Here is a 118,850-nt window from a genome sequence, read left to right on the forward strand (position 1 = left end):
AATATGTGTGTGTATATACAAATCACTTTTATATATGTAAAACAACTGGCCTACATTTATTCATTATCTATTAATTGAGCCTACGTGTCAAGCCCTGGAAATAAGTAGCTAAAACAGACGTTCATTCTGCCTTTGATGAGCTCGCCGTATAATGGAGGATGAAGGCATGGGAATTTATCAGCAAAATACATTGTGACCCAGAGGCTGTGGGAAAGGCAAAGAACTGTGGGAGCAAGGGAAAGAGCAAGGTCACCCAGCTTGTGGATGCAAGAGGTCAGTGGAGGCTTCTAAAAGGGGATAACTCTAGAAAAGAGGCTTTTGGAGAAAGGAGACCTACGGGGAGGGGCAATTGTCTTCCAGGAACCAGAGAGTTCACATGCATGTGTAACGAAGCAACAGCATGGGAAATCATGGCTGTGTTTACATACACACACATAAACACACAAACACTCATCACTGAAATCAAAGCCTCTTGCTTCAGCAGCGCCAATTACTTACATCATATTTCTGGACAAGTCCTCGATGCTTATGGATCCTGTTTTTCCACCTGTGAAATTAATGATGGGTGGGACTAGCTCAATGGTTTCTTAGTTCTGGCTGAACATTAGACTTGTGTGGGGAACTCTTCAAAATACTCCTGCTCAAACTCACACCCATAGATTCTGATTCTATAGGTCTGGGATGGTGTACAGGCATCAGTGACTTTCAAAAGCTTCCCAAGTGATTCTACTGGTATCTAGTTGGGGTTTGAATTCCTTTCTGGCTTCATTCATGCATTTCTACACTCAATCATCCGTTTATTCTTCTATCCATTAATCAAAAATGCTAACAACACACCAGGGATTCTCCTGGGTGTGACTGAGGTAATAGCAAACAGAACAGGTGCTATGTCTATGCTTCTTTTTTTTTTTTTTTCAAAAATGATCTTTTTAAAATGTGTCAGAAAGCCACCACTCCATACCTGCATTTAAAACCCTGTAATAAAAAAAAAAAAAACATTTCATTTTTAAGAACCCCACAGTGACTTTCCATTGCACTTAGAATAGGGCCCCTACCTTCTCAGTTTCCTTTTCCTGGGCTCTCTCAGGAGCATTTGCCCTTGGAGTTCCTCAGTCTGGGACCCTTCTCCATCTCACAAGAGCTTGGAAGACAAAACAGGAGGTTCATTTGATATAAACACCAAGTGCATTTGCTTTTGATATATCAATGGTTTGGTATATGATCTAGACTAGAAAACTTTGGAGCACCACTGATGCAATAGCATTCATTCACTATGCTTCTTTAGATTGTTGTCTAATGAGTACTTAGATGGATGCCTCTCTTTCACCTTCTTCCCATTGCTTGATCTTTCCCATATTTCCCACTGCAACCTCAGGGTTCACTTATTCTATATCCTAAAGGGCAATCACTTTTGTATACATGTTGAGTTTAGATCAGACAATTTTCTTATTAATTTGGTTCCCATAGCAATATTAATTTCTCATTTCAGTTTATGCACTAACACTTTCCTTTGAAGCTTATCTTGTCTAGACCAACTTTCAGCTAGATGCCCTAGACTTGAAATTGGCTGGTCCAGGCAGCCTCCCAGCCCTGCTGTCATGAAGTCATGTCACTTTGCCTCTCTGAAACTCAGTTTCTTATCTATGTAAAGAGTGGCATATCTCAATGCCACCAATGACTCTGTCAGGTCATAACCTTTGAAATCATGCATGTAGAATTGCTTCGTAAAGTACTATGCATTGTGAAAACAAGTTACTATCAAATCATCAACAGCTACCAGTGACTGAGCCCTAGCAAGCACAAGGCAAGGTTCTTGATGCACATAATCGTATTTAATCTCACAACAGACCTGTGAAGTAAGTACCAAGATGCCCATTTTGTAGACAAGGAAATCAAAGCCTTGTAGGCCAAATAATTTGCTCAGGCTCATGGAGTTGGTAATGGTAGAGCTTGGATTCCACTGCAGATGGTCTTGTTTCAGGAACTTTGCTCTTCATTACCAGGCAATACTGCTTCCCTAGAAAGCATGCACATTTTTTAAACTATAGTTACTATTTTTTCTAGGACTGACTAAATGCTGTCTATATTGCTTGGAATGCCAGATTATGAATTTCAGCTAAAGGATATTTTTAATTTTGCAGACCTTTATTTCATGCACTTATGAAGGTAGTTTGTCCAAATCATGAAAATCACTAGCCTTGAGTATTTGGTCATTTTCCTACATTTGATGTTCACCAAACTGGATTTTATAGTAACAGCCCCAAATAGTAGAAAGAGAAACCTGGTCTCTCACTAAGCCAACTTGGCAGGTGAAAATTCACTGCCCTCCCCTATATGTGAGACATGAATTCCAGGGGTGTAAATCTCCCTGGCAACGTTGGGCAGGACTTCCAGAATGAGCCAAGACTTGGCATCATGAGATTGAGAAAATCTTCTTGACCAAAAAGAGAAAGAGAGAAATGAGATAAAATAAATCTTCAGTGACTAAGAGATTTCAGAGTTGAGAGGTTATCCTGGAGATTATTCTTGTGCATTATATGGATATCCTTTTTTAGGTTATGATGTATTGAAATGGTGAGAGGGAAGTACCTGAAACTGTTGAACTGTGTTCCAATAACCTTTATTCTTGGAGATGATTGTATTACTATATAGTTTTTACAATGTGACCATGTGGTTATGAAAACCTTGTGTCTGATGCTCCTTGTATCCAGGGTATAGACCGACAAGTAAAAAAATAAGAAAAAAACTAAATAAATAGTAGGGGGGATAAGGGGTAAACAAAGTTGGGTAGATTGAAGTACTAGTGGTCAATGAGAGGGAGGGGTAAGGGGGATGGGATGCATGATTTTTTTCTTTTTATTTCTTCTGTGGTAATGCAAATGTTCTAAAAATGATCATGGTGACAGATACACAAATATGCAATGATATTGTGAGCTATTGATTGTACACTGCAAATGGACAGTACGTATATGAAGATTTCTCAATAAAAATATTTTAAAGAAAAGAAAGAGAAGCTTGGATTAATATCCAGGATCCTCCATTTGCTGAGTGGCCTTAACCAGAAACTTAACCTCTTTTTGAGTTGGTTGACTTTGAACTTAAGTAGATTGTGAGGCTTAGAAATAATATAGCTTAAGACTCTGATCAAAGGCAAATAAAATTTTGCTATTATCAATGTAAATTTTATTTGTGTAGTATATCTAATATGCATTTGTATAACATTCTCTTCCTTCTGTTTCACTTACTTTCTTCTACTGTTCATTCCAATAACTTACTACCGTCCTTCAATCTTGGAATAAGACAATATGATAATCAATAATTTAACTTATTGGTTAATTTATTGTCTTAAGCTGTAAAATAAATCAATATTTTGTTAAACTAGTTTTCTTGACACTGGTATTATTAATATGTTACTTAATAATGCTAACATACAATGCATAATGTTAGCATGCAAAATACATTCACATTTACCTGCCATTTATCAGATATTTGTGTAGCACTTACCATATGCAAGACAAAGATCTGTAGACTAGAGAAAGAAATGACAATGACATGTCGTCCAGAGATGGAAATGTCCTGATTGTGTTGGAAACACATAAGGTTGCTAGGTTTAAAGACTTGACAGGATGCCCCCACCTCAGTCCATTCTCAGGTCAAGTAATATTCTGGTTCTATGATGTGGGGGCTGAGAGGAGGTCAATGAGATGCTGAACAGGTGAAGAGGGCAGAGCCCAGAGTGGAGCATCAAGGGTTTCAATAAAGGAGATAGGTGTTGCTGAAAAGCTCACCTTTGCACACTGAGCCCCAGTTCTGATTGGAAGTCAGGGATGTCAGGAGATAGTCAGCGTACCCGTCACGGGATACCACTCCACTGAAACCACCTTAACCCTAAACTCAAATTGCAGGCAGAGGCTGCCAAGGCATGCCCTGCTTGAGCTATGCCGTTTCTGGTAGAGTCAAGCTCTAAAGCAGAGGTGCTTGGACTGTCAGAGGATGGGGTTGTGAACGTGGATAAGGAAATGATCTGCCTGCCTCTCCTCACCCCTAGATAAACAAACAACAACCATTCCCCCAAAATGGAAAAATTGTCCTCAGCTCCATGTCCTCAAGATTTGAAAACATCACAGCTCCTGTGCTTTTTATTATATAAGTTCCATAGCCCTTTCTAAAGTCGACAGTGTAGAATTTTTAAGGTCTGCAAAAAAGATATTTAAAGTTCTTGCTCTGTTTGATGCACTGGATTAGAATTTGCTTCAATCTTATCTCATTTAAATAATTGTAATTTAGTTATTATTGTTCCTTATGTTATGCATGAAAAAACAGAACTCAGGCTCGGGAAGGGTAAATGGCTCTGGAAAGTTTCAGATTTGTGCCTGAAATTCAGATCGGTCTGAAGCCAATGCTCATGGGCTCTTTCTATCATACTTATTTCAATAAACTTTACCATCACTCAAAATATACTTGAAACTTCTTTGGAATACCTTTACAGTCAATTTCCAAGCAAGCCATTACCTTATAAACATGACTCATCTTTGATTAATAGCTGTATAACTAAGATACCATGTTTCTACAATGGCAACCCTATTGAAGTAAGTATCTGGCTTCCCTTGGTGATTACTTTGAACTGCACAAACCCATTTAGATCAATGCAATCTATCCCAGCTCTGTCTGAGAGATCCTTCTATGAGGGAATTAGTTCTATGCCCATACTATCCAATCTAGTGGCCATCAACCTCAGGTGGCAATTAAGCATTTGAGCTGTGGCTAGTGAGACTAAGGAAGTGAGTTTTAATTCAATTTGATGTAAAGTAATTAGAAATGCAAATTTAAATGGCATTTGGTTCCCATAGCAATATTAATTTCTCATTTCAGTTTATGCGCTAACACTTCCCTTTGAAGCTTATCTTGTCTAGACCAACTCTCAGCTAGACGCCCTAGACTTGAAAATGGCCAGTGATTATTGCATTGGCAACACACTTATAAGTTATGTGTCAAAAACAGCAGCAGCCCCAACTAAAATAAAAGTCTTATGATCTTGAAGTCACAACTGCAGTGGCCTTGAGAAGCTAGAGTCTATTGCTATGCTTATTGGTCAGTACTCATGTATTTTAGCAAGCCAAGTCTTATAGAGGGGGGAAATGCATCTTTGAGTGAGATAGATGATGTCCCCCAAAGAGATGGGAAATGCACCATCTCCCCCAAATGTGCATTTCACCCCTCTGCAAGACCTTCAATGCTCCATTGGAATTGTTGGACAAAGAACCACCATGTTATGGCTGGAAAATGCCAGTTTGTGTTTGGAAAGTGACACAAGTGCGTCAATGGGTCTTGGCAGCCACTCAGAGTCAGCACCCAGGTTCCAGACTCTTCCCTTTACTTGTCTTAATACACCATCAGCTGCTTCTCTGGAAGCTGAATTGATAGACCTATTTTCACTTCAACAGGATGACCTATGATGCGACTTTGGACCAGCCCACATGTGGTCTTTCAACTGAGCATCCAGGAACCGGAAAGAGGTACCATGGTTTCAGACAGAAAGGAATCCACAGTCTCAGAGAACATAGTGAGGGTCAGGGCTGGGCCAGGAGTAACCTTTCCTTATAACCTGCCTGCACCCTTCCATGTTAACATACTGTGAACGGAGCAGAAGTGACAAAACCAATCCATCACCCCAGAGCCAACACAAAGAGGAATAGAGAGGTTAACAGAAATTGATGACATCCCCGCTGGAATTTTACACTGATTCGGCCAGCCCCACGATTGAAATAGACAAAGATTTATAGTCCAAGCCAGGACGCTAGCTCCTCTTGATTGCCTTGATTTTTTTATGCGCTCCTGCATATTTATTCCCAAGCTCATCACCGGCTTGTAGCATTAGAATACTGATTTGATTTTACATTCCAAGAGAAGCAGGCATTATGCAGCCATTTGCATGATGCAAGAGAAATCACCAAAACGTTTTCTGATATCAGCGGCCAAAATGATCGTTAATGTTCACCTGCAAAAGCAGAATGGTGTCATTTTTTTTTTGAAACTCAGATTTCCTTTTGCTTCTCTAGTGTGAAAAAAAAAGAAGGAATTATTCCATATCCTGTGGATGAAAAATTGTATTTTGTCGTGCCTCCGAGGGCTACAGCAGCATTGAGCTTTTATGAATTCATTTGATATCAGGGTTGTGTGTTTCGAGTTCCAACACAAATTTTTCCCCCCATGACATTATTACTGAAAGCTTTTATCAGTTCATTGTGACAGAAAATTGATTATTATCCTTGACATTTGATGGATAGCTTTCATAAAAGTACCTTTTTTTTTTATTTCTTGTTGGCCTATAATGTTAGTCCCCCCCAGAAAAAAAAAAAAAAAAACTTTTGCCACACATGAAAAGAATTTCTAAGTTCCCTTGAAAATCTTTCTCTAGGTATCTGCAGTGGGAGGAGCAACTGCCTAAAAATAAAGTTGAAGGGAAAGTACAGATCTGAACTTGCTGTCCCCTCTCTCCTGCACCTGCAAGAAGTTGGGGTGCACCCAAGAGGCAGACCTGTGAGACTCTCAGATAAGATTTGGGGGCTGATTTATTGCAGAATTTCATATTTTATCACCATGAGTGATTCCACTCATGACCATAAATGAGAACATGAATGCAAATTCTTTGTGAACTCTAGTCAGCATTCAAGAATGTTTGGGTAAGATGCTATGTTTTGTTGTATCGGTTAGAAAAAGAATATAATACATTATGATCTATTAACTAAAGTGTAATAATTACAATAATTTGTTTCTTTATTGGAGTTTATCTCTTCTCTCATTTTATCTTTGTTGTCAAACTGTGAGTTATACAGTCTTATTCCTTCTCTCCAGGAGGTCACCTGGGTGTGGAGAGTGTAAACAACATGACAAAGTTCTCCAGACTGTAAGTGGTAGAGACAGACCTCGAACCCACATTGTTCTGACTTGAAATCCAGTTCTCTTGCACTGCAACATGCTCCTTCCTTAATAAACTATTCATATAGAGATGGAGCTGGCATTTCTACCTTTAGGAATATACATATTTTTAACTCAATTGCTCGTACAAACACACACACGCGTGTGTGTGCACGCAAAGCCACCCAATAGAAAGAGCAATCAGACCACAAGGAACCTCAAACTCGGGGCAGTTGCTCCTCTTTGCCATCATTCATGTGACTTCACAATCCTTTTCTGTCCCACCCTAGTTTTCCAACAAGCACAGGACTTTTATACTTCATTCAAATTTTACTGGTCATATTAGTTTTGATTGAATAATTTGGGGGACAGCTTCCTGACATTTTTAGAGAAATCAAGAATCATGCTGGTGTTAGGGAGCAAAGATTCTACTTTCCATTGCACCCTAACTAGTGCAATGAGCTTTAACACATGTTCCGTTTTGCCTGAACAATGTTTCATCAGCTCCCTTTTATAGATGTCTTCAGGATGTTCAGTAATTGACTCAAAGTTTCACAGTGAGAGGAGCAGAGAAAAGAATCAAACACACATCTTCTAGAATTCCATTCAAAATCCCTAGTTCTGTAGAAATGCGCTTGGATTACTCCTCTTTTGTTTTAGTTTCCTCATTGCTGAAGGGAATACCATGCAATAGGTAGGTTTAAACAAGGGGAATTTATTAGCTCTTGGTTTTGAGTTTAGAAGTTCAAAATCAAGCCATCATCAAGGTGACACTTTCTCCCAGAAGACCTGGTGTTCTAGGGCTGGCTGCAGGAGATCCTTGCTCCTTGGTTTTTCTGTCACATGACAATACGCATGATAGCCTTTCCTGGTTAATCAGTTCCATCGACTTTTAGCTTCTGGCTGCTCCTTGTGTGTGACTTTCTCTCTGTGACTTTCCCTATAAGGCCTTCAGTAATGGGATTAAGACACATCTTAATTCAGATAGGCCACACTTTAACTGAAGTTACCTCACCAAAAGGTCTTATTTCCAATGGATTCACACCTACAGGAATGGATTAAGTTAAAGAACATATTTTTCTGGGATAAGTAGCTTCTAACCACTGCACCTTTATAGAACCTTTATATTTAGTTGGCATTTGGATTTCTCCCTATGGGACATGCATTTCTTTCTTTTTTTTTCTTTAATTTTTGTATTGTGAAATATAACATACATACAAAAAAGCAATAAGTTTCCAAGTACATTATAACAAGTAGTTATAGAATAGATTTTAAAGTTTGATATGGCTTATAGTTCCAAATTTTTTTGTTTTTCTTTTTTTTAATTTCTTTTTTTAATATTAACATATCATTCCATTCTACATATACAATCAGCAATATCATCACATAGTTGCATATTCATCATTTCTTAGAACATTTGTATCGATTTAGAAAAAGAAATAAAAAGACATCAGAAAAAGAAATAAAACGATAACAGAAAAAAAAAAGATTTTTTGTTTTTCTTCTAGCTGTTCCAAGACAGTGGAGACAAAAAAAAAAATCAATATAATGATTCAGCAGTCATAACTCATTTGTTAAATCCTATCTTCTCTGTTATAGCTCTTCATTCTCTATAAATAACATATATACATAAAAGCAATAAATTTCAAAGTACATTGCCTCAATTAGTTGCAGAACAGACTTCAGAGTTTGGTATGGGTTACAATTCCACAATTTTAGGTTTTTATTTCTAACTGCTCCAAGACACTGGAAACTAAAAAAAATATCAATATAATGATTCAGCACTCATACTCATTTGTTAAGCCAAACTTTCTCTGTATAACTCCACCATCACCTTTGATCTTTCTCCCACTCTTTAGGGGTATTTGAGCTATGCTCATTCCAACTTTTTCATGTTGGAAGGGGCTGCCAATAATATGGGATAGGGGAATGGAACTAGTTGATGTTCTAGAAAGGATGGCCTCTCTACATTTTATGACTTGTCTTGTCCAGGAACCCATCTGGAGGTTGTAGATTTCTGGAAAGTTACCCTAGTGCATGAAACCTTTGTAGAATCTTATAGAATGCTGTGGGTATTCTTTAGGATGGCAGAAATGGTTTGGTTGGGGGTTGGCAAGTTATGATAGGTAGCAATGTCTAACTCAAGCTTGCATAAGAACGACATCCAGAATAGCCTCTCGATTCTATTTGAACTCTCTCAGCCATTAATGCCTTATTTTTTACATTATTCTTTTCCCCCTTTTGGTCAGGATGGCATTGTTGATCTCATGGTGCCAGGGCCAGGCTCATCCCTGGAAGTCATCTTCCATGCCACCAGGGAGACTTTCATCCCTGGGTGTCATGTCCAATGTAGTGGGCAGGCAATAGTTTCCCTTGCAGAGTTGGGCTTAGAAAGAGAGAGGCCACATCTAAGCAACAAAAGAGGTGCTCCAGAGGTGACTCTTAGACATACCTATAGGAAGGCTAAGTTCCTCTACTACATACATAAGGTTCACAAGAGCAAGTTTTAAGATCAAGGGTTTGGTCTATTGATTTGGGCGTCCCTAATATTTGACACAGTGTTGGGGGGTTCCCCAGTGGTAAAGTTTAATATTTCCATTTTTTTTCTCCCATCCTTCAAGGGACTTTGCCAATACTTTTTGATTAGCTCCTTAATACACTCTGGGATGTATCCAGGTATTACATTAAGTTATAAAGGATTAAAGGCACTGATTCTTATTCTGGGCTCCCTGTGTTTGGGTTGTTTAAATGATCTCTCTAGACAGGTTGAGTCAGACTATGTGCTACAGAAAATTTAGGATCTGGACAAAATAAATATTTTTTCCTTTGGTCTCAAAATGTAGGTGACGTTCTAAAATATAGACCATGTCTTCAATCCCAATCTGATTGGCTTCATTCTTACCTCTAAATACCAGGGTATATGTATATAAAACAGCCCATCAAATCCAGAAATAACAATTACCACTCTGGACTAAATATGACTGCTATAAGATCTTACAATCTAGACCCAGTTTTCTTATAAGCATTTTCTAAATGAGATTTGTACAATATTTGCTCTTTTCTTTCTGGCTTATTTTGCCTCACCAAATGTCCCACAGGTTAATTCACATTGTTGCATGCCTCACAACTCTGTTCCTTTCTGTAGCAGCATGATATTCGATCATATGTATACACCTTCACTGGCCAATCTACTTCTCATTCAGTGACTCTTTCAGCCACCTCCATCTGCTGGGCCTTATGTATGACATGCAAAGTCAACAGTCCATCAATTTTAGATAATTTCACTGTTTCCAAGAAAAAGATAGCCAAGGAAGATCTTCACTAAAAGAAAATCCAAACCTCCCCCTAACTCTTGCCCCTCCCGTCTGGTATCACTGTGGTACTGCTGATGTTTTCCTGTTAAACATAGCCCATAGCATGCAATTGCATTTTCCCCCTGTACTCCAAAATTATACACCCTTTGTACAGGATTCATACCATCACAGTAGTTCATGCAAGAACTTACTTATAAAGCTTTTTTTTTTTTTTTTTTTTGCATGGGCAGGCAGTGGGAATCGAACTCAGGTCTCTGGCATGGCAGGCAGGAGCACTTTCTGCTGAACCACCATGGTCTGCCCTTTATTTATATTTATAGTGTTAATTGGTGGTACACATGAGTCTCTACAACCCCTTTCAATCATGTTCACCTTCAATATGGCAACATTACTTATAGACCCACTAGTGAACCTCCTTCATGTCTATCTATTCCCTTATAATTAAGTTCAACTTCACTAGCTAACTGTTCACCCATTTCAAGTTTCTGTCTATTTCTATGTCCCCTATATTCTGTATTATAAGCCTCTAATTTTATCTTTACCCTGGTCATAAAAGTGGAATCATACAGTATCTATCCTTTTCTTTCTGGTTATTTCACTCAGCATTATGTTCTCAAGGCTCATCCGTCTTGCCATGTAGTTCAGGATGTCATTTCATCCTTCTGCTGCATATTACTACATCATATGTATTTGCCACTGTTTTTATTTTATTAATCTACTAGTATGCTGATGGACACTTGGATTGTTTCCATCTTTTCTTGATTGTGAATACAGCTGCTATGAACATTGGTGTGCAAATCTCTGTTTGTGTCACTGTTTTTGATTCTTCTGGGTATATACCGAGTAGTAGTATTGCTGAGTCATAGGGCAACTCAATATTTAGTTTTCTGAGGAACCACCAGACTGTTTTCCATAGCGACTGTACCATTATACATTCCCATCCACAGCACATAATTGTCCCAATTTCACCACATCCTCTCCAACATTTATGGTTTCCTGCTTGTTTAATAGCAGCCATCCTTATAGCTGTGAGGTGGTATCTCATTGTAGTCTTGATGTGCATTTCCCTCATAGCTAATGAGAATGAGCATCTCTCCATGTGCTTTTTAGACCTCTGCATTTGCTTTTCAGAAAAATATACATTTGTATCTTCAGCCCTTTTTATAATTGGGTTGCTTGTTCTTCTGTTGCTGATTTGAATGATTTCGTTATGCATACAGAATATCAAAATTTTATCCAATGTGTGATTTCCAAATATTTTCTTCCATTAGCTGGCTGCCTCTTCAACTTTTTGGCAAGTCTTTTGAAGCATGAAAGCATTTGATTTTGAGAAGTTCCAAATTATCTATTTTCTTTTTCTTTTCTTGCTCATGCTTTGGGTATAAAATTTAAGAAGCTACCTCCTATTACTAGGTCTTGAAGATATTTCCCTACATTTACTTTTAGGAGCTTTATGGTACTGGTTCTTATATTTAGGTGTTTGATCCCATTTGAGATAATTTTTGCATAGGTGTAAGGTAAGTATCCTTTCATTCTTCTGGCTATTGATAAAGGTTCTCCCATGCCCATTATTGAAACAACTATTTTGTCCAGTTCAGTGGATTTGGGTTCCTTGTCGAAGATCAGTTAACCACAGATTTGGTGGTCTATTTCTGTGCTCTCAATTTGATTCCATTGGTCAATACTTCTATCTTGGTGCCACTACCATGTTTTTTTACCACTGTGGCTTTATAATAAGTTTTAAAAATTGGGGAGTGTTAATCCTCCCACTTCATTCTTCTTTTTTAGGATGCTTTTAGCCACTTGGGTTCTCTTTCCCTTCCAGATGAATTTGTTAACTACCTTTTCCAAGTCTTCAAAATAAATTGTTGGAATTTTGATTGGTACTATGTTGAATCCGTAGATTAATCTAGGTAGAATTGACATCTTAACTACATTTAATCTTCCTAGCCATGAGCATGGAATGTCTTTTCACCTATTTAGATCTTCTTTGATCTCTTTTAGCAGTGTTATGTAGTTTTCTGTGTACAAATCCTTTACATCCCTAGTGAAGTTCATTCCTAGATACTTGATTCTTTGAGTTGCTATTTTGAATGATTTTTTTTCCTGAATTGACTCCTGAGTTAGGACAATGCTTGTGTGTAGAAACTACTGATTTTGCATATTAATTTTATAACCTGCCACACTGCTGAATATGTTTATTAGCTCAAGTAACTTTGTTGCAGATATCTCAAGATTTTTCAAATATAGCATCATGTCATCTGAAAAAAACAAAAATTTTACTTCTTCCTTTCTAATATGGATGCCTTTTATTTCCTTCTCCTATCTGATTGCTCTGGCTAGAACTTCTAGTACAATATTTAAGAGTGGTGACTGAGGGCATCCTTGCTCCTTCTTGATATTAGGGGAAAAGCTTTCAGCCTGTCACCATCGACTACAATGCTGGCTATGGGTTTTTCATACATGACTTCTATCATGTTGAGGAAGTTACCTTTGATTCCTATGTTTTGAAGTGTTTTTATCAGAAAAGGACGTTGAATTTTCTCAAATGCCTTTTCAGCATCAATCAAGATTATAATTTGAATTTTCCCTTTCGATTTGGTAATGTGCTGTATTACATTAACTGATTTTCTTGTATTGAACCATCCTTGCATTCCTAGTATAAACCCCACCTGGTCTTGGTCATGGTGTATAATTCTTTTAATGTGTTATTGGACTCAAATTGCTAATATTTTGTTGTGAATTTTTACATCTACATTTATTAAGGAGATTGGTCTGTAGTTTTCCTTTCTGGTAGCTTCTTTAATTGGCTTTGGTATTAAGGTGATGTTAGCTTCATAAAAGGAGTTCAGTAGTGTTCCTTTTTCTTCAAGTTTTTTTTAAAAGTTTGAGCAAGGTTTGTGTTAGTTCTTTTTTGGAATGTTTGGTAAAATTCCCCTGTGAAGCCATCTGGTCCTGGGTTTTTCTTTGTAGGAAGATTTTTGATGGCTGATTGAATCTCTTTACTTGTGATTGGTTTGTTGAGATCTTCTATTTCTCTTCAGTCAGTATAGCCTGTTTGTGTGTTTCCAAGAATTTGTACATTTCATCAAAGTTGCTAGTTTGTTGCTGTATAACTGTTCATATTTTTTTATGATTTTTTAATGTCTTCAGGGTCAGTGGTAATTACCCCCCTCTCATTTCTGATTTTGTTTATTTATTTCCTCTCTCTTTTTTTCTTTGTCAGCCTTTGTAGTGGGCCACTGGTTTTATTGATTTATTGATTTTCAAACACACAATATTTGGTTTTATTGACTCTTTCTATTGTTCTTTTGTTCTCCCATTCTTTAGCTCTGCTTTAATCTTTGTTATTTCTCTTCTGTTTTCTTTGGGGTTAGTTTGCTGTTCTTTCTCAATTCCTCCAGGTAAGCAATTAAGCCCTTGATTTTTCCTCTTTCTTCTTTTTTGATATAGGCATTTAGGGCAATAAATTTCCCTCTCAGCACAGCCTTTGCTGATCCCATAAGGATATGTTGCATCCTCATTATCATTCATCTCCAGATAGTTACTGTTTTCTCTAGCAATTTCTCCTTTGACCCACTCATTGTTTAAGAGTGTGTTATTTAATCTCCATATTGTTGTGAAAGTTCTCATTCTTTGGTGGTTATCGATTTCCAGTTTCATTCCATTGTGATCAGAGAAAGTGCTTTGAATAATTTAAATATTTTAAAATTCATAAAGAACTGTTTTGTGCCCCAGCATATGATCTATCCTGAAGAATATTCCATAAGCACTAGAGAAGAAGTTATATCCTGGTGTTTTGGGGTGTAATGATCTATATTTGTCAGTTAGGTCTAATTCATTTATCAAATTGTTTAAGTTCTCTCTTTCCTTGTTGATCTTCTGTCTGGTTGTTCTATCTATAGAGGAGAGTGGTGTATTAAAGTTTCCTACTATTATTGTTGAAATATCTATTGGTCCTTTTGGTTTTACCAATGTCTGCCTCATGTACTTTGGAGCTCCTTGATTGGGAACATAAACATGTATGGTTGTAATTTCTTCTTGTTTAATTGTCTCTTTTACTAATATACAATGTCTTTTTTGTTGTCTCTTATGATGCCTTTACATTTAAAGTCTATTTTGTCTGATATTAGTATAGCTACTCCTGCTTTCTTTTGGTTATAGCTTGCATGGAACTTTTCCATCCTTTCATTTGTATCTTTATGTCTAAGATGAGTCACTTGTAAGCAGCATATAGCTGGATTATATTTCTTAATCCATTCTGTCAATCTGTATCTTTTAGTTAACATTCAATGTTATTACTGTAAAGGCATTTCTGGAATCTACCATCTTATCCTTTGGATTTTATTTGTCAGATTTATATATTCTTTTCCCTCTTTCTCTTTTTATCCTTTGAGTTTCCCTTACTGGTACTCTTCAATTCTGTGCCCTCCTCTAGATTTCCCCCTCCACCATTTTTCTTTTTTTTTTTTCAGATGGGAGAACTTCCCTTAGTATTTCTTGTAGGACCAGTCTCTTGTTGACATATTCTCTCAGCCTTTGTTTATCTGTGAAAATTTTCATATCTTCCTTAGTTTTGAGGGACAACTTGTCTGAGTACAGAATTTTTGACTGGAAGTTTTTCTCTTTCAGGATCTTAAATATATCATACCACTGCCTTCTCACCTTCATAGTGTCAGTTGAATAGTGTGAATTCAGTCTTATATGGTTCCCTTATATGTAGTAGATTGTTTTTCTCTTGCCACTTTCAGGATATTTTGCTTCTCTTCAACATCTGACAGACTGTTTTGATGTGTCTTGGGGAAGACTTATTTGGATTTATTCTATTTGGAATTTGTTGGGTTTCTTTGATTTGCATATTTATGTCTTTTATAAAGGTTGGGAAGGTTTCCCCCATTACATCATCCACTAATCTTCCTAGCCCTTTACTCTTCTCTTCTTCTGGGACACTAATGATCCTTATTTTTATGCACATTGTTTTGTTGATCATTTTCCTGAGCTCCAATTCAATTCTTTCTTTTTTTTTTTGTCATTTGCTCTTTTCTGTGTTCAAAATCAGTTGTCTTATCATCTAATTCACTTATTCTTTCTTCTGCTTCTTCAAATCTGCTGCTGTGTGTCTCTAGTATATTTTTGGTTTGGTCTACAGCATCTTTAATCTCTGTGATATCTGCTATTTTTCTATTTATTCCTTCAAATTCCTCTTTATGCTCTTCTAGTTTTTTTCTTGATCTCCTTAATGTCATTAGCCATCCCACTGATTTTATTTAGTAGACTTATATGAATATCTTTGATTAGTTGTTCCAAAGTCTGTGTCTCCTCCAGTGTTTTAATTTGGTCATCAATCTGGGCCTTATCTGTTTTCATCTTGATATGCTTAGTGATCTTCTGTTGTCTCTGAGGCATATACATATCTTGAAAGGGTTACTTTGGAAGTTGATTTCCTTCAGTGGTCTAAAACTTTGTATTTGTGGAATGAGTGTGGAGCAGGATGTGGGATGTAGGGAGGGGCTCAACAATGTGGTGATGGGTTGTGGTGCAAGTATATGCATGGATTGGTGAGTCTATACTAGTGCCTGTGAGCATGGGGTGCAGTTCATGGGGGTGTAGGGGCTGTGGGGGGTGAAGTACAGCTCAGGCACACCTTGGAGTGCAGGAGCACTTCTGGTCATTCTTCTGTCACTTCTCTAGCTGTTCCTTGGAGCAGGGGTAAACTTGACCTATCCTATTCTGCCACCAGAACTCCCAGGACATACATTTCTACCTAAAGCAGGAAATCATCATTATATAAAAGGTCAGCTTTTTCATCTAGGACTGTTATGAAATACACACCATAATTCAATGAACTTTATTTAGGAAAAACAAAACAAAATACTTAGGTCACAGGGGAACTGGAAAGTCAAGGATTCTGAGTGACTTTCCCTATGACCTCATTTTATGCCTGTCAAAGAATGTACTTGTTCCTACAGTCCCTCAGGGATGTTCTAATAAGAGCTGATAATGTATTAGAATTAATAGGAACAGTAGGTGTCTAAAGAAAGAGAGACTTAAAATAGTTCATTAAATGTAGGAGGTAGAAAAGTTTATTTGATGAATCAAATGGTCTTCATTAAAAGGTGAACTTTTCCTGGGAACTAGGAGATGCCACTTAAAACTGTATTTTTTTCTTATTAAAGAAGATAAATTAATATATGATCATTATAGAAGTTTTGGAGCATGTAGAAATGCATTCTATAAAAAAAAATACACTCTTGTCATTTATGACCCAAAGATAACCACAATACATGTGTTTTCCAGCAGGGTTTTTCCCCCCCATTTATGTGTGAATTACCAGATGAGGATCATATGGTATATATTGTTACTTATGCTTTTCTAAAAATTTACTTAACATTGTGCCCAGAATATAGACATTAAATATTCTTTGAAAGCTTAAGTTTTAATGTCCATAAACTATATGATCATTTATCTTGTAACATGTAACACATTTTTATTTTATTTAACTTGCCCCACTATTCATAAACAACTAAGTTTCTTCTACTTTTGAAATTATGCTATAGCATAATTTGATGCTCAAGCTTCAATGAGAGGTAGACTTTATCACTCCAAATTTTCAGAAGAGAAAGGGGAAACTCAAATACATAGCTTTCTCAAAGGCATAGAGTGAGTGGTAAGAGTAGGCAAAGGACTTAAACAAAGTTATTCTGATTTTAAGATGTTTCATTACAGAGAGAACTTCAGTAACGCTACTTGAAGACTTTCTCTAGACAGACAAAATAATGAGCTTTGGAATCAGATTAACCTGAACTCCAAGAGAAGTTTGTATTCAAATATTTGATTCGTCCCTTACTGGTTACATGTTCTTGAAGAAATGCCTCCACTTTCGACTTCTTTCACCACATGTAAAACAAGTCTTTCTAACCTCATGGCATTGCTATGGGGATTAGATAAGTGTTACATATTTTTAAAGTATCTTGAAAAAATCTAGGGTGGAGTAGGCTTTCAATGAATGGCAGCTATTATTATCTCTGTTAATTATTGTTTAAAATAGTTATTAGCAAATGGAATATCATTTCCTTTTGAATGCCTAATAAATAAAACTTGAATTTTAACATGTAATTTATTTCACTTAAAGCATGAAGTCGTTAAGAGACAGCAGTATAACAGACTCCATAAAATGAGGTTGACCTTACCCCACAGAGGCAAAGAAAAGGAATGACCAGAATTGTGGAGACAGAGAACCTGAAGACCAGTTTGCCTGAGGCCACAGGCACAGAAAGCATCAAGAGAAAGAACTGGTCTTATTAAAAATGTCTACTTCTGAAATGACACCAGCATGTCTGGAACAGAACTCGGTGGAAAATAATGTCCCCCTAGCCCCAAATTTTCCCCTGAACGTTTATACTCAATCACTTGATAAGTTTTAACACTTTGTTTCCTCTGTGCTGTAATATATATATATATATATATATATATATATATATATATATATATATTCCATATATATACATATGTCACATTCCCTTACATCTAGAGCTTTGCTGTCTAATAAGGTAGCTACAAGTGCCTATTAAGCATTGAAATGCAGTAAGTCCAAGTTGAGATGTCCTGTAAATAGAAAATTCACATCATATTTCTAAAGATTTATGAAACAAAAGAATGCAAATTATCTCATTAATGCTTTTTAGATTGATTACATGTTAAAATAACATGTTAGATATGTTGTGTTAAATAAATATATTATTAAAATTATTTCCACCTGCTTCATTTTACTTGTTTTAAAGTGCTACTCAATAATTTAAAGTTATATTTGCAAATCGCATTCTGTTTCCATTGGGCAGCACTGTTCTAGATGGTGTGTTATGTCTAAAGAATTTTGCACAACTTACTCCTGCATTTCCACACCACTGGCCCCAGTTGATTGAGAATTCCAATGGAAGGAGGAGAGAAGATGTTATGAAGTAGCCCCCAGGTCATTTCCTCTTCCTGCCACCCATCAACATTCAAGGTAGAAATTCCTCTTGTCACACTTGTATATGCCTGAGTATTAGATGTCATGTTTTCTCCAAAAGGATCCCTCAGAAAAGAAAGGATTAATCCATGTGTGGGTTTTTATTTAATCTTTTAATTAATCAGTTTTAAGGAAATATTAGTGTAAGCAAACATTTTAGGTACTTTGCCTGTATTCTGTCCTGGTTTGACTGTCACAAAGGGGTCCTTTAGCTTTCTGCTTCTGAATAATAGGTGTGGCCAACACTCTCTTAAAATTACTAATGATTTACTGAACTTATAATTAGTGAAACATCTGAAAATTTCTCTTTTGGAAAATTATTTTGGTGACAAAATAGAAATCATGAGTTCTCAAGTTCTTTAAATGATTGCTTTCATTCCCAAAAAAATCAAGTTTCTCAAAATTAGGTGGAGTCGAGAGAAACACTTAAGTCACAGATTCTCAAAACATTCATTTTTCTCAAAAATTTTCAAGTGGATAATTTTTTAGCTGAATTGCTATAGTAAGTCTTACTGATGTGATACCTTTTTAAAAAAATACTTGATTTTGCAAAATTCATAAACAATCAAATGAAAACTCGAAAGAAAACGAAAAACGTGATAATTGATGAAGTGGTTGGGAAATTCCAAGATAGTTTATTTTTAATTTATTGATTTTGCATATTTATGTCATTTACAGTTTCAATTAGTATGTTTTTTTCAGATATTTTAATTACGCATGTGCAAATAAATTGTTGAAATAAATATTTGTAGGCATTTGGCTGTTTCATCTTAATTCATAAAAGTTTATATTTTCAGATGGGCTGAACCCTTTAATTTGAATCCTCTCTTTGGGAAAAGGGGAATTCCTCCTTATATTTGGAGTCAATGTTTAACAGAGCCTAGAAGGGAAGTGGCTTCTGGGTGCATGGTGGAGAACTGCATGTAGATGAGGACAGTCTCAGTGGCTCCCAGGACCGGTATTCTAGAAGTCAAAGCCTCAAGCCTTGAGGGGGGCAGGCAAACCAAGGAAACAACTGGGAGGGGTGGATCCCAGTGGAATCCTCTTTCTTGTGGAATTCCCTGGGGCTCCTGCATTTTGGAGCCTGGAGCTGACAGGGCGGCAGGAATGGAAGAACAGAGAAGCATAAGATTGCTCTTCAACCCGTTGTTTCAATAAAATTGTTGTACCGGGACAATATTTTGAGATATGACAGCAGTGTGATTTTCATTTCTTGTAACTCATATTTCCCTGTGGCACAGTGATACATTCATGAAAAAGCAGATACTAAGGAGAGCAAAGGGCTCAACTTTCACCTCCACATAAGACTTTCTTTGCATCTAAAGAAAAGCAATGGTCTTGAAAGTGTGAATTTTTTGAAGTAGAAGAATGTTTTCTAAATTTACAAAAAAAAAAAAGACTATTTTTATATCAAGAACAATGTCGAGAAATCTAGGCTGATAGATTTATTATGAGCGGTATGGTAGAAAGTGAAGCCCAGTATGGCTCCTGAATTTCTTTTCTGTGATTAGGTAAGGAAATAAAGCTATGCGGCAGTGAAGAAGAGCTGGAGTGATTTGGAATCACTTAAGGAGAGCTTAAAAAATGAGGTAATGGTAAAGATACCACCTGAAGGAGCTGTGGCCCACACCCACAAGATTTTGTCCAGAAGAGGGATGTGATGCAGTGAGATGGTAGAATTCAACAGAAATGTCAAAATTTTATGAAAGAATCTGGAAAGCTCCAGGTTATACTCCACTCCCCTACTGCCTTGCCTACAACAGAGCAGAATAAGCATATATTGGAAGCAAATTGCATCCGTGCAACACAGTTTAATCAATTATTTCAGTTATAGTTACTCATTGACACTACATTATGGCTGTGAATTGTCCATTCACTTAGACATTGTTTTTTTCCAGGAAGTATTTACCATTCACCAGAACAGCACCAGGCTCTGAGTAAGATGTTAAGCAGATGCAGTTGGGTAAGAGACCCTGTTTTCTAAGACTTTACATCATAGAAGGATGGTAAAGGAACCTCCAAAAATATGGAACTGGCAGAGCTGCCTGGTACTCACTAATATCCCCCATGCTCCTCTTCCTCTGGGCACATGAATAGAGTCCATTTCTCAGCCTCCCTTAGTGTTACAGATGGTCAAGTGACTAACCAATGGAAGGTGAGCAGAAACTTGCACCATCTCCTGTCCTATATATGAGTTTCCCACACGCTCCTTGTTAACTTGAGAGCGCTAGAGGAAGAAATAGTCCCAAGATGGAAGGGGTCTTGCTCCCCAAATAGCTCTATCAAGTAGAGTTCCTCTACCAATCCCCCACATCTACGTCCCCCTCCTAATCTGTGAGTGACCAATAAAATTCACCGTGTTAGGCCATTTGAGATGTGGGGACATGGAGGTTGTTTGTTATGGCAACTTACCCTATCCAGCACCAGATGCTAGGCAACCACTTAAAACAGTTCCCCAAACTAGCCTAGGTTAGACAGGGGAGTAAACTTCAGAGGTGCGTTTTATTGTGGTTGGCAGGAAACACAAAAATGTTAAAGGCAATGGGAGAGGAGATGTCCTTCCCTTGACCCAGGTAAAATTAATAGTTCTGAAAAGACACAACCATTTTTAGATTTCTTGAGGCCTTAAGGAAGAGGGCACTACCTTGCCCCAGTGCCAGTCCCAGTAGCATTTAAGAGGTAAATGTGTGTTGAATGTAAGGACTAAGGACCCCAGAGCCTGGCCTGTGGTGGAAGCTCAATGAACAAAAGAAGTGCATTGCACTAAAGTGTGGACACCTTCAGGCAGGGCCATGGAAGAGGCGTGAGTGGTCAGTGCTGTGGCTTCAGAGAGGTAGGCAAAGGCTGCTGAGCCTACCTTGGGCTGCCTTCTGGCAGGTGAATTGGGGGCAAAACTAAAATGGGAGGAAAGGTAAGTGGAAGAGTAAAAGTGGGTTCACTCTCAGCTTTGTCTCTTCAAGCTCATTCTGTTGTTCTTCTAGAAATACTGAGACCGCACCCCCAGCCCCCCAATTCTACTGCCTCTGTGGGTGAATCCATGTGCTTCCCATAGAGGAACTGCTTGATCCTGTTGCCACCAGACCTTGACATCGGTTCTATGATGTCATATCAATTCCTTATTCGAATTCATTGGAAATCCCGACTCATCCACAGTCCCTTGGGAATGAAAGTCCATGGTCAGGAAGCAAAAAGCATCAGAAACAAGCTCAACCTTGATCTTCCAAGTCTAAGCTCTTCTGCCCCCATGATGCCAATACTGCTTTATGCTACAAAACAAAGGTGTTCACCTACTAGCCAAACTATCAGTGTCAATCAGAAGTTGACCCTGCCTGCAAGCAGACCCACTCCAGCAGTCTTATGAGATGTGGAGGTAGAGAAGGGCAGCATGTTGTTAAAAAATATATTTTCCTCAAATGCTTTTTGATGAGCCCTACTATTTCTGGGCCATCATCCCACTTCTCCCTTTCATCCTACACAGGGATACTTCGTGCTCTTGCTTACCTGCCTGGCCCCTGAATGCTTTGAGTTTATGAACTCTTGAGCAGGATGCAGGTGTTAGTTCACATTGAACTTCACTTTCCTATAACACCTGGACTAAGCCATCCAGGCAGATCCTTAGTTAAGCTGAGAAGCAATTTCATCCTCAGCGCAACCCAACAGCTCACAGAGCTCAACGCATTTACTTTGGAACACAATTGAATATACCAGTTATATCTATAGCTTAAAGAAGACAGTGAGAGAGAGGTCCTTCACTTTGCAATCAGAAAAATAATTAATTTGTTACCTCAAATGAACGTAAATGAAGTTTAAAGTTATAAAGTATGGGGCCTTCTTGAGCAAATTACAGTAAAGGCAGAGGGAGGGAATGAGAGAGAGAGAAAGTACTCACCAAGGACATTGAATTGTTGAGTGAAATAATTATATCTGCCTTTCTCCCAACAAGTCTGACTACTGATTTGTTCTCTACACATGAATTATATCTTTATGAACATATATTTCATCTTTACAAAGAGAAATACAGGGGATATACTTTCAGTGGTGTTGAGCAGGCCTATAAAATAAAATAAAAATTAGGACATTTGGAGATACACCTGCTTGTCCTAATTTTCTAATAACCCATTGTACAAGACCTTTAACCTATGAACAATGTGGGGTTTTGGTTTGGGTTGTTTCTGGTTATCATTGTAGTGGTAGGTCTTTGAAATACCATTTGTAATATCTCAGTGATGTTCTCTCGTAAAGTTCTCCATGACCAGAGGCCTAATTTATTTAACATCTTTACCGGATGAAATTTGTCATCATCTAGCTTTAAACCTATTGGCGGTTGCTTAGCAATGGGTCAATCATACTGAGTATTTGCTAAAATAGATTGGTTGCATTGCTGCCATAACAACTACCTTTGTTAGTTAATTCAATTGCTTTGATTCAGACATGGCTTTGGGGAATTATGTGTGTTTTGCGAAGTAGTAATTGCCCCAACTCAACCACTGATTTTTAATCCTGTGCTAATATCATCCTGAAAACATTTCCATCATTAGATGCTGCTCATTCAGGCTATAACATCACTAAGTCAGCTATTCTAAGCATCCAGGAAATGAGTTCTCAGCTATATATTAATTTATTATTTTATTAATTCATTCAACAAATGTGTTCTGAGCTAAAAGAATGTTTTAAACATGAATGAATAAAAGGCATTTCTTTGGATTAAGGAATAGTTCTATGTCCTGATAATGCTGGTGGATGCTGAAATCTATAGATGTGGTACAATCTCATATAATTAAACACTAGAAACAACACAAATAAGTGCATGCAAAAACTGGTGAAGTACAAAAAGCCCTGTAGCTGAGTTGGGAGTATTGTCCCAATGTCAATCCTGGTTTTGATCATTGTAGTACAGTTATGGAAGAAGCTATCATTGGAGAAAATTGGGCATGGGGCACACAGGAACTTTCTTTGTGATTTTTGAAACTTTTAATTGAGTCTAAAATTATTTCAAAATAAAACATTTTTTAAATAAAAAGAAAGGGAAAGGAAGGGAAGTGAAGAGTTTCAGATGGGGGGGAAGGAGAAAGAGAGGTGAAAAAAAAGAAGAAAGGAAGGAAGGAAGGAAGGAGGGAGGGAGGGAGGGAGGAAGGAAGGAAAGAAGGAAGGAAGGAAGGAAGGCAGGGAGCAAGGCAGAAAAAGACAAAGAAAGAAAAATCGAAGAAAGAAAGAGAAAGGCAGGCAGGAAGGAAAGAGAAGGGAAGGCAAAGGAGGGAGGGAGGGAGTAAGTGAGGGAGGGAGGGAGGGAGGAAGGAAGAAAGGAGTCTCAAGTCACGATAACAAGGTAGCTCACTGAACATATATCTAAGGGACATTGAGATCTGCAGATTTCAGGAGGCTCCATTTTTGCTGATCAGTACCTACCTCATTTTAGAATGCCTGACCTCTCTGACCCCTGTCTACCAAACACCAGTGGCACCCCTTCACTCCCCAAACATTGGTCCACATAAGATCTCTAAATTTCAAAATACCTGGCTTAAATCCTGAAAGTTTGATTGAACAAACATTTTTAAAAGCCAGATGCCATGTTTCCTTCAAGACAATCCAGAAGGGCAAAGCTGGTGTCATTATTCCCATATACCAGATGAGGAAACTGAGGCCTGGGGGGTAAGGATCTAGAAGATCCAAGGTATGATTTCAACCAAGCTTTTCTGAGACCTGGTCCACTGCTCCTTCCACCAAACCTTGGTGACTTTAGATGATGTACTGACCAGCCTCAAAACACCAAATGACACAGAGAGCAGTGCCCGCTTCTCAGATCTCCTCTGTCCTTGTGGTCTACAAAAGGAAAGTTTCCATTCAGTGCTAACTTGTCCTTAACCCATCTCTTACACTGTCAATCTTATCTGCTGACAAGGAGCAGGATGCAGATGTTGGTTCACAATGAACTTATTTTTGCAATTACTTCCTATTTAGGGTTTCTTATATATATATATATATATATATATATTTAATGGACAAAATAATTGCCCTAGCCCTTAAGGAGCTCCCGGTAGAGCAGAAGTCACAAACTTGGGACACATGCTACTGACAGAGGCCTGCACAAGCTACAGCAATGACCCAACATATATTTCATTGAGCCTGGAAGGTGAAGTAGTAGCATTCCAGGTAGAAAGAAGACAAAAGCTCAGAGGTATGGCATAGTTTAGGGTGCTGAGGTATACATGTATGTATGTGCACATGTGTGTATGTCCTTCTGAGGCACACAATAAGAGCATTCATTTCAAATTCACAGGACAGTAGAGGATCACAGAAGAAAAGAGAAAGGATATGAAGAGAGTCTCTCACTCCTTGAACAGAGGGTTGCCCAGGAATCAGAACCCCAATTTCTTTGGTGAGTTCCAGAAAGTTGGGCAGGTGGCAAAAGTGTAGCAAGAGGATAAATTCTTTTGAATCTTTTAAATCCATTGTTTGAAAACTTGGGTACTCCTTTAATTCAAATTCAATGACTTGGGGGCAAAGTCTTCATTATTTCCCCTTTGAGTTTTTGCTAGAGGTGGAGGGGAGAAGAGAGGGGCGAAAGGGGTAGATATTAGGGAAGCACAGGATGTAATTTGTAGAAGTGGCCACAGGCCAGTTTTTTAAGTACTTTATTTGAAATCATATGGATTGGGGCTTTCATCCCAAAGGCTAATGATTTTCCAAGTTTTTCAGCATGTAAGAATCACCAAGGAGGCTTAAAAGCAGATTCCCGGGCCCTAGCTCCAGATTTTGATGGAGTAGTGATGGGCCACCATTCTTCAAGCTAAATTCTTTATCATGTCTGTCAAGTATTTTGAAGTGAAGGCCCTTGTGGTCCAGCCACAAGAAATAGAGATGCGCCAAAGAGAACTGTGCAGGACAGCCACTCAGTCCTACTTGCATCTTAGGAAGCTTGCATCTTTTTTTTTTCTAATCATAATATATTTTTAATGCATATTTTTAAGTAAAGGAAAAATATATAAGAGAATATTCATTCAAAGCCCTACCTCTGAAAGTGCTACATATAAAATTCAATTTAGGGCAGGCAATGGTGGCTCAGTGGCAGAGTTCTTGCCTTCCATGCCAGAGACCTGGGTTCATTTCCTGGTGCCTGCCCATGTAAAAGAAAAAAAATCCAATTTACTCAGTTGTCACAAGTGTTAAAGATTCTTCTACATCAGAGCTGTCTTCTCCATTAAGCCTGGCAGATAGAGTGCTGTGTGGTCCACAGTGCGTTTAGGAGTCCAAGAAAATTAATTTCTTCAAATATGTGCTTTTAGGTTGAAGAAAATGTTTTACTATATAATGATAATATATTTGTCTTTATATAAATGCAGTCATTATCTACATCTAGATAGATAGATATTAGATGATTAGATTTGATAGCTGGATGGATGATAGACTTTTTAATGGAAGAAGAAGCCCACAAAGACAAAAGTATCTAGGGTCTACTTTTGATGTGGCTCTTGTTTGCAACATCATTTTAAATGGCAATAGTAGGGCCACAAGATGATTTATTTAGCCAATTCCCTATTATTGTACATTTGGGTTATTTCAGAGTTGTGGTTGAAATAAAAATAGTAAGTTGAACACCCTTCAATATAGATTGCTATATATAGCCATGCTTATGTTTTTTATACCTAATGTTGACTTTCCAACACTGTTGTCATTCTAGTTCTCATTTCTACCTACAGACTGCTTATTTCTTGAGGATGTTTCAGCTGTCCGAGCACCAATCTAATATCCCATATAAAGTTCTACTCAAGAAATGGTCATGAGTTCAGCACATGATTAAAACTTCTTTCATGAGTGTTCAAATCCTCATGATTTTATTTTGGTCATCCTTTACCCCTTTCAGCAACTCACAATGTATTCGTTAAGGTAACTGAGAGAAACATCACAATCCAAGCACTTTAACTCAATCTATGTTGTTTTTCTGCATATCACACCCAATATAGAGCTCCTGGTGGCCCACCTTTCCGTACCGTCACTCTGGATCCAGGGCCCTTCCACCTGTGACTCTGCTCGCCTCAGGTGTTCTTAGTTTTCTCACTCATCAAGGACATGTGTGGGCAGCCCTTTCCTGTAAAGGACCAGGTAGGACATAGTTTTTGTCTTTGAAACCATATGTTCTCTGTCATGACTCCTCAACTCTGTCATTGCCACATGAAAGCATCTACAGGTATTACTTAAAAGAATGAGCATGGCTGTGTGCCAACAAAACTTTATTTATGGACACTATAATTGGAATTTCACATAACTTTCACATCACAAAATATCATTCTTCTTTTGACTTTTTTGACCATTTAAAAACATAAGCACCATTCTTAACTCATGGGTCACGCAAAAATAGGCAAGTCCTTTAGCCCCATTTTGGCAATCCTTGTTGGAGAGGAGAAGGAAGAAGGGGGAGGTTTTATGGCCTGTCCTGGGAGCAGCACCCATCACTTTTGTTCACATTCTAATAACCAGATATTTTATAAATTGAATTTAACTAAAAGTGGACTGTTAAAACTTCTCCTTCTGCTTGGTTGTTATCTATAATTTCTCCTTTGCATGGGGGGAGGGGAGAACAGATCATGTTCACCCAGGGGCAGGTCTGTGAAGGGGAAAGAGAATCTTAGGATTAAGTCATAGTAAAGAAGTGTCAAATCTTGGCCCAGCTGCCCAAAAAGATCCCCCCACAACCAATCTTCTAAATCAGCTATGGTATTCTCCCTTGGTTGTTTAGAAACTTATTTTCACAAAATCCAAATTACATTTTCTTGATGAAAAATTAACTGTATTGCCTGGAATAATGTGCAGTTTCTCAGTTTGTGATTGATTTAAGACCCAAATATAGTGTGCTGCACGAAGATGTTCCATGCAAGGAGCTGGAGCCCTTATAAACAATGCCAGGGAAGACAGTAAATGTGACAACTAATTCAGAATAAACTGGAAACAAGGACCAAACACAATGCTGAAAAATAAAGAACGTTAAATTACAAGGTGCTGCAGCATGGACAGCTCTGTGCTCTGTATATTTAAGATGCTACCTCTAGAATGCTAATTCTACCCACTTTAATGCCATTGGACTCTACTGTCTAGTAGAAAAGCAGCCATGCCTCTATTGATTTATTATTGATATTCCAATTTTGAAAAATTCTTTTTGACAGATATGCAGTTTATTAACTATGTCAGGTGTAAGTTGCATATTTAAAAATATTTTACAAAACTTCATTGAAAATGCAGAAGGCAGTTGAAACTATGATGACAAATCAGTGAGTAAATTTGGCATCGGAGACATAAGTCTGGGGGTCACCTTTGAGAAAGAAGTTCTGAAAACCATGTGCATGGAAGTCAAGGTGTTAGGCTAACTGACCTCTCTAATATCCACCAGGAACCCGTCGACCTGTTGACTATCCTGCCCCAATGGTGGAGTCATTGTATATGCATTTCTTCTCCTGGCCCCTACCCAATCAGACCCCAAGGACACGGGCTTCCCTTTTCAACACTGCCCTATTTGCTCAATCAGCCTACTTCTTCCACCTCCACTCCCACTGTCTAAATTCAACTGACAGTCTCCTTGCGGCATTTATTCTTGGCACCCTCCAATTCAGAGACACATTGGAATCAGAGGGATTTGTTTTAGAATGCAAATTTGATGGGGTCATTCCTCTGCTCTGAATGGCTCCAAGGCTTCCTATTGTTCTTGGGTTAACGTGGGGCCACTATGCATCCGGATTGCCCAGTGCAGTCACATTTCCCGTTGATGCCAGTTTCCCCATGTAATCATTGCCAGCACCCGTTTTCACCACCTCAAGGATTCCTGTTGGAATGATCATCCTAATTAATAGCCGATAGCCTCATTGCATCTCACACTTTCAGCCTTCCCCTTGCTCTCTGCCCAGCAACTACTCTGGTCTTCTGTAAGTACCTTGAACATTCTATGCTCCCACCTGTCACAGGTGTTGTATCCCCATCTGTATTGCAATATGCCTATTTATCTACCCACCCTAGCCACTTGCCTGACTCTCATGTAACCTCCAGGGTGAAACTTCCTCAATTACATGTGCCTGCATATTGATTAGGTTAGTTTCCTCTATTACATGTTCCAGCACATTGTGCTAATTCCTAGCACTTACCACATTTGAATAACCACATTAAATTTTTATTTTAATCTACAGTTAATACCAGCATCTATCATCTTCATCACTGGAATGAAAGGTCCCTGAATGCATAAATGTAGAAAATCTCATGAGTGCTGCATGTTGATGTCACTAAGTCTGGCATATCGTAGATACTCAATATTTATTTTTTGAATGGATGAATGTAAAAATGAATGAGTGAATGATTCTAGCAGGAGATGAAAATACATATTCATCTAGCATCTATAAGTGGGTATAATCCCATGTGGACACAAATCACCACCTTCAGATACAGGAGATGAGACTAAGATATACCTGACTGAAGGAATACATCTGAGAAAAAGAAAAATTGAAGAGAAACCAGAAATAAGATGGTGAGTGGCTGAGGGACAGGGATGGCAAAACAGGAAAGAAAAACTGAGTCATGCAAATTTGTTCTCTTTTCCTCTGCATGAAGTTTATGAATTTGACCAGGTTTCAAAATAGTTCTTAAAGTCGGCACACAGCTGAGGAAATATTAGAGATGCCTGAATCATGTGCAGACATCGAAATGGTTAAAGATACTACCAGTGTTTGAATCCCAACACCCCCCCTTCCTGACCTGCAACCCTTTCCAAACCAGCCCTCCTCTAAAGTTCACAATTTCTAGGCTCAAATGAGATTGGAAAGGTGATTTGAGAACCAAGGGAAGAAATTCCAGTGTCATGCCAAGCAAACTGAATTTTGTTCCATGAATGCTGACAATAACTCTGAATGTCATTTGGAAGGTCCCTACTGTTTGGAAGCAATGGGCTTATAAGAAAGAGTTTAGGACAGCTCTATCCAATGGAACTTGCTGTGAGAATGAAATGCACTATATTTGCACTGTCCAGTATAATAGCCACCCACCTCATATTGAATTTATTTTTACTGAATATTGAATTTATTTAATTTAAATTTAAATAGTGGCTGCCCTATTAGATACTACAGATTAGGAGGAAGTAGCCCGGGAAAGAGTTGAGAAGGATTGGAATTAAGAGAATTCTGAGATGGATCAGAATTGAAAGACTTTTCAGAGGGAAAGAAAAATAATTTACAGGCCAACTGAAGAAAGAAGAGGAAAAACGGAAGGCACACACACAAACAGGTAAGGCTATGTTTAAGGAAGATTAATTTGGCACTGAGGAGGCTGGTTTTGGGAGTGGAGAGAGGAGTCGGATGATAAAGAAAAAGGCCTTTTCCTTTAACGTAGTCCCTTAAACTTGATAAATCAGCCTTGACATTTGAAATCGGTTCAGTAGTAAAATCTGGGCCCCAGAAGATCATTTTGCCAATGGGATGACCCTTAGACAGGTCAGTAGGTCAGAGAAAGGCTGAGCCTCTGTGGCCATCAGCAAGTATACATCATGGGAAATGACATCAGGCTGAAAGGTTAAGGCCTCTTGGGAAAGGCCAAGTGTTATTTTATTGGTGTGTTAAAGAATGTGTTGAACAGGTTGGAAATTGCTTTCGTACCAGCACGTAGCCTTACGTTCTAGTCCGGGGGCATTTTCTGAGTACCGGCTGCTCAGTTAGAGTTGACCAAACAAAAGCTGAATGATTCAGTAGGCTTCTCATTTTGCCTTTCTTTCTCTTTGACCATCCAAGCCACCCATCTTTAAAGCTCTGCCTTATCATCATTAAAAAATATGTAATAATAATAATAATGACCTTGTAGCATTATTATAGCAATTAAACGTATTCTTTGTACTTAACGCATAGCAGTCTCTCACAAATTGAGTGTGTATTATTCTCCATAATATTCCTGCATAAGCTTTATTGTTTTCCATAACTTAGACCATAATCTTTAGAGACATTACCAGGTTTTATAAAACACAGATATAAAAATAGGCACTTAAAGACTGGTCATAATGTAATTGTCACATACCAGATAATAATGTAGTTTACTGTGTGACAGTAGAAGTTGCTAAAAGTAGCAGAAAGGAAGTAAAATAAATCAATATTAACAACATACTTGATAATCACAATAATCACAAAAACAATGAGATGGTCAGAACAGGGAAGCAGTTCATTTTTGTACCTACCTTGGCTCTAAGGGAAAGAAACAAGGTGAACACTGCATGTCTATCATGGGTTGAATTGTGTTCCCCAAAAAGGTAAGTTTGAGTCCTATCCCCTGACCCTGTGACTGTGGCTGTGACTGTGGCCTTATTTGGAAATAGGGTCTTATAAGATGTCAGTGGTTAAGATGAGCTCAAACTGGGTCAAAGTGAGCCGTAATTCAATACAGCCAGTGCCTTTATAAGAAGGGGAGAATTGGACACAGACAGAGTCATGGAGCAGAGAGCAATGCGAAGGTGGAGAGAAGAAAGAACACCATGCGAAGGTGGAGGCAGAAATGTATCTTCAAGTCAGGGAACTCCAAGGACTGCCAGCAAACTTCAGAAGCTATAAGAGGCAAAGAAAGATTCTCCCCTACCGGCTTCAAACGGAGCCTTACCAACATCTTAATTTCAGATTTCTAAACCCCAGAACTGTGAGACCATAAATTACCATTGCCTTGAGTCAATTATGTTATGGTATTTCATTATGGAAGTCCTAGGAAACAAACATTCTGCCTAATGCCTACCATGGACTGGGGACTCTTCCTCAGGTATGACATGCCACTTAACTTCTCCCAACTTCCTAGGGAATGGTTAAAGCAGAGAGGGTGCTCAAGGGCATAGCAGAGAAGAGAAAGGAGAGGGAAACAAGGATAGGTCATGCAAACCTTAGTAAGCCATGCTGAGGATTTTGGACTCTGTTAGAAGACTGAAGATTGCTTCTAAAGGAATGGCTTGCTTACACTTAGAAGAGCACAGAGGGAAGTATATGGATCTCAAGCATCAGTGATGGCCTTGTCTTCGGTATTTGGAGACATTGCAATCTCTTGTATATTATGTGTGACCTCAGGTCATTTACATTCCAACCAGTTGAGTTGGAAGAAGAATGAAGGTGGGGTGACTTGCTGGAAGACTGCAGAAAGAACCAATGAAGAGAAGTTGGAGGGCCTAAAGACTGCTTTAGTACTGGTGATGAAGAAGAGTGTACATGAAGAAGATATTTTGGAGAAAGATATGGCAATGCATCATCATGACTTCAGTTTGTTAATTATGCATTAAAATGAAAAGAGAGACAAACATCTTAGAAATCCATATTTTCATTCAAAGTATCAGTGTAGGTTCAAAAATAATAATTCCTTCTTTTAATTTACCAGACTCTTTCTTGTAGTTTAAGCCAATGTCTTTTGGGACTGACCCCACAGGTTATAGCAATTAAGCTTTCTCAGAATTATAAAGATTAATTATAGAGATCATTGTGCCCTTCTCCCAATGAATTATTTGCTGTAGCAGCAACACAAAAATTTCCATTTTTGTTTTTCATAGCTTAACCTAGGAAGTTTCACTCCTAAACTCCAGGAATACCCACAGAACATAAACTATGCCAATCACAATCTCCCAGATAAACCTTCTATTCCCACCTTCCAGATGTCCACATTTAGCCGCCATCTTTCATGGTAGCCATCCCTAAATTTTCCAACTCAACTATGAATTCGCCTTCTCTGAGCTATCACTGCACATAGGAAAAAGTCTCACAATTTACTTCTCAATCAGAATCTTAGTTTGAATTTGAACATTCCATAAGCTATCTTGGTCTGAAATATCTTGGGGTTATAGAAACTTCAAGAATAAGCTGAAAGTGACAAAGTATAGCCATAGAAAATGCATATTTGCACTCATCCAAAAAATTATGCACAATTTTAGGAGATTTCAAGACCCCCTCCAAAACAAAACTATGGACCAAGCCAAGATGCCTCATTTTCCTGACCTCTACATATTAGTTTTACAGCCGCAGTTAAACTCTAAGCTCCCTGGGAACCATGAAGAGTTCTATATTATTCTGTATTCCTAGATACCTGATAATTTACTGATAAATTTGAGGTCCTATGGTGTCCTGGATCCACCAAATATCAACTGGGTAATCCCACGCACATGTCCTCAGCTTCAGTCCCTGCACCCGCCAACATGAGCAGGGTTGTGCTAATGCACAAGGTTACTGTGGAGAGCACCTGAACTTATCCACTAAAAACATCCGTGCTTTTCTTCCACGCTTGGCATGTGGTAGAAACCTCTTAAATGTTAGTTTCACTTAACGTCAGGAAAAACTTTTCAAATAATGGGAAGCCTTGAAAATGCCATCAATGTTTGTGGGACTGAAAATGGAACAAACACTGAAATAAATGGAAGATAAATAAATGCAAGTTATTATCAGGACTGTCCCCAGGGGTTTCAACTCACTTAAACTGTCATCTGTAATGTTTAAAACAAAGCCTAATGAAAAAAGATAAAGCTAAAGTGCAGACGCTAAATTTCAATATAACTTCTTCAATACTCCATACCTTCGCTAACTTTTTTTCACAAATGGTTGTTTACATTAAGAATCTTCAGTCACAAATACCAGAACACTTATATGAACTGGCTTATCACCGAAAGGATTTATCAACCAGGTAATCCAGCGGGATCATTAATTTCATGTGTCAGCCAAGCTTGGTAATGTTGTCCAGGTGTTTGGTCAAGCAAACACTCACCTAATTGTTACAGTAATGATATTTCATAGATGGATTAACATCTATAGTAAGTTGATTGCATTTACTTACAGTTGATTGCATTTACAATCAACAAATGAGATTGTCCTTAGTAAAGAGGGGAGTCCCTTCATTCAATAAATTAGGGGCCTTAAAGCCAGAAGGATCTCAGAAATCAGAAAAAAAGATATTTCTGTCTCTACATGATTGGAGTTTCCAACCTGTGGCCTTCCCTATGGAATTCAGACTTGCCCATCCCCATGTAACATGAGCCAATTCTTATTATTAATCACTTAATATTTACATATAAGATGTAACATATAATATATGCACATGTATTTTATGAAATACGCATATATAAACAGTGTATGTATGTGATATATATATGTGTATATATATATAATATATTATATATTTCTTTTTGTTTCTGTTGCTCTGGAGAACCCTAATACACCCAGGTAACCGATCATTTACTTACATGTCAGGTAAAGCATTTTCTTGGGTCTCAATGAGTGATATGACCAAAATCTGACTACTTAATCTTCCTCCCTCTCCCTACCTTTCCCTTTCTCATCTCTCCCGTCAATTTCTAGGCTTTGTTTCTCCAGTCCTAGTTCCTTCTCCCTATGGTCCAAAAAGCTGATAGCTGCTCCCAAGGCTGCGTGTTTTCCTCCACATTCCCAGTGAAATTAAAAGCAATTCCAATTGGAATTGAGTCACATTGCAACTCATTGGCCTGAACAAGGTTATGTGGTCTTCTCTGGTCTGAACTAAGTATTACGACCACAGGACATGATATACTGGTGCCTTAAACCCAGTTGAACCAACCATTGGAAGTGAAGGTAGGATTATGCTGGCAAAACCATGTTGCCAGGAAAGATGTAGCAATCTCAGATTGGAGATAAAGATGAGTTGAATGGTGGTCACAAAAGATATGTCCATCCTGAACCTCAGAATCCCCAGTGTTATTAAGAGTAAGGGTCTTTGCACATATAATTAAGGCAGGAGTCTTGAAATGAGTCATCCTTGATTATCATGGGCTCTAATTCCAAACATGAGCATCCTTTTAAAAGACAGAAAAGCATGCCTTTTAAAAGGTAGAGACACAATGGGGAAAGCCATGTGAAGATGGATGCAGACCACAGATTGCCTGGAGCCACCAGAAACTGGAAATAAAAGGCTTAAGGGAACATCGTGTTGCCAACACCTTGGTTTCAGAGTTCTAGTTTCCAGAAACATGAGATAATAAATTTCCATTTGCTTAAGCCACACAGTTTGTGGTAATTTGTTATGGTAGCCCTAGGAAACTAACGTAGTAGGCAGTAGACACAAGGCTAGAGGAGTCATCAGAAGCGACCCACTAATAAGGGAAGGCTCATTAATAAATGAAAACCACTGAGAGCCAGCTAGCAAGCAATTCACTCACAAAACATGCAAACACAACCCATACTGTGTGTTCTAGTTTACAAGATACCAGAATGTGCTATACCAGAAATGTAGCAGCTTTTAAAAAGGGGAATTTAATAAGTTGTAAGTTTACCATTCTAAGGCCATGAAAATGTCCCAATTAAAGCAAGTCTATAAAAATGTCCAAATTAAGGCACCAACAAGAGGTTACCTTCATTCAGGAAAGGCTGATGAAGTTCCGGGTTCTCTTTCACCTGGAAAGTCACATGGCAAACATGGTGATGTCTGCTAGCTTTCTCTCCAGACTTCTTGTTTCATGAAGCTTCCCCACGGATGTATCCCTTCTTCATCTTCAAAGGTCTCTGGCTGCATGGACTCTGATTCTTGTGTCTCTGTGGATGTGTTCTCTCTAAATGCTTCCGCTTTTAAAGGATTCCAGTAAATCAATTAAGAGCTACTTGGAATGGGTAGAGTCACATCCTTCTGTAATAAAATGTTAATACTCACAATTGGGTGAGTCACATTAGTGGTGATAATCCAATCAAGTTCCCAACACACAGTGCTAATAAGGATTAAAGAAAAGGCTGCCTCCACATGATGAGATCAGGATTAAAACATGGCTTTTCCAGGGCACATAATCCTTTCAAACCAACACATTGTGCCAATCACCAAAACAGGCACATGTAATAGAATAATGAACAAAACATTATTGCCCTGTCCAGGGTATAATGGTGAGACAGATGGACAGACAGCCTCAACAGTGTGGTAAGTGCTGTAAAATAGGTTTGCACAGAACCAAAAGGAAGCAAATAGAAGGGTGTCCCACCATAGCTTTCTAATACTGAGGGGAAAGGTCAACAAAACCTGCATTAAGATGAGACTTGGTTTGTCTCTAATAGGTTGAGAAAGAGTTAATTAGCAAGTAAGGGAGGAAAGGGTCTGTCCTTGGCCCTAAATTGTCTAGAGACTTTCTGGTTTCCCAGCAAGAAACTCGGCAATCTTTTGGGCTTTCCAGGGGATCTTTCATTCACACTTCTTACCCCTTCAGCAAGAACATTTATAGCTCCTTTTGGGAGCACCCTGAGTCCCTAGAGCTTTTCCTACTTGGAAGTAAATATTCTCTTGGTACACCTTTATTTTTTTCCCTGTATTTTCTATGCACCACCAAGCTGAGAGTCTCCCCTTTAGTCCTCTGACAGCCAGATCCGTTAAGGCTGGGTGCCTCCATTTGCCTGAGACATATCTTCTGCATATAGATTGATGAATTTAATCAGCAAATCAGGAGAAAGACTTGGACATCAATCACTGTCAACATTTCTATTTTCTAACTCCTGATTTGCTGCTTCCATTTAGGAAGCCTTCTCTTAAAGGCAAAGCAGAGGTTCTGCCCAAAGTTGTGAATTTGCATCACATAGGAAAATTCTGACAAAATATTGCAGTTTAACCAGAGAGAGGAAAAGCTCTTTGAGAGTCATTTTTGTCCCGTATCAACATGCCCACTGACCACATTGCTCAAAGATGCAAGAAAAGGGAGAAGATTAATTAATGGTTCCTTTAGAACTTGAAGGAACATGTGTCCTATTTGTTTGGTCCCCACACTGACATCCTCTCATCTTGCATTCATTTTAGGAAGCATCCTTCCCCTTGTGTTACTTGACAGCTGGTCTGCTACAACAGCATTGGCGGGGTGGGGTGGGTAGGGGTGCTGGATTTCTCCTACTTGCATTAGCTATCCATCCTCCAAAATTCACTGGTCACATGGCTATTCCTGCTCATTCTTGGAACACTATCTGGCGATGTCATTCCACAAAACCAGAAAATGGGTCTGATTTTGCACCAAGAGTTTATGTTCTACATAAATATGTTTTACAACTAATTGTGTTGCTGTGCTTTGAAATTTATAGCTTTTTTCATATATATGTTATTTTTCACAAAAAAGAAGGAAAAAAGTCGATTTTGATGATTAAAAAATATTTAAGCCCTCTAGCCTCCTATATTTTGGAGCAGCTAGAAGGAAAAATATGAGAGGATCATATGGTAGCCCCTGACAAACTCTGGGATCTGTCCTATAATTACTTGTTGAAGAGTGCTTTGAAAACTATTGCTTTTTTTATTTCTTTCCTTTGTATAAATGGTATACTATAAAATAAAAAAAGTTAAAAAAAATTTTTTAAAGCCTTGCCCTAATATTCCCTTCCTCGATTCACTAATTCATGTATTCAACAAATGTGCACTAAATGTAAAATACGTGGCAGACACTCTTTTTGGTTATGAAAATCCCATGATAATTTGGACCCATTACAATTTGGACCCAATATAATTTTGAATTACATTATTGAGGTATCATTAACGAAAGATAAATCTCTTCTAAGTACAATTTGATGAGACTTAAAAGATGAATATCCGGTCAATTATCAGAACATTTTCAATGCCCCCAAATTCTCTCAGGCATCTTCTTAGTCAGTCATGTTCTCATCCTGCCCTAGGCAGCCATTTATTCCACTTTCTGCAACTCCATGTTACTTTTGCCTTTTCCAAAATCCCAGATAATAAAGTCACACAGAATATACTCTTGATATCCGGCTTTTTAAAACTCACATAATTTTTCCAAGATCACCTTTATATGTGTGCATATCAGTAGGTTGCTTCTTTTTATTACTGAGTAATATTCCATTAAATGGATAGATCACAACTTACCACTTCACCTATTGATGGGCACATGGGTTATTTCTGGGTTTTGACCATCAGGAATAAAATTCTTATGAAAGTTCCAAACAAATTTTTGCGTGGACAATGTCTTCATTTCTTTTGGAAAATGTCTTAGAATATGATTTGCTTTTTTTTAACTTTTTAATTGTTAAATATAACATATATACAAAGAAAAGGAAGAAAAAGCAATGATTTTCAAAGTACACTTCAACAAGTAGTTGCAGAACAGATTTCAAAGTTTGTTATGGGGCAACATTACACTATTTCAGATTTTTTCTTCTAGCTGCTCCAAAATCCTGGAGGCTAGAAGAAATATATTTTTTTCTTTTTTGTAAAAAATAGCATATTTGCTTTTAAGTGGACATTTAACATTATAAGAAACTTACAAAATGTTTTCCATTTCTCAATGTATGAGAGTTCTAGCTGTTTCCAATCCTCACCAACAGTTGGTATTGTCCCCCCCACCCCACCTTTTTTTTTTTAACATGGGTAGGCACCAGGAATCAAACTCAGGTCTCCATCATGGCAGGTGAGAATTCTGCCACTGAGCTACCATTGCACAACCCTGTCCCTTTTTTTGAGTACAGCCATTGTAGTGGTGTGTTGTTATGTCTCCTTTCTCAATTGTTCCCTCTCCCTTTCCCTCTTCCTGTCTCCTTGTATTTTAGCTTGCATTCCTCTGATGACCAATGAGCTTCTCTTTATGAGCCTCTTTTTTATGAGTATATTGGGTCTCAGGATACCTTCTTTTGTTAAAAACCTATACCCATTTTTAAATTGGGTTGTCTTATCATAATTGAGTTATAGTTATTATTCATATTGTCTGGGTGCCGATCTCTTGTCAGATATATATATATATATATATATATATATATATACATATATATAGAGAGAGAGATTTATCTATCTATCTATCTATCTATATTATATATAGATACAGCAAATCCTTTCTCCCAGCTGCCTTTACATTTTCTTAATGATTCCTTTCAAGGACTAGATGCTTTAAAATTCTCACTTTTATTTTTTATAGTTTGTGCTTTCGGTGTTTTATCAAAGAAATATTTGCCTGCCTTAAGTTTGCAATTTTTTTCTGTGTTCTTTCTATAATTTATATTTTCATAGCTTACATTTATTTGTATAATATATTACAATTTAATTTTTGCAGTGGTGGAAAGGAGCAACAAAGTTCATTATCCTTAAATTTTCGAGTTGGCTAGCACTGTTTGTTGAAAAAAAAATATCCTTTCCCTATTGGCACCATTGTGAAAATCCATTGATCCAAAATTGTGGGTGTATTTCTGGACTGTCTATTCTGTTCCATTGATCTATATGTCTATTCTTACATCTTTATGTTACCTTCATCCTTTTGAAGGGCATTCACAATGGACATGGAATTTTGATTTGATTCATTCTTCCTTTCAATATTTAATTATGCCATTCAATTGTCTTCTGGTTTGTATAATTTCTCACAAGAATTCTGATCATTCTTTGTTTCCTCCTTTTGGGATATAAGGCTTTTTATTTCTAATTCTGCTTTCAAAAAAAACTTTTCCATTTAGAACAGTTTTAAAATTTACTGAATTATTGTAAAAATAGCACAGAGAGTGTATTTTTAACTAAAGTTGTACTTTATTCAGACATCCTGAGTTTTTTCCCAGATGCCCATTTTCTGTCCCAAGATTCCATCCAGGATCCCACATTACATTTATGAGTCATCAGGGCACTTTAGGCTTCTCGTGACTGTAGTTGCTCAGAAGTTTCCTTGTTTTGTTGACGTTGACAGTTTTGGGAAATTCTGGTTAGAGATATCGTCAAATTGTTATTTGTCTGGAGTTCTTTCTCCTGATCAGACTGGGGTTATGAGTTTGAGGGAAGGAGACCACAGAGGGAAATACCAATTCTCACACCTCGCATCAGGGTATGCAATCAGAAGACTGTCCAAATGGGTGATCTCTATTGGTGCAGTGTCTTTTCTCGGGGGGAAAAAATCATCGGGCCGAGGTCAAGCTGGTTCAAGGTCACTTTGGCTTCCTGACAGTCCTTAAATGTAGAGCTCATTTCCCTGGATACTTGCAGATGCCATTAGTCCCTTCGGCACAGGATGATGGTCATCCAGATCTGCAGCTCGCTGTCTCTCTAGCACAAGCCTCCTGAAGGCCTGGCCATCTGTGGGACCGTTGTCTGTTTTATGTGCTGTGGTTAGGAGGAAACTGAACCATTTCCTGCTCAGAAATGGGAAAATCTCTCTAATTTTCTGTGAAATATCAAATCAGATTACTCCTCCACTTAAAATACCTTAGTATGTCTATTTTGCACAAGGACATCATATAAAATCATTCCTATGCCCCTTAAGATCCTGTCTGAATCTGCCCCTGCCTATCTTCCCTGAAATCATCTCTTATCTCCCCATGGCTCTAGGCTTCTCCTGCAGGCCTGGAACTTCCATGAAGACAGGGAAAGTAAATGCTTTTTTTTTTTTTACTTCTGTGACCTTAGCACATTGCCTGTTGCATAGTAGATTATGCTGGTTAGCACTTCTCTTGTCTATAGGCAAAAAACAGTGGTTTAAAACCAAATGGATATTTACTCCTTAGTTATCAGGAAATCTGAATGAAGCCTGTCCCCAGATTGGGTTTTCAGCTCAGTGACCCAAGATATTTCATTCCTCATCTCCACTATGTTCCAGAGTTTGACTTTGCATGCTTGGGTTTGTTGCCTCATGGTCCCAAGATGGCTGTGACAGCTCTATGTGTCATATAGTCACAGGGTCTTAGCCAAAGGCAGAAAGCAAGGCATGAATGAACTGATAACTAAAAGCTCTCCTGGTGAACCCCTCTCCTTTTATCAGAGAACACTCATCTTTCCCAGAAACCCCACTCACTAGACTTTCCTTTATGTCTCATTATCTATAATTGAGTGATTGGTCATTCCTAGGTGCAAAGGAGGCTGAGAAGTGATTATCAGGTTTACTGACTCTGTAGTTGAAGCCAGGTAAGGCAAAGGAAGTTGGAAGAAAATGAAGGGTAACCAATCACCAGTGTCTGCTATATGGTACTACGGAGATGCGTGTCGAGTGGTTGATCACATTACTTTCCCAACACATTGTGGATCATTATTGTTGAGCCATTTCACTTGGTCCCATTTGTTTTCCTCTTTTAAATGTTAAGCTCAGAAAGGCCCAAAACTGCAGAGCTACTGGGGCAATGAGAGCCAACCCAGTCTGCTTGCTGTCAGGCCCCAAGTTCATCTTAATTTCCTGAATGCAGCTTCCCTCTGAGAGGTCCTGAAGAGCCAAAGCTGAGCGGTCAACTCCAGGTTGAAAAGCATGAGGATGAGACTCTCCCAGGTCACCAAACTCTGCTGAAGACAGCAGACACTTATAAGACAGAATTTCAAACTTTGCAACTGCTTAGAATTTGGGTTCAGGGATGTTTCTTTCATTATTAAAAGTCAGTTATAACATATTCCTGGCACCAATTGTAGCCTTATTAAGTGCAACTCATTGTGGTTTCTCCTGCAATTTCTGTTTTTAATTTTGTAAATAGTGCCTGGCTGCTATGGTCAAAAAAGGTTGCAGGTTTATACATAAGCAAATATAGCCTTGTGGTTACATCATGCCATAGCTGCAAAATATGGCTTTGTTCATCAAATGACAGTGCTGACAGCTGCATGGAATGGCCATTGAATCATATGCACTTACATAAAGGAAGAGATAAAAGAGATCAGCAATGCACCCCATATGACACATATACACACGCACACATGGGTACACACCAACAGGGCCACGCATGCAAGCCCCTGACAAGCTCAGAGCCACACATATAGACACAAGCACACACAGAGACTTTGCCTTGTCATAACATTAATTGGAATCCCCTTTATTTCTTACTTATCTTGCTGCTGAAAAGATTTTGCTTAATATAATTTCAATTTTAAGGCCAGCTTCCAAGCCAAGAATATAAGGAGTAATAGAGAGAACAAGAGAGAAAAATCAACTATTTATTGTAACTATAATAATCAGGAAAACAACAATGCCCTGTAATCTCTAGATCTTTTCACACTGTGTGTTTTAAATAATGGAAAGCTAAGGCTTAGCAAACTGTTGTGAGGGTACAGGAGAAAGGGAGTATAGGTTGGGGTTGGGGGAAAAAGGAAACTTGCTCGGGTTGACTGTGGTAGAGTTGGGGCAACAATAGACGTGATTCTTCCCTGCTTTAAGAATTTTTCTATGTAATTCTGCAGCACCTCCCATGGTGGGTGACTTTGGCCTATCCCTGGACTCAGGCTTTAGGATTGGGACTTGTTTGGCCAATGGACTATTAGAAATTAGAGTCAAGTTCAGACTTCTCAAAACAAAACAAAACCCTTGCTCACTTCTGCTTCCTCTCTTTCTCCTTTGAAATCTCCATGAGATCAAGCTGTGACAGCATAAGACATAAAAGGGAGGATGCTGCAGCTGTCCATGCTGAGGCCACGTTAAGCCAACTGGCAGCTGACTGACCACAGCTTACAGCTGACTGCCAATGCTTGAGTGAGTCCAGCCTAGACTGGAAGAACCTTCCAGCTGCCCAAAGAATGGAGAACAAGAACAGACAGAGTTTCAAGTCACAAGATTTGGAGTGGTTTGTAGCAATCAATAATGAGAACAGAGATATAGCTGGCTGCAGATCCAGACCTAGTTTCCCACTCTCCCGATTTCAAAAGAGTGATTTCCCCTCAATATTCCAGTCTTACCAAAGGAAAAACTGAGGTTCAGTGATACTGAGCCATTTAAGGCTCTACTGACAGGAGAAAATACTGATGCTAATTTTTAAAACTGGCTTAATGAATTTGTTTTCAAAAACATATTCTGAGCATAGCACTTACTTTTCAACATGGATGTGAAGATTAGGTGTATGTCACATACAAATTTCTCCCTACAGGGCCTGATCTCAGTAAGAGTTTAATAAATTCATCTTTGAGTAAATGGTGACATGGTTTTGACTCAGCATCTTCCATCCCTACGGGATGGCTCCCCATTCAAATCAGGCATTTCTCCCAGTTCACTTTTTCTACCCACAACACCCATACTCTTAGGCAATCAGCAATGGTCCAGCCTTGTTGTCTTTCTCCAGCCACTCGCCTCCATCTTTCTGTAGAACCCAAGGAACAGCCCTTGCAGTTGGGACTTGGATGAGCCCCAGCGTGGATGAGATTCTAGCCAGCCAGGAAGGTGGAGAGATGGCACAGCAGTCCTGAATCCCTCTTGAGCACACACTCCGCCATTCAAGGCCTGCGATGCTTTGGCTCTACCCACTTTCTCAGTCCACCTGCTCTCCCTTGCATGTCAGGAAACATCACTTTTGTCTTGGGCTTTAATGACCACAGATGCAATCCAGATGCCACACCTTTGTCTTCTTCTCTAACCAATTTCATCTGTCCACACTCAATCCATATTTCAGTATCTAACTGCAAAGTAGTCATATATCCAGGACTGGAATATTTCCCCAGAAAGAAATGTCGTCATGCTCCCAAAATTTCTCCTAAGGTATCATGTGCCTGCAGTTTGCCCTGTGGTTTAGCCTTTTTATCCTTTGCTCTTATGATTACGGCCTTCACGTTAAAGAAAAGGAAACCAAGACTTGGATTCTCTGTCACAGAATTATATCCAGGTCATGAGTTGCTTTAGGGTGGGGCTGGGATTTGAAATTTAGACCATTTGCATCCTAATTTCGAGTCTTTAACGTCACACTCAAAAGTTTCCTGTACTATTTGCAAGTGACTTGCCACAAGGCCACCTCCATGGTTTGAAGGACAGTGATATTTACTGCGATGAGGAAATAACTTCTTTCTGAAGAAAGCAGCTATTGTGGTAGCCTAAAACAGCCTAACCATTATGTACTGCTTCGCTGCTCCTTCCATGCTACCAACTGGCCCTTCCCTCCCAGACCCTAAAGCCATCTCTATTCTCAGATCTCAAAATAAAAACAAAATGTGATTAAATGATAAACTTTCATCTCTTATTGGACACGTATTTCTTCCCCCTACACTACCAGATCAAACCCCCTCATTTCCTAGAACTGAGAGGAAGAGATGCTATTTTATATACTTGCATTCCACACAGTTAGCTGCATTTCTCAGCCTTTCAGAGCATCAACCACAGAGCCTTTTGTAGCTTCTACAGACATCCCAGCTCTGTGAGTACATATGCATGCAGTGTTCCAGGCAATTTATGTTACCATTTGATGAAATATATATTTAGAATGCTTAATATGCATATTAATCACCCCATGGATGGCAATGGCTTTTTAAAAGCAATCTCATTCCATTGTTGGAAAACATTTTTGAGGATTCTAAAGAGAAATATTTGTGACACATGCTTTCTTTTAGTTCCATATGCCGGAAACAAATCCTACCATATCATGAAATGATGATTGTCCAGATTCCAGATTTTGTATCACATGAATGTAAAGCTTCAGCCCTCCCACACAATGTCCTTTTTAAACTCGTGTTCTGACTTTCCAAACACTCATATACAGAGGTTTTAGATTCTGAATTCAAGTTCAGAGTATATATTGAGGTCAATTTGGGAAAAACAAAGCTTCTTGTACCCTAAGCACAATACTTAAGTGCTTTCATGCACATTGTATCAACTTTCCTCATTTAATAATAATAATACTAAAGCCCTATGAGGAAAGTTACCATTACTCTGATCTCATTCATGTGGGGACTGAGATGGGAGTCTCTGGGAGTCTGATGGAATTTTCTGTAGCCACATGGTGGTTAGTAGTAAGGTCAAGAGTCAATCAAGGGAGTTGATGTCTAATGCATGCTTTGGGAAAAAAAAGATGCCTCAAAGAGGGTGGGGCCCAAATCCTGGAGCCTAAATATCTCACCCTCCTGATAAGTCCTGGCAGCTTTATGATAAGTGCAGAAAGACCACAATTTTATCCAATCACACTTTATACCAGTAAAAGCAAACAAAGAAGTCCCAAACAGCACTGTTCATACATTCAAACATTTTCTTAATGGATTTTTGACCATCTGCTTGGAAATCCAGCACTATTTTGATTAAAAAGGGAAAGTCGGGGAGTGGAGAATTATAAGACATTCTCAGCCATCAGATAAATCTGAGTGTGACTGGAAAGACAAGGAAACTAAATGTGGAAAAAGTTGGTGCTGGGGGAGGAAAAAGATAGGGATGTGAGGTCCTTAAAATGGCCCCCTGGCCCTCTCCTCTATAATCCCACAGTTCTAATTGTGCATGTATATCTGAGCCTTCATTTGAAGACCTGCATTTAATTAGTTATTTTGGTTCTTTTTTATATTCCCAGAAGATAGCATACTGCCTGGCATACAGTAGGTGCTTAATACATGTTTAAATGAAAAATGAGACAATGGTAGTAGAAAACAGGCCTTCTGCTGCCCTCATCTCAGAGCTTATCACTCAGTTTCAGATGATCCAGTGGGAAAATTTGCTGCTTATGGAGTCTGCTTGGAAGATGACATGAAAAGATAAAAATAATACTATCAATTTCACTGGGGACTTAATAGATGCCAAGCACCATGCTAAGAATTATAAATGCTATATTTGTACTATTTCAGGTAATTGTCACCCCAAACCTATTGTTATCTCCATTTTATGGATGAGATGAGTGAGACAGAGAGAGGTCAAAGGCTTGCCAAGGCCACATAGCCAGAGACCAGGCAGCCTAGACACCTGTGGCTTCACTGTTTCTTTCTCCAGAGAGTATGTTCTCCAAACCCTGCAAAATGCATTTTGAGCTTTTGTGAAAATATGTTCCTAACACCTCTGAAGTCCAAGTCTACACGAAACTTGAAGAAGTAGGACAGAAGATTTAAATTTTTCATTTTAAATCGTCAAGAAGCCTTTAACTTCTCAAGAGTTAGGGACTTGAATCACTTTGGAGGGTGTGATGGTCAGGTTCATATGCCAACTTGGCCAGGCGGTGGTGCCTGGTTTTCTGGTCGGGCAAGTGGTGGCCTGTTTGTGGCTGTGAGGACATTTCAAGGAATTAAATTATAACCACTTTGGCTGCATCCACAGGTAAGTGGAGTATCTTCTGCAATGAATGAAGTGTAATTTAATCACCAGAAGGCTTTTGAGGAGGATTCAGAAGAGACAATTAATCTTTTTGCTTCTGCCAGCCAGTGTCTTCTGGGAGTTCATTGAGGACCTTCATTGGAGTTGCCAGCTCGCTGCCTGCCCTATGGATCTTGGACTCTTATATCTCCACAGTTGAGTAAGACACTTTCATACATTTTATATTTATAGATATCTTTTGCTGAGTCTGTTTCTCTAGAGAACCTGAGCTAATACAGAAGGTAACCTAGGAATCTATCTTAATGTTACTCAGGATTTAATATGAAAAACTTCAAAGATGAGCAAGATGTCATGGATACCATTTGCCGTATTGCTTTGTGGGTTAACAAAGATTGTTTTTGAGGCCATACAGTAGAGTAAATTATGTACTCCAAACCACAAGCATGCTCTTGATCCTTGTCCCTGTAGGTATGAATCCACAGGTTTGAAGACCTTATTTTTCGTTATGGTGTGACCCAAGTGAGTCAAGTTGGGTCTTCTACTGTATTGCTTGGAGGCTTTACAAAGAGAAGTCAGAGAAACAAGGAGAAACCAGAAGTAGGAAGTCAACAGAAACCAGAAAAGCAGAAACAAAGAGAGAGAGAGGTCCTAATGGGATGGGAGGCAGAGATGCAAGTCAAGAAACTGCAAATATGACAAAAAGTACCAGAACGCTACAGATTTTGAGGAGAAAGGATGACTTTGCTGAACCCTTGATTTTGGACATTTAGGCTCTCAAAACATGAGGCAGTACATTCCTGTTGTATAAACCTTCTCATTGTGTGGGGTTTGCCATAGCAGCCTGCAAACTGAGGCAGGCTTCATCAGAATATCTTCTGTCTAGATGATATAAAATTTAGATCCAAAGTTAGCCAATTGACCCATAATCTATCATTTTATTATTTGGTACATACCTTTTAACAATTTCTTATCTTCATAAATAAATGAGTCCTTTGGCACCCTCTCTTCCATTCTATTTATATATGGTTCTTTTATTTTTGCAACATACTATTTTAAATTCAATAGTTTTGATGTGTGTTTATATGACTTGTGGAGAAAGCCTTATTCATTGCTGAATTTTCTCTTTATCAATTTTTTGGAGATTTTTTGTACATTTTCTTTCTCAAATTTTATTTAAAGCTGTGCTATCATTTTGAATGTTATCCCATTAGTTTATTTAAAAATTGAGAAATTTAAAATGTTGATAGTATTAAAATTTATATAAAGATAAATTTCTCTTTTCAGTCTTATATTCTTTATATTAAAACATTTTGTTAATTTTCTAAAAAATTTTTATTTGATTCTTCAAATGATAACAAATGCAGATCTTGATGCCTGATACATATCACAGTCATAACTGCTTTTGTTTTATGACATGGACTAGAACTTCTTGTAAGATATTTGCAAGTACCTGTCATTGAAAGTGGGTTATTTCTACATTAATGGGAGTTCCTCTAATATTTGTCCACTAAGTGTGGAGTATTTTGGAGAAATAAATGGTATCATTTATTGAGTTAAAAAATATTAACTCATATTTCTAATTCTTTCTTTTCCTCTGAATTAGAGATGTGAGATATATTAATAGGATATAATGTCAACTCAATCTTGTGATCTATGCAACTATGCAACTATGCGATGATATTGTGAATTACTGATTATATATGCAGAATGGAATGATCAAAATAGGAATGTTTGCATTTGCTTTGCGTTTTTGGGGGTTTTAAAAAAATCTTGTGATCTATGAATAAAACCTGTTTGGCTATAAAACATTAATTTGATATACCACTACTTTCAAATTACTGCCATTTTATTTTTAATATTTGCATCTGTGTTCATACCTGATCTTGGTTTGTAATTTTGGGGAGTTTATCTGCTTAATTTTAATCTGTGCTATCCTTCCCCAGTTTTGGCATTGGAGTCATGCTACATTTTTGGAATTACTTAGGTCACTTTCTATCATTGTTCTAAGTACTATCACAATATACAAAAGATGAGAGTAATTTGTACTGTGAAGTTTTGATACAATTCACCTAAAAAACTCCAAATATAAAGGTTTTTCATAGAGAAACACCAGACTATTCCCCTTTGATCACCTATAAATTTAATTTTTATCTTCTTCTTTTGAGAAATATATGGTGTATCAGTCAGGGTTTCACCAAAGAAACAGACAGAATTAGTAGAATAGATAGAAAGATAGATGATAGATAGTTGGATAGATAAACAGATCAATAGATGATAACTACATGAGATAGATATATAGATGATAGATATAGATGGATGGATGGATGGATAAATGGATGAATGGGTAGAGGGATGGATGGATGGATGGATGGTTGGATGGATGGATGGATGGATAGATAGATAAATTAAATAGATTGCAAGGAATTGGCTTATGCAATTGGCAATTTTGTGGGTTGATTAGGCAAGTCTGATATCTGTTGGACTGGCTTCAGGAAGGACAGGCATGAGCTCAAGCTGAGGTCCATAGGCAGAATTTCTCCTTTGGGAAAACTTCAGTTCTGTTCTTAAGGTCTTTCAACTGTTTGAATCTGGTCCATCCAGATTATTTAGACCATACTTTTTACACAGATTCCAGTGATTATAAATGCTAATCGCATCTACAAAATACCTTCACAGTCGCACGATTGGTGTTTGATTAAATAACTAGCATAAGCCTAGCCAGGTTGACCCAAATCATTGACCATCACAACTGGCAATTTGGATTTTTTGTTACGTTTTCCAATTCATCTTGATTTTCATGTATACTAGTTTAAATGTCTACATAGCACACTTTTAGATATGTTTTCCATATTTATAGACATATCTTCTTGTTCATTATGTCATTTATTTCAAACTCCTTTCATTGCATAACCAGCCTTATCAAAGTTCTGCATACTTTATTATTTTTCAGTAACCAATTTTCTTTTTTTCCAATTTTCTTTTGATTTACTCTTTTTTGTTTTCATATTTGTTAACTATTTTTTATGCTGTGTTCGTTTATGTGTTTCTGGCTTATTGATATAAGTGTTCATTAATTATTTTAAATATGTCTTATTTATTAATAAATAAATTTAAAACTAAAGTGTTCCCTCTCATTAAATTTGGATCATGTCTTATATTCTCATTGTCATTCATTTGTAATAATTTTTAACTTTGATTTTGATTTTATGCTTAAACACATGAATCTAAACAGGTGCTTTAAAATGTATAGGTGAGTATTATGGTCATTATAGTCAATTAACAGTATCCGTAATTTACCTGCTTTTTGAAATTTTGGGGGTTTCCTTTCATTACTCAATACATGTTCATATTGAGAAGGTCAATGAGTGTTTTAAAATAATTGATTTTTGTCTATTGATACACAAACATACATGCGTGGTCATGTTTCATCTCAAGTTGTGTTAATCAAATGTTCTCTTTCAATTATTATTTATCTCTACTCCAATTTTTGAAAAATGTTAACATCTCAAACAATGATTATGTATTTGTTAATTTCTCCTTGCGTTCACAATTTTGCTTTATATTTTTGAACTTATGCTGTTACCTGCTATATTATTTCTTGACATACTGTATCTTTTATTTATATGAAATATACCACTCTGTCCTTTAAATTATTATTCATCTTGAATTTTTAAATCGACTTAATTTTCCATAAAATAAGTTTAATTTTTATATAATGAGGGCAGACCTATTGTTTAGGGTGGAAACTTTGATTAGATTGTTTTCACCCATTGAAGGTGGGTCTTGATTAGGTAATGGAGTCCTTTATAAGGGGAGACATTTCAGAAAACACAGTTGCTTCAGAGCCAGCTCAAAGACATTTGGAGATAAAGAAGAAAATGTCAGAGGGACCCACAGGATTTCTGGGGATCCCTTTCTGAAACCAGAAGCCATGAGAGGAACCCATTAGACATCACCATGTGCTTTCCCATGAGATGCTAAGCAAGCCAGAACCTGAAGCTTTCCCCAGAGAAGCTAAGTGAAGGCACACAGACTCTTTGAGAGGAAGAAACTAAAATCAGGACCTGGAAGCAACAGAACCAGTTACAAGGACCAGCAGACACCAGCCACATGCCTTTCCCTGTGATGGGCATTGACCTTTCTTCAGAGTCAAGGTATCTTTCTCTGGATGCCTTAGTTTAGACATTTTTGTGGCCTTAGAATTTCTAAACCTATCCATTTCTGAAATTCTGACAAATTTAGCAAGCTAAAACATCTGATATATATTTTCTATTCTGTTGTCTATGAATGTATAGACATTGATTTAACTGTATCTTGTGTGAGTAAAATATTTTTTTATTCCTTTTTCATTTTTTTGTCTCTTTAAGAACAAATTTAATTTATTCTTATTTATTATGATTACTGATACATTTGGATTAATGCTCTCATCCTTTTTTTGTACTACATCTTGTCATTTTTTTATGGTTTCTCCGTTTCTTGTCTTTTATGATTTTTTTCTACATATGAATTTTTGTACCTCTTTAAAGAATTACTCATTATTGTAATTATAAATAATTGCAATACAATAATAATTGTTATTATAATATGTGTACACGCAGATTAGATGCCTGTGTTTGCATAAATTTTGTTTCTAGCTCTTATGTCCTTGTTCAATAAATTATTCACAGTAGAGTGGGATATACACCGTGAAGTCTGATGATACCAATAGGCCAGAATTCCATGAATAGGCAGGTGAATTGATGAGCTGCCTGGAATTTATGGAAGATTATTTGCATATATGGCATATTTTTTCACCCTTTCTGTACCCATGCCCTTTAAAATGTGACTTTTGAGCTCCTCTCATCAAGACCTGTATATAGTTGTTGATCCTTGATTCTGAACTTGACAACATGTCTTTCTTTGGCCTGTGATGTTATGTTTGTGATGCAGCAGAGATTTGAAAACTTCCTGGTATATGTCTGCTTTCTTTTGCTCCTCAGCCTTTTTCAGGAGAAACATGCCCAAATTATCCTGATCAAGGATGAGTCACCTTGGAGCAGAGTTGGATTGTCCCTTTTGTCCCAGGAGAGGCTATTCATGAACAGTCAAAATCCAGTGACCCCCAGAGAAGTGAAAGATCCAGCCAAGTCAGTAATTAATGCCCAGTCAAACCAAACACTGTTAATTAAGTGAATGCTTATCATATTAAACTAATGGCTTTGGGGGTGGTTTGTTACAGAGCATTAATGAGGCAATTGATAACTGATACAATATGTATGAGAATGTGAATTTCTCATGAGTTGTCTTTAAAGATATCAAGGGGATTTTTTCAAAATACTAAAAATGAACTCATATGATGATAGTATCACTTTGTGAGATTACTTTGAAATTCAAAGTGAGACTTCTTTAAATTAAAAAAAGATGGAATATTTTCATAATCCCTGGGTTATCCTACAAAATTAATTTTCATAATCCAATGTTTTCATTAATGGTCATATAAAGCAAAATTGTACTTTATCTTGAAATACCTTATATTCTAGAAGTTTCAACTCATCAGAAAATATTATTCTTTTGGAAGTGTGTTTAATCACAGGAATTTTTTAGAAGTATCTAACTTGGAGAAAATTCAAGATTCCCATATCCTATCATTGCCATACTTGATTCATTGTATTAATCTCAGAGAATGAATTTTTAAGTCTCTATCACTCAATAAACACTTATTGAGCACCTACAAATTGTTGACAATTTCGTAAATGATGAGTTTTACCTGGATGTAATTTCTACCTTCTCTAAATTCTTGCTGCATCAACTATTGCCCAAGTTTGTATGATTCAGGTTGAACTGTGGCTGGGTTTTTCTTTCCACTCCTGACCTGTGTTTCTGCCAGGAAGCATTATCTGCCTCCTTGCATTAATACATGCTGCCATTTCATCCTCAAATGTGCCCCACTATGCTTATCTGGTTAGAGCAGTATTTATCTTCCTTCAAATCATCTTCTGTGAAGTCTTCTTACCTTTCTAAAACTAGTCATACCCTCTGAATTTTATGTAGACCTCATGTATATTTCTACTGCTCAAATATCATACCAACTAAGCTTATTTATTTGCATGTTTTTATCTCTCACTAGACTATTAGTTTCTTTAAAAAAAAGTGCCTGTAAAATATTCACTTTAAAATCCCCCCAAAAAATAGGTACTCAATAAATCTTTTCCAGACTTAACACTTGATTTGTACACTGAGCTATGACATGTGGACACTCTAGGACCTATCTCCACCAAAAATCCTTAAACTTGTTTTCTGGTCCCTTAAAATATCATGAAAGGACAAAATCTGATGAGTCAACATTTGAGCCTTTTCCCTGTACCACGGGCTAACTCAACATAACCCAAGCACAATCCTCACATACAAAAGTAACTATAGAAATTTATCATGGTGTGAATGTACCACATGCTCACAAGCTTTCAAGAGGCAAAAATTCATTTTTGAAATTATGTTAACAGAAAAAAAAGATATGGTGATATTGTGTATCATGTTACCATTCTTTGAAAGTAAACAATTTTAGCTTTTTTTCAGTATATTAAAAAAGGAAATGCAGTGAATTCATGGAATTTCATGGAAGAAATTCAACAGGAGTCCCCCAATGGCCTAGAGTTAGAGGAGAGAACAATGGCGTTTCAGCACCACGGACAGCTCTAGCATCTCCAGCTTCAGGTTAAGGTTACTATGAAGAGGAGTTTAAAAGAAAAGAGAGCTAATAATCCCACTCCAGGGTCTCTGACTTCTCATACCAAAGGCAGTAATATCCCCGAACCAGGAAACCTGGCTCGGCAGCAGACAGCAACCACCAAATCCTTATAACAAGAGTTGGTTAGCTATAAGCCTACACTTAGATCTTGGAATGAGCAATGTGTGTTAAATAATATCAACAGAATGAGTAACGAATTGCACAAATCACTCTATGGGAAAAGCTGATTCTGTGAAAATATAAGTTGAAATGTGACTAAGAGAGTTGAAAGAAAGAAGGGAGCAGCTGGAGCTGAAGTGCTGGGTGAAGGGTGAACAAAGGAAGGCATATGAATCAAGGTGACAATATTTGATAATATAGGATTTGGGGAAACCCACTGTCCATGAAAAGAACACAATCCCACACAAGAGGTGGCATCGCAGCAAGAGACCAAAGAAGAGATCCTTACATCTGGTACAAATGACTCCTCTTTCTAGTGCCTCTTTTCCTTCACTTTAATTTGTCCCTATGTTAGTCAATGTTCTCAGAGAAACAGAACAAATAGGAGATATTTGTAGATATGAGATTTATGAAAGTGTCTCATGCACCTGTGGGGTGCAAGAGTCAAAAATCTATAGGGCACATTGCAAGCTGGCAGCTCCGATGAATATCCTCAATGAATTCCCCAGGAGAGGCTGGCTGACTGGAGCAAAGAGAAAGATTTCTCTTCTGAATTCTCCTTCAAAGCCTTCAGGAGACTAGATTAAGCATCACTCATTGCAGAAGACACTCTCCTTAGCCAACTGCAGATGTCGTCAGCCATGGATGCAACCAATGTGCCCATGATTTAAGTCCATGAAATGTCCTCACAGCAACAAATAGATCAGTGCTTGCATGATCAGACAACTGAGCATCATTATCTGACCAAGTTGACACATGAACCTAACCATTACAGGCTCAAGTCCTTAGATTCAATCCCTGCCCATTCTCACCTTCCCTCATAACTCCCCTAGAAAGTGGGTTTGATTCACCCCCTTCAACCTACTCATCTCCTCTGACCATTGATGAATTCATTATTTATTCAAAAGTTGTTTATTTAGCACCTATCATTTTTCAGAACCTCTTCTAGCACCTTTTAACCCTCCCAAACCACCAGACTGCCTTGTTCATTATTTATTCATTTATCTATTAATTCAATAATTGTTTACTGAACACTTGTGTCAGATATTATCCTACCTAGGTCCAAGGGTAGGGGGAAGGAGACTTAGTTCTGCCATCCTGGAACTTGCAGTTGAGTAGGTGAGACAGACATGGAAAAACAGTGATAACTTTCTCTGTTAGAGAAAGAGTGCTATGGGAACACACAGGGAGGAACAATTGTCACACACTGAGGATTGGGAAGGCACCTCAATCACAAATAAATGTTGGGCATTTCACATTGGACATTTCACATGTGCTCAAAATTATGCTAGGCACTCTCACTATTTAATCCTCACAAAAGCTTATGAGGTTGGTGAAAGAAGAGGAAACTGAGGCTCACAATGTTTCACTCCTCTCCCAAGTCACAGAAGTTGCAAGTGGCAAAGCCGGAAATCAACCCTGTTGCTACAAGAGTCAGTCTCTCTCAGTTCAGCCTGGCCCCCTTCCAGAATGCTCCAGAGAGGGTGGCAAAATGCTCCATAGGGGGTGGGAATTTGTAACACTGCCACCAGTGAAGTGGCAGAGAGGATGAGGAAACAGGCCAGGTGAAGGGGCAGAGAAACTCTCAATAGGTGATGAGCAGCCTCTGGTTGCCATGTCTGAGATGGGTCCATGTTTCTGTGATGAATACCCATGTGCCCCCAGTGGTTTTTGTGGCAGCTTGGACCCCCTGGTGCCCTGACCCTTCTTTGCTCATCTCATTCGTCTTCGTAATTGGACTGGCTGCCACTTGCTGCTTACCTGATTAGTGGGTTCACTAACCCAGCAGAAATGGGATCTAAGAGGATTAAAATGTGAATAAAAGATAATACAAATTGAAAACAGCAGCGTCTCCAGCAGAGCTTTGGATTAGAAGTTGAGAAAGCAAATCAGAAAATTTTAAAAATGTGAAGGATGAGGTTAAAATGGTGGTTGGGACAAGTCCTTTTGTAGTTATTGTGTCTCTGTTTTGTATCAGTTCTCCAGGGAAAAGTAGAAATGCCCCGGACTGGCTTGCAGGCCCCTCCTTTAGATCTATGCACAACCTGGTTTTCTGATCTTACTCTCCACACCCTCCCTTTCTGTGTGCTCTTCTTTGTGCAGATGTCATTTATTACCTTTCAATCTTTGCTCCCACAGCTTTCTTCCACCAAAATTCACTTCTCTGCTATTCCTGTTGCCCTAAATCCTACTCTTCCCTCTTGTTGAAAGGCAGCCTTTTTCAAAGTGTTCTGCCATCTCTCAGTTGAAGTCATCTGCCCCTCTCTGAAGCCTTGTTGCATTTTGTCTATCTCATCAATTATGTGGCACTATTCTGCCTTCAAATAACATAATTTACATCTTTTCTCCCCTGGTGGACTGTGAACATGGAAGGCTGGAGAAGTCACCTGCTCCCTACCCATGAAAATGACCTCATACTTGTTATCTACAAAAGTCTTTTTCATATGACTGAGTAAGTGAACCAATGCACCAAACACAACAGTGATCCTTCTAGGCACTGCTCTATTATGTTGCCTTCAGCTTAAAGCTCCTCAGGGATAGCCAATCCCCAAGGATGAGGCTGATTCTCAGCATCTCCAGGGATCAAGGCCACCTCTTTGTCTCCTCCCCTCCTGTGACCAACCCTACTCTCCTGCTTCCCAGGCACCTGTCTTTCCTGCTCCGCCAGACCCCATGTGTCTCCGCTTGCCTGGCTTTTCTCTCACCTCACTCTCTATGTCTGATACATTATTCCTGAGTCTTCCTCTTAATCATTCTTCAAGGATCAGACTATTTATTACACGCCTAGCAAAGCCTTCTTTGATACACCCATGACAAGAAGCCCTTTCATCTTCTGTGTTCTTTGTCCAAATATGAGTTTTAGTACTTTAATACTAGATCAGAGTTTCTGTTGCTGTGTTATATGTGTGTTTGTGGTTTATTGCATTTTACACGTCAGTTGCCTGTTCTGACTGCCTCTTCAAGGACGGAGACTGAGTGACTCTTCAAAGTGGTGGTTTTTGACAATGATTAAATTCTTACTAAATGCAAGGCCCTGTGCTAACACACATGATCCCTAGAACCATCAGGCAAGACCACTAGTGTGGCGCCAAGTGCATTCTCCCTTTTGCAGAGCAGGAAACCCTGACGTTGAGAGGAAAGGTCCATACCACACAGCTAGTTTGTACCAGCATGGCATGTGTATCCAAAAGTCAATCTGAACCTACTGCCTGTGCTTGTAAGTGCTATCTTACACTGCCTGACTTTAGGGCTTGTGCCACCACTAAGCAAGAGATGCTCTTGTTGCCCACCCATGTTTGCTGACACAGAACAGGCATATTACACTAAGTTCTTTTCAACATTCACTATGTGCTGAGTACCTTGCTAAGGACTGTATAAGCATATCCTCATGCAATTGCCATTACCTCATGCACATGTCAACAAAGAAAGTGCTATTATTTCCCCCACTTTACAGATGAGGAAACCAAGGATCAAAAGTTGCTAATTAATATACCCAATGTCACATTGAGAGTAGCAAAGGTCAGATCCAAAGTCAGTGCTACCAGACTTAAGACTGAGCTTTTTTATCATTCATCATATAGGTTGCAATTCGCTTGTTTTTATCCAATTCATGGTGAAGCCCAATTAAATATTCAGGGGATCCACAGTTTGACCTCAGATAAGACTCCTAGAAGCTCTGTTGATCGTTTTCCAGGTCATCCACTGAACATGTACTACCTCTGACTTAACACTTGATTTCCAATTCCATCGCTACGACAGCTTTCATCTAAACAAGAGATGGATTGCCCACATGTACCCAATTGCAAAGAGAGCTGAAATAGCTCCTTTACTTAACTTACTGAGCAAATTCAAAGTTTAGATACAAGACAGGAGATGCCAAGCATGACTACAAACCTTCCTATGGAGATTATCACAGGGAAGCAGTAGCACTTGTCAGCTTGAAATGTTATACTTGGAAGAAAACCCATTGATCACTTTGCCTGGCATCATGTAAAGCTCCCCAACCTCAGTTGTCTCATGTGTGTGGTGGAGCTAAAGTTCATTACTATATGAAGAGGTGGTTGTGAATCAGATTATGTATATGGAAGCATTTTCTGAACCATCAAATGCCACCCAAACATTTTCACCCATATTGTTCTATTTCCAGAGAAACCCTAATAACCCTCTCAACCTAGTGGCCTTTCTAGGAAGATTGTTTTAGCCAAAAAGGCCAGTAAGCTCAAAGAACTTGATGTATCACAGAAGGAAGATCATATGGCTGGACCTAAAGTGACAAAAGAGAGGGAGTTAGAAGAGGATGTCTGACAGGAAGCTAGACCAACAGCATGTGGAGTATCCCAGGCAAAGGAAGTACCTGGAGTGTATTTGGCTTGCACTGGGAAGGCACTGGACAGTTTAAATCAGGGGACAGTGTAACATGATTTGGAAGGACAACTTTGGGGACTGTGAAGACAGGAGCTGAGGAAGAGCAAGAGTAGAGGCAGAAGGGTGATTAGGAAGTCAAAGGAGCATCCAAGTGAGAAAAAATGGTGGTCGGGACTTAAGGGGGAAATGGGAAGTGGGGAGAGTCTGTATATGTGTTAGAAGCAGTGCCAACTGTACTTCCTTTTAGCATACCCATATGAAAGCCTAATTAATTCTCTCTGGAAAACCAAAGATTAAACGATTACTGCCTTCTGCAATAGCTAAAATTGAGGTTGATGCCCCTTGTCCCTGATGAGCTCATTTGAGGGCACAAATAACTTCATTATATGTTGTTAAATCTCAGAATCACAATGTGAAAGGGGTTTTGGAGATCCCATATCCAATATCCTCATTTGCTCTTTAGATATGTAAGACCCAGTCCCAGGAGGAATCCTTCCCATGTGGCAGAGCAGACACCAGTCTGAGTCAAAATGAGGCTCCAGGTCTTCTAATTACTGGCTTGATATTTGGTCTTTGATGCTAGCAGAAAGGAACGTGCACTAATATCTCTGAGCATCCTCAGTGTTCTAGAGTCTGCATTGATCACATCATGCATGTTAGTCATCCAAGCTGTAGAACCTTATGGAGCATCTACACGTTGCCAGCTCTTTGCCATGTACTGGGGACACTCTGGTGGGAAGGACTGGCCTCCTGATTCTTGCCCTTATGGAGCGTCAAAGCTTGGTCTGTGCATCCATACAGTGGTTATGATGGCCTTCAATACAACAGATGAGGAAGGATAACAGATGCAGAGAGATTCAGGAACATCCCCATTCCCTACAGTACATGGTGGCCAGTTCTGGGCCCAGAGCCAAGCATGGCTCTGAGGATCAGCGAGTCGGTTCTACGAAGTATCTGGTCAAAGTTCATGGGCTGGTGCTGTGAGATGTATGACAGGATTTTTAAAAATGCATCCCTGCTGTTATAGACTGGAAAACCAAATTTGGCATGGGTTGTTTTGAATCCAGAGAAGGAGAAAGCACATGGATTCCAAATTTTCACTTGAAGCCATTTAGGATGCACAAGCACTGAATGACCAAAGGCTGGGGTGGGGAAAGGAGGGGGGAGGCCAGGAAGGAGTAAGGAAGGGCGAGTCACAGGAACATTGAAGAAAAAAAGAAAGCCACATCAGTCAGAGAATGTGCTCAAAGTGAAAAGGAAGAAAGGTAATTTGAGAGCTCTAACCTCCATCTGCTCAGACTTGAGGATAAAAGCAAAAGGGGATTAGGTGACCTGAGGGGCCATGGCAGGGCCTCCTTGCCCCCACAAGTGCACACAGGATAAAAATGCCATTTATAAGCTCCATGCACGGTAATTATATTTAATACTGACCCTGATTCCCTTTGTCCTTGGGAAATAATGAAAGCTGCTCTGTTAGAGTTTCAAGGGTCTTTAAGTGACCCATTAGCAACTCTCACTTCTATCCTAGATTCACGGTCAAAATAGCACAACTTCTAAGAGCTGTTTCTGAAATCACGAATTCTGCTGTGGAAAGAAGGTGAGGGTAGAACAGAGGCCTGGCCTTGGACGCTGATCCCGGTGCAGTGAATCTCCCTGATGTTTCTATGCTAGCACTCACCTCATTCGATGCCCAAGAGCTTTCAGTGAGATGCTGAACGTGAAAGCAGCTAGAGAAAAATTCCTCGCACTTAGATGGCACTCTGCAGCTCTAAGATACTTAACTCAAAGCTACCAGGTGTTCTGAATCCAGGACATAATATGGTTTAGATACTTTTCTCATGTAACATCCCCTGTCAGGGCTCCAGAGAGACTTCCTCTTCCAACTCCCTTATATGCTTTATTCTTTTTCCTAGGATTTATCATCAAATGGCAAGGTATTGCTTGCTTGTGTGTGTATGAAACCACAGAGCAGGGATTTTGCCTCTTTGTAACAGCTTTCTTCCCCATGCCTAGAACAATGCTTGGCATGTGGTAGATGTTCCACACATGTGAATGTGATGAATCATGTACTGCCAAGTCCTATGGCATGCAGTTCAGATCCTGAGATACTGCATATCAGATTTCAGGAGACCCAGCTACCAACAAGAGAGAATCTGGACAGTTTGTAAGCAACAAGAATCATAACACATCACGGTTCTCGAATACTGTGAATTACGCTCATCTCATCAACACAATATGCTTTTTTAGGTTGTCTTTCTCATTAATCCTCATTTTATGAATGAGAAAACAGAGGCCTAGAATAGGAAATTAGTGCACCCAAGGTCACAGAGTTATCAACCCTGAAAGTCTGATCCTATGGGAGAAGGTACTGCCTTCAGGAATCCTTTGATCATGGCAGAACGTGGCCAATTGCCTCACGAGCCAGATATGAGGAAGCAGACACATACGTCTAGAGGTGGGATGCCACAGCAATCGTGAGGTAGAGCCAATCTGTCTGGTGGCCAGAAGCACACAGATTTTGGTTCTTCGGTCATGATCGTCGTCGTCTTCCTCTGTCATCAGGGGCCCTGGTAATATCTGGACCTTTCTCTTCCAAGTCTTTTCTGCACTCAAAGGTCTAATTACCCACTTAATGCAATTAACTTGTAATTTCCTTTTGGTCTTCCTATCATGACTGCTACTTACACAAAATACATGTGCTGGGCCCTATATTAACCATTTTACATTTATTCTTGAGAACAACCTACAGAATAGGTATTATTATCACCATGGGGCAGGAGAGGAAACTGATGTTACCTGGCCTGTAGCCCACAGAGATGAGTAAGAATGCATCCCCATAAAGATGAGAAGGAGAGGAAGGAAGAGACCCCCACTTTTGGCGACGTGCTGGGGGCTCCTTTGGATATTCCTGAAGCAGTGTGCACTCATCTCAGTGGAAGTATTCTCAATCTTTTGGCCAGGTTCCTCAAATGGAGCCACGACCTTTTCACCACCCCCTCTGCTGCAATTCCATGTCTCTCCAAATCAATTTCACTGCTGGATATTTAAGTAAAAAGTTTTTATTCTGATGGAAAAATAAATAAATAATTGTAGAAATTATTTAAAATCAGAGAATTGTAGATAGAAGAACAAATCTCTGGCATCCAGATATAACCATTACTAGCTGGCTTTTGTTTGTTGTTTTTTGTTCGTTTAATAGGTCGGTAACATTCTTGCAGTTTTGTTCTATTTTGCCTTAATTTTTTTTCTTTATTATAGAATTGCAAGTTTACAGAAAAATCATACGAAGAGTACAGAGTTCCCTTATGTCCCCATACATGCTGTTTTTGTTATTAACACTGCATTAGTGTGGTACCTTTTTACAACTAATGCAACCATATTATTATAACAATAGGCCATAGTTTACATCAGACTTCACTGTTTGTGTCGTGGGGTTATATTTGCTGCTTTTTATTTATTTTTTTTAATTCTAGTAACATACATACATCCTAAAATGTCCCATTATAATCACTTTCAAATACACAATTCAGTGCTGTTAATTACATTCACAATGCTGTGCTTCCATCACCACCATCCGTTGCCAAAACTTTTTCATCACCCCAAACAGAAACTTTGCACTAATTAAGCCTTCACTCTCCCATTCCCTATCCTGATTCTAGCCCCTGGTAACCTATATTCTAGTTTCTGATTTTATGAATATTATATGATGTCGCTTGATATAACTAGAATATGCAAATGCATTGCTAGCTTTTGCTCTCTCCTTTGTTATATGCTGTATTTTAAACATAGATAAAATCATGCTGTAGGTAAATGTGAACCCTACTTTTCCCAACTAACTGGTATGCTGAGAAGTATCCAATAAATCAACATTTTTTCTCTATTTTATTTGTATTCATCAATATTCATTGAACAGTCTAATATATGAATGAGCATTTAAATTGGTAAAAACAAACTGCAACTTTCCTTTATTTTTGGTAAATTTACCGAGGACAAATTTTCAGCCTTATAGTTACTAAATGCCATGAAAAAAAATACGCATTTTTAATGTTCATGATAATTACTTTAAAGCTTTTTATCAAGACTTCTTCCTGCATGTCTGCCACCTTGCCAAAGGTTTATCCATACTACCTCACTTAATCCATATACTAGCCAATGAGGAGGGCAGTGTCATCATGTCCATTTTATGTGAACTGATGCTCAGAGAGGTGAATCATGTACTTAAGTCACACAGCTCTAAAATGGTAGGGCCTGTCTCTGGACACTTTGCATTCTTAAACCAAAGCACTCTACTGCTTTCCAAAACAGTTCTATCCATGAACTCTGCCCTCCATTGGATGAAAGTACTTGAGAGATGTGGATGTTGAACACTGACTTGTAGTAGCCAGTCATTACATAGAAGAAAATAAAAACTCTCACCTGGGACAAGAAGTAATGGGTTGTTTCGACCTTGGCCTGTGTATGTGACCTTGGGGAAGTCACCAAACCAATGCAAAGCTCAAGTATTTACATCTTTATGAAAGTGAGGCACAGTTAGTGTGAGGATGGGTGCTACCCTTATGACCATCCTAACTTCATCTGTGTCCCCATGCTACCCTACAGAAAACTTTATTAGATGCCATCTCTAGTTGTGGCCATGCATGATAGTATGCAGAAAGTTCCAACTCATGGAAATGTATCCTTAGCATCTTTAGACACATTCCAGCTGGTTCTCTTAGATGTTTATGTAAGGCTTTTTGTGATAATATATTTTGTTGGCTCTTCTCTTTCGCTAGGCAAAAACGAATGACACAGGACATATTTAGAAACCCAAAGTGATGTTTACATGCATTTCTATGGTGCTTGTGAGAACATTTTCATATGTTCTCTCTAATTCCATCCACCAAACAATTTTCAAGATTCAATAGCCACATTTTTCAAATGAGGAAACCAGCTCAGAAGAACCACATATTTAACTTTGACCACTCAGCTGGACAATGGGAGGGGTTGGCCCTAAATCCATGTCCCTGACTCCACTTCCCACCCATTCTACAATCTTCCAAACACTTATGCAAAAACCAAGTACAAATGGAAATTTATGTCTACCCAAAAACCTACATATGAATGCTCATATCAGTCTTATTCATAAAAGTTATAAATTGGGTGAAAAACAGCTATACTAAATAGATGAATGATTAAACAAACTGCGATGCATCCATACTGTATAACACAACCCACAGTAAAAAGGAACCAACTATGATACATGCAGCAACTTGGATGAATCTCAAGAGAATTAAGCTGAGTGAAAAGAAGCCAGTCCCAAAAGATTACATACTGGGTGGCAGAATTAAAGAAATAGAAAACACGTAAGTGATTGCCAGGGTTTAAGGATGGGGAGAGCAGAAGGGAGGTGGATGTGAATTTAAAAAGTCAACCTGAGAGATCCCTGTGGTGATGGAACTGTGCACTTCTATAATTGTGGTGGTAGATATGTGAACCTACAGGTGATAAAATGTGTAGAACTAAAACTGCACAGAAATGAGTACATATCAGACTGATCGGGTTGGATGGATTGTGTCCATGTCAATAGCCTGTTGTGATGTAGTGTTGTTTGGCAAAATGCTACCACAGGGCAAAACAGAGTAGGTGTACTCAGGACCTCTCTGTACTATTCTTCACAATGGTTTATGAACCTGCAACTATCTCGGTAAACACAATAAATAACAAATAAATTGGAAGTTTGAAAAAACAGTAATCATTTTTACCTTCAGTGAAATTGATTGGGGACATCTGTTAGGACCCCACTGAGCTTCAGCGGTCCCAAGGCATCTTCTCCTTTTAATCTACCTTTGGGGCAAAAGAGCAGCTCCGAGTTCTAGAATGCACATCTCTCTTTGTGAGGAAAGCAGCCCACACTAGGGACACAGCAGGATTGGGAGGTTTAGGTCATGAGCTGTCCCTCTCCCTCTACCCCACTCATCCCAACTGCTCAAAACTTTGAATTCAAAGATGACTTTTAACTGAAAAAAAAATGACAATTTTGCTTCATTGTCTTCTAATTTTGCTGTAAGTACTTCCAGCTGTGGGTTAATGCAGACCATATTCCAGGAGCCATTGCCCGGAGGACTTTTCATTTCACCCAGTTATTGGAGCTCTGACATGGTTAAGTAAATGGGGAGAGCAGCAAAGGCAGAGCCGGATTTTATGCACTGGTTTCAAAGCTGCACTGTTTCTCATTCCAGCATCTTCAGATGCCGGAGGTGAGCAGGTTTCTGGCTCTGAGTCCGAAGCACGACGGAGCACTTGGCAGGACCCTGTTTTCTGCTGCCTCCGCAGTCAGCTGTATTCAATATCCAGATTTGAGCTGCGGGAAACTTTCATCAACTGCTCTCATTAACCTTGGTCAATCTTCCTGGGTTACATTGGAAATGTTATAAACACACCAGGCCCACGGAGAGAAAGAGAGAGGGAAAGAGGCTTACTGTTCCAAGAAACTCTGAACGGGGGACAGCTCCCTGCTTCAGAGGCATCCCCTCCTTCTCCCGCATGCATTCAGAACCTATTAAGGGCCAGCTCCCCAAAGGGGTGGGTCTGCCTCCAAGCTGCTCCTAACTTTCCAGGAATCAAAGTGTGTCCACATTCACGTCTAGAATCAAATGTCACAATCACACTTTGGGGGCAGACGGTATTAGCAGTGCCGTGATGGAGACCCAGAGAGGGGCGGTGTATTGCCCAAGGCTACAGGGTACCGAACCCCTGATCTGAGACTTGAGCCTACAGCATCTCATTTAATAAACAAGATGCCTTCCTGTATACTGTTAGAAACTTAACTCGTAATTAAAAATCACATCTTACATGGGAAAAGTCTCTACAATAGCAAGAACAGGGAAGGCAGCATGGGCTCGGAAGGAAATATAGAATACAGGATGGAGGGACAAACTGAGCTCCCTCCCTTCAGGTGGGCAGTAAGTTCTGTCCTTTCCCACATTATCTCATTTAATCTGCACAAGAGCACTGTCAGACTAAGAACATTGTCCTCAGTTTAAAGGGGATGAAACTGTGGTTCATTGAAGCCAAGCGTCTTGGTTAAGTGGAAAATTCAAATCCAGGAAAACTGGTGAAGAATCAGAGGACCCCTCCTTCCAGCTCTTCCTCCTTCAATCACATAATCCACGGGCAGTTTGAGGATTCATTTAACTTTCTTTACTTCCTAGAATAAATGAGCCCATTTGTGTTTCGTTGTTTGTTTTTTTTTTTATTTCCCCACCCCACCCCATCATGGAGAGCTAGTACCTACCACAGCATTAAGAAGCCGCTGCATGTAAAAGTGTAAACCTTGACACGTCATGCCACGACGCCCAGCACGGGCTGGACGTGCTCAGTGTCTAACAAAACTCATTAACCTCGCTGTTCTTATTACTGATGCATTCCCGACATAAAGGAAGGTGGGCCTGATGGAAGACCAGGATGGTTTGGGGACGAGTGTGTCAAGGGGCAGGGAACTTTTGAAAAGAGGTTCAAATAATGTGCTCGAGCGTCACCTCCCCCTGGAAGCCTTCCCTGATGGTCCGGTCCCATCCCAGAAGGACAAGATAGACATGACGCTCTCCCTGTGTGCTCCTGGCCTTCTCCTCCTTTTTCTGCTACAGCACACAGAGCAGCACACGGTTTTTCTTGCACGCAATTCCAGCCCCTGCTTAACTGGAAACTCTTCATTTCTCTATTCTACAGGACCTGAGCCAAAACAGATATTTTTCCCACCCTTTCTTGCGTAAGACCTGGTCACAGGCTGCAGCAAGCCCCTGCAGGGCGCGCTGCACCCAGACTGTCTTCTGCAGCTCCTTGCATTCCAGACGCACGGCCAAGGGAGATGCGTGTTGTGCGCATGCGCAACAGGCCCAGGCCCCGCCTTGGGCAGGAGCAGGTCCCACCAGCTCGGGATCCCTTGGGATTGGCACTCTGGGTAGGGAAAAGGGGCAGGGCGCACAGCGCTCCTCCAGGGCGTCTTCAATTAACTTCCAATTAACATCAGGGACCTAGTGGGCCCTGCAAACTTCAAACGGAAAACAGCTTCCGTTTTCCCAGCCAATTTGCTTTTTTCTTTACAACCGGTGCTTCCTGCATCACTCCCTGCCCATCTTCTGCGGGCCACGGAAGGATGCAGGCTGGACCTCCCTGCCTTTGCCTCTAGGGCATGGATCCCATTCCCTTGATACTGGTGCCAGGTGCGACAGCCAGGGGTCAGGACCGCAGGGCGAAGTCAAGGGCAGCCCCGTTGCCCTGTGATGCCTATTGCCTTTATCACTTCACCCTTCTGCCAATTTTGCCATCCCATTCGCCCCCTCTTCATAGTCCTGTTCGTTCCTTAGGGCTCCTTTTATTCACTCCATTGCCCTCCAGGCCTGTGTTCTCTCTCGGTTTAACTCTCATTTTTCTTCCCCTGTGTTCACGTCCTCTCTCTGACTGCCCCTGTCTCCCCTTGGCTGGATCCTCCCTCTTTGAATGACCACTCTCTGGATCTTTCTCTTCCTTTTCAGTCCTTTGGTCTCAGTTGCCTGGTCTCTGTGTTCCCCGCCATGCAGGATGTCGGTCTGGCCTCTCTGGCCACTCCTTTATCTCTGCCCCCTTCCCCCTCCCCCTCTCCTTCCCTGGGGACTCCTTTCCCACTGTACAAGGCGGGGCCATTCGTTCACAGTCGCCTGACCTCTCTGCACAATGTTTGCTTTGTCCTGGGGTTCTGAGCCAAAAAGAGGCAGGCACTTGAGTGTCCATGGCAGCCCAGGCTTGCCCTTCTCCTTGACCCCCATTGTTCTGTTGGCTTCTCTGAGTCTCAGCCCTTCTCTGAGGCCTGACCAGCCACTGGAATCAGTGCTTATATCCCAGGGAGAATGCCCAGCCTAAAACCTAACTAGGGAAAGCTGATCCCTTCTTCAATTTCTTATTTTAAGGAATATCAATGCCTTACTGCAGTGCATCTGAGTGGAGGAATGGCCAAACAATTCTCTCAAAGAACATGTACCTTTGGAAATGCATAAAAGTGAAATGGACTGTTAGGTAACATTCTGTCTTACCTACACAATTCCTAACAAGTTAGACTTTCTGTGCTGAGAAAGGGAAGTCACTGGCCCTAGCTCCAATGATAAAAGGTTAGTGATTTTAGAACATTGATTAGAATGAAGTAAAAATAACAACTTTGAGTCAGAAATTATGTAGTGGAAAAAGCTGAAAAACCTTGTGATGCTCAGAGAAGCATGGGAGAGAATGTGATGGGGGTTGGGGTGAAGTGCTGGTGACCGCCGGTGAAATGGGGTGAGCCAGGGTGCCGCACCATAATGGGGACTTTGGCAAACTAGATGTCCATGGAGCATGACTGGGTAAAGATGTTCTCTAATCTCTGCCTTGGAAGGATCCTTGATTGGACTAGGGCTTGTCAGCCAGCTCAGGGTGGCTTAACAAGTTACCTAAAGGCCTGAAAATGCACCTTGAGGATGTGGGAACAGGCTTGGTTCAGTAAATGAAAGCAACTTATCAACTCATTCAACAAATATTTATCGAGAACAGTCTCTAGATTGAGCATGAAGCTCAGCACTGGGGATTCAGTGAGCAGCAGGAGAGAAAGAGCCCCTGTCCTCATTCATCTTAATGCCTCCAGAGGAAGATTCCATTGATTACACAGATGCCAACTGTACGGTGATAGTTTAGGGAGCTAAGGGATATGGAAAGGAGTGGAAATCATAAGCCAAGGAGGACTGTTCTGATGGCCAGAGGTATCCAAACACTCAATTGTCTCACCTGCAGGATGGTGAGCCTCCCTTATTACAGGTGTGTGGGCAGTGGCTGCATCACCCTGGATGGATATTGCACTGGATTGCAGGTCCTGGCCAGTGAGGTTGAACTTGATGAATTTTAAGACCCTCTCAATTCTGGTAGTTCCTGAAAATTAGGGAGAAAAATTGCTTATGGTCGTTGACTAGGTTCTGAGAAGTGTTTCTGTCTTTCTCACCTGGGCAGCACAGCCAGGGCAAGGCTGCCTGTGGTGTCACACAGGCCCAGGTACACACCCGGCACTCCTGTCTCTAAAAGCCTGGGGAGATGCCACATGCTGCCTGAAGTGAATGTATCAATTCTGTAGCATTTTTGTGATAAACAAAATAGAAATGCATGGTCCCTGTCACCCACTAGCCATTTAGTACTGGGATGCCATGATGTTTCTCTTTCATGTTACTGTTATCTCAATGACGGAGTCTTAGCATCACAAAAAAATCAGGAGTCATAAGATTAGATTTGATTAAATTTGAGGCTGCTTTAGATTAGAGAAAAATGTAACGGAAAAAAATTCCCATTCACATGATCAAAAATCTACATTTTAAAAGTCTAGGAATAAAACTAGCAGGAAATGTCCAATACTTTTAAGTAGGAAACTAGAGAACTGTCTAGATTGTTAAAAAAGACACGAAAAATGGAGAAAGCTTCTATGCCCTCGATAAGAAGGCTGAATGGAGCAAAGACATCGAGACGCTGTGATTTAATCTGCAAAAGTAATGCCATCTCAATTGAAAACCCAATGGGATCTTTTATGGAACTTGACAAGCTAACACTGAAATTCATCAGAAAAGAAAATATTCTGGAAGGGACAAAGAAAAAAATTATATTATGAAGGACGGGAGGGGTAACTGGCCCTACAAATTTCATAAACATGGCTATATAGCTACAATAATTTAAACAGTGCCATCCAACCCAAGAAGAGATGAATGGAGCAATGAAAAGAAAGGAGAGTTCAGAAATGGTCCCAAATATATCTAGAAATAAAATGTATTCTAAAGTGGGCATTTCAAATCAGTGGAGAGAAGGCATCTTATTACCAAAAAAATGAAGTTCCATTTGACTATCCTAGACATGATGGAGAGCTAAGCAGTGTTAGACATCCAAATATCTAAGAAACAAGTAAAGACAGGCTTATCATACTATCCAGGAATAACAATCCAAGGTGATTTACCCAAAGCAATTAAAAGCTTAGGTCCATGTAAAAACCTACACACAAATGTTTATAGCAACTTCACTCATAATTTCCCCAAGTTGGAAGCAACTGAAATGTCCTTCAATAGGTGAATGGATAAATGAGCTGTGGCCCACCATAAAATGGAATATTGCAGCCATAAAAAGAAATGAGTTGTCAAGCTACCAAAAAAAAAAAGGACATGGAAGAGACTTAAATGTGTATTGGAAAGTGAAAGAATTCAGTCTGGAAATACTATGTGATTCCTTCCAACTCTGTGACTGTTGGGAACTGAATCGTGAATCCTATAAAAGACGTGTTCACGTCTTCCTCCACATTCCCGCAGGTGTGAACCCATCTGCAAATGGGACCTTTGACAATATTCTCATTAGTTAAGATGAGGCAAAACTAACGAGAACACGTGCTCAGGCCTACAGGGTCCACTCCAGCGACAGCAGGCCCCTCTGGCCAGCTCCCTGCTACTGGACCAATCCCTGGCTCCCGGGGCCCAGCACAGGGCCCAGCCCCAATGCGATCCTCCCTCTCAGAGTCGCCCATATCAGAGGAGACATGTTCTCCCTCGCCCAGGTTCCCACAGCTGGAGGCCTGCATCCCCTGTCCTTTATTATCCCTCTGTTCTCAAGTTGAGCATTTCTCCTTTTCAGTTCTCAGAATATCAAGCTGTCGATCCCTTGGCCCATCAGACAAATCCACCTTAATTGCCTAAGTGGGCCCAAGCATGGAAATCAAGAACCTATTTAAGGAGGTCACCCACTACCTGGCAAGTTCTCCTGTCTGGGTCTAGAACACACAGACCCTCCCAACCATGGGTTTTGGGGATCCCTGACACTGAGAGCAAAACCTGGCAGTCTGCCTGGAGGAAGGCAGGTGGGTGTGGGGACACATTTGGGGAAATACCTTTTATTTCTATTTGGAGCACCTCCAGGTAAGAGAAGTTCGATGATTTTTTTCTCAATAGATTATTTTACCACGTTAATATCTCAGTAAGTTCATATACACAGATTAACGAAAAAGAGACAAACAAGAGGAAAGAAAAAAAATGTTCAAAAGTTATGAACAGTCAATTGAAGAAAAATAAACACAAATAGCCAATAAACCCATAAAAAGTTGTACAGACTTACTATTAATCAGGGGAATGAAAATGGCAAATGGAAACAAAATTCATATCCTTCTGATTGGCAAAAATCTTAAAAATGCAAACAGTGAGAGTGTTTGGAAGTGCACATTTTTCAAACAGTGTTGATTGGAATGAAAACTGATACCATTTTGGAAGAGCCATTTGGTTTATCTATCCAATTTTAAAATATGCATTCTCTTTGACCCAGCAATTTTATTTTGGGAACACATTTTTTTTAAAATTTTAAATTCTGATTTATTTTAGGAATTTATAAATTGTCATACATTTGAACAAATAAATATAAAATAATGTTTAATTTGTCACATAAATAAAATGCATATTTGGATTTTTTTGTAAAATGGCAAAAGTAGAATTCAGGTGACTTGTTTGTAAAATAGCAACAAGTAGAACTCAGGGGACTCGTTAATTAAATCTAAACTGTGGAATTCTTTGCTACCACTAAATAGTGTGCTCCCATGCATTTTTCTTCACTCGCATCCATTCATCACACTCATATTTTGGTTCTCCGTTCGTCTTTCCATGCCCCTTCAAAGACCCCAGACTGGAAGTCACGCCTCATGTGGCAGCTTTTTCTGTTCTCACTGGCTCAGCCTGCAAGGAAGCTCTTCCCTCCACACAAAGGTCCAAGGTCCTCTGCCTGTAAGTGATGCAGGCCCCTCTGGCTGGGGATCAATGGCACATGAAATCAAAGGCTAGCCTAGCTTGGCGAGAGGTGAAAAAGGCCTTTATTCAGGGAAGCTTCCCCACATCAACTTACACCACACTCATTTGCAGTGGTTCAGATAAGCTCTCAAGCCCCTCTGCTTGGGAAATACCAACCAGAAGCTAGCGGTCTCTGCTTCTGAACTCTGTTGCTAAATTCCTAAGCCGGTCCCTGTCTTGCCTTCAGGCAGGCATGCACCCAAACAGCTGCGGATCTTCCTGTTTGGAGACCTCTGCAAGCTGGATTTTTCCTGCTCATCGGGGCCCCGGGCCCACCAGGCAGTCAACTTCACAAGTTGCAATTGTGAAGCTTCTCGGTGTGAGCCAGAGCTACTTATCATTCTGCAGATGGAGGCTCTTCCGGCATGATGAGGCAGCCTGGGGGCTCTTTCCAAACATATATCTCATCTTGATGCCCTTGTTTGAATGCTTTTCCTGGTCCCCTGATGCCTACAGGACAAAACACAAGCCCCTCAGTCTGGCCACCCAGCCCTCCCATCAGGGTGGCTCTGTCTTCCCCTCCATCCTCACCCCCATTCCTGCTACAGTTGTGGTTCCTGGGCCAGGTAGGCTAAGCTGTGTGCAGGCCCTGACTTGGCTCGGCCCCTCTGCCCCTGAATCTTCCTGTATGCTGTTCTTTCCATCTGCAAAGCCCTCGTCCCACAGCACTTCCATTTAACTCCCCTCCTGATTGTTATTTAAGGCAGTTTTAACTTCATCTCTTCTGGAAGTCTTCCCTGGGACCCAACCTCTCGAGGGTGCATCAGAGTACCTCTTCTGTGCCCCCACGGCATCCTATCATGCCATCTGTTGCCATGAGCATAAGTTTGCATCTGGTTCTTCTCTATCACCCCCATACAGCCTGGCCATCCTGTCTGCCACACCTCTGTTGAATGAGTGAATGAACGAATGAAAGAAAAATAAGTCCCATCTTAATAAAACACTCTTGGAGGTGTGAAACAAGTCATTGGAAGTACAAGCAGATACCAAGAAGACCCTGTATCATACCAGGAGACCCCAGCTCTCACCTGAAGGAGTAGCGGTAGACACAGATAAAAAACCATTACTGGGGAAAAAAATTGATCAATTTACACTCTTTCTGCCTGCACCTCCACCTATCACCTTTCCTGTTTGCCAGGTTTAATCCTTGGGTTTTCACTTTTGTCAAGTCTATGCGTGCCAACCTTAACTCAAAGAAGCTTGAGATGGGAACCATTCTTTTAAAGTTCTACACTTTAGAGATAATATGGATTGTCTCTCGAGGTTAAAAACATTACTAAATTCCCTGCAATAATGATTATTCTGTATAGAAATATATCAACACTACAAAAAAATTTTCACATCGATATGAATTATTTTAAAAATCGCTTCAGATAAAGCAACATAATCTCCAGCCTTTAAGCCTATGACCTTTTGTATGTTTGATTTTCCAATTCTAAACTTCTTTTTAAGTGAATTGCTGAATTGCTTATGTAAAGGAATTTTAAAATCTAAATTTGAAAACCATCAGCTAAGTTATATCTAATAGCTATCTTGCTTTTCTATTCAAAAATACATTTTATTTCTCTTTTTCCCTAAATTCAACCATTACTTTAATGGAGATCCCAGCCATTGGTCTAGATTGTATTCACTGCTAGTTTTAGATGGATGGTGATGTGCGGATGAACACATGTCTTGGAATAACCCCCGATCAGATTGCTCTTTTTTCTTGTACTGAGTAGAAATTATAGTATTAGACATGCAGTACCAATGGACATCAAGTAAATTGTTCCAACATTGAAGTTTCAACAGAAACAAATACATATTTTTCAAGCGCTTTAACATTCATATATATGGGTACACATTCCAGAATGTGTAACTCAACACAGAATTTACTTGAACCTATCCAAAATGTTTGAAAAATTACTTGATGTCTGAAGGACTTCATTACTTAAAGATCCCTAAAGATCTATTTAGCCAAGAAGAGAAAGCTTGGCCTAAAATTGGAAAATACAAGAGAGGTCACATGAGCCTTATAAGCAACGTGTCCCCCCACCAAATCTTCAACTGGGAAAAGCTATGGGTCATCACATGTGTCCAGAATTACTCCTTTCAGATGGCGTAGTGGACCTGACTCCTCAGCCAAGCATGGGGAGCAAAAGCTAAAGTACCAGCTCCAGACCCTAAAATAGCCCAAATCCAAGTGAGATAGGAACTCTGGTTACAGGGAAGCATCATGATGTTAAAGTATTCAGAGTTTAGCAAGGCAAAAATGCCCTACTGCAGACAGATTCTCCTTGCCTCTGGCCTTGGACCAAGTTCCTTTTCCACTTAAGGAGCATCTCCATCTTAATTAGTTACAAGTAGAGTGTGACATACCAGTGTGCTAAGATTCAAAATAGAAGGTGCGCCACAGTGGCTCAGCAGACAGAGTTCTCACCTGCCATGCCAGAGACCCCAGTTCAAGTCCCAGTGCCTGCCCATGTGAGAAAAAAAAAAAGATTCAAAATAGAACTACCAAGATCAGGAGACCCCCTGGAGCATAACTTGCCCCATTTCCTGGCTGCCTTTCTAGAATGAGTGGCACCAGGGCTGGTACTCAAAGTTTGACATGGCAGTCGTCCTCCCTGGAACAGAATTGGGCAGCATTTGAGTTTATGATGATATAACCCATAATTTTTCTGAGTACCAACTTTCTTGTCTGTAAAACAGGGATTATGACATCTGCCCTCTATTCCAGAGAAGGTTCTGCTGAGTAACTGATAAGAAAAAATATGGGAAAGAACACCATAAATTATTTAAAAAGAAAAAAACTACTGAGATGCAAATTATAATGACTATTAATATGGACCCAGGGATTGCCCCAAGACATGTTTTCACATCTCAATTCTTCCATCTCCTTTTCAGGATACCTCATCTCTCCCTAAATGCCTCCCAGTACTGGGATACAACCTCCCCTGCTGCTCTCTAAATTAGCACGTCCTCCTGCCATTCCCACTGAGAATTTCAATTCCTTTAATTCAATGAAATAAGAAGTTCAGGTCATCATCTTCAAAGAATAAAAATAAAATTTGGGGACAAAATTATACCCATTGGGATTGCTTCTGTAGAAATACTTTGGAATTCCTTTTTATGCCCTATTAAATAATTAAAATGTTTCCTTTCTGCATTCAATGTTAGTTATTTAAACCCTAGTCCTAAGCTCTATTAGCAACCTTATTAGCACAAAACTTTCTTTGCCAGTTGGATTAGTTTTATAGACTTTTGTACAGATGGAATGAACACAGACAAATACAAGTATGCAGCTATGGTTAATGTTCTACAATCCTAGGAAATAGGTTAAATTTAAACTGACACAATTAATCACACTCCACCTAATAGCTTATTAGTGTAATCAATGCCCTCCATTTATGTTAGGACTGTTGGCACATCAGAATCATGTTTGTGGACGCTATGTTGCACCATACCCTGCAATCTGATTGCAGAATGGATGCTAAATGTCAGTGAGTTGATATTGTGCAATTAGGCATAAGAACAGAGTTACAAAATCTTAGGGCTGAACGAACACTGCAGCCATCTTATAGGTGAGACCACAAAGTCCGTGGGATAAACCTAGGGGTTTCAGCCATTTCCTCCAACCCATCTCTCAAATCTAACTTACTCAGACTTTACAGTCCAATATATGCACTCTATGATAAACCTTAGAGGAAGAGGAGGTGTTAATGAAAGTCTGAAGTCAGGATATATATCAGGAAAGGAGAGGAGGCAGCAGAGAGACCATGAAATACAGTCTCTGGAACTATTTAGAATGGGTACCAACTGGCTGTGCATATCTGATTCCCTGACATGGGGCCAGAATGGACCACCCAACCATGGAAAGAACTGGAGGCAGGGGGTGTCTGGGGGCTATGGTTGTGGGATCTGAGTGTTGAGAACACAGTCGGCCATAGTCAGGGGCAAGAGGAGGGGCCAGTACTGACTCTGCTTGGTCCAGGCTAGGAAAGCAATGGCCAAGCAAAGTGGTGGTCCATAGGCCTCAAGACAGTGCTTTGGCCATGATGCCAAAATGTTCTCTTACCGAGACCCCTAGTTGCACAAAACTCCTGGGAGTTTGGATCCACTCTTTAAAAAAGGACACACAAGCTTTGTTTTCTACCTGAGAAGACTCTTTGGCAGGGAGGTACTGTCCACCCCCACCCCTGCTGGGTCTTATACTGTCTTCATCACTGGCACTCTTGTCCTGGGGCATCCTAGTGGAAGTTGTGCCCTAAATGCTCTTCATTTCAAGTAACATTAGTTTCTGTGTTTTTGCTTAGCTTGTACCCCATTCTTTCAATTACACACATTTTCATGGAAGCAGTCTGCAGGGAGGAGATAGCTTCCACTGAAGCAAATGGCACCAGGAATAGAGGGCAAAGAAATCTCTATTTGTTTATATGTCTTTGCTAGACATCAAGCAGATTTGGGTTTGGGCAATTCTACTCACATCTTCCAACACACACTTTATCAGAACAGGGGCAATGATCTCATGTTCCTGGGAGGACACTGGGACATTGGTAGCATAGGGGATAGTGATGGTCATTCTGGGGTGCTACCTGCACTGTTAGCCTGGTGAGGAGCAGGGCAGGTGCAAATACAACTCTGAGGGGCTCAGGGACATCAGGCCAGACATGCACCGAGAACAGGGAAGAGTACGAAGTTGTAGGAAACATCTGTTTTCACATGGGAACCCAGGAGGCAGAGGCTAAGATGAGATTGGGGAAAGAAGGCAAGAGCTGAGGAACATGTCCCACAAAACTCACAACTTCAAAATGTGACCTTATCTGGAAATAGGGTCTTTGAGCTGCTAATTAGGTAAGGGACTTGAGATGAGATCATCTTGCACTTAGGGTAGACCCTAACCACAATGATGTCCTTTTCAGAAGAGGAGAGGACACAGATAAAACATCCACATGCAGATGGAGAAGAGGCAGAGATTGGAATTATATTGCCCAAGTCAAAGAATACCTGGGGCTGCAAGAAGCTGGGAGGGGTCCAGACACTTTCAGAAGGGCCTTCAGAGGGAGTGTGGCCCTGCTATCACTTTAATGCCAGACTTTTGGCTCCAGAGCTGTGAGAGAATACATTTCTGCTGTTTTAAGCCACCGAGTTGTTGCTATTTTGTTATGATAGCCCCAAGAAACTGGGGTGACTCATATTCAATGCCTGATGATGGAGGATTAAAGGTGGGACAACTCTGAAAGACCATCCTGGCTCCAGATCAGAGTCTGGGATTGGGCAGGCATTGCAGCTGGACTTCATCCTCCACCCAGTCCTGCTTCTCTCCTCCCACCCCTGCCCTGCAGAAATGGGTCCCCAGAGCAGCCCAACAGAACATCCTCCACATTAATCAGCATGTGTTTTCCTGAGAACGTAAGACCCAACAGATGCTAAGAAGGACATGCATTTTAATGAGGATTTACCCAGAGCCAGGCACCCTGCTAAGTGCTTTCCATTCACTGCCTCAGGCCATTTTCCCAACTACCCCATGACAGAGCAGCAGCTCTGGATCCTGTAAGGGAGGAACTGACAAGGTGGGGCGGAGGGGGGGCAAGACCTGCCCAAGGGCAGACACACAGCAAGAGACAGGGCTGCGGCAGGTGACACCGGTGACTCCAAAGTGAGTCCAGAAAGCCCCCTGAGGGCCTGGGAACAGGTGGCCCAGAGTAGTTGGTGTCTAGTGAAGGTAGAGGTCTCATCAAACTTCTGGAGAAGTCTGATATCTGAAACTAGAGCACTGCCTCCCAAATCCAGTTGATCTTGGGCCGAAACCTAATTCTACACTGACCCTGGGCAAGTCACTAAACCTTTCTAAGCCTTGGTTTCTCCATCAGTAAAATTGGTTTATATATACTTTACAATGTTTTCTAAGAATTAAATTCTAAAAATATTGTTGTATTGAACATGATAAAAGACCCATAACAATTGCTTCATCAATAATGGCCATTCTTCCAACTTCCCAGTTCTCCTGCCCCCACCCCATGGTTTACTGCTTGGCTGGGCTAAGCCTGTGGAGCCTAGAGAGCCACATCTACAGCTGGGCAAAGCTGGCATGTCCCTGGAAGCTCCTGCCACCTGCCATCCCTGTCCTATTTTCTTCCCTGATTCCCTGGCCCTGACCCCACCCACTCCCTGCAGTAGGAAAAATGATTCCAAGCCTCACCCACCTGGCTTCCCACAGTCCCTATGCACAAAGGGCTGCCCCAACCTCCACCCAGCTTGCCAGGCCTGCTGCCCCTAGCTAAAATGCCCTGTCTCTGCAGATGCCTGGGGGGTTCCAGCCACTGCTATCCCACCTGGGCCCTGGCAACAGGTGGCCTCTTGGACATGTCAAGTCTTATGCCCCAAAAGTTAATACACCTTGAAAGAAAGGTGATTTCCTCCCAGAGTGCAGACATCCTTCCACTTCCTCTCCTAGAGAGCGTTCCCATGCTCAGGGATGGTCTAAACTCTCCACAGGAATTGTCAGAAACAATCAACCATCAACCCGGAGAGTCCCCACCTAGGAACCTAGCACCAGGAATGACACATTTTCCATTTATTTTTCATTCCATCAGCAGAGCCCTAATACCTGTGTCCAGGCTGCCAGGAAAGTGTGGATAAAGAAAGGAGTTAAGGGGTGCAAGGATAGTGCAGTGGTAGAATTGCCTGCCTTGCAGGAGACCCAGGTTTGATTCCCAGTCCATGCCCTTCCCCAAAACAAACAAACAGGCAAAATAAACAAACAAAAACAAACAAACAAAAATTCAACAAATGGTGTGGCAATAACGGTACACTCACATGGAAAAATAATGAAATGTGACCCCACTATACAGCATACAAGAAAGAAAAAAATAAGAAGAGAGACTGGAGCGGGGCCAGCTGCCTTCTGATTTTAGCCTTCTCCCCTTCTCCAGTGAAGAGAAGGATGATGCAGCAAGCCCAAGGCTGGAAAAATCTCCAACCTGCTTTTGCGGGTGCCTGTGCACCCTGAGTGAGCCCAGGCTCCCCAAGAGCCGGGCAGGGCACTTGGCACTTACATTTTCCACAAGGCAAGTATTGAATCCCCTGGTTCCAGAGGAGCATAGCAAGCCTCCAAGAGGGGAGTGGCCTGCCCAAAGCCAGTGGTGTGCCAGGGCATGTCAGGACCCTACAAATTCACCCTTCTCAAGGTCCCACAACCTCTAAAAGATCCCCCTCTGCTTGGACAGAGCTCTGCAGCCTCCTGAGGACTTTGTTCATCCGATGTCAATTTTACCCTGACCACATTGTTGCGTGCCCATTTTCCTGCCCAGGAAACCGAGGACCTAAAAGCTCAGGAGGCACTCTACCTTCACACATGGGCCGCCTGGTTTGGGCAGGCTCTACTGAGGCAGGGGTTGCTGCACGTGCCCTGAGCTGAGGATCTGGGCTCTCTCTCCCCACCGACCAGGCTCTGGGATCCAGCCTCATAGCATGAAAATGGGAGCCTGCCAGGCAGGGAACCCTTCAGTGACCTCCTTGGGATCTGCCATTACCCCTAACAGTTAATATTTATTAAACACATGAGCTGTACCAGGTACTTTTCTAACTGCTTTATCTATGTTATTTCCTCTTAATAACCCTATAACCTAGGTGTTATTATTCTTCCCACTTTCTAGATAGGAGATCTGAAATCTAGAAGGGTTAAGTAAATTAGTCAGGTACTCTCAGCTGTTGAGTGACAGGTCGGGGATTACATTCCAAGTAAGCTGGCTCAGAGCTGAGGGTCTTAACTACCAAACTGCAGCTTAACCTTTCACCCATCACTTCCCTTCCTCTCCTGTGTCTTGCCTTCCTCCCTTCTCTCCATTCTTCCTCCTTCTCTCCACGTTTTGTTATAAAACGAATCTATTATATAGGGAAAATCATGAACTCTGCTGAGAGCTCAGGGGTACTGCTGCAATTTTTTCTAAGCCACAGGTTCTACCTTAAAAAGATCTTTCCTTAATATAAGTGTGAAAAAAAAAGAGATGACATGTATTAGCTGTTTACTGTAGGTTTATTAAAACAAAGGCCAGAAATAACTTTGTGCTATTAGGGTTATTAAATAAATTATGGTTTTAACATGATGACATATTATATGGTCCTTACAATATAACACCAGTATCACAGGTGGTTTTCTCAGAGTTGTGAATCTCTACATGACTTTATTTCAGTTTTCTTGAACTAAGTTTGTTTTCCAAATGTTCTACAACAAGCATGCCTTAATTTTTTTTAATCAGAAAGTGACAATCAACTAATCTAAAATATGATGGTTATGAAGCTTATATAGAGACTCAGAAAAAAAATATTTATGAGAGACTATTCCTGGGAGATGGAGGAGCAGGATGTTGTCAGATAAGGTGAGGCTCCGGCCATGCAGCAGCTGGAAAGTTCCAAGATGGGCAGTGCCAGGGGTTGGAAAATAGGACTGCAGTTACTTAGCTGGACCTACCATGGGGTTAGCTGGTGTAGTGGCAGGGTCAGACCCTGCAGCTAAATTTCCACCTTATAAGCCTAAGGAGCCATGGGAAACCTTCCTTCAATGAAAAAGCTTCTGCTTCCAGAGCATTCACCCAAGGACACTGTACTCATGGCAACATGTCTTCTAACATCACCAGTTCGCTAGTGACACTCCTTGGGTAGGGGCATACGTACTAATAGATTATTAGATTTTACTGGCTAAAAGTGTTATTCATGAAAAATACTTTTCTTGTGCTTGAATTTTGAGAAGCGTCTGCCTCACTTATGAGTGCTCAGCTAACAACATCTTCATACTGGGCAGAGATGGGTGTGAATTGCAGTCTTCTCCCACCCCCTGCTCCTTGGAACAGTGAAGCCTTCCTGTTCCTTACTCTTGCTCCCACCTTCTCCCTCCCTGCCCTCAGCCATGCTGGCCACACCCTTGGGCACCCACTCACCTCCCTGCAGGCAGCCTGCTGGGGTTTGGGGTTTTCTGCGTGTAACCATACCCCCTGGGTTTTCCATTGCAAAGCTCTTGCACATCTCACTGGTGTCATCGGCTTACTGGTTTCCCGGCTCTATAGATCATAGCTCCTTGAGGGTGGGGACCATGGAGGTCTCACATTAAAGCATCTAGAACAAGCTTGGCCCAGTGTATGTCATTGGAAATAAATGGACAAATAAATGAACAAACAAATAGTTGGATGATTCAATGAATGAATGCGTGCATCATTTTTTTTCTGCAAGAGATTTAGGATTAGAACACTCTTACCTCACACATGAATGGAAACTTAGTTTGAAATGCTTCAGAAAGTATTTAACACTTGTGTTAAATCTGTGACTTTTTATTTTGTTCCCTCTTACAGGCTTTCATGCTCAGCGAAGGAAGGCCCTTTTCCCACTTGCTTCTGTCTCTTTAGTGTCTAAGGTCTTAATGCGTTTTTGTAGCACAAATAAATGGTCCACTGAATGTGTGAATATCACAACTATGGTTCCTTCCTGTGAAAAGGTTGTGGGTCTAAGGCACTTCAAAATAAAGTATCGCAAGAGAATGTCACCTTTCAACAAACTGTGAACAACTTAAAAAAAAAAGTAGTGATCAAGGTGCATATAAGTACCTTCCAGCATTACAAGCCACTGCTTGAAACTAGCATCGCCTAAAATGTATGTTTTTACTATGGACCCCAAGCCCACAAAAATCAACCAGGTAGTGAGTCAAAACTCTGGGGGATGGAAGTCAACCCCTGTACTGCATGAGAGAGCACCCAAGGTGCCCAACAAATATCTTCGCATTCCCCCAAAACTTGTTTGGAACATGGGAATAGCATCTGACAAAAGCTTTTCATCTAAAGCTCAGCCTCATCAAGGAGAGGAAGGATGGTCTAATCCCCATCCAGGAGCTGTGTGTGAACTTGGAAAGTTGCTTAAATCCCTGAGAGTCAGCTTCCTCATCCATGAAAGTAGAATAGAAAGAATAGCAGAGCCTGCTTGTAGGGCTGTTGTATGTATGAAATAAGATAATAACTATGAAGGCAACACAGAGATTGGCACTTAATCATCAGTCAATACATATAAACTGGTTTGGTTCTTTTCATTACATTAACAGTGATTCTAGCATCCCTAACAGAGAGAGCATCTTCCAGGTGCTTCACATATTTTCTCCTAATCTTTGTAACAATCCTGTGCAGTAAATATTATTGTTCCCCTTTACGGAGGAGAAAACCAAGATGCAGGAGGGTTAAGCAATTCACAGGATCAAACAGCTATTAAGTGGCTGGACTGGGACTTCAGCTCAGGGGAAGCCACTCCTCTCCATTCACACAGCTAGTGGAAGAGCCAAGATGTGCAACAGCGTTTAGCTGAAGCAAGCTAAGAGACCTTCCTATCAGTTTTGAACTGGTTGTTCCACTGGGGGAAAAGATGGCATCATAATAAAATGATCAGCAATAGTAGTTTATTAAGTATATATTCAACTGCATTCAATGATATAGAATACAAATATAAATAAGCCTAGAAGAAGCTTCCAGTGTGATACCCTACCGAAGACAGGCATGGGGGATAAATAGCTACAAGGCAGAAAGAACTAAGAATGTTTCGGACATGTTCAAAACACAGGGGCTTGGCAGGGAGAGATTAGCTTGAATCGGGATGAGTGGAGCAGCCCAGAGAAGATGGATATGAGTAGGACTGGAAGGGTTGGGAGGGTTCCAAAGGAGGTGATAAGGGGATTCCAGACAAAGGGTCAGGGAAGAGAAGTGACTGCTGTATGCTGATGGGCACTCTGGCATGGAGCGGGAGGAGAGAATGCTGAAGGAGGAGGGTGGCCTCTGGGAGACCAGCTAAGGAGATGCCATGCTGAAGGTGCTGGGGATACCCCAGCAAACCTGGAAACTCAACCGGGCAGCAGAGACTGGGGAGCCATGGAGAGTTGCATGCAGTCTCCTTGAACTAAGCCTCCTGCTGAGGTGGAGACCCAGAGAGACGGAGGAAGCCAAGTGCCTTGTTGAAAGTCAGGGGTAGTAAGTAGAGATAGCAGCCTGCACCGAGATCCATCTGCTGATTATAATGAGCCTCTGAAGTGCACCTCGTTACATGTGGAGTGGGCTCCCCCACCCTGGTGTCTCTGCATGATGTGCTATCTGGGTCTATTTTGGGAAATTGGATTTGCAGCTCCATGAGCTGGTGCGCAAACTGTAGCATGAGTCATAACAACAGTAAAACATGGCTGGACCTGGTGTCCAGCGTCCTGCAGGCTGACCAAGTGTGCCTGCCCAAGAGGGGACTATTCATGCAGGAACTCATTCGGTCATGCAGGCGTCTGTCTGTCCTTTGGCCTTTCCATGTGCCTGTACCCTCATTTATTTACTCATGCATCTGCGCATTCCTATATGAATTCACTTGTCAGTCCTCCTCCACTCAACTTCCATTCATTTCCCCCTACATTCACACACTTGTTCCCTCTTGCAGCTATTTAGCCTTTCTTCATTGTCTCACTTTCATTCCACTTGCTCAGTCACTTGTTCATTCTTCTGTAAACCCAGAAACAGCGTGGCTCAGTGGTGATGAACATTGACTCTGGAGCCTGCCCATGTGCCTGGCTTCAAATTCCAGCTGGGTTGCTTTGAGCAGCAAACTAACTGTGCTTGGGTCTGTAAAATGGTTAGTCTTAGTACTTCATTTACAGTTGCTGCAAGAATTCAAGAAGATAATACATGCAAAGTTCATTCTACATCCTCAGTAAATGCCAGTCCTCGTTATTCACAGACTCATGCACACATTCACTTCCCCCCCATCAAGTTATGAGATGAGTACTTAGTGGACACCTACTTTTTAACCTCTGCTGGGGATCAGAGGGCATGGAACTCAGACCTAGCCACAAGGACTGTCCAGTCAGGGAGGGAAGGTAAACCACTGAGCTAAATCATCACAGAGAGAGCAGAGTGAGGGTTCAGGGTAAAGAGTACTGGGGGAGGGGATGGACAGAGAAGGAGATAGAGAGGCATGGAGGCACAAAAGGGTGGCCTGCATGGCCATCAAGGAAGGCATATTGGCTGTGGTCAGCGGGCAAGCACTGAGAAAGGACTTGGAGCATCAGCTGTGGTACTGGATGAGGTCCAGCTGAGATCAGATTTCAGGAAAGGGCAATGGAGTCTGAAGAAACAACTTGGAGTAATGAATCAGTTAGCTTTCACTGTGTAACAAACAACCCCAAAACTTAATATTGCTTAAAACAACAACAATTTATTATTACTCATGATGCTGCAGGTCAGCCGATAGCTATGTGGCTCTGGGTCCACCTCAGCTGATCTCAGCTGGGCTTGCTCATGCTTCTGTGGGTAGCTGGCAGCCTGGCTGGGATTGGCTGATCAAGTATGGTGTCCTTCACATGTCTGCTGGTAGTTTGGCTGTGGGCTTAGGCAATGGGAGTGTAGATATTGCATGCCTCTCACCAACAAGCTGGCTAGCTCAGGCTCACCCCAAGAGAACTAGCAAGAACATACAAAGACTCCTGAGGCTCAGGCTCAGAAATGGTACAGGGTCATTTCTGCCATGTTCTATTGATCAACATAAGTCACAAGCAAGCCCAAATTCAAAAGGAAGAGAGATGCTCTCCTCCTTTTGATGGGAGGAGTTGAAAAGTCACATTGCTAAGGGGTATGGGTACAGGAAAGGCAACATGTAAGAGCATTTTTGAAAACAATCTAAAGCAAGTATGTTAGAGCTTTAAGCCAGAATCAGGGACCTTTGATTGACAAGTCTCCTGAAGAGAATGAGCATATTAGCTCAAGACATGGTATGTTCCCACAAACAAAGTCCATCTCAGCTCATCTTCCTGGCACCATGGCTGTGCCTTGGGAGAAAAGTTTGCATGTGTATAAACAAAAGAGTTTAAAAGTGGGCCCCATGATGATCACATCTTCTTGAGTTTTGTTTTTTTGTGTTTTGTTTTTTGTTTTTAACATGGGCAGGCTCTGGGAATCGAACAGGGTCTCCAGTACAGCAGGTGAGAATTCTGCCATTGAGCCACCATTGTCTGCCCTAAAATATTTCTTCTCATTTGTTTTTTATCTTTTACATAGGCAGACATTGGAAATCAAACCCGGGTCTCCAGCATGGCAAGCGAGAGCTCTTAAACTGAGCCACCATGGCCAGCCCTGATGACATCTACTTGAGATGTGACAATCAGAAATGATGTACACAGGGATATAGATATGTGCCAGGTATACAGTAGAGGCTCGATAAATAGCAGCCACTACCATCTGCAGTATTACAGCCATCAGATAGTTTATAAGGTAGAACACCCCAGAATGCTGTGTGACAGGAGAGAGGTGGGGGAGTGCAGGGAATTGGCCTGGATGATTTGGAAGACAGCTGGGCAAGAGATAGTAGAAATAGGTTACTCAACACCAAGGGTGTTGGTATTTAAAATAGCAAAGGTATCAGGATGGCACACCTTGGTCAGGACCTCAGGGCCAGTGGCCATGAAAATCTACATTCCACGCATCAGACCTGCAGAACCAGGCTGTGCCCCAAGTGGCGTGGAGGTAACTGTGTTTGATTCAGTAAGTTCTGCATATGGGTGGGCCTGTTGGAGCCAGTAGCAGGCCACTTGACCAGATGTCCTAGGAGGCCACAGCAGCAGGTAAACAGCCACAAAGCTACCTTGTAGACACCTGTGAACATCCCCCAGGAAGCATGGAACCATTTGAAAAGAAAGGTCTTGAGTTGCCTGCTGTCCAAAAGGTGGTAAGTTGATATACAAATGTAAAGAGCCATAAGCTGTACTCATAAGTCAATGAGGCCTGTAGCATATAGTAGCACAGGCACATTAACACTCAGTGATGGGGACTTTTGGGGAGTTGCTTTTGGACATGCATCTCTAACATTTTGAGAATAATTTTTAGAAGAATGCACAGTCTTGACATCTGTCTATGCAGGTCATATCATAGGCAGGCATTTTCCAAGTCTGGTGCCTACTTGGACCAATAATTCCTCAAAGCATCTTAATTTCATTTGTAAAATGGGAATAGTATTCCTTAACTCATAGGGTTGTTGTGTGAATCAAGTCAAATATTGGATCGGAAATTGAAGATTATTGTTCATGTGGACTTATCAAGGAACATTATCAGTTATTACTGTTACTAATATTATTATTATGAATTCATAATCTTTCTCTAGCTGAAATTTTCCTTTGAAATATGTTTTTGGTAGCTCCTGTAATAGAGAGAAAAATAATATTCCAGTAATTATAAAGTGCTTTGAGATCCATGTTAAATGCATCCCTTTAGTCATTGTAACTCAAGCAGATTTACGTGGCTAGGAATATTAAAACACATTAAATTTCATAATGGTTCTGCCAGTGTTACTTAACATTCTCATGCCTTATCATAAAGCAATAAAACTTATGGCCAGTAGCAGCAGCAATTCTCTCCCAGAGCATGCATTAAAAATCCTCATCTTGATGGGGAAAGTTTCATTATAAAGAGAAACATTATTTAATCAACAACAATCCACTGTATTTCTTCTTTTATCCCATCCAAGCGAAAGGGTAGTTTGAAGTAAAAACTACCAAGGAATTGCAATTCCTCACATATCTAGGTTCACACTGCTCTCTCCCAACAGATGTCAGACCCCACAGGATCCTAAACTGGTTCCAAAGGCCTGAGTATGGAAAAAAGGAACTACTCTCTCCTCTCTGCCCCAGCTAAGACAGGCCTGTGGTGGCTAATTTCAGATATCAACTTAGCTAAGTTATGATGTCCAGTGTTTGCTCAAGCAAAGTGTATGATTACTGTGGAGGTATTTCTTTGATGGATTTAAGTTATTACTCAGTTGATTGCATTCATGGCTAATTGCATCTACAATCAACAAAATAGATTGCCTTCAGTGATGAGAAGAGGCTCCTCATCTAATAAGTTACAGGCATTAAAGAGAGAACTGAGGATTTCAGCAGAAATCCTCTCTATCTCTTTCTATCTCTACTTCTGCCAACCAGGTCTGTCTGGGGAATCTGTCACCCTCACGAGAATTTTCAACCTGCTGCTTCTCCTGGGGAATTAAACTTCATCTTCATTGAGTTTCCGACTTGTGGCCTGCCCTGTAGAATTTGGACTTGCCAGTCCCCATGGTTGAGTGAGTCAATTCCTATTATAAATCTCAATTTTTACATATTTATATGCATAATATATTCATAAGTATTTATAAATAGATTTTGTCGGTTCTGTTTTTCTGGAGAACCTTGACTAATACAAGACCTGTGACCTTGGATAAGTAAAACAAAATTCTAATCTCTTAATGACCTCAGTGTTCTTTAGTTTTCACTCATTTGTTTAAACCTGCACTTCAAGCACCTGCTGAGCTCCAGGCAGTCCTTGGGTGATGAACAAGATACAGCAGTCACCTCAAGGAAAGCACAGAGAAACTGCTCTCAAGAACAGGCTGGCTTTCAAGAGCATTTAAATGAGCCCCCTATAAATGGGAAAATGAAAATCTCTGGTTCTGGCCATTCCTGCTGGAGATGAGAGCCCCCAAACAGAGGTCTCATAGTTAAGGTCTATTCTTCTGTTCCAGGAACATCACCCTGTAGTTACAAGTGGGACTGCCTGCATAGTCTGGCACAAGCATTTTCAGTGTGGCTTTGTGGTCACGCAGGCGACCAGAGCTCCTGACCCTTCCTCCAGGGTGCCTGCTCTGGAAATACTGATGATCGGTTTGAAAACCTGCACAGCTATCAATGTACAGCTTACTCAGACATGGTGGGAAGTAAGCAGCACAAATTTCTAAAATGTTCAAAGAGCTTCCCTTTTAAAGAATACACGTCCCATTGGCCAAAGTTTGAATTGCAACCATCATCTTCTAGGCGGATGCCATTGAGTAAGTGGTCTCATCTCTCTGAATCTCAGCCTCTCAATCTGAAGTGACCATAAGAAGATCACCTATGGGGCAGGGTTGTTACGGGAATTTAATGGGAAATTCCATGGAAAGTCTCCAGACTATAAAAGTTCTGGAAGAGGTAATTTTAATGATGATTAGCTCAAACTTCACCAGAGGCTCCAATTCTTATTATTTCCCATCAAAGAAGGGCCAAATATTGATTCAAATGTCATCAGGCCTTAAAAGGATGCGTCTTGGTTCAATGATGCCTGTCCTCTTCCCCACATCTAGTTACAAGGCTTAGCCACACCATTGCCTTATGGCTGAAGGACAGACTTCAGGTCCACTCTGATCTGCCCTATTACTTATCCAGCTCCATTGTCTGTGCTTCTTCACCCTAAATATAATCCAGGGATTCCAAACTGCTTGGTTTCCAGTATGTGTACTGTATTCTGTGCTCAGAGCAGGTACTCCCCACCATCATCGTCTCACTGCCTACATGGCTCACCCTCTCCTCTTTCACTCTCCACCTTGAATGAGTGCTGCCATCTAACCCATACTAATTCTGAGTCACCCAGCCTAACTGTCTGTTTTTGCTTAGCAGATGTCCTGATAATTAGCACCATGTCTTCTTCAGTGTCTTTCATTTTCCTGTGCCTACCATCATACCTGAAACAGCAGCTAGTCAACTAATGTTTTCAAGTAAACTAATTAATGAAAATCTACTTACTTTTCTTACTGAAGAGTGTTTCTTTGTGATTCCAATTGCTGTGGTTTCTGTACCTTTAAAATTCTCTGCTTTATGTTCCATTTAATCTCATATGCTCTATCAAATTATTCTTAATTTCTTCACATCACACATCAGTAATTGTCTTAAAATGAAATATATATCTTTTAATACTATAGAGGAAGCCAGGGAGCCAAAAATGCTAACCCAACACAAAAAGCAATTTTTGGAAAGGAAAAGAAGACAGAAAGCAAGGTAAATGGAAATTAAGGTTGTATTGATAAGTTTAATGATATCAATAATTGCAACGAAAGTGAATAGGTCAAATCCCCTTACTAAAAGATAGAGATTTTCTAATTGGGTTAAAAATTTTAAGAAAAATCTAGCTATTATACTTATGAGACATGCCCTTAAAGCAAAATGACACAGAATGCCTAAAAACAGACATATGGAAAAAGAGAATCTAGCAAATGCTGAAATGAAAGAAGTGAAGAAATATATATGTCAAACAATATAGAATCAAAATGGAAAATAATAAATAGGACAAAAAGAGATTCAATATTATTAAATATTGTATTCCATCAAGAATATACACACATCTAGTAGTAAAACAAAAGCTGTCAAAGATGTAAAATAATAATAAATCAGTAATAATCATAATAGAAGGTTTTAACACATCTCCTTCAAATCAAATATCAAGTCAAGTAAATACAAAATAAGTAAAAATATAGAAAAATTGAACATACCAGTAACATATGGTATAAAACAGAAAACATAAACCCTTTTAAATTCTTCTGATGAAATCAAAGTTGACCATAGAGGAAGTGTCAAATAAAATGTTATATATTCACAAAAGCAGAAAATAGGAAAGACAACAATTGACCGTAGCGTGGTTGTTTTTTTTTTTTGCAATCGTAGCGTGGTTTTTAAAAATAAGAATAGGAAAAACAAAACTAAAAAATTCTCAAAAGAAATTGAAAAAAATAATAGCATTGTACATATCATTTGAGTTAAAGAAGACATTAAAAGAAAAAAATACATTTTAGAAATGAGTGAAAATGAAACAAATATATAATAAATCCTGAGTGATGTGGCCACTTAACCTTAAATGCATTTATTAGAAAATAAAGACTGTAAAATGGTTCATTGGGGTTTTAACTTAAGATGTTAAAAAATAATAATGAAATTAATCTAAATTAATTAGAAAAAATAATCAATAACCCTAAAGTAGTACTGTCTTACATAGAAAATAAAATAAAATATGAGGATATAATCAAAACCCAAACTGAAATATTTGAAAATATAAACAAAATAGCTAAAAGGCTTATCAAGAAGATCAAAATGATAAAAAGAAGAAAAAAATAAGTAACATTAGAAATAAGAGGGTGGTACAATGGGGGCTCAGTGGCAGAATTCTCACCTGCCATGCCAGAGACCCAGGTTTGATTCCCGGAGCCTGTACATGTCAAAGAAAAAAGGAAATATAAACATATAATCAGAGCACAGTTTAAATATGAAATTTTATATTGATTTAATGTCAATAGATTTGAAAAGCTGACTGTAATGCATGCTTCCCAAGGAAATATAAATTTCAAAATTAACTTAGGAAATGAAAGAAATTATCAATGGAATTAAAAAATAGTACTCTAGCTATATATATGTATCTCAAACATTACTTGGCCTTGATCAAAATAAAAATTGTTTTCTTTTCAAAAGGCATAGTTAAAGAAATGAAAAGATAAGACAAAAAATATTTATGCTCTCAATAAATACTTTTTAATGACTATCCAATGTGGTAGTTAGGTGCAGATGTCAACTAGACCAGCTCTAGCTCTGCTGCTGTGGACTTGACTCATTAGCATGTGAAACTCATCTATGACAGGTTATATCTGCAGTTGGCTAAGGGGAGGCCTTCCACAATGAGTGATGTTTAATTTAATTTGCTGGAGGCGTAAAATACAGAGCTCAACACAGCGCAGCCCAAGCAGTTCGGCATACCTCATCTCAGCACTGACGCAGAAAGGAACCGCCCATGGGGAAAGCTGTTGGAGCCCAAAAGCCTGGAGAAAAGGCCAGCAGACATCACCCTGTGCCTTCCTGTGTAAGAGAGAACCTCACATGAAAGTTAGCTGCCTTTCCTCTGAAAAATTATAAGTTTTTAACTAAATAAATACCCTTTTATTAAAAGCCAATCCATCTCTGATGTGTTGTATTCTGGCAGCTTTGGTAGAATAAAATATCCAGAATATATAAAGAATTCTTACTATGCAATAGTAAGAAGACGGGAAAACTAAAAAGCAAAAGATTTAAAGAGATACTTAGCAAAAGATGTACCAATGGAATAGAAACATCTGAACAGTGTTCAAGATCATTCATCATCAAAGAGATGCAAATTTAAAACCATGATAGCCAGCTCCTACATACTTAAAGAATGGGTATAGTTAAAAACTGACAATATCAATTGTTGGCAAGAATGTGGAGCAACTGGAATACATTGCTGATAGAAATGTAAAGTATGGAAAACTTTAAAAAGCAGTTTAGCAATTTCATTTGAAATTAACTATTCCTTTACCATATGACCTAACAACCAACTCCTGGGAATCTGTACAAAAGAAATGAAAGCATATGTGCACATGAAAGATTACAAATATTTGCAACAAATACATATTTACATATACATACATTTGTACATATTCACATACGTACACATATATACACATATAGTATATTATAGCCTTATAACCTGAAAAAACTACTCAAATGGCATAAATAGGTAAATGGATGAACAAAATTGTGGTGTATCCACACAATGGTATGATATTCAGAAATAACATGAGATAAACTACCAATAATAAACAATAGCATCGATGAAACTGAAAAATATTATGTTAAATGAAAAAGTCAGGTACAAAAGAGTACATATTTTATGATTTCATTCATATGAAACTCTTACAAATGTAGGACTAAGCTTAAGTGTGTGAAAACAGAACAAATGTAAAAACTAAGCTAAAGTACATGTAAACAGACAGCTGCTGGGGTAATAACTACAAAAGAGTATGTAGTTATTACTTAGAGTGAGTGCATTCATAGTGTATAAATTACACTGCAATAAAGTTGATAAAATGTTACTTTGCCCAAACATTCCATCAGTAAATTGTTCTTATGTTTAAAGAAGAGGTAATAACTATGTTTTATTAACTACGCCAGAACAGAGAAAAAGATGGAAACATCCCAACTCCTTCTATAACATCAACATAACTCTGCATGAAAATCACATAGAGGATAATTATATACAGAATCATAAAATTAGATTGATAACACTTAGGGACCTATATGTGAACATATGTGAATACAACATGGACATGGAGAAGGGTTATGTATGTGATAAAAATATTTCAAATGAATAGGAAAATAATGGAATAGCCAATAAATGGTTTAGAGACAATTAGCATCCATTAGGATAAACGATAAGTTGGATCACTGTCCACTGTATGCAATCAACAAATAATTGATAGAGTAGAAGGCCAAATATGTGGGAATAAACTATAGAAACATTTGTGTGACATTGGGATGAGACGCTTCTTAAGGAAGATCCCCAAACTAGAAGGCATGATGTGAAATATCGACCACTATAAGTTAAAATGAAAATGACTTTAAAACTCAGCATTAACAAAATTAATAGGCAATGGTAAGGGTAACAGAAATATTTACATCATATAACAAAGTATCAATATCCATTATATATAAAAAGCTCCTACAAATCAATAAGAAATTATTCATGGCCATCCAGAGAAACTGTAATAATTAACATTCCCATCAATAGTGTGGAATAGTACCTATGTAACCCCATGTTCTCCAACAATGAATATCATCAATCTTTTTAAGCCTCACTAATCAAATGGGGGGGATAATAAAATATTAAAAAGTTTAAAAGGATGGGGAACAAGGCACCACAGTTCATTATTATTTTAATTTGATTTCCAAAGTTACTAGTAAATTGGTTGTATATTTATTTTTCTTATTTTATGGACATTTGCAGGTCTTCTATTGTGAACCACCCATTTTTATCTCATGCTCATTTTTCCTGGTATGTTTTATTTTTTTCTGTTGAGTAACAACAAACAAAAACAGAAAAAAGGGAAACCATGTCCATCAAGAGGATAAGACATAAGTAAATTGTGTTGCATCCCTACGGGGCATTATGCAGTTGGTACAAATGATGAAGAAAGACTGATGTTCACACAGAAAGATTTGTGAGTGGAAAAGGGATACAGTGCAATAATTAAAGGACGTTCCCGTTTACATTAAGAAAACTGTATCTTTACTCATACACATATGTGTAAAAGCATAGAAAAGCACGAAGATTAGAAGAACTTTCATTTGTTGAATACTGGCTAAGTTTTTAAATACTTTCTAGTGTATCTAATTCTCCCATCAGTCTGATGGAATAAAAAATATTATCATTCTCATTTTTCAGCTTAACAAATTGAAGCTGCAATATTTTAACCCAGCAGGTCAACGGGAATGCTGGGCAGAGTCCCCGGCTGTCTGCACAGGTCTTACCCCCTCCCGACCTTAAGACAGTTCACTTCCGAGACAGCAGTAGATTCATTCATTTTAGTTGTTTGGATTTTTTGAATGGAATATATTTGTGAAATGGACATTTTCTAAAGAACACATCAGCATTACAAAGGAGGAAAGAAAAGGAACCTGGTAAGCTGGAGAGAACCGAGAGCTCCAGATGCCTGTGGAGAGGCCTCATATAATACCCAAGAGGAACAGGAACAGGTGAAAGTGTCACAATTTTTAGGCTGGAGAAAGAGGAGACTCCATAGGGTATAAAGGCCATCTGAAAATACACCGGAGCCGTGGCAGGAGGGGCTCTTTGTAATCCCAGATGGCAGATTCAGGGCCACGAGTGAAAAGTCCAGGGGAGCAGATGTTGGAGTGACCTGGGGCAGCCAGGTCCCATGTGGATCTGCCAAAAATAGACATGTGTGTCCCTGAGGTAACGTGAGCCAGGCAGAGATGGAAGCAGAGAAAGGAACACCACTCAGCGGCCTGGAGGTTTGAGGTGTGGAAGGCTACTTCAGGAGAGCCGACTCTCAGATTCCTTCCAGGCCTAGAATTCTCTGGTCACTGAATAGGAAAACATTCACTCCAGCCATCGCTTTACTCACCTTAGTGGGCTGTGGTTTCAGAAGCAAAATTCAACATGGCCGTCTGCAGGAAAAAGTTACGGATTAAGAAGGAGCGCCATAATATTTCTGAGACCTCAGAAGAGTGGTGAATGAAACCATCACCATTAGTAGACACCACCCGCTGGTGAACTAGATTAGGCACTTGTCGGCTCTGACTTCTGGAATTTTCTCTTCAGGTTTATGTGCTTGCTGGCTGCTAGCCTCTTTGAGGCTCTTAAGACGTCATGATCAACAAGATGCAGTTGACTGATTGGGGCAAAGTGATGGATTTGTTCAGATGCTCACCCTTTATTCTTGGTGGACTGCTCAAATGTGTCAGAAGAACTTCCACATATGGAAAGAAGGTAGCCGACATTCTAAAATGAGAAAACCTACCACTAAAGCTTGAGCCATTGCCATGCCTCAGCACTGATGTTCTGAATGAGGGCCACCCCACAATGATCAGTCACAATTTGATAAAACCAAATGCTACTACTTGCTCCACAAACGTGGAAATTTAAGCCAACAAATATTTTGGTCAAGGGCAAAAGTGGTAACACAGACACAACCACACATCCGATTTTGGGGGATGGATATTGTTCATGACATAACACCTGGAAAGTATTTTTAATTGAGAATTTATTACCAAAAATGTAAAATGCTGTTGAGACTGAGTCAAATCCTTGTAACAACGTTCACAAATGAATTACATGGAATAGCATGTTTTAATCAAGTCCACGCTATTTCCATCAGATTTTCTATGCGATTCAATTATTCGCTCACTCATTCCTTCACAGTGCACCTTCTGACCTTTCCCTGTGATCCTGGGTAGCAGGCAAGAGGGTCCAACTTCCTGACCATAAAAGTTCCTGAGTGAATAACATCTTACTCAAATTTGCAGCCACTCAGTCTTTTGCACATAGTAGATGCTCAATAAGTTTGTGCTGAAACTTTTAATTTTAGCATTATTAATAGAGGGACAGAGAGAAAACACAAAGAAATGTGGGTCTGAGTAAGACATTAGTTGTTTTTATAATAAGAGCTAATTTATAATGAGTCCACACACTCCTCTAAATTTGGAGGTCTATTCTATCAATACACACCAGAAACTCAAACTGGAAAAATCAAACTAGAAAATCACTTCAGTGTATCCAGTTATTTGACCAATATATTTAATCAAAGTACCTGAATTGTCAGATTTACTTAAACAGCACTGCCACTTTCAAGGTCTGAGCTTTTTCAGATCAAATAAGACAAATGGTCATTCTTTCAGGGGAGTGTGAGATAACAGTAAATGTCAGTGATCTGGAATCAAAGCTTTCTTTCTAACCCAGGCTCTGTCAAGTACTGTGTGTGATCTTCAAAAAAAATGCTTCACTAGTCCATACCTCAGTATTCTCATTTGCTAAAAAAAGAAGTGGTTGACAGTAAGGCAATAAACATGATCTACCTGGAGAAAAAAAGTCTTTTTAACAACAGTACCAAATAACTGGATATCTATCTCAAAAATAAACAAGTAAACCTCAATACTGCTCTTGCAGCACATGGAGATATTAATTTGAAATGGATCGTAGACCTAAACACACAGGAAAGCAAAAATAATAAAGTTGATAAATGAAAACAGGAGAATTTTGGTTTAGTAAACATAAAACACTACCAAAAGAAAAAAGAAAATGTGAACTTCAACATAATTAAGTATTTCTGCTTATCCATAGACTGCATTTATTATAGCCAAGCCATGGGTTCTAGGAAAACACATCTGACAGTACATGTACCTGTAAAATGTATAGACAGAGTAGCATGTCCAGAACATATGAAGAAATCCTACATCTCAATAATAAAAAGACAAATAGCTCATAAAAAATGGGCAATAGACTGGAACTACATTCCACAAAAAGGAAATATATGAATGGCTAACAAGCACACAAAAAAGGGTTCAATATCACCAGTCACTGGAGAAATCCCAACGAAAACCACAATGAGATTCCACTATGTGCCCATTAATAAAGTAAAATTGAAAAGATTGACAGTACGAAACTTTGACAAGGATGTAGAGCAGCCAGAAGTCTCACCCATTCATCACTGGTGGAAGTGTAAAATGCTACATGACTGTGGAAAACTCTTTGGCAATTTCTTATGAATTAATCATATCAATCCAATGGCTGAGCAACCCTACTGCCTGATATTTAACCAAATGAAATTTACATAATGACTAGTATGAAACTATTCATGGCATCTGCAATCATAATAGCCAAAAATTGAAATTAACCAGTTTTAGAAATGTACATTAATAGAGAATGGATAATCAAACTGTTTTCTATTCGTAGCATGGATTGTGACTCAAAAATTTTAAAAAACTACTGACACACACACAAAGTGGATGAATTCCCAAACCTTTACAGTTCCACATATTTGAAGTTCTCCATCAGGCAAAGCTAACCATTGATGAAAGAAATTAGAATAGTGGTTGCTGGAACTAAAGAGATTGAGAGTTTGGGAAGTGGCATAAAGGAGCTTTCTGGGGAGGTAAGAATATTCTACACCTTGATACCAGTGTGGGTTGATTTGTCAAAGCTCAGTAAATTTTATACTTTTGATCTGTGCATTTTACCATATGTAATTATACCAATTAAAAAAACCTTTTTAATGCCTTACCACTCAGTGTTGTTAAGAGAATAAAAATGAATTCTGCCTATAAATTAGCCATGGTCAAGGTGACTGATAAATAGCAGACATTTAATGAATTAAGTCTTTCACACTCTTGTAGAATACTGATAAAATAAATAGGAATAAAGGACTGTAAGCTATATGTGGAAATCACAGTTTTCAGCGAGGTTTATTCCACATAAACAGCATGCTAGAGTCAGCACAGAGTTACTTCTAGAATTTATATTCCAAAATCAGGCCAGGCCTCATAAACTCCCTCCCACTGGCCTCTGAATCCCAGGTGGGAGGCAGGTGAGCAGCATGTGGGGTTGGCTTAATTCAATTGTCCGAGTTATTAACTTTGTTTCTGAAGGGATTTGTGCAATTTAAGTCCTAATGTGGTTCCACCAGTCCCTCGTTTTCATTTGTACCTGACCAATAGTGTGCATCTGATTTTTCTCCATGTTGCAATATCAAAGAACCAGAGAGATTTTAATTAATCCTTTTCTGCCTTCATGTCTAAAAGCTGAAAGACATTTTAATGAGATGGCAACAGCAGTAAAAAAAAAAAAGTCATAAAAGTAATAAAATAAATAAAAAATAAAATTGTTGGGGCTCATAAGCCGACCCACAGATGGAAGCATTTGGCTCAATGAAATAAAAGATGAATTTATTTGACTAATGTAAATAGAGAGAAAATGAGGCACTTTCATGGTGCTCAAACCAACTCTGAGTAGATGAGAAATGTTGGCGTGTCAGACCTGAGGTCATAAACTCCCCAGCGTCAACAGTGCTCGTGCCTGATTTAATGAAAAAACAAATGAAATGCTACATATTACTGTTTGCTTCCCCCGTCAAAGGAGCTGCCTGAATATTTATACAGTAAGGAGTGTTTTATATATGAAAGATAATTAAATGGTATATAAAAAGAAGTGGGTTGCACTACGTTATATTGGGGGCAGTGAGTGCATGATGGAGATGCAGGAAAATGCTGGAGAACCTTCTGAAGTATGTTCTCCATGATATCAGGTAACATAGAGACAGACCTTAATGTGCCAAGGGCTGTGCTAGTGAAACCATCAAGTATGGGGTTCAATGACATAGATAGTGACTGAACTCACAATTGCAAACAAAACACATGGAGACAGTGCTTGGAGATGTCACGGTCTCAACGGGAAGATAAGATCATATAGCAGCTTGTCTGTAGCAGGGGCCCCAAAATGCTGGTTGAATGTATATGTGACAAAACATAAATAAGGAGTAAAATAAATACATCAAGCACCAAAAGGAGTGTCAGAATCTTAAGTGCCACTGGTTGTTTCTCTGAACTGGGGGCCAATGGGAACATCTCACTCCACTTGAGGGAAGTGTTTAGGCAGACTACAAAGCAGATAGAATTTGGCACTGTGGATGAGGGTTTCTCAAACTGGGCACTGCTGACATTTGGGTTAGATGATTCTTTGTGGGGGGACACTGTCCCGTGCAGTGTAGAATATTTAGAAGCACGCAATTGTAACAACCAAAAATGTCTTCAAACATATCTCAGTGTCTCCTGCAGGGTAAAACTGACTCTAGTTGAGAACCACAGAGTTAGACTAAACTTAACACCAGTTTCAACTATTTACTACCTTTTTTAAGCTTGTTCAAGTAACTTAATCTCCTCTAACAACAATTTCCTCATCCATATAATGGGGCCAGTTTTTTTTTCTTTTTTTTTTGCATGGGCAGAGACTGGGAATCGAACCTGGGTCTCCTGCATGGCAGGCGAGAACTCTGCCTGCTGAGCCACTGTGGCCTGCCCTAACTCAGTACTTTTATGAGCATGGCAGATTGGATGATTTTTATCTCTCCCTGCGTTCCCAACCCTTGACTTTGGGTGTGGCCATGTGACTTGCTTTGCCAAATATCATGTGGCAGCCTAGGCCACAAGAGGCACTGTTTCCACGTGGTCTGTAATCCCTCTGCCGCCACCATGACAAGAATATGTCCCCATTAGCCTGCTGGTCTAAGAAGGATGAAAATCCTGGGGGTGGGTAGACCCAGACCCACAGAGCTGCAACCTAAAGAAAGCTACTTGAATCTATCCAAAAAAGAGTGGTAAGAATTGTTTTGTTTTAAGCCACTGGAGATCAGGATACCTTGCTATACAGCATTACTGGGGCAAAGGCTAACTGATACAGTGGTAGTTACCCTAGACAGAGCCAGCTTAGTGTCAGAGGATTAACCCATGCTAGATGCGTTCTTCCTTCTGCATTCTACTACCTTCAAACATGGATATACCTGGTTGCCTTCAGGCTTCAATTATGACCCAGTATTATCACAAGAACATTCACTCCATCCTTAGGAGAATGACTAAAATAACCACAACAAAAAAACAACTAGCCCATTACAATGAAAACCAGAAAGCAGTTCCTACCTACTACAAGGGAATTTTGTATATATGGCATGCATTCGTTTCTGAAAGTAAAACTTAATTTACATTGTGTTCAATCACTTAAACCAGGTGCATGTTTCCTCCTCCAGAGGAAACACGGTTCTACAGCAGGTCATACATCTTTTTTTACCTATTTAAATGTACTCTGTCCATGTTCAGTGTCCTGGCTGGAAACTGAGAGAGATTCTTCTTCATACAATATGGAGACCCAATCAGTCCAGTCAACATGTGACTATGTGAATGAGTGGGAATGGCATTTTCTTCCTGGATATGTGAGGAGTTCAAGGCTCCTATCCCTTGGAGTGCCTCAACTCTGGAGTAGAAATTCTGCTTAAGCACTGGCATTGCAGTATTTTTGCTAGCTCTGCCCCATTGTCATTTTTGTCCAACTTGAAGTTCGAGATGGTTTTCCAATAAAAGAGGATGCAGGATGCAAAGGAGGCTTCATTCATTCATTCATTCATTCATCAAATATTTATGGAGACCTTGTTCATGACAAGAGCCATGATAGGCCCTGGAGATACAGTGATGGATCACACACTCACTCTACCCTTAGGGTTTCATAGGTTCATAAGAAGGAAGCCGAAGAAAATTACAGCACAGTGTGATAGAATATTAAAGACACTAATGCCCTAATCCCCAGAAACTTCAAATATATTACCCAGGATGGCAAAAGGGACTTTTCAGGTGTGATTAAGTTATGATCTTGGGATGGGGAGAGTGTCCTGTATTACTCAGGTGGGCCCATTATACCATGAGCATACTTTAAAGGGAAGATGAAGCAGGAGAGACAGAATCAAAGGAGACCTGACAACAGAAGCAGAGGTGGGAGTGATGCAGCTGTGAGTCAAGGAATGCAGGTGACCTCTGGAAGCTGGAAAGGTAGCTATGATGATTTTCTCTAGAGCCTCTAGGAGTGCAGCTCTGCTGACACCTTGACTATAGTAGCCCCAGTAAGATCTATTTCAGACCTCTGACCTCTGAACTATAAGGTAATAAGTTTGTAGTATTTCAACCCTCTTACAGCAGCAAGCAAATACTTACACAGGGAGAAAATACCTGGTGAAGTCCTCACACATGCTCAAGGAAAGTCTCCTGGAGGAGATCATGGAAAAACTGAAGATCATGAAAGAGTGAGCTGGGGATGGGGAAAGGGCATTTTGTGCAGAGACATCAGCGTGGATGAATGCCTGGGGGAGATAAAAATATTTTTAAAAATATTTCTCGTGACCACCTAGGATCTAGTACATAGAACAGCAGTGATTGTTGAATTAATATATTTAAATATGTGCATACACACATAACTCAGAGCTCTATAACACAGAAGCTACATAGAAGAGAATAATGCTAATTCTGAATGAAGGACCCAGGGAAGGTGGATGGGGGATGGATATTAGAACTGAAGCTTGGAGAATGGGGCAGGATTTAAGACAAGGTGAATGATTCCTTAGCGAGCTAACCCCAAGGGTTCATAATGGCTTCAGCCACAGCCAACAGACTGTTCATATGCTCATCACAGAAGATTCTGATCACTTCAGGACATCTGGGAGGTTTGCTCAGACCAAGAACAGGTATCCTGTGCCCTATTCCCAGGGCAAGAGAAAGCGAATCATTGGCCTTGCAAGGTTCCAAAGAGGCACCCCTCATTTAGGGAAATTATTCTCAGTAGGGAAAGAGTCGGCACGATTTGGGAAATGGTGTTCAGTTTCACTCTTCTCTTTGGAGGCAGGCAGAGGTTTGGTTTGTATCCCAACCCTATCACCTGTCTCCTAGGGGACTTTGGGAACATGCCTAACCTCTCTCTTAGTCAGTTTCATTTCCCACAAAATGGACTGTTGCAAAGGTCAAGCAATAAATGCTAGCTTCCCTCCCTTCTCCTCTCCTCCCCTCCTGTCCCTTCCTCTCTTCCACTTATCTTTCTTCCTTCTCTGTTCCTTCTTACTCCCCTGTCTTCCTTTCCTGGTCTCTGCTACCCTCCTTCTTCTTTTCCTCCCCTCCCCTTTCCTCACTCTCTCACAGCTGTCTGCCTCTCCATCATCATTTTTCTGCTGTTTTCTTGCCCTGTTCCCATGAGAGGGCTGTGCCAAGGCTATCCCATGGGCCCTTCAAAATCAACAGGTACAAACTGGAGTCATCCTCTTCCCTCCCTCAAACAGCTCCCTGCTCCCATTGCCCTGTGCCTCGCGACCCCACAGAGACAGAAGCCAGAGTCCCAGAGGCCCCCAGAGCACACCCTCACTTTACCATCTCTCCTAAATCAGGCCTCTGGGACCAAAAAAATGAATCGCACAGCTCCCTCTTCCTGCAGAAAGCAGGGTATAGGAAGAAAGACACAAAATTCCGGTTTAGCATGCTGAAAGCTGGTTTGGAAGTCTGCCCCAAATTGGGTGGCATCATCCATTGAGTTTGTTTGAAAGGCCTCTTCAAGGAGATGAGGCTAAGCTATGTCTTGGGAGATGAGAAAGCATCAGACTGGTGAAATACGATTAGAGGGGTGTCCCCAGTGGGGAAAAGACCCTGAGCACAGGCTTCTTGTACCATGTGTAAGAGTCACAGCACTGAAAGCACATGACAGCGTGTGAGGAAGGAGGGGTGGGAGAAGGCAGGAGAAGTAGGGGAAAGCCAGGCCATGGTAGCCCTCCTGGGCTGGTCTAAGAAGCTCAGCCTTTAACCCACAGGCAAGGGCAAGCTTCTGAGGCTTTGGAACAGGGGGTGGACTGGTTAAGCGTGCATCGTGGGACAGTCCCTGAGGTGTGGGACCAGAGGGAGGTGCTGCCCTGTGAGAGTGACCAGCTCAGTGGCCATTGCAGTGGGCTGGATAGGGGGCTCGTATTTCTCCTCAGTACTCTCTGCTTGATGGTTCCTGCACTGTGGAGCTTGGCACTGGGCAGCCTCTGGAGTGTGGTCTCTTCCCCTCCCACTTTCCCACACCCTCACAGCCTCCATTCCACTCCCAACAAAGCTGAAACCTCACTGCTCATGCCAAAACAACAATCCTTTTACACACTGAACCAGGTATCTTGCTATACTGTAGACCTCTGTTCTGTTGCTTGTTTCCCTACCTGCACTATGAGGGCTCTAAGAGAGGAATCTAGTTTTACTTCTTCTGGAATGGTGATTTGAAGTGTTACTGCTTATTGAACACCTACTATTTTCCGGTCAGTCGACTAAACCAGAAGCTCCGAGAAGTCAGAGGCTGCCTGTACTTTGTTCAATATTTTATCCCCAGAGGCTGGCATGGTGCTGGCATAAATTAACTACCTGTATCAGTTAGGATAGACTAGATTATTCTTTGCTAACAAATTAAAACCCAATCTCACAACAAAGATTACTGTAATCTCACTTATGTTCTATATCCAATGCAAATGAGCAGAGGAGCAGCTTGACCCCACAGAATGAGCCAGAGATCCAGAGACCCAGGCCAACTGAGCATCTGCCCCATGGTAGCCACCAAGCTCACTGCTCACAGAGGCTAAGAAGGAGAGGGGTTTTGCTTCCTCTCACACTCCCTTTTGACAGAACGCATTCATACGCCTCAGACCCAACTGAAAGGGAGGCTCAGAAATTGGGAGGTCATGGAAACTCCATAAGTAATCATGGACTCCACCATGTTCTTAAGTAAAATTTGCTGAATTATTAAATAAAGTCCATTTAGTCCTCACAATGATCCTATTAACTTCCCCATGTCGTCAATGAGGAAACTAAGGCACAGGGAAATTGAGTGACTTGCCCACGGTCATGCAGCTAATGGGAGCAAGGCCTGGATTCAAACCCAGGACAACCAATTCAGAAGCCTGTATTGGGCCTCTCAGTTGATGTGTCTTGAGGATAGGAAAATTTAGTCTTTTGCATCACATAGCCTTGAACTACATCACTTAAAGGTGTTCCCCAGGCAAAAAACTGCTTAAATGCTTCAAAGCACAGAAAGTTTTCCTTCCCATTATGATGCACCTTGTGTATAGAAGTCTCCATTTTATTGCCATTAATTGAGTGACTTTGGGGGAAAAATCTATAGCCTTCCAGAAGAGCTGTATTTCCAGCCGGGGAAGCAATGATGCCTGCAGGTCAGAGCCTGCAGTTGAGCTCCTCCTGAATCTCGAAAAAGTAACTGTCATGTTTGATGTCGTTCACTGGGCAAGATATTTTAATTCAAATTCTGCTGGCCGATTTGGATGTCTCATCATCAGTAAAGACCTGTCGTCGGAATGTGGCTGAGTTGCTGCACTGCCATGCTTTCTTTGACTTGACAAAAGAATGCTGGCTTGGCGGAGGCTGCAGAAATCAGGTTTGCAACTTAATGCTGATTTTGCCCAGAAGTAATTAGTTCATTAACTGTGAGCACATGAGCTCATTAAAGAGGGAGGTGGATGATGCAAATGTGTGAGTCCTTTAAAAATTAGCAGGAGCTGGAAATGGTCTGTCTCCAACCTCCTGCCCAATATCTCCATTAACCAAATAGGTTTCTGAGAGCCCAAGAGGCCCTGGAGGTCACATTTAAAGTCACCAGTTACACTGGAAGTCAGGAAAGATGAGTAGGAGGAGGGAGGAATTGAGAGTCTACAATTTGTGGACTGTTTCCCAAGAGTCAGACCTCATCTAGGCATTTCTACTCTCAGCTACTACAACACCCACAACAGGGACTTCAACAATTTTTATACATGGGATAGAGGCTCAGAGTGTGATCAGGACTTGAAAGGTCTCAGGGAGTCAATGGCAGTGCTTGGATCCAGACTTGGGTCTTTCTGAATCACAAGCCCACTGCTTTTTCTTTCACACCAATAAACTAGAAGGGTCACTGCGCAGATTCTCAGTCGCATGATAAGCCTCAGTCCCTTTGTCATCTAATCTCAGAACACATTTGGAAGCATTCCTGGCCAGTGCTATATTGAGGCTCAGTTTGCAAATGTTATTAATTAACTTTGCTATTTGCAAGCACTGAACTAAGGGGAAATTGGCTTTCTCTCAGAGTAGGTGAGGTGATGTTCCAACTGCCCTTGTCCCCATGCTGGAAATGTCAAAATCCTTCTAGGTCAAACTCCAAAGAAAAAAATTGCACAAATTGTGATATGCAAAGAGACTGGCCTGAGGGACTCAGACAGCTCGGGCAGGCACTGTGGTTTCAAGTCCCTGCCTGTCACTGAAAGCCCATGGAACCTTAGGCCAGATCCTTTACTTCTCTGAGCTCCAGTTCTGTTGTTCTGATAAGTAAGGTTCAAAATCAGAAGTCCCATCCAGTTTTGAGATTCCGGAACAAGTTGGGGAGTTTGATTCATCATTTACCTCTGTAATGTGAGAGCAAGTGTACTTGGTGCCTCAGAGGCCAGGAGTATCTAGGAAAAAGCTGGAAGGACTCTAGGAGACAGAAAGGGGACACTAGAAAGGGACAGATAGGGTTGCGGTATCAAGAACAATGAAGGGATGAATGTGCAGCCTGAAGCATATACCAAACATTTGATCCTTCTTCCCCTCTCACATCCATCCATCCATCCATTCATCCAACTCTTGGTCTATATCAAAATCTGTGCTAGGCACAGAGATGCAATGGTGAGCAAGAAAATGCACAGCCCTTCTGTCCATGAGGGTATTGCTTAGTGAGGCACAGTCCTCTCTTCAGAGGGCAGTGACCACAGGAGACGATCCAAGGGCTGAGCATAAGTCAGTAGAGAATGGGTCTGGTCCTTGGAATTTCATGGTGAGGAGGACTCCAATCCCTTTCTTCCCTCCCTTTGATTCTGTGGGATAGAAAGAGACCCATGGACTTGGAGGGTTAAAATCCTTATACTCCTTGTTGCCCGTTTTTAGCTGAAAAATCTTTGGAAAGATTTTCTAAAATACAGTGGTTAATCCTTGCCCAGCCTGTTTCATAGGATGTGAGAAGTAAATGAGAAAAAGGGAGGCAATGAAGTTTATGAGTCATTAGGTGCTGGGTAACTCTTAATTATTGTGATCATGAAAGAACCATGACAATGCTCCTAGTGGGAATTCTAGAACCTGGGATCCAGGTATCTGTTCTGCTAGAATTTTATGCCTGAGCTTCATGAGCCCAGATGCTGGACAAGGAGCCGGAGAAAGGTGCCATGGAGGGAGACTCACAGGCCAAGCCTGCAGAGGGGGCTCCCTCCACCCAGGAAGGACATTAGCAGGCAGCAGATCCCAAGAGCAATGGGAGACCCAGCTCCAAAGTCTGGGCCAAGTGCCAAGAGCTATAGAGGCCAGGGGCAGTTCAGAAAACACAGTTTAAAGTAGGCAGAGCTGATAAGGACTATCACGGACAGATTTAGGGGACCACTCTGCCTGGGAGATGGTGGTGCCATTCAGGATGGGCTGGTGTCCCTGAAGGCCCAGGTGTGGGCCAGAAGCTGGGGAAACTCTCTGCCCCCACACACAGGTCACATGCCCAAGGTCTGATGGCTGTGTCTGGATAAATGTTGTGTTAATAGGGTTTGCAATTATAGAATCCAATCCAGTGGGGTCCATTTTCCCAGATTTCTGCATGCAAACTGAAGCAAAGTCAATTGTAATCCCCTCTGTTCAGCCCACCTGAAGCCCAGGTCGTTGTAACACAAAGATTGTCCATCCATGAGTACAGCAACCTTGGGCTCCCTTATGAGAACCCGCAGACAAAACTCAGATTGGATCCCAAAAAGCATAGCTTTCTGGGGGGAGGCTAATCCTGGTAAACCTTTTGCCAGCACTAGATCTGCTGCCATCCTTACAGCTGATGTATAATAGTAACTCTGCACCCCAAGATGTTGCAACAAAGAATTGTCGGCTGTCCCTCCCTCTACCCAGAGCTGCTCCAAGGAAGCAGAGAAGTTATTTGTCTTTTCCTTGCAACCGGGTATGGTGCAAAAGGAAAGAGACAGAGAATAGATGACCCAACATTTGGGGCAGAGGGGTGAATTATTTACGAAACCTAGATAGAGCCTCCGGTTGAGTCTAGGGCTGGGCAAAGTGTTAGCAATTCTTTTGTTCTCGCAGCTGGCCTGTGGAATTGCACAGAGCCAGTGCAGTAAATAATACCGCTATTGTCTGCCTGTGTCAGAGACAGACAGAAGGTACATTTGGCCCAAGTCCAAACACCGCAAGGGCCACTCATAGCCACAGTGTCCAATTACTGCTGGCTTGACTATAAAATGCACTTCTCTTTTTGCTGAGCTAATTTAAGAATGGGCATTCTTAATGGACCTTGCACAAAGAGGGGTTTTGCTACATCCAGCAATGGGGGAATATAAAGTTATGTTCAAAACAGGAACTAAACTGGCCTGGAGTGGAAATTGTCCAAACACCAATCTCTTGGAACAGTAAACTGTGCTTTGGTTCTCCTTAAAGCAGAAATTGAAAAAATAAAATCTACTTCGTTATGAGTTTTCTTGCAGTATATATTCAGCATATCAAAGAAGATTTAATACGGAACAAGGGGAAATCAAAGAATGGGAGAGCTCTGACCACTTGCACAAAGAGCCACAGGATACAGGGAAGATGCTGTGTCCCTCTCTAAATGAATGGACAATGATGCTGCTGATATATAGCATCTAAATTCTTATTATTTGTCAGACACTGTGATAAGCATTTAACATTGTCTCCTTTAACATTCCCAACCATCCTATGAGAGAGGTACCATTTTTACAAGCATTTCATGGATGAGAAGAAACAGAGGCCTTTGAAATGCAGGTGACCCACAGTTGGTAAACAGGACATCAGGATTTGCATTATTTGTTGGACTCTAGACTTTGTACTTCTTTAAATACTTAAAACATTTTCTTGAGCTCCCACAAGCTCCCAAATTTGTAGGCTATTATGTGCAACTGGAAACTCCAGGCCTTTACAAGAGGGGATGCAGGGTGTCCAAAGACATACTTTTACACAGATCAGGGCCCTGTAACCTTTACCAGCAACCCGGTGGTGGTCTGCAACAGCACGGACCCAAGGAAGAAGTTGCCAGAATCCAACTAGAGCCCATAGTGCAGCAACCTTCAAGAGGTAAGTTTCACCCCAGACTTTGTACAGTCTGCTCATCTGAGGCCATCATCTCAGTCTGGATTTGCTTCTTTGTCCCTGGAGATTCTCGAGTCTAATGTAATACACTTATAGTGCTTCCGAGGTCAGTTATTTATAATAATATCCCTTTGTCCCGTGTTCCCAGCAAGGAAGCATGAATGTGTGCTTCAGATAAAGAAGGGATGGGGGAAAGGGTGCTATTACCTTAAAAACAAAAACAAAACAAAAAAACAGGTGCTTCTAAACTCTCTTTTTCCTGCACCAAACCTGCCACTTGCACATTGAAATGCCAAAATATATAAATCCAGGATTTTCATTTAAGAATCTTTAAAAGTAGTGACTAACCTTAGCCTTTCTTTCCTTTGAGGGAGAAAATCAGATGCATCTTTCAGATATATTCACTACAAATTTCAGAGAGCTTTTAAATGCATGTGCCATTGACAGAGTTATCAATCAAAACATTAACTTCTTGATAGGCTTGGTGATGGAAAGTTCGGCCACCATCCCTTTCATCTTGCAGTATCTCACCCAGGGCCTCATTTCAAGATAGACCAAAAAGCCACATCAGGGTAACGAGGAGGGATAAAAAGGAAAAGCCGTCTGTTCCGATTTGCCGATCAGCAAGCTGGAGAACACAGCACGTTGTCTGTCAGCGAAACGAAGACTTTTTTTCAGGCCTCTTTGAATCCTGAAAAGGCACACATTCTTTGGAAAGAGAAAAATGATGTCTCAATTCTTAAGGCAAACTTTTCAAAGAGCTGGAAGTTGGATGGAGCAGCATCGATCCCTGTGAATTACCAACGTGTGGGCTGTTTGATATTTTAGAGCTTGGGGGAAAGTTGAAGACATTGATCTTCCAAGTGACTACTCTGGACTGGACCCCCATGGAGCAGCATTCAGGGACAGCAGCATTCAGGGACAGCAGCACTCAGAAACAGCAGCACTCGGGGACAGCAGCACTCGGGGACAGCACCATTCGGGGACAGCAGCACTCAGGGACAGCAGCATTCGGGGACAGCAGCAGAGCTGAAGGTGTAGTGCTGAATGCGCCACCCAGAAAAGCTGGGCAGACCCTTGAGTGACATCCTTTCCCCATTTGCCTGAAAACAACATTGATTTCCACCTTTGCCTCATCTCATTATGACCCCCGAGGCTTTCCCATAAGTCCATTTAACATCAATTTGGACCCTACTGTGCTTATTGTGTGTGTGTGTGTGTGTGTGTGTGTGTGTGCTTATTTTAGTTAATTGTTTTTATCCACTGAAAGCCAAGCAGGCCACTTAATTATATGCAAAATTAGGTCCCTGTCTCTTAGTTTGCCTCTGAAATATACCTTGATTTATTTATCCATTCTTTCATTCCTTTAACAAAAATAGTGGGCAAGTGCAAGAACTTCTGACACCAACTACAATGCAATTCTGATTCTAGCTACCTGGAGAGAGGCCAGATGGCATAGGTTAAGGGCACAGTTTCCGCAAGATTGTCCCCACGTCAGACACCAGACACAAGTGTGGGGTTTTCAGGCCACCATCACTTCTGACCAACTGGCTCAAAATTCAAGGGTTTCTGCCAGCCCCTCAGGTTTGATAATTCTCTAGAACGTCTCACAGTACTTAGCAAAGCACTAGGCTTTTGATTATGTTTTATTATGGGGGACCAGCCAAAAGAAAAGATGTATAAGGTAAAGTTTGAAGGGTCTCAAACACTAAGTTTCCATGTCCTCACCCTGGGAATGAGGATGTGTGACCATCCCAGCACACTGGTGTGTAATGCAATCAGAGAAGCTTGCCTGAGCTTTGGTGTCCAGCGATTTTACTGGGATCTCATTTGGTAGACACAAATGATGGAACCAAATATGGTTGAACTCAACCTCCAGCCCTCATCCCCTCCCCAGAGATGAGCTTAATGCCTCAACCCTCTAGAAATATGAAATGGTTGGTATTTATGGTTTGGCCACCCCCTAGCCTAGGGCTGTGAGTGAGACGGGTTCCACCTGAGTCATCCTGTTAACATTGATTATCTGGTGCAGTCTGGGCTCCACTATGAAAAACAAAGATATTCCTGTCATTGAGGAAATTCCAAGGATGTAAGGTGACCCATCCCACCTCTCCCCAGGATCCGGGACAAAAGCCAGAACTCTTTTCAGATGTCAAATGTCCTTAGTATACAGCACCCAGCATCCTGAAGATGCTTACCCCGAGGATGTTGTATGGACAGGTAGGCATGGTCTTGGCCTTCTAGAAATGACCGTACAAAGAAGGAGACAAGAAATATTTTGAATAAGAGATAATAAGTGCTCAGAAAGGACAAAGACAAGGTACATATTCCAGTCTGCAGGGGCCAGAGGAGGCATCCCTGAAGCAGAGGCCTTTTCCATGAGGATTGAAAGATAATTAGAAGTCAACAGGAAGAGGTACTGCATGCCAGTGGGTGAGTGTGTACATATGTAGTGGTGGCAAAGGGGTCAAAGGAGTATAAAAATACAACCTATAAAATTCTCTTATTCTTCATAAACATAGCTCTGATTATGCTACAGCAGGCCCATTGTGACTATAACATTATAATTCAAGTGCTTTCTGTGATTCAAGACCCAGCCATGCATTCTACCTTTTCTCTCTATCTTCCCCAATACCCAACTTTCATAAACAGCATGCCATGCTCTGGTTTTACCAGATGCCTCACTGGTCACAGATCCTGCTCACAATCAGCTGCTCCTAAAGATTTCATATTCAATTACTTCAGCCTGGAGCATTTTCCATGCTCACCTCCTTCACCTGGCTACATCCTCCCAACTCAGTCCTCTTGAAATCTCCTCCAGGTTCTGATTGTAGAATAAATCTCCTGCTCATGTGTAAGCACAAGCACGTACACACATGCATGTGCATGGTTTATAAACTTTTAATTTTGGAATAATTTTATGTTCACAGAAAAGTTGCAAAGTTAGCAGTCCCTTATACTCTTCATCGAGTTTCCCCTAATGTTAACACCTTATATTTCTGTGGTAAATTTATCACAACTGAGAAACCAATAAAGGTATATTGGAGTTTAATGAACAGCATTCTCTACTCAGATTTCATTAGTTTTTCTATCAACATTCTTTTTGTATTCCAAGATCTGACCCCAGGCACAACAGTATAGTTGACTGCCCTTATGTTTTCATTGCACTTTGCTTGTGTCTGTTTCATCACTGATCACAACCTGCTTTGGGTCAGAACTTTATACAGAGAATTGTTGAACTACCCAAGGGGATACTTGGAATGCAGGGATATCCTCTTGGGTGTGTGTTAAAGCATAGCTTTAAACCATCTCACTCTTCCTCATGGTGTAGACAGTAGGGTTTAGAGTTATGTAAACACTATTTAAGAATCTAAATATAAGAAATTATTCTAAGAGGAGATCACAGAATGTGATGCCAGGGTAATATTAAGTAAAAGCATATCTATCAACACTAAATTCCATCAGTCTTCTGGAAGTCACACTCTAAAGTTGCTCATGTGACTCAGAATCTCAGAGAAGATGAGCATGACAATGTGCCAACACTACATAAACCACCTTCTCTAGGCATGGAGATTGCACTGAGGTTTAAAAAAATCAAGGTGGCAGCTAATAAAGCATTAGTCATTAATTAGCAAAGGTGGACTTGTTTGGCTATTACGGCATCATCCCAAATAATAGTCTGCAATTCAGATCTTCAAGGTTGAAGTGGGAAGAAAGATGGATATATAAATTCGAGGCAAATGAAAGATTTATAAGCAATGTATTTGTTAGTCTTGTAAAGGAATTGCAGCTCTGGCAGAGAAGGCTCCCTTCTTTCCAGGGAAGGAAGCAATAAGCCATGAGAGTCTCCAAGATGGCATTATTAGGACCAAAATTTCATGAGACTAATAGCAATATATGCCTAGATTATGTCTACATCAGCCCATACAGCCCCCAAGAATGACAACATGACAATGGGAGGATCCTGGCATCTGGGCACATAGAAGGAGAGTTTCTCAACCATCTCAGGACCTTGACCAAGAAACCCAAAGGTCTTGCAGGGGCGTTGGGAGGATTTCAGAGCGAGAGACAATTGGTACTGTTTCCCACATCCTATCAGTTGTTCAACCTCTATATTAGCTATCACTGCTGTATAACAAATTACCCCAAATTTAGTGACTTCAAACAACGAAAATATCAGAACTTGGAATTTCTGTGGTCAAGAATCCAGGAGTATCTTAGCTAGGCTCTGAAAAGCTGGGTATTACTGACCCAGGATCTCATGTTAGGTTGCAGAAAGGCTGTCAGATAGGGCTGCAATGATCTCAAGGCTCGAGTAGGATGGGATCATTCCCAAGTAAGCTCATTTGATGATTAAGAAGCCTCAGAAGATCCACTTCCCAGCACTCTCATGAAGTAGTTGCTGGCAGGCCGCAGTTCCTCACCTCATGGATCTCTCCAACAGCTGCCTTTGTGTACTCAAGACACAGCAGCAGGCTTCCCTCTCCCCAGGACCACTTCTGGTACACTTCTACCAGAATGAGGAGAGGAGGAGGGGCAGGGGAGGAGGAGAGGAGAGACAGCCCAAGATGGAAGCTGCAGCAGTCTTTTTATCACTTAATCTTGGAAGTGACATCCCATCATGTCTGGTATATTCTATGTAATAGTCCAGCCCATGCACAAGGGAGGACATGAGCTTCACCTTTTGACTCCTGAGAGGAGGTGTATAAAGGAATTCAAAAGCATAGCTTTAAACCATCTCACTCTTCCTCATGGTGTAGACAGTAGGGTTTAGAGTTATGTAAACACTATTTAAGAATCTAAATATAAGAAATTATTCTAAAAGGAGATCACAGAATGTGATGCCAGGGTAATATTAAGTAAAAGTTTGGAGAATTAGCAATAACATTCCCTTCGTATTAAAATTGGGCAACTATACAATGATGAGAAAATAAAGCTTCCTCTTTAAATTACACCAAAACTACATCAAAATGAAAATACTAACTCATACGTATTTAAGATTTACTGAGGTATTCCCAAGGCCTTTGAAATTCTAGACCAAGCATTGAAAAGTTTTCTCTTTAAAAGGCCAGACAATAAATGTTTTCAGCTTTGTGGTCCATAAGGTCTTCGCAACTACACACCATGTCATCATAGCACAAAAGGAAGCATAGAAAAAACATAAGCGAATGATCATGGCCATGTTCTAATAAAACTTGATTTGCAAAGGCAGAGGACAGTTTTCCATCCCCTGTTTCTAGACCGAAAACTTCTGAAAAACTTTAGATGCTGAACTCCTTGAGGGTAGAGCCTGCGTCTTATTGCACCTTTGCCTTCCTACATCTATAATGGATGAGTGGCAGGCATAAGTGTTGTGAATGAATTAATGAATGGTTAAACTGACACCTAAGGCACCATTGCAAAGTAGATCCAAGGTAATAAGAGACTTTATCTGTAATTTTGAATGTTTGCTATGTGAGCACCTTTTGAACAACAGTAAGCTGTCACTCTTACCTGTACCAGCCACAGGTTACATTGGGATACAAGGGCCTACTTACAGTAAAGACCTGTCATGTCTAAATTATCGACACAATAATAATTGTAATTCCTTTGGATTCATTAGGCTTAATTATGTCAAGGTCTCATTGAGGACCCTTTAAATCTGAAGATTCGTGAGATAATAAAATATAATAGCTGCTTTGGAGCCATAAAGGTCTCTTTATGTCATGGGCTACTTGGAGATTCAATATTCCATAAGATTAATATCACAATATTATAAAAATGGCAACAATTACCACACCCTTGATGTCTTCTGAGTGCAAGTTAATGATCAGTGTTTAGATAGGCCACTGCTCACTGGCTCCTGGAGTCCTTGGCCAGGAGGAAAAGCAGAGGATTACATGACTTCTCTGTTAGCCTCTCTCATCACACCTTCCTCCTAGTGCACAGCAACTCCCGCTTCTGATACACCGTTCCTTCTTGGTAATCCCTGGCACACTTCTCACCTGAGGAAGGCATGCCCAGGTGAGATCATTTTCTTTGCTGTCCCTGCCTCTCTGGGTGGTTTAAGTACCAGGCATGTGTTGCCTAATAAAGGTCTGGTTCTGAGTGGTTTGTAGTGGGTTGAATTGTGGACCCCAGTTCACACGAGTTTTAGATGTTGAGATGTATTCCAGTGGGTGTTGACCACTGTAAATAAGATCTCGTTAAGATGCTACTTCAGTTCAGGTGTGACCCAACTGAATCAGGTTAATGCAAATTACATTGAGTCCTTCATAAGCGGAGTGAAAGTCCAACAAATGGAGATGCCAAAGAGAACAGCCAGAAGTCTGAAGTCAACAGAACCTGGTAGACAAAGAAGTCACCATCTTGTGCATTGCCATGTGACAGAAAAGCTAAGGAGCCCCAAAGTTTGCCAGCCAGGCAGAAGATACCAAACCCAGGAGGAGGGAAGCCTGCTAGCCTCTGAAAGTATGAGAGCATAAATTCCCATTGTTTAAACGGATTCATTGTATAGTATTTGTTTTAACAGCGAGGAAGCTAAAATATGGTTGTAGAAAAATCAACAACTTAAAATTGAATTATAAATAGTGGCCATTTTAAAAGGCTAACTCACAAAACGTGGGTAATGCACAGTAGCTGAAATAATGTGCTTTTTTTTTTTTTTTTTAAAGGAAAGACAGAGAGAAGGAAGGAAGGATAGAAGGAAGGAAGGAAGGAGGAAAGAGAAACATTTTTAAACATTTTCTTGTATTCCGTTTCTCCGTTTTTGTTACATGGGGTGGGGCCGGGAATCGAACCGAGGTCCTCCGGCATAGCAGGCAAGCACTTTGCCCGCTGAGCCACCGCGGCCCGCCCATAATGTGCTTTTGAAAGGGAAGAAGCAGAAAAGAGAACTGCTGCTATACTGGTTAAGAGGCATAATGGAAAAATAATAAAGTTCAAGGATAAATGTTTGTTTAAAAGAAATTATTAGAAAAGATGTGTTTAATTACAAGTGGGTTAGGAAGTAGATGGCTATGACATTTGGAAATTAAAGTATGTTAAATTATATAAGACTAGCAACTTTACTATAAATATAAAAATGTAGAGACAGGAAAATTACCTGTAATGCCCCCACTCTAACAAAATTACAGTTCTTTGGTGTGACCAGAGGACTTTAAGGTATTCTCTAGGATCCCTGCCTCCTTGTGTATTCCTTCCCATTAAGTGTGGGTGAGACCTGTTTCTAATTAATAGAAAGTGGCAACAGTTATGGGATGTCATGCCTATGAGTATGTTACATTGTATTACAAGGTGCTAGGATATCATATTACATTACATTATGTAAGACTCTATTTGGGCTAGCCCACTTGCTTTCTTTTTTGAGACTTTGCTGACTTTGAAGATGCCAGTTGCATCTATAGTAGCAAGAAAAGGAATTCTGCAAGCATCTTCAGTGAGCCTGGAAGCAGAGCCCTCCCCAGCTGAGCCTCAAGATGAGAATCCAGCCCTAGATGACACTTGACTGCAGTCTTGCAAATAACTTAGCTACACTGCACCTATTATGCTATTGACCTTAAACCCTATGAGACAATCAATCTGTTTAAAAAAAAATTTTTTTAATTAGAGAAGTTGTGGGTTTACAGAACAATCATGCATGAAATACAGGATTCATACACCACCCTACTGCCAACACCTTGCATTGATGGGTGTGATAGCTAGATTCAGGTATCGACTTGGCCAGGTAAAGGTGCCTAGTTCTATTGCTGTGGACATGAGCCAATGGTACGTGAACCTCATCTGTTGCTGATTACATCTGCAGTCAGCTAGGAGGCATGCCTGCTGCAATGAATGATGTTTGACTTAATTGGCTGGTGCTTAAATGAAAGAGCTCAATGCAGCACAGCCCAAGCAGCTCAGCATACCTCATCTCAGCACTCGCAGTTCATCCCAGGCCTTTGGAGATGCAGAAAGAAATCACCCCAGGGAAAGTTGTTGGAACCCAGAGGCCTGGAGAGAAGGCCAGCAGAGATAGCCCTGTGCCTTCCCATGTAAGAAAATACCTCAGTTGAAAGTTAGCTGCCTTTCCTTTGAAGAAAGATACATTAACTAAATAAATCCCCTTTTATTAAAAGCCAATCTGTCTCTGGTGTGTCGCATTCAGGCAGCTAGCAAACTAGAACAATGGGGAACATTTGTTACAATTGATAGCACATTTCTATAAATGTACCATTAATTGAAGTTCATGGTTTAACCTATGGCTCACTGTTTCTGTAGTATAGTTCATGGATTCTTAAAAAAATTTTGTTTGTTCCCACACATAAAAACCAACATTTCCCCCTTTTAATCACATTCAGATAAATATTTAGTGCTCTTGATTTTTTAAAATTATTTTTATTGATATATATTAAGTGTACAATCAATGGTTCACAATATCATCATAGAGCTGTGCATTTATCATCACAAACAACTTTTTTTCTTTTTTGTGAAAAATAACATATATACAAAATAGCAATAACTTTCAAAGTACATCACAACTATTAGGTGTAGAGCAGATTTCAGAGATGGGTATGGGTTACAATTCCACAATCTTAGGTTTTTACTTCTAGCTGCTCTAAGATACTAGAGACTAAAAGAAATATTAATATAATGATTCAGCAGTTATACTCCTTTGTTAAACTCTTCCATCTTTGCATAACTCTATCATCAACTTTCATCTTTCTCTCACTCTTTAGGGGCATTTTGGTTACGCCCATTCTAACTCTTTCATGTTGGAAAAGACTGTTGATAATATGGGACAGCAGAATGGAACTAGCTGATGTTCTGGAGAGGTTGACCCCTCTGCATTTCAGGACTTATTTGGTCCACAGACCCATCTGGAGGTTGTAGATTTCTGGAAAGTTACCCTAGTGAATGGCACTTTGTAGAATCTTATGTAATGCATGAGGTATTCTTTAGGATTGGCAGGAATGGTTTTGGTTGGGGTTTGTCAAGCTATGATAGGTAGCAATGTCTAACTGAAGCTTGTGTTAGAGTGACCTCCAGAGTAGCCACTCAGCTCTATTTGAAATCTATCAGCCACTGATACCTTATTTGCTACACTTCTTTTCCCCCTTTTGGTCAGGATGGCATTGTTGATCCCACAGTTCCAGGGCCAGGTTAATCCCTGGAAGTCATCTCCCATGCCACCAGGGAGACTTTCACCCCTTTTAAGTCCTGGATAGCATGTCCCATGTAATAGGGAGGGCAATGATTTCATTTGCAGAGTTGGGCTTAGAGAGAGAGAGAGGCCACATCTGAGCAACAAAAGAGGTCCTCCAGAAGTAACACTTAGGCATAACTATAGGTAGGCTGAGCTTCTCCGCTATCTACATAAGCTTCACAAGAGCAAGCCTCAAGATCAAGGGCTTGGACTATTGATTTGGGTGTCCTTAATGTTTGACATGGTATCAGTGTTTTTCCAGGTGGTAAGGTTTAATAGTTTCATATTTTTCCCATCCATCAAGGGACTTTGCCAATACTTTTTGATTATCTTCTTAATATACTCTGGGATGTGTCCAGGCATTCCATTAAACTTACAGGATTAAAAGGTTCTCATTATTTGGGCTCCCTGTGCTTGGATTGTTTAAATGATCTATCAAGACAGGTTGAATTAGATTATGTGCTACTGAAAATTAAACTATACAGGATTAAAGGTCCTCATTCTTATTCTGGTCTCCCTGTGTTTGGATTGTTTAAATGATCTATCCAGACAGGTTAAGTTAGATTATGTGATATGGAAAATTTAGGTTCTGAATAAAATAAAACTTTCTTCCTTTGATCTCAAAGAGTAGATGAAGTTCTAAAATACAGACAATGTCTTCCTTACCCTACCTTATGTATACTGAATTATCTTAATCCCTACCTGATCAGCTTTGCTCTTACCTCTAAACACCAGGTTACACATATATAAAACAGCCTCTCAACATGCAGAAATAATAAATACTGCTCTAGACTAAATGTGACTGTTATAAGAGCTTAAAGTCTAGCCCCTGTTTTCTTATAAGTACTTTCTATGTGAGGTCATGCAGTATTTGCTCTTTTGCTTCTGGCTATTTTGCCTAGCCAAATGTCTCACAGGTTTATTCACAACATTGCACACTTTTCAATGACATTCCTTTTTGTAGCAGCACAATATTTGGTCATCTGTATACACTACTATTTACCAATCTACTTCTCAGCCAGGGCATCCTTCAGCCACCTCCATTCATTGGGCACAATGTATGATGTCCAAAGTCAACAGTCCATCAACACTCTCAATTTTAGATAATTTCATTGTTCCCAAGAGAAGGATAACCAATAAACACACCCTCACCAAATAGAAAATCCAAACTTTCCCTTAACTCTTGTCCTTTCCCCCATTATTTTCCCCCATATTGCTGTAGTACTGATGACATTTTCCTCAAACATAGCCCATACCATACAATAGCAGTTTTCTCTCTACTCTCCAAAAGTATAAAATCTTTGTAAAAGATTAGTACTATTGCAGTAGTTCATGCAAGAAATTACTTATATTTGTAGCGTTAATCAGAGGGACACATGGGCCTATACAACCCCTTTCAATCATTTTCAGCTTCAATATGGTAATATTACTTATTGACCCACTAGTGAACCATCTTCACTTCTATCTATTCCCTTTCATTTAACTTCAACCTCATTAGCTAACTGTTCACCCATCTCTAGCTTCTGTGTATCTCTAGATTCCTTGTATTCTATATTATAAGCCTCTGATTTTACCTTTACCATGGTCATAAAAGTGGAATCATAAAGTATCTATCCTTATGTGTTTGGCTTTTTTCCACTCAGCATCATGGCCTCAAGGCTCATCCATCTTGTCATGTGCTTCAGAACATCATTTTATCTTACTGCCGCACAATATTCCATCGTATGTACATGCCACATTGTTTGTCCATTTGTCTGTTGATGGGCACTTGGATTGTTTCCATCTTTTGGTGATTATGAATACAGCTGCTATGAACATCAATGTGCAAATGTCTGTTTGTGTCACTGCTCTCAGCTCTTCTGGGTATATACTGAGTAGTGGTATGCTGGGTCATAGGGCAACTAGATAGTTAGTTTTCTGAGGAACCACCAGACTGCCTTCCATAGCGGCTCCACCAGTATACATTCCCATGACCAGTTCATAAGTGTGAATGTGGCACGTTCAAGGAACATGACTTGGCCTACTGCCTAGTCCCGGCTCCGTGTCCATGCACTCCTGAGGGCTCTGGGCCTCCATCTGGAAATGGATGCATTAGGCTGTTTTCAGTAGTTGGATGGTCTCTGTTTTTTGCATCTCAATTCTTCAGCTATTGCAACCAAACTCTCTATGCAGTGTAGAAGACCCTCCCAGGTCACTTATACCCTGGAATTGCTGTCCCAGTTTTTCTGTCACTTCTCTAACTGTTCCCTGGAGTAGGGGTGAACTCAACCTACCCTATTCCGCCATTTTCCTGGAGCCCCTTACTGCTGTTTTGATTACATTCACAGTATTGTGCTACCATCACCACCATCCATAACCAAAACATTTCCATCATTCCAAAAAGGAATCCTGCATGTTTGAAGCTTTGACTTTCAATTCCCTATCCCAACCACATTCCCTGGTAACCTATATTCTACATTCTGACTGTGTGAGTTTGCTTATTCTAATAGTTTCAAATCAGAGAGATCATACAATATTTGTCCTTTGGTGTCTGATATTTCACTCAACATGATATCTTCCATGTTGATCCATGTTTTCAAATTATCAGGACTTTATTCCTTTCTAATGGTTGAATAATATTTCATTTTATTTATATACCACATTTTATTTATTCCTCCATTGGTTGATGGGCAGTTGGGATGCTTCCATCTTTTGGCAATTGTGAATAATATTTCTATGAACATTGGTGTGCAAATAACTGACTGAGTCTCTGCTTTCAATTCTTTTGGGTATATGCCTAGAAGTGGGATTGCTGGGTCACATAATTCTATACTTAACTTTCTGTAAAACTTCTGTCTTCCACAGCAACTGCACCATTTTACATTGCCACCAGCAACAAATAAATGCTCCTATTTCTCTGCCTTCTCTTCAACACTTATTTTCCATTTTATTAATAACAGTCATCCAAATGGGTGTGAAATGGTATCTCATTCTGGTTTTGATTTGCATTTCCCTGGTCATTAATGATGATGAACAACTTTTTGTATCCATTCTGTCCATTTGTATATATTTTCTTTTGAGAGATGTCTGTTCAATTATTTTGCCCATTTTTAAATTGGGTTGTTTGTCTTTTGTTGTTAAGTTGAAGGATTTCTTTATATAGTCTGGATATTAATCATTTGTCAGATATGTGGTTTCCAAATACGTTCTCATATTATTTAAGTCATCATTTGACTTTCATGATAAAGTCCTCTGAGGAGCAAAATTTTTCATTTTGATGAGTTCCCATTTATCTATTTTTTCTTTGCTTCTTGTGATTTGGGTGTAAAGTCTAAGAAATCATTGCCTAACACAAGATCCTGAAGATGCTTCTCTACATTTCTTCTAGGAGTTTGAGAGTTCTAGCTCTTATATTAAGATCTTTGATCCATTTTGAGTTAATTTTTGTATACGGTGTGAGGTAAGGGTCCTCCTTTTTTTGAAATGGAGATCCAGTTTTCCCAGCACCATTCACTGAAAAGACTATTCTTTCCCGATAAGGTGGTCTTTGCCCCCTTGTCAAAAATTAGTTGGCCATAAATGTGAAGGTTGATTTCCCAATTCCATTCCATGTCTGCCCTTGTGCCAGTAACATGCTGTTATGATTACTGTGGTTTTGTAATAAATTTTAGATCAGGATGTGTGAATCTTCAGACTTCATTCTTCTTTTTCAAGATGGCTTTAGCTGTTTGGGGCTCTTATCTTTCCACGGAAATTTGATGATTGGCTTTTCTATTTCTGTAAAGAAGTTGACTTTTGATTGGGATTGCATTAAACCTATAAATTGCTTTGGGTGGTGTTGATATCTTAATGATATTTAGTCTTCAAATCTGAATGCCCTTATATTTATTTAGGTCTTCTTTAATTTATTTTAGCAATGTTTTGTAGTTTTTTGTGTGTTCAAGTCCTTTATATCCTTTTCAGATTTATTCCTTTATGTTTGATTCTTTTAATTGCTGTTGTGAATGGAATTTTATCTTAATTTCTTCTTAAAATTTTTCATTGATTGTGTATACGATGTGGGCACTAATCTTATACCCTGCCAATTTTCTGAATTCATTTATTAATTCTAGGAAGTTTGTTAATTCTAGGTTCATTTATTAATTCTAGGTTCAGGATTTTCTACATAAGATCATATCATCTGCAAATAGGGAAAGCTTTATTTATTTTCCAATTTGAATGCCTTTAATTTGCCCTGGCAGGAACTTCTCATACAAAATTGAATAACAGTGATGACAGTGGTCATCCTTGATTTGTTTCTGCTCTTAAAGGGAAAGGTTTTAGTCTTTAACTATTAAGTAGGATGTTAGCTGTGGGCTAACTCCCATGATGCATATATTGGTGTGTGTACAGTTGTCTTAAGCTATTTTCACTTTTAATATCTCTTTTTTCTTTCTCCTCCTTAACCTGACTAATTTCAAATGTCTTATCTTCAAGTTCACTGATTCTTTCTTCTGCCAGCTGAAATCTGCTCTTGAAACCCTCCTTGGCATTTTTCATCTCAAGCTATTGTGGTCTTCAACTCCAGTAGTAATGTTTTGTTCCTTTTAAAAATTTCTGTTTATTTAGATGCTTATCTTCTTCATTCATTGTTTTCCTAATATCCTATAGTTCTCCTCTCTGTCCTTTCCTTCATCTCCTTGAGCATTTTTAAATCATTTTTTAAAAGGCTTTGTTTGGTATCTCCACATTCTCATCTTTGTACTTGGTGTTTTCTGTATTTTTATCCTCTTCCTTTGGATGACCCATCATCTGCTGTTTCTTTGTCTTGTTCTCTTTGGTTGCATGTTGTACATTTTAATATTCTAAAATGTCAACTCAGGAAATTATTCCCTGAGATGTCTGTTTCTTGGTTTTGTAACCAGTTGGTGATAAGACAGAGATTTTCTTGAGTTTCAGCCCTCCTATAAGGAAGGTCTGCCCAAGGTGAATGCAGTGTACAAGGTTCTCCCTGTCTTTCTGGGCCTCTATCTTGTGTGGGCTTTTGCTTGTTAATTGTTTTGGAGTTACCCTGTTTATAGGAGTTTGTTTATCTCCTTTGTTTGCAAGGATACAGACCTCCCTCTGCTGGATGTTTAAGGCTGGCAGGTCTTTCCCAGATTGTCTGCCTCTATAGTTTTTTACACTCCTTTTATTGTCTCAAGCTTCTTTTGCCTGGAGGGCTACTTCTTGGAGGAGAATCACCCCAGAGAGGACTTTCCAAAGTCAGTCTTTCCCAGCCCAAACAGGGCCAGGGACCCACAAAGTAGTTGCAGACCAGCTTCAAATTGCCCTGCAGAAGGGATATGTCTGAGATCTCCCCAAAGCTAAGCTTTCCTGGCCTGCCTAGAAATTGTAGCTCTTCAGCTAACTGTCCTGAAAATCCTGAAAAAGCACTTGTGTCTTTAAATCTCTACCACCTCCACCCCTCTCTGGGAAGGAATGAAGCAATGGCTAATGCAGTGATCAGTTATTAGCTGTGCCCACCTCTGTTCTTGGGGAAGAGGGTTTTTAGTCCCTTTCTGTCACCAGGGAGCTACCTATGGATAGACCCTAAGGTGACCTGGCTGGCAATGGGTGCTGGTAGCCGCTGTGTAGAAAGAGCAATTTTCTGTCCTTCATTGTAGTTTATCAGCCTCTTCCTCTTGCTCTTCCCT

General features: G+C 40.1%; 1 long non-coding RNA gene across 1 annotated transcript; it reads right to left on the reverse strand.

Moving 5' to 3' along the window:
* Positions 1-1,789: 1,789 nt before the first annotated feature.
* LOC143651537 (uncharacterized) lies at positions 1,790-62,242 on the reverse strand. Its single transcript, XR_013160019.1, has 3 exons — positions 62,123-62,242; positions 26,219-26,326; positions 1,790-2,017 (listed from the first exon to the last, which is right to left on the reverse strand). It is a non-coding gene; the product is annotated as an uncharacterized LOC143651537 (long non-coding RNA).
* Between the last annotated feature and the right edge of the window lie 56,608 nt (positions 62,243-118,850).

Source organism: Tamandua tetradactyla, chromosome 12 (assembly GCF_023851605.1).
Source record: "Tamandua tetradactyla isolate mTamTet1 chromosome 12, mTamTet1.pri, whole genome shotgun sequence".
NCBI lineage: Eukaryota > Metazoa > Chordata > Mammalia > Pilosa > Myrmecophagidae > Tamandua > Tamandua tetradactyla.